This window comes from Oncorhynchus mykiss, chromosome 12 (genome assembly GCF_057628025.1).
Source record: "Oncorhynchus mykiss isolate SJ-2025 chromosome 12, ASM5762802v1, whole genome shotgun sequence".
NCBI lineage: Eukaryota > Metazoa > Chordata > Actinopteri > Salmoniformes > Salmonidae > Oncorhynchus > Oncorhynchus mykiss.
The window spans coordinates 56,117,578-56,261,756 of record NC_143033.1 but is presented as its reverse complement, the minus strand read 5'-3'; the positions used below and the strand labels follow the sequence as shown (position 1 = coordinate 56,261,756).

The following is a 144,179-nucleotide window of genomic DNA, read 5'->3' as shown; positions in this document are numbered from 1 at the left end:
GAATTTAGATTTAACCACACAGACCAGGGAGGTTTTCCAATGCCTCACAAAGAAGGGCACCTATACTAGTAGATGGGTACAAATAAAAAAAAAGCAGACATTGAGTATCCCTTTGAGCACGGTGAAGTTATTAATTACACTTTGGATGGTGTATCAATACACCCAGTCACTACAAAGATACAGGCATCCTTCCAAACTCAGTTGCCGGAGAGGAAGGAAACCAGTCAGGGATTTCACCGTGGTGACTTAAAAACAGTTACAGAGTTTAAAGGCTTTTCACTTTGTCATTATGGGGTATTGTGTGTAGATGTGTGAGGATAAAAAAAAAATATTTTGAATTCAGGCTGAAACACAAGAAAATGTAGAATAAGTCAAGGGGTATGAATTCTTTCTGAAGGTTCTGCACTTATCAATTTAGTGTTTTTTTGTATTTTGGTCTTAATGGACAATTATTTGTATTTAATATTAGTATTTTCAACAAGTAAAACCAAAAAAGTAAAAAAATGAATTACAAATGTAACCACTTTCAAATGGACATACAGTGCCTTCGGAAAGTATTCAGATCTCTTGACTTTTTCCACATTTTGTTATGTTACAGCCTTGTTCTAAAATTGATTAAATCGTTTTTTCCCCCTCATCAATCTACACACAATAACCAATAATGACAAAGCAAAAACAGGTTTTTAGAAATGTTTTGCTAATTTACTGAGGAGTGGCTTCTGTTTGGCCACTACAAAAAAAGGCCTGATTGGTGGAGTGCTGCAGAGATGGCTGCCCTTCTGGAAGGTTCTCCCATCTCCACAGAGGAACTCTAGAGCTCTTGTCAGAGTCATCATCGGGTTCTTGGTAAATAGATTTGTGTGATTTGCAAATATGAACATAGTGAATTAGATTTCACATAACTTGCCTATTTTCATACAATATTTCAGAGAAGTTGTAGTCAAAAAGTATTATACTTGTGTCCACATTCAACTGGTAAAAGTTGATTGTGATATGATTAAGGAGGGAAAATTACCCATGTAATGCATGGAAATAAAGAGCATGAATCAAATGTATTACCTACATTATCAAGGTAAACAAAGCAATTAATTCAACCAAACAATGGCGAAAATTAGGAAAGTAAGCTACAAAGGAAAATATTTTATACAGGTACTGTAGCTTATGTAGTATAAATAGGCTAATAAACAGTTATTCTAATCTTTATTCAACAGTAGCCTAACCCGCAAATTGCAAAGAGAAATGCATTTAGGCCTACATTTATGGGTAAATTAATTCCATTTGTCTATCCTTATATCACTGACTGCTTCAATCGAGTCATTCTGTACTCTGTGTGATGAAGGCCCCTATAAGGTCCTTCTTCAAAATCTCTTGGTTTTCGTTTATGCTACAGTAACTTAGCATTGTGCCTTGGTTTTCCTTTATGCTACAGTACCTTAACATTGTGCCTTGGTTTTCCTTTATGCTACAGTACCTTAACATTGTGCCTTGGTTTTCGTTTATGCTACAGTACCTTAGCATTGTGCCTTGGTTTTCCTTTATGCTACAGTACCTTAGCATTGTGCCTTGGTTTTCCTTTATGCTATAGTACCTTAGCATTGTGCCTTGGTTTTCCTTTATGCTACAGTACCTTAGCATTGTGCCTTGGTTTTCCTTTATGCTACAGTACCTTAGCATTGTGCCTTGGTTTTCCTTTATGCTACAGTACCTTAGCATTGTGCCTTGGTTTTCCTTTATGCTATAGTACCATAGCATTGTGCCTTGGTTTTCCTTTATGCTACAGTACCTTAGCATTGTGCCTTGGTTTTCCTTTATGCTACAGTACCTTAGCATTGTGCCTTGGTTTTCCTTTATGCTACAGTACCATAGCATTGTGCATGGTGAGTTGTTGCTCTTGAAGCACATTTAACGCCAGACCGCTACGTTTGTTCCCAAAAGTTTACAGGGTGATCTGGGTGTTGGATGTGCAATGACAATTTTTTTGTGTTTGTTGAGAGCATCAGGTTGTTGAGGTCGCAGCAAGCAGCCTTCTGTTGTTCCTGGTTGAGAAGAGCAGACGAGGAAACGGTACAGTGTGGCACACAGCCAGTCGTTTTGTTCATACCACTCCAGTTTAAATGATCTGATGATTTTCTGTCCCTTTCCTCTGAAAGTGCATGTGTTGGTCTCCCTTTCTGAATTAGCCTACACTAAATTTTCCTTGGAAGTCTAACTTGGAAAATTGTTTGAGGTGCTGTATAGTGTCGATTTTGTCAAAGTTGTTTTTGCTCGCTGGCTAGCTTCCTTACTCAGTTCAAGGGATGCGCACCAAATGTGTTATGAACACCAAAATAAGCAATATACTGTATATAATGCCTTCCCCGTCCATCAACAGTGACTGGAGTCAGGAACGGGCACGCACGCCAACGATTTGAAGGTAAGCACAGATCGCCAATAGCAGTTTTAGCAGATTTGGGGATTTTAAGCATAAAAAACACCAAAATCATTGAGAAGAAATATCAGATAACAAAAAAAATTGGTGGGGGGCTTTTGACAACAGCTTTTTTTCATTAGATTATACCTGCACATGACTGGGTGCTGCTGAAATCACCTTGTTCTATCTAACTTTGCTCTGCCTCGTTTCTATCGTACATTTCACTGTGTTCTTACTCAAGAGTCTCACTGTAGATCTGTAGTGTGCCATTTCTCTCCTCATTTTGAGCACCAGTGTTAGGGCAAAGACACAGGAGCCAGATTGAGACTGAAGGTCTCATGGCTCTGTTGAATTGACTAATTACCACAGTGAGTGCGGTCCAAATCCCTGTGAAGTGCATTTGAAGGGCCTGGATGAAAGACTGCAATTAGTGCGTATAAAGTAATTGCAGGTAGACAGAAAACTAAAACAGGCTGCTACTGTGTCTGTGAGTGTGCATGTGCATGTGTGTCAGAGTGTTTGTCTGTGAGTGTACATGTGTGCATGTGCATGTGCTCAGGAAATAGGCTGCTTGTCTCATGCGTTACACGGATACTCTTTAGCTAACCAGCATTCACATGTTGCTTTTTACAACAACTATATAAAGTCAAACTCACACTCACACACTGCGAGGTAGCAACTCGCTACTTTCGTTCTGTTCTCGATAGGCTCTCAGAGGACAGACTGTCATAAAACAAAGCACACTGACAGTTTCACAAAAATTGTGATGCACCAAAAGGTCTGAAATAGATTTGCTGGTTGCTATAATAAAGCGAGTGTTTCATGCAGCTAGCTGGTGAATCAGAGGATAATTATCCCTACATGATGATGCTTGTCATGTCAGTCCACCCCCACACATGGCAGCCCTGGATGGATAATATTAGCAATAATAATAGCAATATCATGCTGTGGTGGGAACCTGCTCCCCGACACAGTGTGTGGATTAGAAAAGTTGGCTGTTTCTGAACAATACGCTTGTAAAGTGCATGTGTTATCAATGATATTGTAATGGTCACACAGATACCGATTAGGACATGTAATCACACGGCATGCAACATTTTAAGAAGAGCATTCATTTAGGAGAGTCTTTTGAGACTGTCACGCTGTAATGGGGGGAGTAAACCTTGGGAAACACTCCCTGTAACTATTCCCCAGGTCGTTGCTGTAAATGAGAATGTGTTCTCAGTCAACTTACCTGGTAAAATAATGTAAAAAATTATTTAAAAAACATACTGTATGCTAATCTCACATTGATTACCATATAGAGTTCTGTTGGAGTTAATTACAGTGATCACATGACAGGCTGTGCCTTGCTTTATGATTTGACATAAATTCTGTGTTGTACTGATCAGTAGCAGTGGCGGATTTAGTTATAGGTGACATGGGTAGCCGCCCAGGGCAGCATCTTGCCGGGGGCGGCACGGTGCGCCCGCACAATTTTTTGGGGAATGGTGACATTTGCGTGATCGGTTTTCTATTGCTCATTTGGGAAGGTCTCCTTGGGAAGGTCATTCAGGGTTCACTCAGGGAGCCACACAAGCTAGAACCACCACTGATCATTTGGAACATGGGACTGGTTCCCACACATACATACAATACTTATCCATCTCGCTCCATGTCCTGGGATAGCCTGAGAGAAAACCAAGTCCTCCGAGTATCCTTTGTGTATAACTGTCAACTGTGCTAATACTACATCTGGCAGTCACAAATCACGTAAGATCTCATCTCATTCTTTACACACAATCCCCCCCCCTACCCACCCAATAGGCTACAACCTGAAAACCCTGTCACCCCACTTCTTACAACACAGCCAACTTCCATTCCCCTGTTTGTTTAGTCAGACAATAATTGCCAACAATTAAAGCTGTCATTCCCTTACACAGCAGCTATCATCAATCTACTGAGAGAACAATATTACAATATTGTTTTTCTCTACAGTCACAGACAGAGAAGGGGGAAAAAAGGAGGGAAAAAATGCCTGCACCCGTTTGCCAGGGCAGGCAGCCAAAGGAGCTCAGGAAGCACCAAACATAGCTATCAGGATGTCCGGCACTGGGACAGGAAGAGCCTTCTATGGGTAGAAAGGTTTCCTGGCTGGCTGGAACATCTGGTGACATTACCTATGCCTATTGGCTCTTGAGGCTGGGTCATATGAGGAGGACTGCTGGGAGGCAGGCTGCAGTGGCAGACAGGCAGGGACCAAGCTGATCCAGAGCCAATCCCTATTCCAAAGGCCTGGTGACCGGGAGGGCACAGCCACACCACAGACAGGGCTGAGAAGACAGAGAGCCAGGACCGGACTAACACATTTTGGGCCCCAGGACACCTACCTCCAGGGGGCCCCAAATGGAGTGCATTTGGAAAGTATTGACTCCTTGACTTTTTTCACAATTTTTCCCCCTCATCAATCTACACACAATACCCCATAATGACAAAGCAAAAACCAGATTTCAGATTTTTTTGCGAATGTATTAAAAATAAAAAACTGAAATATCACATTTACATAATTATTCAGACAACCTCGAGTCTTCTTGGGTATGACGCTACAAGCTTAGCACACCTGTATGTGGGGAGTTTCTCCAACTCTTCTATGCAGATCCTCTCAAGCTCTGTCAGGTTGGATGGGGAATGCTGCTGCTCAGCTATTTTCAAGTTTCTCCAAAGATGATGGATCGGGTTCAAGTCTGGGCTCTGAATCAGCTACTCAAGGACATTCAAAGACTTCTTCCAAAGCTACTCCTGCATTGTCTTGGCTGTGTGCTCAGGGTCGTTGTCCTGTTGGAAGGTGAACCTTCGCCCCAGTCTGAGGTCCTGAGCGCTCTGGAGCAGGTTTTCATCAAGGATTTCTCTGTACTTTGCTTCATTCATCTTTGCCTCAATCTTGACTAGTCTCTCAGTGCCTGCTGCTGAAAAACATCCCCACAGCAAGATGCTGTCACCACCATGCTTCACCGTAGGGATAGTGCCAGGTTTCCTCCAGACGTGATGCTTGGCATTCAGGCCAAAGAGTTCAATCTTGTTTCTCAAGGTCTGAGAGCCCTTTATAGGTGCCTTTTTGCTAACTCCAAGTGGGCTGTTATGTGCCTTTTACTGAGGAGTGGTTTCCATCTGTTTACTCTACCATAAATACCTGATTGGTAGAGTGCTGCAGAGATGGTTGTCCTTCTGGAAGGTTCTCCCATCTCCACAGAGGAACTGCAGCTCTGTCAGAGTGACCATCGGGTTCTTGGTCATCTCCCGGCAGGTAGCCTAGGTTAGAGCATTGGACCAGTAACTGAAAGATTGCTAGATTGAATCTGTTGTTCTGTCCCTGAATAATCCAGTTAAACCACTGTTCCTAGGCCACCATTGCAAATAAGAATTTGTTCTTAACTGACTTGCCTAGTTGAATAAAGGTTAAATATGAAAAATAGAAAGGCTCTTCTCCCCCGATTGCACAGTTTGGCCGGGTGGCCAGCTCTAGGAACAGTCTTGGTGGTTCCAAACTTCTTGGGGACCATCAACACAATCCTGTCTCGGAGCTCTACGGACAATTCTTTCAAACTCGTGGTTTGTAAATTTCTCTGACATGCACTGTCAACTATGGGACCTTATATAGACAGGTGTGTGCCTTTCCAAATCAGGTCCAATCAATTGAATTTACCACAGGTGGACTCCAAATCAAGTTGTAGAAACATCTCAAGAACGATAAATAGGAAGCAGGATGCACCTGAGCTCAACATCGAATCTCATAGCAAGTCAATTACACAATAGAAAAATATATGTACAGTGTGTGCAAATGTAGAAGAGTAGGGAGGTAAGACAATAAATAGGCCATAGTCGTGAAATAATTACGATTTAGCATTAACACTGGAGTGATAGATGCAGATGATGATGTGCAAGTAGAGATATTGGGGTGCAAAAGAACAAGAAGATAAATAACAATATGGGGATGAGGTAGTTGGTTGTGCTACTTACAGATTGGCTGTGTACAGGTGCAGTGATCGGTAAGCTGCTCTGATAGCTGATTCTTAAAGTTAGAGAGGGAGATATAAGACTCCATCTTCAGTGATTTTTACAATTCGTTCCAGTCATTGGCAGCAGAGAACTGGAAGGAAAGGCGGCCAAAGGAAGTGTTGGCTTTGGGGATGACCAGAGAAATATACCTGCTGGAGAGCGTCCTACGGGTGGGTGTAGCTATGGTGACCAGTGAGCTGAGATAAGGTGGGGCTTTACCTAGCAAAGATTTATAGACGACCTGGAGCTAGTGGTTTTGGCGACAAATATGTAGCGAGGGCCAGCCAACGAGAGCATGCAGGTAGCAGTGGTGGGTAGTATGTGGGGCTTTGGTGACAAAACGGATGGCACTGTGATAGACTATATCCAGTTTGCTGAGTAGAGTTTTGGAGGCTATTTTGTAAATGACCAAAGTCAAAGTCAAGTATCGGTAGGACAGTCAGTTTTACGATGGTACTGCATATACACTACCGTTCAAAAGTTTGGGGTCACTTAAAAATGTCCTTGTTTTTGAAAGAAAAGCAATTTTTTGTCCATTAAAATAACTTAAATTGATCAGAAATACTGTGTTAACATTGTTAATGTTGTAAATTACTATTGTAGCTGGAAACGGCTGATCTACATAGGTGTACAGAGGACCATAATCAGCAACCATAACTCCTGTGTTCCAATGGCAATGTTAGCTAATCCTTGTTTATAATTTTAAAAGGCAAATTGATCATTAGAAAACCCTTTTGCAATTATGATAGCGCAGCTGGAAACTGACCTTCTTGAGTATCTGGAGTATCAGCATTTGTGGGTTCGATTACAGGCTCAAAATGGCCAGAAACAAAGACTTTCTTCTGAAACTCGTCAGTCTATTCTTGTTCTGAGAAATGAAGGCTATTCCATGCGAGAAATTGCCAAGAAACTGAAGATCTCGTACATCGCTGTGTACTACTCCCTTCACAGAACAGCGCAAACTGGCTCTAACCAGAATAGAAAGAGGAGTGGGAGGCCCGGTGCACAACTGAGCAAGAGTACAAGTACATTAGAGTGTCTAGATTGAGAAACAGACGCCTCACAAGTCCTCAACTGGCAGCTTCATTAAATATTACCCGCAAAACACCCGTCTCAACGTCAACAGTGAAGAGGCGACTCCGGGATGCTGGCCTTCTAGGCAGAGTTGCGAAGAAAAAGCCATATCTCAGACTGGCCAATAAAAATAAAAGATTAAGATCGGCAAAAGAACACAGACAATGGACAGAGGAACTCTGCCTAGAAGGCCTGCATCCCAGAGCCTCTACATACATTATGCACATAAAATCTACATAAAATGAAATGAACATTATAATTAGAATAATGTTTGATATAACAAGGGAGTTGGAGGATGAAGAAGAGCACAACCTCCGCAGCTGACAGTGATATCATCTGTACGTCGATGCTAAATCTGGTTTCTACAAAAAGAACAGCAATGGAAATGATTGGGTGATAACGTATAATGGAGAATTATAAGGTTCTAAGGTGAGGCAGAATCGACTGGGTAAATTACACTTAACAACGTGGATGTGGTGAGCATAGAGCACACAGATTATGCGTATCACACTCTTCAGTTCTTCAGTGTAATTATCAGAGGCTTCAGCAATATTAGGAAGGAAAGTGGCAAAGGGTTAGGCTCTACACTCCCAAGTCTCATCAAAAGTTTCGATTAAATGGAGAGACTTGGAGAGTTGTTCATGGAAATCGTGAATATCAAAATGATACAAAGCTTTCCAGAGACCTGAGAGAACTTGCACACCCCCACACTTCCATTCCATGGGAGTTTAGGCTGGTTGACATGGAAACACAGTTTTCAGAGAGAAATATGGTAGGCAGGAGGAAGCGCTATAAAAGCTTTAAAGAGAGAACAATGCTTCATTCTCGTCACCCGCCCCTGAAGGTGTAAACATTCTACACTCCTATTATCCAACTCATTATCGAAGCATAAGGGATTTATATCTATTCGGCATCTGGGTTTTCATTAGGGATCAGGTTAGGGTGACCAAATAATTGCGACCGTGCAGAAAATACCATGGAACCGTGAAACGCTATGCGAATCATCTGAGATTTCATGGGTGCAAAATACTTGATGACAAGCCCATATTTTAATGTCTGTTGTAGGGACAACTGTGATGGGTAATCTTTTATATTCTTGAGAGAGACTGTCCTTTACACCATATTCCCATCAGTCCAGAGAAACCATTTATTTGTGACATCACTATAAGTGAAACCAGCCTTACACACTTTGTCATTTTTGGTTCTACACTTAGCCTGGCCAAATTTCACCAAGCCGCGGACAGCTGTATGTGTGATGCATGATGGGAGAAGGCCAGACGTTTGCACATGTACAGTACACTGCAGTCCACCCACTCCTCGTTCCCACCACATAGCTTGAATGCTGTCAATGCATTTCTATAATATTTGCCTACTGCCAATACTCGGTGTGAAAATCTGTGCTTTTTAGAGAAAATCTGTTGCTTTTCTCCTGTGTGACGTATTGAGAAAGATTGATTCATAAAGAGAGTCAATCTCACTCACATTCAAAGATGAATGTTAGCTTATAAATTGGTAATGCAAGATGTAATAATTGGCAGTGTCTTATACTAAAATATGAACAGGCCTCCACGATGTTCAGCAGGCTCAACACTGCTCATGACACTGTGCTAACATTGGCTCATGGCCTGATTTGAAATGATTCTCAAGTAATTATATTGCAAGTCACAGTAAGGCCCAGTTTTATGGCTAAAGCGTTACTGTGAGTCAGAACCTCCTATTTGTACTGAGGTTAATTTATGTGACCAGGATAATTAGGGCTAGAAAAAAATGTAAGATAGTAGGCAGGTGATTGTGGTGCCTGATAAAGTACGGTGCAAGTTCTATGAGGATTGTACTATTCATCAGATGTTACCTGTGTGTTGCTTACTAAACTACATTGAAATATCCTGAACTCATTGCCCCAAATAATGAATAGGCACAGTCAGAAAGAAGACAAGATCAGGACAAAGGACACATGTTAGAAGCAGGTATAAACGTGGCTTCTGATAGTTGTCTTATTTATGATATGTGCTCACGTGCCTCTGTCAGACTGTTTTCATCCTTTTAAGTGGGTTTCACAGCGGTGCCAGTCAAAAGCCTACTAACCCTAAAGAACAATAGGCCTCATATTATATCTCTACATCAAAAGGAACCACTGAGTCCAGTCAGAAAAAAACGATTGCCCAAAATAGCTTTTCTGTATCTGACCCTGACATTGGTATCACCGCTGAAGACATGCCTATGGGCCTGTTGCTGCCTGCACCAGAGACATTGACAGAGAGATGGGAGGGATTAAAGGAATGCTTTTCCTAGGGAGAGAGATGGTGTATGTGAGCGACTACCCCTATCTCTAAGACTTAGGCTTCGGTGTCGTCACACAGGTTCATGCAAACGGCATGCTCAGCAGCCCCTGGATATTTACAGACAAATGTATGAGCAGTGGGGTTTTAGGTTTCATATTCAGGAGCACAACAATAGGTGCTAAAATGCATATTGATGTGTCTCAAATATGAGTCCATATGCATATGCATATGCATATGCAATGTGCAATTATCTACACAGTACTTACCAAATAATACTTGTTTCTTGAATGACACAATATACAATCTTGTAAGAGGTGGTTTCTAATAGGTTGTATAATTCCCAGCATGATAAAAACTTTGCCAATGCTGTGAGTTAGGGCATTCACTGCATACTCCTCCTGTGCCTGATTGTGAGTTGAATGTGGCAGCAGGTCGGTGTCAGACCACAGGCCCTGTGATTGAGAGGCCCTTGACGGCCACTTGTTCCTCTGCCAGAAAGAGGGTGGAGGGACCTCCATGGCTCCTCACCCTCATAGACCTACACCGAGTGTACAAAACATTACGAACACTTTCCTAATATTGAATTGCATCCCCTTTTGCCCTCAGAACAGCCTCAATTCGTTGGGGCATGGACTCTACAAGGTGTTGAAAGCGTTTCACAGGGATGCTGGCCCATGTTGACTTCAACACTTCCCACTGGTGTGTCAAGTTGGATGGATGTCCTTTGGGTAGTGGACCATTCTTGATACACACGGGAAACAATAAACATGACAAACCCAGCAGCGTTGCAATTCTTGACACACTCAAACTGGTGCGCCTGGCGTCTACTACCATACCCCGTTCAAAGGCACTTAAATATTTTGTGTTGCCCGTTCACCCACTGAATGGCACACATATACAATCCATGTCTCAATTGTCTCAAGGCTTACAAATCCTTATTTAACCAATATCCTGCCCTTCCTCTCCGTTGATCGAGGTGGATTTAACAAGTGGTCAATAAGGGACCGTTATTTCCCCTGGATTCACCAGGTCAGTCTGTCGTGTTCCTAATGTTTTGTACACTCATTGTATAATGGCTATATGATCCACGCAAATACCGCAGAGGGTAAAGATGTCAACAGCCCTGTGAGGATTGAGGTGTGTGTGTGGAGCAGTTTGGGATTGGCCCCGAATATCACCTCTTCTCCTTACTAGAAAAACTTAAAAATATTGAAACCTTTTCTGACATGAACCAATTGTGATTCTTGAAACTGAAAACAAGCTAATAGAATAACATATAACATGATGAATCTGCAAGTTGGTGTGTGGTTGTGACAAAATGTACACATCCGCCAGATGGATCCCCATCTTTATAGTTGGCCTGTGCACAAATGATGTCATACTGAAGATCTATTACAAACCAACTTGTCATGGACGTCAGTCATTAGATCAAGTATGCATGGCTATGAGGAGAATTGACAAGCGTTGTGGTTTATCATTGTGGTTATTTCCCACCCTGCAATGCCATGTCATATTAGTACAGGGGGCAATGGACCATGTCCACAACGACTCACTGTGTTCTAGCTCTGGGGATCTAAATCTACTATGACGATTGACCATTGATTCAATAAGCAAGTAAAAAGTATGAAATCATCAATTATAAGCCCCTGTCTTTCCAAAAGATTTAATGGATTGGAGATTTAATCGAGACCACTGTGAAATCCATTGTCTTGTTTTGTCACATTGTGGTTTCTGAATAAGACATATTATAGTACATTGAATGTAATGTGAAATATCTAAGCCTCCGCACCTACAAGTTCACATCGCTAGTATGATGAAGAGAGGTTGGTGTGGAGCCCAGGGGAGAGAAAGAAAGTACCCTCGAAGTTTCTAGACTGTAATGTGACCATAGCGATGAAAGAAAAACAGGAGTGAAAGAAAATACCAGAAATATCATTTGATCTGTTTCAAAAGCACATGGTTGTTATAACGGTATGTTACTTTTCATTTGTGAATATGGACATTTTATGTAGAAGTAACATACCTTATTTGAATGTTTTTCCTTTTTTCTCTTTGAAGCCTATGGTTCTTAACTTTTTAATTAGAAATTTGGTTCTGTAGTTTAATTCACTAGATATTAAGAAATTATTAAATTGTGTATATTTATTCTACAATGTGATGAATTAAACTGTAACAAGTATATGATGAATATTGCAAAATCTTTCTGCTGTCATCCACGCTTAAAATTTGGGGTTCCTCTGAATAAGCACCTTTGAGACATTATTTCGCAGCATGCACGTGATTTGTTTGATTACACCATTGCTCTTTTAACACCATGGTGACCAAAGTTTTGTCTACAATCCTTAATGCAACGATGGTGAAGAAATTCGGCAGAAACAACAAAGCTTTATTACAGGCATCTTTAAAACGACACTAACAACACTTAAACATGGCTAACAACATCAAACATGGGAGCCATGAGCTGACAGAGCGAGTGTGAGAGTTGACCGAGGCTTGGCAGGAGAGAGAGGCCTGAGACAGTTTTGCTGTCATGACACCTGATGTATCCTGAATTGCACGCTTTTCCTTACAGAGCACTACTTACTTTTGACCAGGGCCCCTGGGAATATGGTGCAATTTGGGATACACCCAGTGTCAGGGAAGTCGGTTGCTGAGACAACAGTCCAAGGAGCCACAGATGAGGGAGACACACATCTCACTCCTTACGGCAGCACTCAGTCTGATTGCTTTCAGATAGAGAGGGAGGAGAAGAGGGCCGCCACTTTGCCATTTCTGCTACTGCTCTGTAAATAGTATGATGGTATTGGACATAAAATGTCTGCCATAATTCTGCCATAACCCTAATGCTCTATTCTTCAGTTTAAATTGATTGATGTTATTTTCAATAACTCAAATAAATGTGTGCTTTGATGTTTCCTGTAAATGTATTTATCCGGTAGAGTGGGGAAAATATTGATTGAGAAAACAGGAAAAAAAAAACACAAAATTGTATCGTAATATATTGATATTTTATTAATATCCCTGTTCTTGAAGGATATCATGCACACCAAATATCTTTGGCAGTTAAGCGCATTCAATGCCTTAAGTAGCCAAAAACAGTCATTTGCTTTCACAAACACAACAACAAATAAAAATAACCACACAATAATGAACTGCATGTAAATAACATACAAAAAAATCCAATGCCTACTCAGTAGGTAAGAACAACATGTTGACTCCTGAATGCGTACATACTGTATTTACAGTTCAGTTGTAAAAAAATATATTATTTTGCTTACATTCTTGTGTAATCTGTGACCTCGGTTTCCTCCAAATTGCCCCGTAAAATCGCTCTTGCATTCCATAAAAAAATACACTTCACACCTTAAGGCTACTAATCACAGAGTGATAAACAAAACATAGTTTTGTTTGCTAAGCTTCAAAAAAGCCACAAACGTTTATAATTTCATGGTGATATAAAAACAACATGGGAGATAGTACAAGTGGGTGATATATACAAAGCATAGAAACAAATGCCAGTGTTACCGTTAACATGCTCGAATACTTAATTGTTCTTCCCCAATAAAGTTGTCACACATTGTTACTACAAGAGAAAATATATTCAGAGAAACATGGTGCCATCAAGTTCAAATGATACCATGTAAAGAACGATAATAAGTCTAAAAGTAAGTCCAAGTAAGTCTAAATAAGTCTAAAAGTAAGTCTAATAAGTCTAAAAGTAAGTCTAAGTAAGTCTAAATAAGTCTAAAAGGATGAAAAACGAAACATGGCACATGTACACTATACACGGGGCTGTTTGCGTACCCATCAGTCTTTTTGAATTTCAGGTTGTCAGTATCAAAAGTACCACCAAAGCCCAATATTCTATGTTCTTTAGATCTCTGAAGACTCACTGAAGTACTGAGGTTGAGTTGAAGAGAGAAACAGTTCCCTTTCTATCCTCGGCCATCTCTCTCTGTCATGTAAAAGTGCATTTGAAAAGGTAACAATATTGTTTCCTTCTTCTTTTCAAAAATAAAAAATAAATGATCATTAAAGATATGAAAGTCTTAGCAGATATCAATGTTTTTTGGAGAGAGTGTGGACTGCAGTTTTGACTGAGGAGTGCCCACTTGGGAGATGTAAATGTTTGTGGGGGAGCCGTATGAGGTGGAAACCTGTGTCTGAAATGTACTGGAGGCTGAGGAGTACATGGTGTTGACTGATGGGGAGCCATAAGAGCTGTGCACTGGGGAGGAATAGCAGGAGGGCGCTGGGGAGGGGTATGAAGACAGCACTGGAGATGAGTAAGAGGAGTTAGGAGAGGGGTATGATGTGGAGGGGGAGGAGTACCCTGAGACTGGGGAGGGGATGGCCATGGGGGTGGGCCCTGCCTTCTCCACCTTTCTGTCCTTTGCCTGCCTCAGGTGGATCTTGGTGTGCCTTTTGCGCTCATCACTGCGGGCAAACTTGCGGCCGCAGATGTCGCAGGCGAAGGGCTTCTCGCCGGTGTGCGTGCGGATGTGTGTGGTCAGGTGATCGCTGCGGCTGAAGTTGCGCATGCAGATGCGGCACTGGAAGGGTCTCTGGCCCGTGTGGATGCGGATGTGGCGTGTCAGCTCATCTGAGCGGGAGAAACGGCGGTCGCACGTCTCCACGGGGCAGGCGTAGGGGCGCTCGTGGGGCGGGGTCTTGCACTGGCGGTTGGGGTACTTGCGCATGCGGTTGGGCTTAACCGGCGGAGACTGGTAGGAACCTTTACGATCCTGAGAGCCGGTCTGTGTGGCGAAAGCCTTGATGGTGGACAGGGGTGTGAGGGAGAGCTGCTGCTGGATGCTCTGAGACTGGAAAGGCTTCTGGTCGGGGGGAAGCAGGCTGATCTCACCCTGCTGATGGGGGAACAGGTAGTCTGGGATCATGGGCAGAGCCATGTTGGAGGAGCAGGTCTTGCTGCTGGCGTAGGTGGGTGGTGGGTACTGGACTGAGGTGTTTGACGGGCTGGGGAAGGACTGGTTAGAGTCAGGGAAGAGGTTAGGGCTAACACTAGAATAGGTGGGTGCAGCTGAGTAGATGGGGTTGGAATCACCAATTTGGACAGAGCAGCTCATGGTGTGTGAGGAGGAGCTGACCGGAGCAGCAGAGGAGCACGGGGCAACTGAGGTGGGCGGTTGGGACATGCCTATCAGCCCACTGACCAGGCTGTATAATGGCTCTGCCCACAGGCTGTTGCTGCAGCTGGTTGCAGGCTCCAGGGTGAACCTCCCTGTGTAGGAGATGGAGGGCAGGCGAGGGGTTGAGTAGGTCTGGTCGATGAAAGACTTGTCACAGCCGATAGAGATGTCAGGTAATGTATCTGAAAGAACAACAACAACAAACAGTTAGCATTTAACAGCTGCCGTGTAAAAGCACATTTACATTTGCTGCAGATGGTAGCCCCCAATACTTTTTAGGATCCAGGGGGTGAGCATTGAAGAATCCTGCTGGTTTATACAAAATACATCCCACATCAAGTTACAAGGAGTGAGAGCTGACAATCTCATATTTCTACCAAATGCATGTAAATTACACAATCAATTAAATCATAGAACTATACTACATATTCATTCATTTTTTGTCATTTTTTGTTGCAAAAAGTAAATCATCCAATCGTCAAAAAAAGACAAATACCGGTACAGCTCTATGCACAATAATAATAACACTTTTTAAAGCTATTTATATTAATATTTTTTGCATAGACTATGTCAGACCTCAAATAGATTATGCACATTTTCATGCATATTTCTGAATGAAACCATAAGAGTTCACAGTTAGAGCAGCCCTTACCTCCATTCAGATGTTCGTATGAGTCTCCTGTTTCCCCGGTCCCAAAGCCTACACCTTCTGGTGTGGAGGCAGCCAGGAATGTGGTCCCTGCTGAGTGGAGCAACATCAGCTCCTCCAGCTTGGGGTAGCTGTCCATGGGAGAGTAGGGGAAGCCTAGTGGGTCTGATGTCTGCAGAGCTGAGAGGAGCATCTCTGTCTTGGCTGCAGCCATGGTACTGGTGCTGCCGGTGTTCTGGCTGTCTGGAGACAGAGTAGCTGGAGGTGGAGACGCTGCTCCTGCTTGTCTCAGGTGAGAGGAGATTACCAGCTGTCTTTAGAGGATACTTCTAAAGATGCTGCTCTTGTTGAGGAAGATGGTCAGAGGAATCCAAAGGCTTTGCTGCTTTCAACTTGGCGTCTTTGCAAAAGGTCCCAGTCTTCAAAAATGATGTTGTGGTTCATTCATTCCAGAAGGGTAGGAATGAAAACATATTTGTTTCTAATAATCCTGATCCTGAGTGACTGTGATCAAGAATTAAGAAATATGTTGCTGTTGTGTTTTCCCTTTTGATTAACCTTTTATCTTTTAGTTCACGTGTTTGGTGTGTGCTAGAATAAGTTCTAAACTTGCCTACTATGGGGCTGTCTGCTCTGTAGCGTATTGACATGAGCTCTATTTGGCTCCGAGGACTGTTTCACTAGGCTGAGGATTCCACCGCTTTATAAAGCCTCCTGCCGTGACGTAAATGTCTAAATAAGGACTGGAGGAAAGCCATATTTAGGCAACGCAGTGGAGTACACGGAAGGCTTGTCAGAGTAAATGCGGAGAGCGGGAGACTGTTTATCCAAATATTCAAAAACGGTGCATATTATACGGTGCATATCATAACAAAAGTAGTTTCTATATAGAAATAAGAGACGGTCGCTGCTGTTTTGCCGTGGTTTTCGGAATAAATGCAGTTTTCCTATCTATACAGCGCACCGCCATTGCCGGAAACCTCGGCTATGACATGCCATATAAGGTCGTCCCTTCACACGAACCGGTTCCGGTGGGTTTCCACTTCCTTGCTCTTATTAGGAGTTTCCAGTGGTAATTCTGATCAGGGCTCGGCAATAAATGTGCGAGACCTGCTCAAATCCAGCACGATTTGAGACAATAACTATAATGTCTGCACCCAATTACATTTTCTCAAACAATGTCACAAAATGTTGAGTGGAAATGAATGTATATAGCCTACATATACATATATATTTACATACACATATACACACATATACATATATTATTGAATAAAGCTCAGATTGTCCCGAAAGTAACATAACGACGCCTGATGGTATAGCGTCGTTATGTTACTTTTGGGACAATCTGAGCTTTATTCAATAAGTGTCCATTTATTTCAGTGGCCGCAAACATTCTTACTTCCACTATATTTCAATATATCTTCAGAGCAAGACTAACTCCTCAATGCAAGATGGTTTGCGAGACGTTGTGCAAGATGGTTTGCAAACCGTGTGTTCTGGGCACTAATCAAACTCTACCCTATACTCTTGCATGACGCTCTTCATTATGGAAGATTTGTAGGTTGCACAAAAAAATGTCACTATATTGTGAGCTATTTCACTAGACCTTTGATCATAAACTTGCTCTCTGCGCTATTGGACATACAGGCCAAAGCCAACTCCGCTGCCCATGGGGTATTTCTTATTCAATTACAGGGGAGTCTCTTTCTCGGCGCTACCTTCTTATTGGACACTATCTAGGCTACGGGAGCTATTTTTAAGACAGCAATATTCTGGTTAGGTTAGAAAGTGACGCTGGGTTGCCCCACGTTTGGGGCTCGAACAGTGCAGGACTTCCAGAAAGCGCAAGGAGAAAACTTTATTGCAAGGTTTAGCTATATAATTTAGTAAAATGTTCTTATTTGAACACACAAGTAAGAGTGATCGATCCAATAGAGATGTGTTCAGTTCTGCCAGTTCTGTTCTCTGTGGCGGGTTCTCTGAAGTCAAGACAGGCGCAACAAAGCCCTCGACGCAGTGATAACTCTACTGAGCATGCTCCCTATTTCAATCTGCGTATCTGGGTCGGAGGTTCTGGCAGACTTTCTTGATTTCGTATTAGCGATGGTAAACTAGGACAAAACTGATCTGTCACATCATGCCATCACATGTTTGATGGTGCTTCATGAAATGAGAAAGAAGAAGTGAGAGATTGGCAGGTTTACCTGGGTCAGTGAGTCGGCTACGCAGTGTGAGAGGGGCTATAGGCTGCTACGTGACTGGGTTTGGAGATCACAGGTTGTTATGCAATTTGTCCTACTTTATGACTCTGTTTCAATCCAGGGATTAAAATGCATCCCGGATAGCACTAACCCTTGCCAATTGAAGGAAAATAGCTATGTTTTTTATTTTTTTATTGTTCACATCTTTTGGGGAAGCATGGCTTACTTTGGCAACCATGAATAATATACACCTTTGTGAAGTAGGCCTAATGATAATCACCGAATGTCATAACACTTCTGGTGTTTGTAACAGATGTCTCTTTGCTTTCATCAAATGTTTTGAAGTAATTTGTTCGACAATCAGATAAAAGCATCATGACTGTATTTACTATTAGACTCATAAAAATGTTGCACTAATAAAGGCTCCCCGGAATGTCACAGTAGAAGAAAAAAAACTTTTCCTTGGCAGAATAATTAATTATTCTCCTCATTGACTGTGCATGTTAGGCAAATCTTACTTTTACCACTCCCTAAATTGTTGAATGTTTTAGCAGCAGCCAATGACTAGCAGTTTCTTACTGGCATAAAACTGATTATTGACATAATATTTTTGAGTTAACATAACAAATCAACATTAAAGGTGCAATATGCAGAAATCACTCCGCCATTTCCTGGTTGTTAAAATTCAAATAATTCTCATAATATCAGTTTTTGTGACTAAACGAGCAATGTATAAGAGTAGAGAATCATTGTACAATCTAAACTACTGTGAAATATCTTTTCAATAACCAAAAATATTGTATTTTCAGCTGGTTGAAGCTGGTGTACAAAACCAAAAGTAAAAGATGCAAAAATAAAACTTAACAGCATGCCGCTTCTTAGACTTGCTTTCAATGACAATGAAAGATCTATAGCCCACATTTCAATGTGAATTTGGTTCAGGTCACCCAAAAAAAGTAGATATTGCAGCTCTACACCTAGTAAACAATTCATGGTAATTTCATAAACAATTAATTTCGACACAGAGTTTATTTGAAATATGCGTTTATTTGCTGAAAGTTTGCCATTGCCCGGCTATTATTATTTTATTATTTTATTTAACTAGGCAAGTCAGTTAAGAACAAATTCTTATTTACAATGACGGCCTACCCGGGCCAAAGTCTAATCCGGACGACGCTGGGCCAGTTGTGCACCGCCCTATGGGACTCCCAATCACGGCCAGTTGCGATACAGCCTGGAATCAAACCAGCGTCTGTAGTGACGCCTCTAGGACGGAGATGCGGTGCCCTAGACCGCTGCGCCACTCCGGAGCCCTATTAAAAGGGACAGGCGGCACTTTGAGACTTGATGTTTAATTGAAGTTTTACGGTAGTCATTTTGTTAAATTATATTGTGGTGGCTAGGGGAAAATATTATGTGATAGCCTACTGTTTCTTAAAACACCAACAGCTAATATTATTACAGCAGTCATTACAGTTGCGCAGTATGACCATCTCACGCTTCATACTTTTTCAGTGATTGAATTTTCTCTGTTGTGGAGACAGCAAATAAATATGTGAGTAAATGTTCTGTGTTTTTGGCAATGCAATGGATTTGTGATAGTCTTCTGAATAGTCAGCAGCTATTAAGTCAAATGATGCAGGCTAGTATCTCAGATAAGAGATGGGAAAAGGGGAAGGTCATCCACCATTTTAAGAGTTATAAAAATAAAATACATACAGGGTGTGATCCACCAGTAAATTGTTGTTGTATTTTCCTCTTGTGGTTTGGTGGAGGCGGGAAACCCCTCCCCTCCCTCCCTCCCTCTCCTCTCCTCAGCATCAGTGTGTGTCCCCCATGGCATGGCCCACGCAGTACAGCAGATAAGAGAGAGAGGAATGCTTCCCTCCCTGACAGGGCTTCTCCTTACTGCAGGCTTACCCTTGCCTCCTCTCCCCCTCTCCCCCCTCGCACCCTAACTCCCCCCTCTCTCCTTGCTCAGCAGCTGATATGTTATTAATCCCTGGTCCCTCGCTGAAAGTGAGAGAGAAAGAGAGAGAGAGAGGGAAAGAGAGAGAGAGAGAAATGGAGAGTGCTCCCCTCATCTCTGCTGCACAGGCCTGTCCTGTCTCCACGTCACTCTCTCAGCTGAGCACATCTTGCCATCATTATTTAGGTTTTTACAACATGACACAGGTGATAGTTGTGTCATGGCCAACACAGGTTTTGTCATTGTGCACGCACACTCACAGACGGACAGACACACACACACACACACACACACACACACACATACATACACACATACACACACACACATATACACACAACCACACACAGAGATACAGTGCCTTCGGAAAGTATTGAGACCCCTTGACTTTTTCCACATTTTGTTACGTTACAGCCATATTAAAAAATTGATTAAATCGTTTTTTCCCTCATCAATCTACACACAATACTCCATAATGATGAAGCAAACAAAGTTTTGAAATTTTTGCAAATTTATTACAAATAAAAATATTTAATTTACATAAGTATTCAGACCCTTTACTCAGTACTTTGTTGAAGAACCTTTGGCAGCGATTACAGCCTTGAGTCTTCTTGGGTATGAAGATACAAGCTTGGCCTACCTGTATTTGGGGAGTTTCTCCTATTCTTCTCTGTAGATCCTCTCAAGCTCTGTCAGGTGGATGGGGAGCGTTGCTGCACAGCTATTTTCAGGTCTCTCCAGAGATGTTCGATCGGGCTCTGGCTGGACCACTCAAGGACTTTTAGAGACTTGTCCCGAAGCCACACCTGCGATGTCTTGGCTGTGTGCTTGTGGTCATTGTCCTATTGGAAGGTGAACCTTTATCCCCAGTCTGAGGTCCTGAGCGCTCTGGAGCATGTTTTCATCAAGGATCTTTCTGTACTTTGCTCCGTTCATCTTCGCCTCGATTCTGACTAGTCTCTCTGTCCCTCACACTGAAAAACATCCCCACAGCATGATGCTGCCACCACTATGCTTCTCCATAGGGATGGTGCCAGGTTTTATCCAGACGTGACGCTTGGCATTCAGGCCAAAATGTTTAATCTTGGTTTCATCAGACCAGAGAATCTTGTTTCTCATGGTCTGAGAGTCTTTAGGATCCTTTTGGAAAACTCCAAGTGGGCTGTCATTTGCCTTCTACTGAGGAGTGGTTTCCATCTGGCCACTCTACCATAATGGCCTGATTGGTGGAGTACTGCAGAGATGGTTGTCCTTCTGGAAGGTTCTTCCATCACGACAGAGGAACTCTAGAGCTCTGTCAGAGTGACCAAGGCCCTTCTCCCCCGATTGCTCAATTTGGCTGGGCGGCCAGCTCTTGGAAGAGCCTTGGTGGTTCCAAACTTCTTCCATTTAAGAATGATGGAGGCCACTGTGTTCTTGGGGACCTTCAATGCTGCAGAAATATTTGGATACCCTTCCCCAGATCTGTGCCTCGACACGGTCCTGTCTCGGAGCTCTCCAGACAATTCCTTCGACCTCATGGCTTGGGTTTTGCTCTGTCATTGTGTGTAGATTGCTGAGGATTTTTTTGAATTCATTCCATTTTTGAATAAGGCTGTAACGTAACAAAATGTGGAAAAAGTCAAGGGGTCTGAATACTTTCCGAAGGCACTGTATATATTGTCCATATTCTGCAGTTCTACCTAAAACAGTCAGACTAGACCTGTGTGTAGTGTGTTTGCATTGGCTGAGCTACAGTATGTCACCATGTCGGCAGCTATGAAACTATCCCCATTAAAATTGCTTGCACTGAGGTAGATTCACTATGCAAGAAATACATGAACATAGGCCTATATAATCACTTCAAATGGTTGCCATAGTGAGGGAGTCTCCAAGGTCTCCATGTCGTATACTCAGGATATTTTCCTTAATGGAAATCTATTTCAAACCCATCGTAAATAAGCCCTCGTAAATAAGTTTGCCTCCCAATGATGATCATTAAGGATAATTGCAAACATAACACATTATTGATCACTGCTACAAAGAGAACAGAAGTGACAAGGAAAGCAGATACACAGTGTGAGATCATTTTGCATCCCATATAATCTTATCTCAAAATTGTACATATCTTCTTTAGATTACTGTACCAGAGTTCACAAAACAGGAAGTGGTGATGTTTCCTGCTCTCCATGATGTCACAGCGGGGTGCCAGGCCAGAGTCAAATTCTGAACACAGCCTTTTTCCTTTCACTCTCACAAACACAGCTTCCTTTCACTCTTTCAATCACAACTGAGCTTTCAGATTACACATCTCTTGATTGTTCTATTTCTCAACATGTAATCTCCCAACGCGGGCCAAGTGATTTCTCTGCCTTATTTTTTGTAGTCTTTGTGAAATTCTTGTGATGACAATTCAAGGAAACAAACAGCCACATATTGGAAAGAAGGAGAGGTTGCTAAACTGTAACGGGGTCAGGTTAATAGACTTCCAGTTAATTCATTTGAGATTTCTATTGATTGAATTATGGACATGCCTTTGGATGTAATTGTAGGTTTTGTGTTCTTTCATTATTCATACTTTGTTGTCAATGATTTATCTGTTGTTAGCAAAGAATACACAGTGGGAACTCAAAAGTCAAATATACATTTCACCGATTATTCACAAAGTTATGCAATCAGATTGCAATCAGATTATTACTGGTCCTATTCAGGGGATGTCTGGTTATTACTGGTCCTATTCAGGGAATGTCTGATTCTTACTGATCCTATTCAGGGAATGTCTGATTATTACTGGTCCTATTCAGGGGATGTATGATTCTTACTGGTTCTATTCAGGGGATGTCTGATTCTTACTGGTTCTATTCAGGGGATGTCTGATTATTACTGGTCCTATTCAGGGGATGTCTGATTCTTACTGATCCTATTCAGGGGATGTCTGGTTATTACTGGTTCTATTCAGGGGATGTCTGATTATTACTGGTCCTATTCAGGGGAGGTCTGATTATTACTGATCCCATTCAGGGGATGTCTGATTATTACTGGTCCTATTCAGTCTGACTGGATGAGTGCTATTCACACAAAGAAAGAAATACCTCCACATTGTTTATCATCACACAGGCCCAGTAAAGACCATGTGAATTACTAAAGAGGGGAGAGAGTCTTGCAGCTCTATCAAGGAGGCCATAATGTGGGTGAGCTGCCTCAGTGAATCACACAGACCAGGGTTTACTCTATATACAGTATGTTAGCCAGTGGCTTGTGGTCAGTCTCTACTTTACAGCAGTTCCCCCCAGGCCGGGACTGATTAATGGCCAGCATAACACAGCGCTGCATCTCGATGTAAACACTAGCCTTCTACGCAGTTCTAGAACTACACATGGTTGTTCATTTATAAGGTCCGCATGTATCCCTTGAATAATGATCTCCTTGATTTCCATCTACATTATGTCAGTGTTTGCATACTCAAATATGAATACTCACATTCATATTTACATGTTTCCTATTTCATTTTCAACAAGGTTTGCCATTATTATTCCTGGCTATGCCATTGTATCAAATGATGTCTGTGCACTGACTATAATAGCTGTAAGGTTTGTTAATAGATGAGTGATCACTCAGTTATCCGAGTTTTACAGTTCTCACGTGTGCCGTGCCCAGATGAGAGGCCAGGGTTTGTTCCCCATCAGAGGAAGGCAGCAATAGACACTCAGTTCCCAGCTACAATTGACCTCCTTTTCAGAGGTGAAATGATATCAATCTTAAAAATGTTAGCCTCCCCTTCCTTCACTTATAATGCCTTTTCTTTTCATGCATTCAGTGATAATGCGCTTTACTACCGATGGCCAGCTCTGTGTTGGTCACCGGGTCTATATATAGGGATCAGTCTTTCCTCTGAGAACTTTGACAGGGAGAGAGTGAAAGAGTGCAGTGTGTGTGTGTGTGTGTGTGTGTGTGCTCACTAGCTAGCATTTGGTCCTTTCTGGCATGCAGACAGTTGAACTCGCACCAGCTACTAGGCTGGTCTCTCTAGTATCGTTCTTACGTATATTCCTCCACTCCCCATACCTCCGGAAGCATCTCCTATTATAGAAACACAGGCGGATTCTCTCTTTCCCTCTGGCTCTGAGAGGCCTTTCACAAACTCCATTTAACAATCCCTTCGCATGGCATGAAGAATTCCCACCAAAGCTGAAAAAGAAAGCTTGAAAATAACAGAATATACACGACTGTCACATTATGCAAAACACATGCCAAAGGGTAGCCAAGTACACGACCGAAGCAGTTCTGTAAATATCTCTCAAAGATTGTTGAATAATAGAGCTTGTTTGTTAAATGCTCTATTTTAAGACCCTATCATCCTGTTATTTTTTGTGGTTGGCTGACACATTTAGCCCCCCACAAGGCAAGTGACACTGCTCAGGGTAAAACAGTTGTGGTTTAACTTGAATGATTTCTCATGTAATGACAAGAATAGACAAACTGTAAATATCTGTATAGTGTTTCCATATAGCGAGAACACAGCATGTGTGTGGGCTTTTTGTTTTTGGATGAATGGCGTTGTCGTGTGTATACTTCCTACTTCTTTTTTTCTGCATTCTGAACAACCTCATGTGGGTTTTGAAGCTCAATCGCAGTGTCACACTAAGATAAAAGCCTTTAATCCTTAGACAATGTGGCCTACATTTACAGGATGCCTTTATTCTGTATGATCAGGGAGAAATGGTGCACTCCTCTTGAACTCTCGTGAATAGTTGTCTTAGATGGCCCCCGAAAAGCACAAGGACATGAAGTTATACAATACTGACAGAGATAGAACTTTCCAAATCCTATCTATTCTATGAGATCCAATAAAGAAAAGCAAATGACAGTACAATACATCTGTATTTACTATGTCACATAGTGTATTGGATATGAAAGTATCTAAAATCACTTCTAAATAGGGTTATTCTAGTCAAGTTGTAAACTTGTGTGTAATGTGTATAGAATATCAGTGAGTTTGGACATCGCAACACAATAGATGTAGCCTTTGTTGGCCTAGAACAGCACCGCTGGTCTTTGAACTGTAAGGGAGAGTTCAGCAACAACAACAAAAATTACATTCAGCATCACTCTGTCAAGGGAAAAAAAGTATTCTATACAATACAGATATCTAGATGTTGTGTATCCCTGGAAATAATCAGAATTTATGTAAACATTACAGTTTTAGAAACATAGCATGTCCAAAAAAAAGGCGTCTCTTGGCACAACTTACCCTGGGTATGGGGTAAGTTGAGCTGTGGGACAAGGTAAGATAAGCCGCCTACAAATGTATGTACTGAATGAAATATTACCACAACATTTTTAAAAATGTGTATCATTATTTCCCAAACACATTCACAATCACTTTTTTTTATTTTATTTTTTTAAATTAAGCATATTTTAACATATGCTTAACACCTAACAAACACTTTGTACTTCAAAAAAAACACTTTTAACATAGCTGAGGCCCTGTTGTTACCTCATATCCTAATGATAATGCATTGCATTACGCCTTGCCATTGGCGGCGGCAGGTAGCCTAGTGGTTAGAGCATTGGGCCAGTAACCAAAAGTTTGCTGGATCAAATCCCCAAGCTGACACGTTAAAAATCTGTTGTTCTGCCCCTGAGGGGTAAGTTGAGCCAAAGGGGTAAGCCACCCATTTTTATTGGAAACCATATACAAAATGTATCAATTGACAAAATATTTAATAGTTTAACTTCGGCAAGTCAGTTAAGAACAAATTCTTATTTACAATAACAGCCTACCAGGGAGCAGTGGGTTAACTGACTTGCCTAAGTTAAACTATTAAATATTTTGTCAATTGATACATTTTGTATATGGTTTCCAATAAAAATGGGTGGCTCAACTTACCCCTTTGGCTCAACTTACCCCACTCTCCCTATACAGTCATGCCCAGTTTACTTGCAGGTGCCTACTCACTGTTTCCATGAGAATAAACAGTTCAGTCTGCAATGACGATAACTTCCCCCTGAAGCCCACCCTCACCATACAAACTATATTAATCCTATGCTACATTACAGATTTGATCCACCTGCACTGGAACATGAGTGGGGCTGAGGTGTGATGCTGACACATACGGCTAACCTCAACAGCCCACCCAAACCAGGTCTGAAGTGTAATGTTAGGCCTGACCTGACCACAAGCACTGAAACTCCTGAAACTCTGTCTTGCAGACACACATTTCCACAAGTCAGATCAGACCTTTAGCAGCATCATTATTGTAAACACGACTGGTCCCAATATAACCTCATTTCTGACGACTAAATTGCTGGGGGTGGATTAGATAGACAATGATCTCACATGATGCCTGCCGGTCTTGGCCTTTTCCAGTAGAGCGGGTCACTTCTGTTTAAAATCATCTCTGAGCTAAATGTCAGTGACACCATCTCTATTTGCTGGAGATTCAAACACTGTGTCTCGATGAAGGTATCATGTTTATGAATGCCATTGTAAATAAGACCGGTAAAATCATGTCACACAAGCAATTAACAAAGGTGTATGGAGATGTATGCTCAATACAAAAGTATAACCAACTCATCACAGCTCTGCCACAAAAATGGAACAGGCAATTACTTTGTCGACCTCCAATGAAAAACCATTTATAGCTTACTATGAGTATCAGTTTCACTCAAAGGAAAATTCCACCCATAAACGATATTTGGATATTTCTTTCATTAGTCCATTGTTGATATAGTCCCAAAATGATTTGCATGGCAACAATAAAGTTTTCAAGATATCTAACTTTCAAAATACAGACACATAGCCTCGTATGATTCATTTTGCCTCATAGGATGCAAAACGCGGCATCATATGATGCAAAATCCATTATACCGGCTGTATGTGTGTATTTTTAAAGTTATACATCTTGAAAACTTGATTGCTGTCATGCAAAATAGGACAATAAGATAAGAATATTTGATTAATATTCTCCAATTCTATCTGCTAATTTCATATATTTTTTTTTACGTTTAAAAAACACTGTCTCAGGATATGGCTCTACTGTGCTGTTTGTCACGTCTTGAAAATAGATAGATATAATGATTCTCTTTTATTAAAGGGAAGTGTGGTTTCATATATATTTCCACATTAGTTGGAATGATACTGTGAAATTGTGAAAATTATGATAATGCGCTTTTAATGTAAGGACTGTTTGAAAAGACTGCCTGAAATGTTAAAAAAGACCAGTAACAAAGAGAGTTTGCCCTCCTCTCTGCCAAAGGCAGCTAGTTTTAAGGTTACACATTCCTCCCATTAGGCCCCTCTCTCAGTCCACTCCCAAACAGTCATAGCAAAATTCTTGCTTGAGATATTGCATTTTGCTAAGAGCTATTTTCATTTATTTTTGACCATTTCAATTTAAAACAATCACAGTAAGGTACCTACTTTACCGAACTGTAACATACCGTTATAACAACCATGTGCTTTTGAAACAGATCAAATGATATTTCTGGTATTTTCTTTCACTCCTGTTTTTCTTTCATCGCTATGGTCACATTACAGTCTAGAAACTTTGAGGGTACTTTCTTTCTCTCCCCTGGGCTCCACACCAACCTCTCTTCATCATACTAGCGATGTGAACTTGTAGGTGCGGAGGCTTAGATATTTCACATTACATTCAATGTACTATAATATGTCTTATTCAGAAACCACAATGTGACAAAACAAGACAATGGATTTCACAGTGGTCTCGATTAAATCTCCAATCCATTAAATCTTTTGGAAAGACAGGGGCTTATAATTGATGATTTCATACTTTTTACTTGCTTATTGAATCAATGGTCAATCGTCATAGTAGATTTAGATCCCCAGAGCTAGAACACAGTGAGTCATTGTGGACATGGTCCATTGCCCCCTGTACTAATATGACATGGCATTGCAGGGTGGGAAATAACCACAATGATAAACCACAACGCTTGTCAATTCTCCTCATAGCCATGCAGACTTGATCTAATGACTGACGTCCATGACAAGTTGGTTTGTAATAGATCTTCAGTATGACATCATTTGTGCACAGGCCAACTATAAAGATGGAGATCCGTCTTGCTGATTTGTACATTTTGTCACAACCACAATCAATCAATCAATCAATCAAATGTATTTATAAAGCACTTTTTACATCAGCCGATGTCACAAAGTGCTATACAGAAACCCAGCAATGCAGATGTAGAAGCACGGTGGCTAGGGAAAACTCCCTAGAAAGGCAGGAACCTAGGAAGAAACCTAGAGAGGAACCGGGCTCTGAGGGGTGGCCAGTCCTCTTCTGGCTGTGCCGGGTGGAGATTATAACAGGACATGGCCAAGAAGTTCAAATGTTCATAGATGACCAGCAGGGTCAAATAATAATAATCACAGTGGTTGTAGAGGGTGCAACAGGACAGCACCTCAGGCAGGAGTAAATGTCAGTTGGCTTTTCATAGCCGAGACAGTAGGTGCGGTAGAGAGAGAAAGTCGAAAACAACAGGTCTGGGACAAGGTAGCACGTCCGGTGAACAGGTTAGGGTTCCATAGCCGCAGGGAGAACAGTTGAAACTGGAGCAGCAGCACAACCAGGTGGACTGGGGACAGCAAGGAGTCATCAGGCCAGGTAGTCCTGAGGCATGGTCCTAGGGCTCAGGTCCTCCGGGAGAAGAGAGAAAAGAGAGAAAGAGGGAGAGAGATAATTAGAGGGAGCATACTTAAATTCACACAGGACACGGGATAAGACAGGAGAAATACTCCAGATATAACAGACTGATCCTAGCCCCCCCCGACACATAAACTATTGCAGCATATATACTGGAGGCTACGACAGGAGGGGTCGGGAGACACTGTGGCCCCGTCTGACGGACCACACACTTTTATATTTTATTCTATTAGCTTGTCTTCAGTTTCAAGAATCACTATTGAACCAATATATGTCTGGTTCAAAAAAAGTATGTTAAAAAAAGTTACAATATTTTGAAGAGAGTTTTTCTAATAAAGAGAAGAAGTGATAGTCAGGGCTAATCCCAAACTGCTCCACAAAAACACCTCAAAACTCACAGGGCTGTTGTCATCCTTACCCTCTGCAGTATTTGTGTGTCTTCGAGAGCCATTATACACATGACATAGACTGACCAGGTGAAATAATGATCCCTTATTGATGTCACTTGTTAAATCCAGAGATCAGTGTAGATGAAGGGCTGTAGACAGGTCAAGTAAGGATTTTTAAGACTTGAGACAATTGAGACATGGATTGTGTATGCGTGCAATTCAGAGGGTGAATTGGCGAGACAAAGGATTTAAGTGCCTTTGAACGGGGTATGGTAGAATCTGACAGGCGCACCGGTTTGTGTCAAGAACCGCAATTCTGCTGGGTTTTTCATGTTCAACAGTTTCCCTTGTGTTTCAAGAATGGACTGGTCCACCACACAAAGTATATCCAGCTAACGTGACACAACTATGGACATGATTGTTTTGTACACTCAGTGTATTTTCTTAAATTGCATTTTGCATGTTCACTACCACATCTCTGAAAGCAGCTGATGCACAGATGTAGCCAGTCTCCTGGTTCTGCAACCATACTGAATCCCATGTGGGAACCATTGATTTACTGAGTGTAACATCATTAAAACTTGAAAAGAAACCTTATGTACCAGGGACACAGTCATTTGTAGAGTGGTTGAAAATACCAGGTCCAGCCATCCTACCGATTGCCTAAGAATACATTTCAGTAGAGCTTGATAATGACATCTGGAGGATGACATTCATTATTAAAACCTAAGAAAATGACTCAAATTTCCTGCAGCTCAACTTTCACCTCTTATTCAACTAGCAATGTACATTGATTCACCAGTGTCACCAGTTACCTTAGGATTTCCACTTTTTATTCATGGGAATTCAGTGGCTAAATATCACTCTGAAGGAGTTTGTCCTAAACTAAATGTAACATGTTCAGGGATGGTGCAAGATGCTGTAATATCAACCACATAATGCAGCCCAGGCTGTTTTAAATAGTGGCTGCTCAATAATCCCAAAATATCATGATTGTTAATGAGTTATTAAGACAACATTTAGGTCAATAAACTTCCTTTACATACAATTTCTACAGGCACACAGTGCACAGAGACAGTGCTAAAAATGCATGTGCACATGTATGTTTAAGGAGGAAACTCTTGGAGTTGCGTTATCCTGGAGGCTGAGGATTTTTGTAGCCCCTCGAGGTAGGGATGCATTCCTGGCCTTTTTCCAAGCTGGAATATTTTTTCAGAGGGAACTATTACAGTGACAGCTCCCCCTACAGGTTTATTGGTGTACTTTTATAGGGGTGATACAATGGGTTCGAATTGAGCGTATTAATCATCTCCACCTGAAGGAGTTCAGTTGTTTTCCGTATATCCAATATCCTCCCTTATCAATTTGGAAGCCAAACATTTTTGTTTGGATTGTCAATAGCGCTTGAAGTGCTTCTTGATTGAGCCTTTTTGTTGTAAACAACATATGGATTGTTGACCATTACGTTTACTTGAAATGCTGATATGAATTGCCTCTCTGCAGATGCTCATGTGTCCTTATGTCTGATATTCAGGGCCTGGGACTCCCAGTTTCCGTGGAAACAGTAAAGGTTACTAAACTCAAAACACTACAGCTGTGCAAGTGGGCAGAGGAGCTAAAGCTGGCGTCAGTTGATGACGGCTCTTCTAACGATGTTAGGTTTAAAATGAATTACACAACATTCATGCGCATTACATTTTATGGAACTGCACTCGTCTAGACACTCTTTTAAATTTGTTTTATATTTTTGAATCAGACAATTGGTCCAGTGTGATGACATTGTGCTCCGTTCAATCACACTCACATTACAGTATTTACAACATGCCAGATATTGTTGAAGATTATTGTTACAAGTCTATGATTGCAAGGAGCCAGGGACAGTAGTAGAAACTCATTAATGTTGCAAAATGCAGGAATGATTGAACGCAGCTAATATTTCTGCTCTTACCATTGTCATGTAAATCCTCTCCCCACTATGACAGACGATGCAGCTATTATTCTCAGACGATAAACTTGCAGTATGGAAAAGTGGGCAATGCTTTGTAACTTGCACACTAGGTGTACAAGCCTCTGTGACAACAAACTGCACAAAACATGCACACATTGGGAGATGCGGAGAGGGAAAATAAACAAGCTGATGTATATTCCAACGACACCATGAGCAGAGACAGCGAGAAGGGCCCAGGGGAGAGTACTCATGAAGTGCAGTGGGTCTGGACGACAGCTTGACTGCCAGAGGTGACAGAAGAGAGGTCACTGTTACTGATGACTGGAGTATACAGGCCAAGGGTGGAGTAATGCTTTTAGAATAAACCCTATCTGCTTATATATCCTACGATCCCCACCCCCCCCCACTGCCACCCTCACCCCTTCATATCTCCAAACATGGTTTCTATTCTGGTCTGGCGGAGGCTCCTCTTTGGAGGGGATAGCAGAGGGGCAATGTGCGATGTGGCGCGTCCTGGTCGTTAGGCGTTTCGGCTGCAGCACTTGACTGATGTGAGGAGACAGAGGAGCGGCGAGCGGGGCTCCAAGTATGACAGCGGCCACCAGAGGTCCTTTGTGCTAGCCGTTCCTCGTCTCTTCCTCTCTGGAACCATTCAGATACCCTAATTCGATTACGAGCCAGACCTAGGCTACAGAATAGAGGTCCTGTGATCTGAGCTCTGCTGTGTCTAACACAGGGTCAGAGGGTCACTGCTGGCAGAAAGCTGGGAGCAGCAAGGCCATGGAAGAATCCTGCAACCGTACTCATATTAAGGCCTCAGGAGTCTAAGGTCCCCATTGCACATTTGAATCCATCTAATTATGTCTGAAAGTGTTATCTGGTCCTGTGGCGTGTTCAGCAGCCTCTGAACCAACGCACGGTCACCTCATACAAAGCGTAAGTCACGCTCATGTGTACTGTCACTGGAGGGAATAATAATAGTACTAATATTATTATAATCCACTTGGTGTCCGTCAGTGATAGCTGACGGACACCAAGTGGATTATAATGATATTAGTACTATGAACGGGATGAACGGGAGGGTGTGCTTGTAAGTGTTTGTGTGACTCTGGGACGATGACAGCCGTTGTGAAAAGAAGGAAACAAGACAGACCAGTTGGAAGGGTTAAGGTGGAACCAATAGGATGGAAGGATCAGATGAATCATGACAGCCCCGCTGATGACTCATCCCCCATCTCCACAAACACACACTGTGTTTAAAGATTCCCTGCTTCTCTCGGGTGATCACATTTGAACAGTGAGAGCAGCTGTGTTATTGTCTAATTATTATTGTCTGACGTGTCGTTCACGCTAATGTTACCTCGAACAGATCTATATTTGTTTTCCAATAGGGATACCTTGAAACTGAGCATATTGCAATGCGTCTGTGAGGCTGTCCTGACCGATTTGCTTGGGCTCTTGACTGTTTGTTGTGTCATGTGGTGGTCTCATGTGACAGGAATCCAGCTCGACACAACAAAGGATACCTATTAATATCATCATCTCTTCTTAACATTATTATTGTTTCTAAGGAGTCTCCCATTGCCTTCTTTTTTGTGACTAGTGAACGTGCATTGAAGGGTAGGTCCAAAATGTGTCCATAATCCCCAGAGTCTCTTCTCAGAAACTACAACAGCCTTTGGGATTACGTGTAACTATTCCTCCACGTAACCAACAGCAGTAACAAGCTGACACAGAGGTGTTTCCAACTTTGTCTAACTTTATGGTCCAAAAAAAAACAGGGCAACATCGCAACATCACTGGATTGCTCTGACCCCTTATGAACAAACATTTCAATCTCTCCCCCCCCCCCCCCCAAAAAAAAACATGCTGCCATCTAAAATTAGCAGGAAGGCATGAAAATATATGATGGCACCAGATATACTCTCACAATGCACACAATGTCTTATGCTTAAAAGGAGACCATTAAAATAATGAAAATGAATCAAAGGGAATTGATCACGCAAGAGAAGATATTTAGAAAGTACCATTAATTAAATTGGTAATGCTGCTAAAGTGCCCAGAGCCTGTGGAGAAAGGCATTTTATCTCCATCACTCACTTTCTTGATAGTGGAACACAGGTAACTGAAAGTTGTATCATAACAGCATGATTGCAGCGCAATTTTGGGCCTGAATAAGCCTGAAGAAAAACCTAGTTTAACATTTCTACGATTATTCGCCACGTGCACAGGACACGACAGGTGTAAAACAGTACAGGGAAATTCTTACCTTGAGAGCTCTTTCCAACAACGCAGTGATAAGAATAATAATAATATAGATAATAATAGAACATAGAATACAAAATCAAAGTAAGAATAAAAAACACAATAACTATGATGAGAACCTAATATGTTACTGCTAATAATAGCAGATTTCAAAAGCATCAATTATCACAAATTCCCCATAGATAATCTGCAATTACAGGTTTTCATGTCTCAGTAGGGGGAGATCAGAATTGAGAGCAAGGTAAAAGGCAAAACAGAACAGAACAGTGTTATGTTATATGTTCAGTCAAATAATCATTTATATGCACCCAATCCTGAAATATTAAAGCCCCCATTCAGTCATTTTAATTGTATGTTTAAATAATCCCTGTATGTCTAATAAATCACTGTGTGGGTTTTTTTAATGAAAATGACTCCAAAATATATTTTTTATCATTTGTTTCCCAGAGCAGTCTTTTGCCATTGAAATGCTCAGTCTGATTGTGTGGGCTTGTTGACACAAATGTAAATATTTGCACACAGTGCCCTGATTGGCGGATAGGATTAACTCGACCAGGGTTTGAGTAATATATATATAATATATATAAATAATAACATACAGTGCATTCGGAAAGTATTCAGACCCCTTGACTTTTTCCACATTTTGTTACGTTACAACTTTATTCTAAAATGGATTAAATTGTTTTTTTCCTCTTCAATCTACACATAATACCCCATAATAACAAAGCAAAAACAGTTTTTTTTAAAGCTGCATACATGTTTGGTACTCTTCCCCAGATCTGTGCCTCGACACAATCCTGTCTCACAGCTCTACATAAAAATTCCTTCGACCTCATGGCTTGGTTTTTGCTCTGACACGCACTGTCAACTGTGGGACCTTATATAGTGTGTGCCTTTCCAAATAATGTCCAATCAATTGAATTTACCACAAGTGGACTCCAACCAAGTTGTAGAAACATCTCAAGGATGTTCAATCAATGGAAACAGGATGCACCTGAGCTCAATTTCGAGTCTCATAGCAAAGGGTCTGAATACTTCTATTTTAATTTTGTATAAATTAGCAATAATGTCTAAAAACCTGTTTTTGCTTTGTCATTATGGGGCATTGTGTGTTGATTAACAAGGGTAAAAAAATGACTTCATCCTTTTAAGAATAAGGCTGTAACGTAACAAAATGTGGGGAAAAAGAAGGGGTCTGAATACTTTCCGAATGCACTGTATATACATTACTGTTCAAAAGTTTGGGGTCACTTAGAAATGTCCTTGTTTTTGAAAGAAAAGCTATTTATTTGTCAATTAAAATAACATCAAACTGATCAGAAATACAGTGCAGACATCGTTGTAAATGACTATTGTAGCTGGAAACGGCATATTTTTTTTATGGAATATCTATATATGTGTACAGAGGCCCATTATCAGCAACCATTACTCCTGTGTTCCAATGGCACGCTGTGTTAGCTAATATATATATATCATTAGAAAAAACCTTTGCAATTATGTTAGCACAGCTGAAAACTGTTGTCTGATTAAAGAAGCAATACAACTGGCCTTTTTTAGATTAGTTGAGTATCTGGAGCATCAGCATTTGTGGGTTCGATTACAGGCTCAAAATGGCCAGAAACAAAGACCTTTCTTCTGAAACGCTTAAGTCTATTCTTGTTCTGAGAAAGGAAGGCTATTCCATGCGAGAAATTGCCAAGAAACTGAAAATCTCGTACAACACTACTCCCTTCACAGAACAGGACAAACTGGCACTAACCAGAATAGAAAGAGGAGTGGGAGGCCCCGGTGCACAGCTGAGCAATAGGATAAGTACATTAAAATGTCTAGTTTGAGAAACAGACGCCTCACAAGTCCTCAACTGGCAGCTTCATTAAATATTACCCGCAAAACACCCGTCTCAACGTCAACAGTGAAGAGGCGACTCCGAGATGCTGGATCTCGTTGAAGACTGAATGAGGCCCCCAGGCCAAAATTTGTTTGACACCGATTTTCAAAGTAGGAGGACACATTTAAGTGATAATACCAGAGAAGCTGGTGTTTAGAGGATATGTTGACATGAGTGTTGTTAATCGTCGAAGGCCTAACGACAGTAGCTGCATTTGCATATGTTTAAGCTGTTTCTAGTGACATTTATTTGGATACATCCTTAACAATGAGCTAATGAGGCACGATTTTTGCCTTGCATAGAAAATGTGCTCTCTCGTTAGGACACTATTGTTCAGAGGAGCTAGCCAGCAACACAACTAACACAATAACTTCAAACGGAAGCTGGGAAGACTGCAAACTAGTTGCATTTTGTTTCGTTTTACCTTTTTATTCAATTGACATTTCTTTGTATATATCCATTCAAATTATGCTGATTCATGATTTCGACTGGCTGAGAAAGGCTGCCTCATTGTCTGTCTCATCCTGACTCCCAACATGTTCATTACTATGCGACAGCTGGAGATCAAATTTGAATATTGAAACAATTTTGCAAATGTCGGAGAGACAGACAGCAAGGTTAATACAAATCTCTGCAGTTAAAAACTAAATCTTAATCTGAAAGAAATGTTAGATAATCTCTAGATGCTTTTTATAGTGGAGATCAAGTTTATAAATTGCCTGGTTGGGCTGATGAGACAGTGGATTTGCACAGTCAGATGGAACAGAGTAAATAGGCATTTTTACATCATAGATTTAACCTGTGGTAACTTGTGGAATAAACACCGTCTGGAATGCGGTTTTAACCAATCAGCATTCAGGATTAGACCCCACCCATTGTATTAATGCAAATAAAAGATGGCTGGTTATTGTTCAGAATCAGATCTGATTATGATGTCATGCCGTGGGCCAAAAACTCCAGGCATTTTTTTTTCTAAAAGCTCTATCATAATTTGTCACGATTTTCTTAATTTCAAGTGTTATTTCGACATAGTGTGGGAGAATTCTTTTTTGACAGGAAATGAAGTTTTTGACTGCACAGCCCCTTTAAAATAATACACCTACAGGACTCTGTATATTTTTTTGTTTGAATGTGCATCAAAGTAAAGAGCTCCAACTAAACTTGGAATCAATTGGTTTTAAAAGTATCACGAGATGAAGAGTGACTACAGGTGATTCAGACGTGATAATGGTCTGTGTCTCTACCATTAAAACATCCACTGAAGTAACGTTCCCGCTAAACATAAGGGCCAAATGTCCGAAACCCTTTATTTTACGCACAGCAGCATAGCCTTGTGTTGCAAATCGTATCTGTCTATTAGACAATGTAAAATGACTTGATAAAATGTACATGTTCTATCAGCATCACTTCTAAAGTTGTAATAGTCTGTGGCGAGTGCTTGTTACGTGACATTAGAAACGTAGGTAATCATTCCCAATGAATTGATGCTACCGGATGAGACATGGCAACCATGTGTCAGTCTATAAATTGACGCAATGAAGTATTAAATAAACGTCAGCCCGCTAACCTTTAAAGGCAGCCCTGGGCTTCAGCATGGCTATTAGCTGCTCAATACATTTGATGCAGAATCTGAATTAAACTGACCCCCAAAGTTGTAGCTTTAATATAGCTCAGTTTACTGTAGTCATGTTTGGTGACTGTCTAAAAATGACAGGGCATGACAAGGGCCTGCAGGGCCAATTATCATCACAACAATCTACAGTGAATGGGAACGCCATACCCTGTTGGGCTCTCACAACATGGATCTGAAAGGTCAGGGTGGGGGACTGATGGATAAAAGGTGGAGGAATCGGGTGGGGTAGGATAAACTGATCAGCAGCACTACCATCTATTTCTGAGCGTTACAGCGGCAAACAAAATGTAAAACTCCTTGGCCCTCTTTACCCATTTGTGTAGTAACCATTTGCAGCTATAATATGTAGCCTATCAACTGCAACGAATTATCCTATTCTGCTCTGTGGGCGACTGAGATGAACCCCAACTCAGTAACAGAGAGATTCATTCAGAGTGCAATACATCAATGGGAAAGGGAAAGTAACTGAACAGAATGACTACCGACCTGTAACACTCATTTCCATTTCTGTCATCATGAAGTGCTTCGAGTGGCTATAAAGTACTTAAGTAAAAATACTTCAAAGTACTACTTAATTAAGTCATTTTTGGGGGTATCTGTACTTTACTATTTATATGTTTGACTACTTTAACTTTTACTTCATTACATTCCTAAAGAAAATAATGAACTATTTACTCATACATTTTTCTTGACACCCAAAAGTTGCCTAATTCACACATTCTCAAGAGAACATCCCTGGTCATCCCTACTGCCTCTGATCTGGCAGACTCACTGTCACGTTCTGACCATAGTTATTTTGTATTTTCTTTGTTTTAGTGTGCTCAGGGCGTGAGTTGGGTGGGCAGTCTATGTTTTCTGTTTCTATGTGGGGTTTCTTGTTTGGCTTGATATGGTTCTCAATCAGAGGCCGGTGTATAGTCATTGTCTCTGATTGGGAACCATATTTAGATAGCCTGTTTTCTGTTGGGGTTTGTGGGTGGTTGTTTCCGTGTCTGTCACCACGCGGTACTGTTTTGGTTTTCGTTCATGGTCGCATTTATTGTTTTGTATTTCTTAGTGTTCAGTTTATGTTTTATAATAAATGATATGGACACTTACCACGCTGCGCATTGGTTCTCCGATCCTTCCAACTACTCCTCAGACGAAGAGGAGGAAAACCCTTACACTCACTAAACACATACTTAATTTATAAATTATGTCCGAGAGTTGGAGCATGCCCCTGACTATCCGTAAAACAATTTAAATACAAGAAAATGATGCCGTCTGGTTTGTTTTATGATACTTATGTATATTTAAAACCAAATACTTTTAGACTTTTCCTCAAGTAGTATTTTACTCAGTGACTTTCACTTTTCCTTGAGTCATTTTCTATTAAGGTATCTTTACTTTTACTCAAGTATGACAATTGGGTACTTTTTCCACCACCCACCTGGACAAAAATAATGCATATGTGAGGATGCTGTTCATTGACTACACCTTCAATAACACAGTACCCTCCAAGCTCACGGCCTTAGGACTGAACTCCTCCCTATGCAACTGTGTCCTGGACTTCCTGACGGGCCGTCTCCAGGTGGCGAAGGTAGGCAACATTACCTCCTCCACACCGATCATCAACACGGGGCCCCACAAGGTTGAGTCCTCGGTTCCCTTCTGTATTCCCTGTATACCCACAACTGTGTGGCCTCACACAGTTCCAACTCCATCATCAAGTTTGCTGACGACATGACAGTAGTAGGCCTGATTACCAACAACAACGAGACAGCCTACAGAGAGGAGCTGAAATGGTCCAACCACACAGACATCATGGTGAAGAAGGCACAACAGGAGGCTGAAGACATTTTTCCACCCAGCAAGCCTCTTTCTTTGAAATCAAATCCAATCAAATCCTTTACCAGTCATGATCATTATGAAATATGAAGACTTTGGGACCTAGCCTCAGTAATGTTAAGAAAACATCAATTTAAGAAGATATCCAGTTAATATTTATGTTTGTGGACTGTCCAGTTGTGATTAAGTACAATATACTTGACTATACCTAACACTGATAAACAAATGATAACTGTACAGAATGAATATGCACGTATTTCATTACAAATGTCCATACTTCATCCAGAAATAAAACATGCCTGCTGAAATACCTTAATAATTCACTCAAATGTTATGTTAATGGTATGGGGTTATTAGCAAGAAATGTTACTATTAAAACTCATGACAAAGTAGACAATCTAGGTGCTGAGTACAACATTTTAAGTCTAAAAGAAGAATATTGAAATGACTGTCTACAAACAAAAAGGCGTTCTGTGTTCTGTGTGTTAGTGTGTTCTGTCCTTGTATCACCCACGTAACTTTTATGATTCAATTGGGCCCTCTGCTGTTCAAGAAGAGAACTACAAATGCTCCCATCACCAAATCTTTTCTAAGAGTGTTTACAACTGTAATTTCAAGAAGCAAATAAAGGGTAAAAATTAACACTTAATTCATTTTTTGTTTAATTAACTTCAATCAATATATACTTAAGCAAACAAGATTAACAAAAAGTATACTTCCTTCACATTGGGCTATGCATATTTAAAACAGTTGGGATACATTTATTTTGTCAATTATTTCTACACATGTAGATTTTTTACTTAACTTATATAAAGTACCAGTTCAAAGTTTAGACACACCTACTCATTCCAGGGGTTTTTCTATTTTTTGTAAAATAAAAGTGAAGACAAACTATGAAATAACATGTAGTAACCAAAAAAAACAAATCAAAATATATTTCATATCTGAGATTCTTCAAAGTAACCACCCTTTGCCTTGATGACAGCTTTGGCTCTTGGCATTGTCTCAACAAGCTTCATGAGGTAGTCACCTGGAATGCATTTCAATTAACAGATGTGCCTTGTTAAAAGTTAATTTGGGAAATGTCTTTCCTTCTTAATGCATTTTAGCCAATCAGTTGTGTTGTGACAAGGTAGGTTTGGTAAACAGAAGATAGCCCTACTTGATAAAATACCAAATCCATATTGTGGCAAGAACAGCTCAAATAAGCAAAGAGAAACTACAGTCCATCATTACTTTAAGACATGAAGGCCAGTCCATTTGGAAAATGTTAAGGACTTTGAAAGTTTCTTCAAGTGCAATCGCAAAAACCATCAAGCGCTATGATGAAACTGTCTCTCATGAGGACCGCCACAGGAAAGGAAGACCCAGAGTTACCTCTGCTGCAGAGGATAAGTTCATTAGGAGTTACCATCCTCAGGAATTGCAGTCCAAATAAATGCTTCGCAGAGGTCAAGTAACAGACACATCTCAACATCAACTGTTCAGAGGAGACTGCGTGAATCAGGCCTTCATGGTTGAATTGCTGCAAAGAAACTCCTACTAAAGGACACCAATAATAAGAAGAGACTTGCTTGGTATCAAACACATGGAGAACATGTGTTTGATGAGTTCGACACCATTCCTTTCATTCCATTGCAGCCATTACTATGAGCCCGCTCTCCACAACTAAGCTGCCACCAACCTCCTGTGATCGCTAAATCGCAGAATGTAAAAGTATTGGGAATTTTAGACATAGCCACATTGTTTTTAAACAGTTTCTTATGTATTTTGGTGACCACCTTATTTACATTTAGTGAAAATGTATTTGTTTTTCCACTGTTTTATTGTAGAATCTCACATTCAACCAAGATGGCGTAGCAGTGCAGACGTGATTTGTCGTTCTCGTGTACTTTTTGTATTTTTTGTATTTTTTTGTATATATTTAAAATTATTTTCAATCTCTTTTGGATTTGGGTGAAGGAGAAATGGGGGAGGCCTGGGCAAGTTGCTGTGGGGGGTGCAGAGCTGTTGACTGGGGTAGGGGTAGCCAGGTGGAAAGCAAGGAAGCCGTAGAAAAATGATTATTGAAATTCTCGATAGTGGTGGATTCATCAGTGGTGACAGTGTTTCCTAGTCTCAGTGCAGTGGGCAGCTGGGAGGAGGTGCACTTATTCTCCATGGATTTTAGAGTATCACAGAACTTTTGGGAGTTTGTGCTACAGGATGCAAATTTCTGTTTGAAAAAGCTAGCCTTTGCTTTCCTAACTGCCTGTGTATATTGGTTCCTAACTTCCCTGAAATGTTGCATATAACGGGGGCTATTCGATGCTAATGCAGTACTCCACAGGATGTTTTTGTGCTGGTCAAGGGCAGTCAGGTCTGGAGTGAACCAAGGGCTATATCTGTATAACTAGGCATCCTTTACTGACAGAATAGGGTCAATATCTTTCCAGGATACCCGGGCCAGGTTGATTAGAAAGGCCTGCTCGCAGAAGTGTTTTAGGGAGCGTTTGATTGTGATGAGGGGTGGTCGTTCAACCACGGACCCATTACGGACGCAGGCAATGAGGCAGTGGTCACTGAGATCCTGGTTGAAGACAGCAGAGGTGTATTTAGAGGACAGGTTGGTCAGGATGATATCTATGAGGGTGCCCGAGTTTACGGATTTGGGGTTGTACCTGGTAGGTTCCATGATAATTTGGGTGAGATTGAGGGCATCTAGTTTAGATTGTTGGACGGCTCGGGTGTTAAGCATATCCTAGTTTAGTTCACCTAACAGTACAAACTATGAAGATAAATGGGGGGAAATTAATTCACATATGGTGTCCAGGGCACAGCTGAGGGCTGAGGAGGGTCTGTAACAAGCGGCAACAGTGAGGGATTTATTTCTGGAAAGGTGGATTCTTAAAAGTAGAAGCTCAAACTGTTTGGGCACAGACCTGGATATCATGACAGAACTCTGCAGGCAAACTCCACCCCCTTTGGCAGTTCTGTCTTGGTGGAAAATGTATACACATACATAGAGGCATTTTTCAGCTATGATTTTACCACTCAGAATCCAGAATTGATATGACAATGGGGCCAGCATAGGATGTAATACACCCTTACAACAATCTATTTTTTGATCTTCTTGACTTCTTATCTGGTAAACTGCTACTGTGTGTCAAGAAAATAGCCCCAATTAGGGGTTAGTGTACTCCTGTAAAAAAGTGCTGGTTTAGATTAAAAATGATTGCCCTGTGTCCCCGTTCATAGGGGCATGAGAGACTAGTCAGTGGTAGACTTGAGTTGGCACTTTATTGGCCCAAGTGCCTTTTGGATTACTCTCCCTTTACAGAGAACCCCTGTGGTTCAAAGTCAAGAGCTACCCTTCCCCTTTCAGTCTGCTCTGAGCATGTCTGAAAGTGACAGAGCCAGCAGCCAAGAGAGTTTTTCACAGTGTGTCCTAAAATGCTAATATGTATTAGTTCCAGTACAATAGAATAACTAAGGCCTGAATTTGAATGCAGCGTGTTCCCGATTCCTCCTTTTTCCAGCGGGGTCAACCAAAAACACTTGGCCAAAAACACTTAGTTCATGCAGATACTGGGGAAGCAATATAGAAATGTATTGATCCCTTAAATGATTTTGCTATTAAATGACCCATATCACAACCCTCATACCTCTTCACAAAAATGTACCTAAATACATTTTGGAAGAAGGATTTTACTCACAAAAGACAAAGGATAATTTTTTCCAGTTAGAAATAGTAGGCCATGCCTCAAATAACTTTTCGTCAGAAAAACGAACCCTCAAATGTACTATTGCATTTTGTAAGTTGTCTGCAGGTGGCTTGTTGCAAATGCACTCAAATATCAAGTCATTATCAGGTTATGTAAACCGTGTTCTAATACTCAACGTAGAAGGATTTGTCTTAATGTACAGTATATGAAAGTGATGCTGTGAAAAGGATTATTTCACAATATCAAGCTCACTCTGACTGACAAATCACTGCCTATTACTGTGATTAAAAAGAGCATATGAAACAGTGTTTTTCATGAGGCCTACCTGTGCTCCTTCCTTTAAGCACCTCTGTTCGAACACCTCTCATGTCCTTGATCCATACCACATACAGACATTTGCAGAGCTTTTCAGTGTTGACTTTGTTGTCCTTAAGCCATTTTGCCACAACTTTGGAAGCATGCTTGGGGTCATTGTCCATTTGGAAGACCCATTTGCGACCAAACTTTAACTTCCTGACTGATGTCTTGAGATATTGCTTCAATATATCCATATAATTTTCCTACCTCATGATGCCATCTATTTTGTGAAGTGCACCAGTCCTTCCTGCAGCAAAGCACCCTCACAACATGATGCTGCCTCCCCTGTGCTTCATGGTTGGGAAGGTGTTCTACGGCTTGCAAGCCTGCCCCTTTTTCCTCCAAACATAACGATGGTCATTATGGCCAAACATTTCTATTTTTGTTTCATCAGACGAGAGGACATTTCCCCAAAAATTAGGATCTTTGTCCCCATGTGCAGTTGCAAACCGTAGTCTTTCTTTTTTATGGCAGTTTTGGAGCAGTGGCGTCTTCCTTGCTGAGTGGCCTTTCAGGGTATGTCGATATAGGACTCGTTTGTGGAGGTCAACAATTTTTTTTCTGAGGTCTTGGCTGATTTCTTTTGATTTTCCCATGATGTCAAGCAAAACGGCACTGGGTTTGAAGGTAGGCTTTGAAATACATCCACAGGTACACCTCCAATTGACTCAAATTATGTCAATTAGCCTATCAGAAGCTTCTAAAGCCATGACATAATTTCCTGGAATTTTCTCTGAAATTCCTCTGAGACTATCACAGTGCAGGTGCATTTATACGGAGACTTGATTACACACAGGTGGATTGTATTTATCATCATTAGTCATTTAGGTCAACATTGGATCATTCAGAGATCCTCACTGAACTTCTGGAGAGAGTTTGCTGCACTGAAAGTAAAGGGGCTGAATAATTTTGCACGCCCAATTTTTCAGTTTTTGATTTGTTAAAAAAGTTTGAAATATCCAATAAATGTCATTCCACTTCATGATTGTGTCCCACTTGTTGTTGATTCTTCACCAAAAAATACAGTTTTATATCTTTATGTTTGAAGCCTGAAATGTGGCAAAAGGTCGCAAAGTTCAAGGGGGCCGAATACTTTCGCAAGGCAGTTAACGTTGTCTTCGTTCAGGGCACATAGCTTCACGGTTTGGTATTTGTTCTTCGTTTTGTCTGCGTAATTTTTGAATAAAGAGGAAATGTACGCTTACCATGCTGCACCTTGGTCCAGTCCTTCAGCCAGCCGTGACAGAACTTCCCACCACCAACGGAACAAGCAGCATGGTTAAGGTGGACTTCTGGACATGGGAGGACGTTCTGGACGGCAAGAGAGTCTACACATGGGAGAAGATCCTGGCGGGAAGGGATCATCTTCCATGGGAACAGGTGGAGGCAGCTAGGAGAGCAGAGGCAGCCGGAGAAAGGAACCAGCGGTATGTGGGAACACGGCTGGCAAAGAAGCCTGAGAGGCAGCCCCCTAAAAAATTGTGGGGGCACATGGGGAGTGTGGCAGATTCAGGAAGCAGACCTGAGCCAACTCCCCGTGCTTACCGTGGAGAGCATGGGTCTGGTCAGGCCCCGTGCTATGGGGTGATGCTCACGGGGTCGAGGCGGAGCATTCACAGGCTGGTGTGCTCAATGCCAGCGTCCCGCATTTGCCGGGTGGAAGCTTGCATCCAGCCAGAACGGGTGGGGCCAGCTCTGCGCTCGAGACCACCAGTGCGCCTCCACGGCCCAGTGTATCCGGTGCCTCGGCCAAGGAAGAGGCCTCCTGGATGTCTCCCCAGCCCGGTGAGGCCTGTGTCTCCCTCCTGTCCGGAGCTGCCAGAGTCTCCCTCCTGTCCGGAGCTGCCAGAGTCTCCCTCCTGTCCGAAGCTGCCAGAGTCTCCCTCCTGTCCGGAGCTGCCAGAGTCTCCCTCCTGTCCGGAGCTGCCAGAGTCTCCCTCCTGTCCGGAGCTGCCAGAGTCTCCCTCCTGCGCGGGGCCTGCTACGAGGGTCCCCGAGCCAGAGGTGGAGCGGGGTCTTACGTCCCTCACCAGAACCGCCACCGCAGCAAAATGCCCACCCAGACCCTCCCCTATAGGTTCAGGTTTTGCGGCCGGAGTCCGGGGTGGGTACTGTCACGCCCTAACCGTAGAGAGTGTTTCATGTCTCTATTTTGGTTTGGTCAGGGTGTGATTTGGATGGGCAGTCTATGTTCTATGATTTTCTATTTCTATGTGTTTGGCCGGGTGTGGTTCTCAATTCAGAGTCTATCGTTGTCTCTGAGAACCATACTTAGCTACCCTTTTCCCCAACCTGTTTTTTGTGGGAAGTTAACTTTGTCTTCATTCAGGGCACATAGCTCAAAGCTTCACGGTTTGGTATTTGTTCTTCGTTTTGTCTGCGTCATTTTTGAATAAAGAGGAAATGTACGCTTACCATGCTGCACCTTGGTCCAGTCCTTCAGCCAGCTGTGACACGGGTAAGAATTAAGTCATCTTCTCTCTAACATGTTAGAGTTGGACCTCATTTGGACCCTTCAAGAAATCCAGGAATGGCAACAGCTGGTGTCTGACGGTGACCTATTATTGTACCAAGTGGATGGAGGCAATACACATTAAGGTCTGTAAAGGAAGAGAACGTGCTCCCTTCTGAACTCCCTTCTGTATCCCATTTAAAAAGGGTGCTTGGAACCAAAAATAGATTTTCGTTTGTGTGATACCCATCAAGGACATCACTGGTGAGGCCACCTCCAAGGCGATGGACATCTTCAACACCCATGGTTCTCCTAAAGTCATCTTAAGTGACCGAGGTCGTGAACTCTGGAACAAGGTACGGAGGTTATATTCTATCACCAACGTTTTTTGTGTTTTTTTTTACAGTTTTAATTTTTAATTGTTACATAATCAGACATTTCAATATCTTCCATTGCCAATAGATATCCCTTTCCACCCCCTCCTCCAGGTTTGGCTGAACAAACCAACCACACCCCTAAGACTGCCATGGGCAAGTCCCTTGACGGGTTCCAGGTATGGTGGGAGGACCAGCTGAAGGTCATTCTCTTTGCACGCAGCAGAGTACTCACCCTATTGCCTGCTGTATGGACAGGAGCTGCAACTGTTGACTGAGGTTAACATTGCAATAGTTTATTGGATATACTATAGTATTTGAAATGTGTGATTGACATCTAGTTTGTCTATTGCTATTTTTGTATGGACAAGGCAGAAACAGAAGGAGAGCAACTGGAAGAGAATCAAGGAGGGGAATGACTTGGTTTGGAAGAAGGACGAAAGGAGGCGAGACCTGAGAATCCTTGCTGCTCTGTTGCTCCTAGCTTGGGTCACCACCCATAAGGGTGATTATAAAAATCTCAGATGACAACTATTTGCCTCCTCGCAATGGCCGGCATCGCCATGCTGTCAGCAGTACCAACACTGGCCCAGGGGTTTCTCCAAATAGTCAATGTCAAGGCTAAGTACTGGGTCACATTAAGTAACCTCTGCTGCCAGGTAGGTACTGATGAGGTGTATGACTCCAGTGGTTGTGACACCACACCAGAGTTTCTTTCACAACTCGCCTCATCTTTTCCAGGGACCATCCCTTACCTTCCTCATCAACATTACAGACAGGTATCCTTTCTTTTCTGTTTGCCGTTAACATTATTGCATGTCTAATCAAACAGTTAAATTAAATCATTCACTAACTGTATTTTCTTTTACATAACCTGTGTGTTTGCTCGTTTACTTCTCTGCCTTCTACCCTGTTCCCTTTACACTGCTCCTGTTCTGCATGACCTATGGGGTTCAACCCAAAACCCAGACGTGGATCCACCTGATGTCCTCCATTACCAACCACCCTCCAACTTTTCATTACATCATCTACAGCTACCGTTGTTGTCAATATCTGCTAAGACATGTTTTTGCTCTAACATACTGGGCACATACTGTGAGATACACAGATTAACTAAAAATACTAGCATTGCAAACACTCAGAACAAACAGAGCAGCAGTGCCTTGACTTCGATGTCTAACTCTTTGAGTCCCCCTTCCGAGACTGATTGCCTGTTGAGAACGAGTGACAGGCAGAACCTCCCACTCACACAGCACCCACCTCCTCTCTATTCCACTCACCATAATTCAGTATTTCAGGCTCTGATTGCCATGTGAGTGAAAATCTGTGAAAGTAAATTGACACTGAACAAGACCTTTGATAGGCTAGAAAACTATGCATTGTGGAGTTAATCATTGTTATAGCCTAGATCACTTTATATAGTCTGGACCGTTGTTTTTTCTAAGGCTAAGCAAACAACGGGTAGCATATGCCTTTTATCCGTCTCTATAACAAGGTTTAGGCCTATATCCTCACATACCGTCTCAATTCGAGCCCTGCTTTTAACCATAAGACATCTCCCCAGAAATGTTTTGCCTACGGATTGCATGGTGACAGCGATTGTGTCTGTTAAACCGGGAAGTCTGGTGAAAAAAACGTCAAATCATGATATCTGTGATTTTAAGGTCTGAGAAAGATGTGAGTTTCTGAATTGGAATTCCAATTTGAATGACCGTTCATAACTATTTTTCCCAGTCTGAGCTTGTTTTTCCCCGAGTTCCCAGTTGTCATGAATGCAGCACTAAATTTGAAAGTCAGAGCTTGCCGAGTTCCCAGTTGTTTTGAATGTGCCACTAAAGACCTAGACTGTCTCTTATTTCTGAATAGTGCTACCTCCAACAAAGAAGCCCTTGTGTCTGTATTGATGTGAGAAATAGGCATATCTACACATTAATGGGGGCTGGCTGCGATATCAACTAGCCTAATCATTTTTGTATAAAGTGATATGCCTATTTTAGCTAAATCGACAAATGAAATTGATTAGATTACTCTGACAATTAAATTTTATTTTTACAAAATAATGTACATGTAGACCTTTGTAAGGCGTTCATGGTGAGATTGTTCATAATAAATTTACAAGCAAACTGACACATTTCACGACATGACCACTACGTCTACATGACATATACGTGTCACGTGACATGAACGTGACGTCAGTTTGACGCCTTATATTGTTTTACAAAAGAGAGAGAGAGAGGCTTGTGGAAAGTGAAAGTGGTAAGCATTATTAGGACTATAATCTCCTTCAATATGTGTCTTTACACACCTAGGCCTAGGCTATTGATTGATTCAAGACATTGATCTCAGTTTGTCAGTGTCAAAGTAGCTTGCCATTTCGATACTTTTTGTGTTATTAACAAAGATTCAGCCAAAGTATCCAGTCATGTAAAATGATGTAGAATTGCATGAAATGCATTTATAAAAGGCCAACGTTTTCAAAGCACTTCATGGCTACAGAAGTGAGTGCTACGGCTCGGTAGTCATTTAGGCAGGTTACCTTAGTGTTCTTGGGCACAGGCACTATGGTGGTCTCCTTAAAACATGTTGGTATTACAGACTCGGACGAGGAAGAAGTTGAAAATGTCAGTGAAGACACTTGCCAGTTGGTCAGCGCATGCTCGCAGTACACGTCCTGGTAATCCGTCTGGCCCTGCGGCCTTGTGAATGTTGACCTGTCTAAAGGTCTTACTCACATCGGCTGGGGAGAGAGTGATCACACAGTCTTCCGGTACAGCTGGTGCCCTCATGCATGTGTTATTTGCCTCGAAGCGAGCATAGAAGTAGTTTAGCTCGTCTGGTAGGCTCGTGTCACTGGGCGCCTTTCTCGGCTCTGCTTCCCTTTGTAGTCTGTAATGGTTTGCAAGCCCTGCCACATCTGACGAGTGTCAGAGCCGGTGTAGTACGACTGGATCTTAGTCCTGTATTGACGCTTTGCCTGTTTGATGGTTTGTCTGAGGGCATAGAGGAATTTCTTATAAGCTTCCGGGTTAGAGTCCCGCTCCTTGAAAGCGGCAGCTCTTTAGCTCAGTGCGGATGCTGCCTGTAATCCATGGTTTCTGGTTGGGTTATGTACGGTACATGTTGCCTCTACTCTACTGCTCTATGCCACTATGCAAATGCTATGATGTGAATGCAATGCTTTATTATAAAATAGTTTTTTGTTGTTGTATGCATTCCAGTACCTCAGTACTCCCCAGGTCACCCCGCTCTCTTAGTCACTGTTTGTTCCGGCACCTCCCGATTTACAAATTAAGCACCGGTGGCTGTTAATGGTACTGATTTTTCTCTCTTTCTCCGTGTGTTTGCAAGTCTGTGTGTTTGCAATGTTGACTCACCCTACTTGTAGAGAAATGTCAATGCCATCCTCTTTCATGTTGCCTAAATGGTCTATGACTGTCATACAGTACATGCTTTTAGTTTTTGTTGTCCTAGGATTTGGCTAAAATGCTTGATCGATAGCCTAACTTTCTTTCATGGACAATGATGCGCTGACCTGTTCACCGGACGTGCTACCTGTCCCAGGCCTTCTGTTTTCAACCCTCTAGAGACAGCAGGAGCGGTAGAGATACTCTCAATGATCGGCTATGAAAAGCCAACTGACATTTACTCCTGAGGTGCTGACTTGCTGCACCCTCGACAACTACTGTGATTATTATTATTTGACCATGCCGGTCATTTATGAACATTTGAACACCATGGCCATGTTCTGTTATAACACCCAGCACTGCCAGAAGAGGACTGGCCACCCCTCATAGCCTGGTTCCTCTCTCAGTTTCTTCCTGGGTTTTGGCCTTTCTAGGGCGTCTTTCCTAGCCACCGTGCTTCTACACCTGCATTGCTTGCTGTTTGGAGTTTTAGGCTGGGTTTCTGTACAGCACTTTGATATATCAGCTGATGTAAGAAGGGCTATATAAATATATTTGATTTGATTTTGATTTGAATTCCAAATCCCTATATCCATTAAAGGCTAATTTAGGAAATTGATAGCTAGTCACCGGTGGACAACGAAAGAACGAGATGCATTCATGAATACACGCCTCTACGGGAATGTCTGCTAATGTCATGAAATTACACTGGTCACTCAACATTTATAAAATATTCATAAAGTTTACAGTAAATAGAACTCACTTTAGATTATGGACTTCAAAAGTACTTCACTAATGATTAGTAAATGGTTTATTAATGTGGGAGTCATGATTAATAAATGGTAAAAACACAATTTATAAATGTCTTAAGTGTTTTATTACAGAACCATAAAATAAAGTGAATTGTGGAAAGAATGTGCAAAAAACCTTCCCTAATTGCTGATTTCTGAAAATTGTATTATCAATAATTGCAATATTTCATCTTCAAATAATATTATCCTATTAACTACACTACATGGCCAAAAGTATGCGGACACCTGCTCGTCGAGCATCTCATTCCAAAATCATGGGCCTTGCTGCGATAGCAGCCTCCACTCTTCTGGGAAGGCTTTCAACTAGATGTTGGAACGTTGCTGTGGGGACACAGCCACAAGAGCATTAGTGAGGTCGGGCACAGATGTTGGGTGATTAGGCCTGACTCGCAGTCGGCGTTGAAGTCATGGCTCTGTGCAGACCAGACAAGTTCTTCCACACCGATCTTGACAAACCATTTCTGTGGCCACAAGGTTGGAAGCACAGAATCATCTAGAATGTCATTGTCTAGCCCAAACCATGGAAAAACAGACCCAGACCAGTATTCCTTCACCAAACTTTACAGTTAGCGCTGTATTTGTGCAGGTAGCATTCTCCTGCTATCCGCCAAACCCAGATTCCACCATTGGATTGATAGATGGTGAAGCATGATTCATCATTCCAGAGAGCACGCTTCCACTGCTCCAGAGTCCAACGGCGGTGAGCTTTACACCAAGCCAGCCGACATTTAGCATTGCGCATGGTGATCTTAGGCTTGTGTGCGGTTGCTCGGCCATGGAAACCCATCTCAATAAACAGTTATTTTGCTGACGTTGCTTCCAGAGGCAGTTTGGAACTCGATAGTAAGTGTTGCAATTGAGGACAGATGATATTTACGCGCTATGTGCTTCAGAACTTGGCGGTCCTGTTCTGTGAGCTTGTGTGGCCTACCGCTTTGTGGCTGAGCCGTTTGTTGCTCCTGGATGTTTCCACTTCACAATAAAAACACTTACAGTTGACCGGGGCAGCTCTAGCAGGGCAGACATTTTACAAACTGACTTGTTGGAAAGGTGGCATTCTATGACGGTGCCACGTTGAAAGCCACTGAGCTCTTCAGTAAGGCCATTCTACTGCCAATGTTTGTATATGGAGATTGTATGGCTTTATGCTCGATTTTATACAACTGTCAGCAACGGGTGCGGCTGAAATAGCCAAATCCACTAATTTGAAGGGGTGGGTGTCCGCATACTTGTGTGTGTGTGTGTGTGTGTGTGTATATATATATATATATATATATATATATATATATATACATAGCGACACCGCTAGATAGCAAGGATACCAGTACACAGTGTCCTTCCTCCCTCCCCACTTGCCGAGCACTACTTTCCAGCTGTTCTGTTAATGATGACAAGGGCAGGCGCAGTGGCAGGCGGGGGCGAAGGACATTGTGTGCTAGCTAGCGAGGACTCTGGTATGTGAAATTTACTTTCGTAGGATAGCCGGAGGCAAAGTCATTAATATTCATGAGTTACGTTGGGTGATTGGTTGAGCCTTCTTGTGTGTGTAACTGTGCTGCAGAGCCGTGTGTTTAAGCTCGCTCGCCGGCATGATCAGTAAGCACCAAACATCTTGGGAAACCCAGCTTCAGCTTAATTAATTGTGAAATATATTAAAGCCTGACCAGCTAGCTACCAATCTATGAAAACGAGTCCAATAATTGTTATTTTTAACAATTCCACAAACTGTCTGTTGCTTGATATGAGCAAGTTGACCCAAATATATCAAATAATAGGAAATCCACAATTAGTTGGTTAGTAGTGGCTACTGCCTGCCTGGCCAGTGAGCTAGCTAGCTACATTTTAGGAAAGTAGCTATCCTCCTAATGGGGTGGTCAGTGGAACTAACTATGAGCTTAACAGATTTTGGTGAAAAGGAACTAGTAGCCAGTTGTTGTTAACCATGGTGGAATAATATCCAACCAGCTGGCTCCTGAAGCCTACGTGACATGTCTATGTGCCCATGATGAGCTCCCGAGTCTAGACGCAGACTGCCTAATCTCATTAGATAGCTAGTTTTATTTTTTTTTAACTGCTGAGGTGACTCTAACCCTGTAGCTAGCTAACAAGTCCTCCTCAGCAACAATGTTATTGAGGTGCGGGAATATAAAATGTGCCTTTGAAGTTACTACTGGTTTTAATTCAGAGGGGAGCAAGATTGTCCACCAGGCATTGTTTTGTGTTTTGGTAAGGGCTTGGAGTGATGTCACACACCCAAGAAGGCTCAACCAACGATGAACTACAGGACAAAATACAAACCCTCCAACCCGAAAAAGACCTGTGGTGTAAAACAAAAAACACACAGAATTCTTTCTTTCCACGGGGCCATGGGTGAAACAAGGATGCAGCTTGAGCCCCACCCTATTCAACATGTAAACTCAGCAAAAAAAGAAACGTCCTCTCACTGTCAACTGCGTTTAAACTGAACAAGTTCCACAGACATGTGACTAACAGAAATTGAATAATGTGTCCCTGAACAAAGGGGGGGTCAAAAAAAAGTAACAGTCGATATCTGTTGTGGCCACCAGCTGCATTAAGTACTGCAGTGCATCTCCTCCTCATGGACTGCACCAGATTTGCCCGTTCTTGCTGTGAGATGTTACCCCACTCTTCCACCAAGGCACCTACAAGTTCCCAGACATTTCTGGGGTGAATGGCCCTAGCACCTCACCCGCCGATGCAACAGGTCCCAGACAAACTCAATAGGAGTGAGATCCGGGCTCTTTGCACACCGCCCCAGACCATGACAGACCCTCCACCTCCAAATTGATCCCGCTCCAGAGTACAGGCCTCAGTGTAACGCTCATTACTTCGACGACAAAGGAACCTGGTGAGACAAAACCGCGACTCATCAGTGAAGAGCACTTTTTGCCCGTCTGGTCCAGCGACGGTGGGTTTGTGCCCATAGGCGATGTTGTTGCCGGTGATGTCTGGTGAGGACCTGCCTTACAACAGACCTACAAGCCCTCAGTCCAGCCTCTCTCTGTCACGCCCTGGTCTTAGTATTTTGTGTTTTCTTTATTATTTTGGTCAGGCCAGGGTGTGACATGGGTTTATTTATGTGGTGTGTTTTGTCTTGGGGTTTTCGTAGGTATTGGGATTGTGGCTTAGTGGGGTTCTCTAGCAAAGTCTATGGCTGTCTGGAGTGGTTCTCAATCAGAGGCAGGTGTTTATCGTTGTCTCTGATTGGGAACCATATTTAGGCAGCCATATTCTTTGAGTGTTTGGTGGGTGATTGTTCCTGTCTCTGTTTGCACCAGATAGGCTGTATAGGGTTTCACGTTGCGTTTGTTTTTGTATTGTTTGTTTTGTCTTCATTAAATATGTATCAAGAATACCACGCTGCATTTTGGTCCGACTCTCCTTCACCTCAAGAAAACCGTAACACTCTCAGCCTATTGCAGACAGTCTGAGCACTGATGGAGGGATTGTGTGTTCCTGGTGTAACTTGGGCAGTTGCTGTTGCCATCCTGTACCTGTCCCGCAGGTGTGATGTACCGATCCTGTGCAGGTGTTGTTACACATGGTCTGCCACTGCGAGGATGATCAGCTGTCCGTCCTGTCTCACTGTAACGCTGTCTTAGGCGTCTCACAGTACGGACATTGCAATTTATTGCCCTGACCACATCTGCAGTCCTCATGCCTCCTTGCAGCATGCCTAAGGCACGTTCACACAGCAGGGACCCTTGGTATCTTTCTTTTGGTATTTTTCAGAGTCAGTAAAAAGGACTCTTTAGTATCCTAAGTTTTCATAACTGTGACCTTAATTGCCTACCGTCTGTAAGCTGTTAGTGTCTTAACGACCGTTCCACATGTGCATGTTCATTAATTGTTTATGGTTCATTGAACAAGCATGGGAAACAGTGTTTAAACCATTTACAATGAAGATGTGTGAAGTTATTTGGATTTTTACAAATGATCTTTTAAAGACAGGGTCCTGAAAAAGTTTATATACAGTTCCAAAGTTTGGACACCTACTCATTCCAGGGTTTTTCTTTATTTTTACTATTTTCTACATTGTAGAATAAAAGTGAAGACATCAAAACTATTAAATAACACATGGAATCATGTAGTAACCAAAAAATAAAAATATAATTTATATCTGAGATTCTTCAAAGTAGCCACCCTTTGCCTTAACAGCTTTGCACACTTTTGGCAATCTCTCAACCAGCTTCATGATGTAGTCACCTGGAATGCATTTCAATTAACAGGTGTGCCTTAAAAGTACATTTGTGGAATTTCTTTCCTTCTTAATGTGTTTGAGCCAATCAGCTGTGTTGTGACAAGGTAGGGATGGGATATACTGAAGATAACTGTATTTGGTAAAAGACCAAGTCCATATTATGGCAAGCTAGCTAGTTAGCACACGGTCTCCCCAGCCTCCCGCCTGCAGGCGGGGGCGACAGGAAGTGTCCTTCGCCACCGCCTGTCGGGCAGTTCTGTTTTCCTGCTGACGGAGGGATGCCCACATGCAGTTTAGCCCCAAATTGCGGGTCGCAATCACACACTATTTGAGCGCGCAAGTTTGGCTTTTTGAATTCCGCAGGTACACTGTGCAGGATGGCTCTGTCTGACAGGTTTACTGGAAATTATAAATGTGACACGAGCTTTTCAAATGCTAAAATGCACACACACCACTTTTAATTATTGCATGGGAAGCAAAAATAATACAATCTGACAAAAATGCCTTACCACGCCTGAAACATTTCAAAGGAGCATGACTTTGTATTAAAATACTTTATTGTAGAAGCTTACATCACAATGATTGTTCCTATTTAAAAAGTTCAGAATAAATCCTAATTACAAATGTACTGGGTTGTTCTCATTTTGCAGTCTGATTAAGAAATCTAAACATGAAATAGAATAGCCTAATGCATATTACATTTCTGTATGTTGTAATGTAAATTATCCAGGCATCAATCACATCAGATTTGAACCACATGGATTCCATTTCTAAAGATTTGATCTCTCTCCCATACATCACACCCTCAGCTAATTTCAATTTGCTCTGTTTTCCAGATAATTAAAATGATCAGTTTACGTAAAACAGGATCAGATGCTTGAACGAACCCAGAGAGACACGAACGCTCTAATCATGCTGTTACTAGGGCTGTCAAGATGAAGTCTTCAGAATACAGATCGAAGCTATATTTAACTTAACGCTAAAATAAGAGGAGCAGAGTGGAGCACCCAGTTCGGGAGGGTGGGAAAACACTTGGGAGGGAAGTTAACGTTAGGTCCAGGATAAGGCATTCATCACAGCTGTGTAGCTCAATGTACTACCTCTGCATATAAAAAAATAAAAATAATAATATGGTTGTCAGCAAGAAGTCCACTTTAGCAACAATGCTTGATTCCCCTTGTCTGTTCATATTCTCTGTTGCAATGTCAATAAAACAAGTAATCTCAATATTGATAAAACTTGATTGATGAAATAGGCAAGGACAACTATTCATTCTGTTGTAGTTCCATTGTTACTTGCTTTAATCGAATTTCTTTTTTTTTGGGGGGGGGTGGATTCTAATGACCAATTCATTAATACCCATAAAGAGAAACATACAAGACAACTTCAAAACTACAAGCATGGAGGTCAAGACTCCTCCGGGAGGATTTCTTTTCTTTTAGTTAATCAGAGAAATCTGCTGAAACAGAGTAAATCATGCATCTTACTAACAGATGGGCCAACAGTGATTCCACATATTTTAAATTGGTGATAGATCTCAGCAGTATCTGTTAAGAGGAATAACAGAGCGTAAACTACATTCAATATCTGTTAATGAGGTATAACAGGCATTTCCCTATACTTGGCCAGTGTGTAATTACGAGTAGGGGTTGAAATGAAATTCTATAGATCATGATGGCCAAAGATGACAGAATTCCGTTCCACTGCTTTCCCATTTGTAAATTACCCCTGATTACAAGTAGGCATTATGGGAGGCTGTCCACCTTTGACTGAAGGTCCCCTTCTCCAGTAACATACTTACACAACTCTGAAGCTGTGCCAGTGTGATATCATGTATAAACTCCCTTGATTTTCTATGACTGTTGGCCTGCGAGGGTAGCCTAGGTATGACAAAAAGTAGTCTGGGTACCAGTCTCTTTAGCTATCATTCCACTTCGTGATATATGCCAAAGATTATTCGGTTTAGCATATCAAGGAGTGGAATGATAGCTAAACAGACTGGTAGCCAGACCAATTTTGTGTGTGTGTGTGTGGGGGGGGGGGGGTATGGCTTTGCCACTAGCATATCGGAATTGCTGACCTTATACAATAAGGGACTTCATTACCCACATCTGACTGCAATGCTAAGTACACACCCAAACTTAAACTCTCGATTTTCCACTTAATCTGTTCTTATACTGGCCTTGATAGTCAGTAAACAGATTAGATATCCCTGCCACAGATTCCCTGGTCTATGTCCACAAGTACACTGCTTGACACAATACCCGCTCAAACCAGAAGCCAGCCAAAGTACCAAGCATTAATTCAGATTAAGACGATTATGAAATTAAGCCATCTAATCACTTCTCGAATTCATGTAGTAGTAATGAACCGCTGTCCCCCGGTGGTCAAAAGTTCTGAATATGGTTGTGAACAACCCTGTGACCAAGCCACAGATGCGTGCCTGGCGCACACACAAACACAGCAGTGAGCCCTAGGTACACCCAGAGCAGAAAACAAACAGAAGTGTTCCTGATGTGGTCAGGACATTGAACTGAACCAACATCAACTGGGCTCCTGCCCCCTTACAAACACTACTATGGGTGTGGACACATTTTGCTAAGATGCCATCATCCTTGCAAATGTGACAGACTAATGTCTTGAAGCCTCATTACGCCATTCCATTTGAGATTGACAGCCACTATGGAATCCATACAGGTAAAATAAGTTTCAATGCCTGCAGTACACAAGATGAACACCCAAAATGATAGCATCAATGACAGCAGACACTGAGGGGCAATGTTGATACTGGAGTGCTGTGAAGGAGGATAGATCATTTGAGTACTTGGCAAAGATATAGTTTTCATGTTGTATTCATATCCAAAGGTAACATATAAAAGGAAATAGAAAGGTAAGAAGACCGCCGTCCCTCTAGTCTTGGCAACCACAAGGATGTGCAGAAGATCTATACATTTAATCATGAAAATATTCCAAGACCAACAGAGAAAATAAGTGTAGGTGGTGGTCTTGACAAACATCATATGCTGTATGTATTTTCCTTATCAGCAGAGGCATATCTTTCGATATTATTCAATTCACATCAAAAAGCTCATAAAAAGTCAGAGCCACACTTTTATTGTGATAACTAGAAATGTATTGAGCCCAATAATATAAAATCCTTTGTAAGGTTTGTGAACAAATAGTAGTGGAAAAAATGCTATTCATCTTCTATACCATTCCAGACTCATGCTTCACTTTATGGCATGTCAGACAGCAATTGATATAAAAAACAAAAAAAAAATACAGGAAAAACATTAAACAGGTTTCTCTCCGCAAAGGAGTAATTTACAAAAACACTGAGCCACAGGAAAGTCAGACAAAGAGGGGTTTAAAAGCAAACTGGGAAAAAAAATCCTTGAGTAATCCACTTATTGCTTTCTGGATGAGAAAAGAGGACGAGTGTAGGGAGTCTATGCAGACTGGTCTCTCGTGAAGGATTCTGTTCTGTTGGATGGGACCAAAGCTGGGTCAGAATGGACCTCAATACTAGTGTATCTGCTTGCATGAACATGAAGAGTGATGACGGAATGTTGTGGACCAGAGGGGAAATGGTAGCTGGCTACTGGTCCGTTGGCATGTCTCTGTCTGTTTCTGCTTTAGAGGGTTGCCCCGGCGACGGTGTGTGGGGAGGTCGGGACACGGGGGCAATCCCATGTGCCATAGCCAGGTTCCCTGCAACAATTCCCTCCACTGCAGCGCCTGCCCCCGTCAGGCCTCCTGCTGCCACTCCCACTAGACCAGTAGAGAACCTGTTGACAAATGAAGAGTTGAGACAGAAGAATTAAAATAGTATTATATGGAATTATCTTTCTAGGATCATATAACACAAGCCAGATGTCATCAATACCTGGAGCTGTCTTTACTGTCACTCATTTATTACCTACGGGTGCTTCCTGTCCCTCTTAACAGTCTCCGCAAAGCATGGTCGTACCTGTAATCAGTAACTCCGTTGTGTTCGGAGTGCACAGCCCCAGGGTCCATGCCAGGCCACTGGGGCGTTGCCATCAGATACTCCTTATTCACACAGTTCTTCAGACTGTCAGGGATGCGGCCTGTTGGGAGAGAAAAAACACCACAACAGTCAAACGGATCAAAGTCTACTTAATGACAACTCTTGATAAATTGTTTTGGGGATGGATTACAAAACAACTTGTGGGCTGTAATACATAAACTATATCACTTAGTGGTTAGGGCTACTGTGCCAAGTCTCATGTGGACCGACTGTTGTTCACTCTGCACAGAAATGCAATTGTATCATTGTACCCTAGTGTATGTGCCTAATGCCTATAAATATGCTGTTATACACTGAGGCTTGCATAACTGAATACCTGTGATGGCCCGGCGCACTTCCCTAGCTGCCTCCTCCCGCGCCTCGAGTGACGCCTGCTCACTGTACCAGGATGCGTGGGGAGTGCAAACCAGATTGGGGGCATCCTTCAATGGGCCCTGAGAGAAGCTGGAGGAGTATAGATAAACAGACCGGTGAGACATATTAAAGAGTGTGTGCAAGGGGGTGTTCATAAAAAAAAAAAAGTTTAAATGGTGAATCACAACGGTCAAACCAGTTATTGTTTGCACGTTTTAAATGACTGGGCTATAAGCAGGATGAGGAGGCTATAAAGTGCCTGTGGGCTGGGAGGAAGCTGACCTGAAGGGCTCCGTCTCGTGTACGTCCAAGGCAGCACCCCGTATCCTGCCCTCTTTCAGTGCCTGGGCCAGGGCCCTCTCATCCACCAGGCCCCCGCGAGCCGTGTTAACCAAAAATGCTCCCTGACGCATCTGCACACACGACAGATCAGTCAGCAAGCCATGCAGACAAAAATAACGCATTGGTAATGAGGGTGTTGTGGGTGGCAGAAATGGTGTACACACATGTGTTGGGGTTGTCACAATACCAGAATTTTTACTTTGATTTCAATACCAGGTTTAGTATCACAATATTTGATACCACGTTAGACAGCCAAGTATGCATAAATCAATTAGACTTTGTTTCTACAAATAGATAATGGTAATCATTTATTTGAATGGGTAATCTCTTTTGATAAACTGGGTAAATCAAGATGTAGCCTAGGCCTAGCCACAATACAGGTAAATGCATTCTCAATAGGTGCGCGCATGCATTGATTTGAGTTTGTTTTGCCTGATTTCATGGGGCTACAGATGACAATCCGTTTCCCTTCCATTTGGGACTTATTTTATTGTACTGATCAACATTTGCATAGAAGTAGCTTATTTTCAAAAAATGTGTGCCGTCTCTTTAACCAGTTCTGACATCAGTCACGAGGCAGCCTGTTCACTGATCATCTTTGGGAGAAGAGAGACCGCATGAGGGGGAGCTAACATGATGCAGCTCAGACTCCCAGTGCAGGCTAGCAATGACTAACGCCTCAATCACACCGACAGCGTCATTGCATTTTGGTACACCAGAAGTACATTCCTTTCCGACGGAAATCTGCGTTTGCTTCGCAGCATTGCAGAGGCAGTTGCAGTGCGTTCTGTGTGGTGCATATGTTGGATTTATCGAACGTATGCGTCAAACTGTATGCGTAGGCGGCTTGACAGAAATGGTAGTAGAAGGTTGAACTTTTATTGCACACATTTCCAGATGATCACACCGATAGCGTCGTTGTCACAAGGCGAAAGTGGAGCAGGCACGGTGCACGCTATAATAAGGGGTCGACTAGACTGATAGATCAGCAATTGACAGAAACTACTGAAAGTAACAAAACCTAGTACCGAACCGTTTTTCCATGTTAAGAGTATTGAAAAAGTACAGAAGCGTCGGCATACCTTACAACAGTAGTGGGTGTGTGTCTTATACCTGTTTAATGGTGAAGTCGTTGATGAGGTGATGGTTGTGCTCATTGAGGCTGCAGTGCAGTGACACACAGTCAGAGTGGATGAGCAGGTCCTGCAGGGTGGCCATTCTCTGCAGGCCCAGAGAGCGCTCCACTCCGTCTGGCAGGTAGGGGTCGTAGAACATCACACTGAAGCCAAAGGCCTTGGCCCGCAGCGCTACAGCTTGGCCCACTCGCCCTGCGCCACAAGATACACTCAGACTGGAGGATGGCGTAGCGGTCAGAGGAACCTCTCACTACTTCTCAGAAAACTAAAAATTATTTACTCTAAATATACATTAAAATGATCTGAGAGGACACCAGAAAACTTGAATCAACATGTGTGTCCTATGATGACTGCACTTGCAGAGAGCCCTCGCTAAGACGAGATCAATTTCCTTCCTCACCCAGGCCGATGATGCCCAGCGTCTCTCCCCGGATGCGGGCAGCTCCGCTGGCCACCTCCCTGATCTGCTCCACGCTGGAAGCCCTGGTGCCCTCTCTCATAGCCTGGTGCATCCAGGTGACACGGCGGTACAGGTTCAGGATCAGACACATGGACGTGTCCGCCGTCTCTTCCACTGATGTCGCAGGCACATTACACACAGCTATACCTGAGGGGGACAGAGCACAAAGGAGACAGTGATTAGTTATGATAGATATTGAGGTGAATGGATGGATGGGTGTAGTAGGTAGGAGAAAAACAGATTGGAGGTGAAGCAAAGTATTGATCCAGTAGCCAACCTAGTTCAGCCGCAGCCTTGATGTCCACGTTGTCAAAGCCACTGCCAATTCGCACAATGATCCGCAGGCCCTTGAACTTGTCCAGGTCATCCCGCGAAAGGCTGATGGTGTGGTACATCAGGGCGCCCACTGCCTCATTCAGCACCTAAAGCACCAGGGAGAGAATGTACGAGTTCAGACATATCCTTATTCTACTATTGCACTAAAAGAGCAAATACATTACCTAGCTCCATTGAGTTGGACATAGCCCCCCACCACAAAAACAACAGACAGGTTCATGAAGCATCCATTTCCCAACTTTAAAAAAAATGCAGATAGATACTTAGAGGTGTATAGGAGAGTAGTGGTGCTGGGAGAGATAGTTGGTTACCTTCTCGTGGATCTCCTGGGTGGACTGGGCATCACAGAAGGCCACTGTGGCCACGTCCTTCAGGACAGGCATCTCCACGGTGCAGTCACGCCCATCCAACAGAGCCACCAGGGGCCGCGGGTGCATCGGCCCATTCAGAATCGGGGGGCGAATGCCTAGATAAATACAACAAATCAATTTCAGCAATGTCAAATGGGATCCCCCCCCATGTCTCCTTTCTATAGCTTCAATCAGATAGACCATCTACATGATCACATAGGCCAAACTGTCAACTTCCACAGTTTCCTCAACATCTGCATGTTTAAGATTGAGATTGGGGAACACAATCAATAAAACCACCAAAAATATACGTCATTTGTTTTGTTCTTTATGATCGTAACAATGAAAACCCATCAGAAATTGCAGAAAAATAATTAGATTTTCACTTTCAAAGTAACATTTTACACTCTAAAAACATGACTTAAGTGTCCACTCAAGTCTAGGGATTACAATGATATACAATATGATGATATACAGTGTCACTTAAGAAACGCAACAGGAAACCTGCCCTGTACACGTCACTAAGTAAAATCCCATATGAATGCATTATGTCCAGCATGGACAGAGGTAACCCATTGTTGCAAAATCCCTTTATGATGACCACAACACATCTACAAAAAGCCAGGATGTGTCTCAAAGTTAGTGTCATTGCAAATTTAAGCTATTACACTCTCGGGCAGCAGTATTCCAAAATTCCCACCAACTAGATCCATGGTGCCAAAAAGGACAGGTTTCAAAATGTCAGTATTTCAATAAATAATTGCTACATAAAGCGATCATTGGGCATTAACATTTTTGGGGTTTATTGAGAAGACAATAAAATGGCCCAAACATACCACAGTGCCTTCAGAAAGTATTCACACCTCTAAACCTTTGCCTGCACCCACACGCACACTACCCCATCATGTCAAAGTGGAATTATGTTTCTCAACATTTCTATCAATTAATACAAAATAAAAAGCTGAAATGTCTTGAGTTAAAAGGTATTTGTTATGGCAAGCCTAATTAAGTTCAGGAGCAAAATGTTGCTTAACACAAAAGTTGCATGGAATCACTGTGTGGAATAATAGTGTTTAACATTATTTTTTGAATGACTACCTAAATCTCTGTACCCCACACATACAGATAAACGTAAGGTCCCTCAGTCAAGCAGTGAATTTCAACCACAAAGACCAGGGACATTTTCCAAATGCCTTGCAAATAATGGCAGCTATTGGTAGTAATACAAAAAAAAAACAGATATTGAGTATTCCTTTGAGCATGGTGAAGTTAACAATTAAACTTTGTGGTGCACCCAGTCACTACAAAGACACAGGCGTCCTTGCTAACTCAGTTGCCGGAGGGAAATGAAACCGCTCTTTCACAGGATAAAAAAATAAAAATTAATGGAGCTAAGCACAAGCAAAAACCTAGAGGAAAACCTGTTTCGGTCTGCTTTCCACCAGACACTGGGAGATTAATTCACCTTTTAGCAGGACAATAACCTAAAACACAAGGTCAAATCTACACTGGAGTTGCTTGCCAAAAAGACATTGACTGTTCCTGAGTGGCCGAGATAGATATTACTGCCCAACATCTACCCAGGTTACCATATATACACTACTCAAAAAAATAAAGGGAACATTTAAACAACACAATGTAACTCCAAGTCAATCACACTTCTGTGAAATCACACTTTCCACTTAGGAAGCAACACAATTGACAATAAATTGAGCCTCATTTTGACTTGTTTTAAGGACATTACATCAAAGTTGGATCAGCCTGTAGTGTGGTTTTTCACTTTGATTTTGAGTGTGACTCCAAATCCAGATCTCCATGGGTTGATAAATTTGATTTCCATTGATAATTTGTGTGTGATTTTGTTGTCAGCGCATTCAACTACGTAAAGAAAAAAGTATTTAATAAGAATATTTCATTCATTCAGATCTAGGATGTGTTATTTTAGTGTTCCCTTTACTTTTTTGAGCAGTATGTATGTATGTATGTATGTATGCATGCATGCATGCATGCATGTATGTATGTATGTATGTATATATATATATATATATATATATATTTTTTAATGTTTCAATTTGTTTTACATTTAAAATCACTTAGCGTTAAGGGGAGAGTCGCTGCTCAGCTATTTTCAGGTCTCACTCTGACAAAGAGTTCCAGAGTTCCTTTGTGGAGATGGGAGAAACTTCCAGAAAGACAACCATCTCTGCAGCGCTCCACCAATCAGACCTTTATGGTAGAGTGGCCCGACAGAAGCCACTCTTCAGTAAAAGGCACATGACAGCCCGCTTGGAGTTTGCCAAAAGGACTCCCAGACCATGAGAAACAAGATTATCTTTTCAGGCCAAGACAGAACTCTTTGGCCTGAATGCCAATCGTCACATCTCTACGGTGAAGCATGGTGGTGGCAACACCATGTTGTGGGGAAATTCTTCAGCGGCAGGGACTGGGAGACTAGTCAGGGTCGAGGGAAAGATTAAGAGAGCAAAGTACAGAGAGAGATCCCTGATGAAAACCTGCTCCAGAGTGCTCAGGACCACAGACTGGGGCGTTGGTTCACCTTCCAACAGGACAACGACCCTAAGCACACAGCCAAGTTAACGCAGGAGTGGCTTAGGGACAAGTCTCTGCATGTCCTGGAGCGGCCCAGCCAGAGCTCGGATTTGAACCCGAACATATCTTGAGACCTGAAAATAGCTGTGCAGCGACACTCCCCCTCCAACCTGACAGAGCTTGAGGGGATCTGTAGAGGAGAATGGAAGAAACTCCCCAAATACAGATGTGCCAAGCTTGTTGCATCATACCCAAGAAGACTCAAGGCTGTAATCACAGACAAAGGTGCTTCAAACAAAGTACTGAGTAAAGGGTCTGAATACTTATGTAAATGTGATATTCCAGTTTATTTTATTTCTAAAAACCTGTTTGTGCTTTTTCATTATGGGGTATTGTGTGTGTGTGTGTGTGGGGGGGGACAAATATAATCAATTTTAGAACAAGGCCGCAACGTAAAATGTGGAAAAAGTCAAGGGGTCTGAATTCTTTCTGGATGCACTATATATAAAAATTGCCATTTCAGAGTACACAAAGCTGTCTGCTTCATTCTCAAATACAGACAAGGCAGTCCTCCAACCCCCACCAGACCCCTCCTGATCAGGGGAGACTCCTCCAGCAGATTAGCAGAAGGGTGCGGTTGGGGGCACAGGCTTGTTGAGTTATCATGACCTAAATGTCTATGTCTGGAGGCAGAAACCCCTGCCCTTCTGCAACAATACACAGCCTGCCTGCTAGCCCTATCGCCACAAACATCTCATAAATAAATGTACAAACGATGTACACCTAAATTAGCAAAGATAAATAGCGATGGGCATTTGAAATGATTTCACCATTTCGAATAATAATCAGATTTATTAAAACCCTTTTTACATTAGCAGATGTCATGATATTTAAGATATCTGGATAGTCAAAACATGTAATAAAGCATGTATTTTTTTGTACTTCAATGGAGACTTGCTAGCACGACTAGAGTAGGAGGGGACGGTGAGTGTGTATGGCAGAGAGTGTGCAAGCGAGTAGCCAAACTGACCTGCGCTAGTCAAACTTGTTGTTGCCATAGGTTATTTATACCATCATCTGGTAGTGCCCGTCTTAACTTCATCAAATATTTGTAAAGACGCTAGCTAGCTACATTAGAGGGTGTTGCTGTGCTGCCTGTACTTGACTCCAACAACTCCAACAGGCTGTTTGTTAATCAGCTACTCCTAATTTAGCCAAAAATTAATTCTGTAATTGTATTTCCATTTAGAAATACCCAATTTCACGTTCTTATAATGGCACCTTTCACTGCAGCGCTGCTTTGATTGACCGACAATAACAACAAGCTACAAGTGTGAAATATGTGCAGGCTACCTGTGCGTCTTTTTTATGGGGTGCACTCAAACTGTTGTACATTTTTTTTATGTCATGGTCTATCCTTGTAGGCTATATAGCAACATCACAGATAATTGTATTTAATTTTAAACTAAGCATTTACTGTTAAAGTAGGCCTTATTTATTTTAATTGTCTTCAAAAATGACTAGTCTCCGAGTAAGCAAATACTAATTTCAGTTTAGATATTCGAATAACCATGCCCGTCCCTAAGAGATAGCAGGAAGATAATTCATTAACAGTTGAGAAATCCCCTAAAGTGATGCAGCAATTTAACTCTGCTAATCCTTGAAGGGCAGTAGAATGCCAACCCACTCCAATAACGTTTTAGAATTGCGCTAAGGCCAGAGTGCCAAGTAGAGACAGCAGAAAACTCTGAATGACAAGCAACAAAAAAAAAATGCAATTACCAGTGTCTTTCTAAATCATGACACTAAACAAGTGATAATGGAATTCACAGGCACACAAGGGGCCTTTCGTGGAGCTACAATGTTTTGCAGAGCTAAGGAAAATCAAAGAGTAGCCTAGACATTGACGCTTTAAAGAGACGAGAATGCAATATTCAAAGCAACATCACTGCCTGCACACAGACCACAACAGCACTTGTGACTGTCAATTGCTTCCTTTGCTTAATATGAAGGCTCCAAGTACAGATTACTGTTCTGTTTGCCAACAAATTCCATCATTCCTCCTCAAGGACAACACATGGAAAAAGAAATTGCTTTTTTGGCTCATTCTAATCTGATCCAGAAAATGAAACATAGCAGTAATAAGGCGCTAGTCTCACAAATCTTCACAGGCGATTGGAGCAGAATATAAACACACAACAAAAGCAGAGCGCTCACCAAACATACAAAAATAACCCATTTCTATCTAGACAAAAAAAAAGGCATTGATTACAAATGAACGTAAAGACGACAACAACAAAAAGGTGCACAACAGAAAGAGAGCGGAGCTGGCAACACACATGCACCATATGGTCATGGAGACAGACGCCTGGCAGTGTGTGTGCATGACCATGTGTGCGTGGAAAGCCTGGTCTGACCGGCAGCAGGGCCATGCACACAATGCCATTCATTCAGCGTTCATTCATTCTCCCCCTCTGCCTGCCACTGTGGGTGTAAGTGAGCTCGTAGGGAGGGGTGGCTGATAATGCTGCAGGACCCCACCCAGCCCCCTGCCACACAAGCTCCAGAGCTCGCTCTCTCTCTCACACACACACAATACCAGGAGAGACCCCAAGGACAAAAATGCTAAACCAAATAGCAGATTTGTACTCTGTCCTATCCATCTACCCCTCTCTCGTCCCAGAAAAACAAGACATTCATCCTCCTAACCTTGCATGCTGCAGTTGACCAGCCTTTCTTCCTCTCCTTCTCCACTTACAGCTACTGTCAGAATGCTTTCGCTTGGCACAATCCCAGGCAAACACCCTCCTCCTTCTGCCTGCCCCCTGCTCCAATCAGAGGGAGGAACAATTCAGCCTTAACCAACCAAAACAAAGCTTATTAACATTGAGACGCTAGGTTAGGTAGTCCTACATGTGCGCCATTTGTGGACAAAAAAGGAATAACTTGTGGACTTATTTTGACACTGAGGTAAGCAGAGGGGAAGTGGGTCTACAACAGATCCACGTTTGGAAAGTCTGTTTAATAATACGATCCTTTAGATATTTTGTCTCAAATTCCCATAATGACCAGCCTTCCTGCCCACTGGCACAGTAAGTTGAAATGGAATTGGCTTCCCGCAGACTGTTTTTGTGCAACCCAATACAATGGAAAGCAACGCTAGTGTATGTAAATAAACCCATGTTGCTAAGAGCAGCTAGGTTGCTACTTGATATGCAGTAAACTAGATTCATAATGAAGTGCATAATATGCCAAAAGCTATTGAAGAAAAAATTACAATGAAACATAGCCTAACCACATGTAAACCCTTGAGTAAGGCACAGTGCTTTCAAAACAGAATTTTCTGTAGTAGATAGTGTGGATATAGGTAAATAGATCTGAGGTTGGAATAATACTGTAGAATTGTGAAAATTATGATAATGCCCTTTAAGTGTAAGAGCAGTTTGAAAAGACCACCTGAAATTTCAGCCTGGGGATGGAGTTTTAGTTAATAGACCAATAAGAAAGAGTTCCAAACCTCTGTAAATAATAGCAAACCCAGCAGCTGATTGATGGAGCCCACTGTGCACCTTCAATGCTGCAGAAATGTTTTGGTACTCTTCCCCAAATCTGTGCCTCGACACAATCCTGTCTCGGAGCTCTACGGACAATTACTTCAACCTCATGGCTTGTTTTTTTTGATCTGACATGCATCCTCAACTGTGGGACCATATAAAAGACAAGTGTGCCTTTCCAAATCATGTCAATTGAATATACCACTGGTGGACTTCAAGGATGATCAATGGAAACAGGACACCCCTGAGTTAATTTCCAGTCTCATAGCAAAAGGTCTGAATAATTATGTAAGTAAGGTGTGTTTTTTTTTTATACATTTGCTAAAATTTAAAAAAATGTTTTTTATTTTGTCATTATGGGGTATTGTGTGTGTAGATTGTTTTTTCTCAAACTATTTATTTAAAACTTTTTAGAATAACAGCCTTATTCTATAATGTAACAAAATGTGGAAGAGAAGGGGTCTGAATACTTTCCAAATGCACTCCTGTTTTATCAATGTATGTAACCTAAACAGCCAGTGATAACTTGACAAAGGCAACATGAAGGACCACAGGCAGCCACCCTCGCTCTTTTGCTGATTATGGAATTTGAGCTGTTTTTCAATCAGTCATTGGAGAACCCTTCCCTTCACACATTGAACAGCTTATAAGACTGGTCCATTCCCCTGCTCAGATGCTGCATGCATTAACCAATGGTTGCGTGCCACTTCATCAACTGACAGATTGCTATAACATATGTGGTTTGCTGATACGTAAAATAGCTATCCAGGCGTTGTAAGATCTGGCATGTCAGTAACGCCTGGGCAGAGGAACGCTCCCATTGTCTGCCATAATGAAGTCAAGCGCAACTTCATGCTGTCCATCACTTATTTATGTCTATGGTTCATCATCAGGCCATTCTACATTGGATTTTAAAATATATATTTTTTTCTCAAGAATCCTTAGCTGTGTTAGTTAGCTACAGAAGCTTGTACGCGTGGATTGTCAGTCCCTAACATGATATGGGGCAAAAGTATGTACTGACCTTCACAAATGCGGTCCAGCCTCTGGCGCTTGACTTTGTGCTTATCCATGAGAGCCATCAGCGTTTTTCACCCCAGCCAAAGCACAAACAGACCAAAGGCTTAGCTGTGAAGCACACAAGACAAATAGTCAAAACACTTCCCGGGGAACAATGTGTACCGATGAAAACCTGTAAGCTAAATAAAATGAACAGCGTTTCAATATTTAGATAAATTAGTTACGTGACAGGCTTCGCTACTAATTCCTAAAGTTGCTAGCCACACTAGTCGTAGCTATGGCTAATAAAGTTGTTTACTTATCTCTGCTTAGATTTTTTTGCTAACTAATTGTTTTAGTTAACCTCTCTAGCCAACATGACTGCTGGCGAGAGCCAACACAGACAATTAGGTGCTAACTCCCCAACCATTTCCATTTTGAAACTTTCACACTATTCTGACTTCTTAGCTAACGTTAGCTAGCTAGCTAATACGTAAAACACTTCGAAGCTTCAGTTTATATGTAGCTAACGTTAGCTAAATAGCTAAGCAGTAAGCAATATACACACTTTAACATTAACTATGTACTGTAGTTGGCTAAATGTTGTTAGTTAATGTTAGCAGCCTAACTAGCCATCGTCAACAAACTAAAAAGTAGTTAGCTAGACTAACAATTCAAAGTCAGTAGCCAAGAAAGTCGTGTGGCTCACATGGCTAGTTAGCGTACCGAACACCAGGCAAACGTGAGTGTTCGAAAACAGGCCTGTTTTACAAAGCTATCAGCTAGCTAGTAAGCTAATGATAACTAGCTAGCGCTGATAAATTACAGGCATACATCAACACACAAGTTCAAGCGGCGAAAAACATTTAGTTTCAAGAGAATAATACTACGGAGCAGTAACATTATTGTAGCTGTTGGATCAGACCACTAATTGGTAGCTAGCGAAGGTTCATGCGTTACCAAATAGTGCAGGTTCTATTCTTAGTGCTGTGGGGTCAAAATTAGTTGTCTTCCCACTGATCTCTCGTCATGAATCCAAACAGTTTGTTTAGAGGAGTCAGGTGACGGACGAGTCACAGAATGAAGAAAATCCTATATAAACCACTATTAGTTGAGTGTGGCGCCTTCACGTAACACAGGAGGTATTGCATCTGGGCACACTGACCATCCGCCCGATTGCTCAGGGACCACATTTGAGGTCGATTCATTTTTTTCAAGATGGCAAAGATCATAATGTATTCTCAACCACAGGCAGGCTGCAACTTCCCTTTTCAATGTATTGCCCAATGCAATTGCTACAGTTCCAGTGAATGTAGTGGAGGGCAGTCACAGACAGGATAAGAGTGGACTCTTACTGTGCTACTTGAGGATATTGATGTCATGTCATGGCATGATGGGCCATCACTCACTGCCACTAATTGTGGTCAGTGATGGTTGGGGGCTACCCATTCTTGGTGGATGTGGACAGATACCTGACATGCATGCTTGAGATCAAGCATGTCAGGTATCTGTCCACATCCACCAAGAATGGGTAGCCCCCAACCATCACTGAGCTTTCAAAAAAGCTCACTGGACACTTGCCTTTCCTTGTAAAATAATTTCCAATAAACTTTATTTATTCACAAACTGAGTTTGAAATTGCCATCTTTTTTTTAAACACATACAATAAAAAAAAAAACATGTCTAAAAGACAGCCATGGCCTGCCCCAGGTCTCCCAGGTACCATCTTTACACAACTTGTTTTCAACAAATGATCGCTGTATAATACAATATTACAATGTGCCCTCAGAATACAGTGGTTGCTTCCATTTTTAGGTTAACTTGTCAAACAGTGCATTCATTATCAATACATCTCTATTTTCAGAAGATGAGTCATAGATATAAAAGAAACAATGAAAGGACTAATAGCAACAGCTACACAATTCATTATCTTTTCATAGTTGTATTTTTTTGTTTACAGAAAAAAGGTATCTTAAGGCTTATGCTGAATCATATGGATTGTTTAACAGAAAATAACAGGACTGCAGAAAGAAAACTGCAATGACATACTGCTCTTTTGCATCAAACTGAACAAAACAGATATTCAATTCACCAACATCATTCAAGTCTATTCTTACTACTGCACCAACAAAAATACAATTAAAAGAAAAGTAATGTAAAAGAAAGCAAGTGACCAGAAGCTTGTTATTCTTCCAAAATTCCATCAGTCTGAGGGTGCATTATGAAGACATCCAACAGACACTATGGGAATAGCTGGCATCTCCAGCATTCAGATTATTCACAATGTTTCAGCAACTGGTTCTGGAATGTACTCTGATGGAAGGACAGCATCCATGGCTACCTGAATTAATTGTTATTATTGGTAGTAGTCAAATCATGACCATTGTCAATGAGATTATATATACCCCAGCTCTTCCCATGAGAGAGAAGTCATGTTCCTGAGAGCCCTGCCGATGAAGTACAGCAGGGCTGGGAGTGGAGTGTTGAATGCTGGCGGTAAAGGGGAAAACAGTCTCCAATTAACAACATTTTAATTTTCTTCAATTAGGCTCAAATCTAATTCTGTACAATCCCTCTCAAAGATACTTGGCTGACACTCTTCTCGATCAGGGTCTTCCTCCCCCTCTTCCCCCTCCTCGTCACTCTCGCTTAGAGGACCAATGCTTGTCCTTCCCAGCCCCTCTGGTGAACACGACCCTCTGAAGTCCCCCAAAAAAGGCTCAAAGCCCATGCAAACGTCCCCTCCACAAGCCAGCCTCCCACGCGCCATACCACTCAAGGGGTCTGTACTGCGAGTCTGAAAAGACACAAATAGGAGAAACATTTGAGAGCGAAAAAGGCCTTGTTTACACATGTATCATCCCTCTCTAGAAAAGACAAGAGCGGTCTACATTCAAACCACATGTTCTCTATTCATGATACAGAAATAGGTAAAGTGTTGTTCCATATGATTTCAAATCATTCTGACTGCACCCCTTTCTGATTAGAATGAAACCTTCCAAACATGTTTGCCCATGGTAGAAGTGGTCAGAAAGTGACTTTTTGGACCTGAACACCAAAACATTCAGGAGATAGAGGTGCTCAAAGTTGACCCATTTTGCATACCTCACCCTACCATGACACATCCATGTCTTCATGACTGAAAGATAAATGTTTGAGTTTGTTATCATTTGAAAGCATACAAACAGTGTTGTCAAACTATTTGATCATTTCTTTACATAAATTACCTAAAAACCCATCTCACTCAATGAGAAAAAACTTGAAATATACAAGATGGCGGCGTACACATTGTTGGATTTCTTCATGGAGCAAAAAATATATTTTAATAGTTTGCTAAATTCAATTTTCTATGGACACCCTGCAACTAGACAAGCATTACTGTGCCTTCAGGGTAGTGATAAATGCTTGAACCAGGTTATGTAGAAAAACAGTGCAACCAATGACAATTGTGTCATAATTACTAAGTTCATTAGAATGAACTGAGGGAAACTTATTTTAATTTTATTTAAAAACAATAGTTTATAGCATATTGAATATATTAGCCTATTGTTATCATATGAAAACAGTTAAATATTGTACATAATATTAGCATCAACAATTCAGTATATTTTATTGTTTCCTATTTCATTACATTTTTTGTTACATGTCATCTTTTGGTTAAACTATAATTCATAATAAGCATCATCAACAGGGGGAACATATTGGGTGTACACTGATAAGCTGTAGAAAGAATATATACATTTATAAGACTGGTTCATAAGAGAGAATTGTTCCCAAGGGCCTGAGAACAAAGTCAATATTCAGACCACTAGGGGTCAATGTTCTTACATCTGATTGAGCTGTGGTGTTCAGCGAAGTGTTGTTTAAATTGTCCTTTCATTTGTCCTACGTAGGCTTTCCCACATGAACAGGTGATGAGATAGATACTCCCTTGGTCTTGCATGAGATGATACCCCTAACAGGGATTTTTCAACCTGGATGTTTTTATAGTGCTATTGCACTCTGCGCATTAGCCACATTTGGTGGGCTCAGGATACAGGTCAGATCTCAGCAAGCTATCTCCAATATTGCGATCACACTTATAGACCACAGAGTGGGGATTCCTTGAACAGGGGTGCGATATTTTTGTCTGATTGCAGAATATGCCAGTGCTTTTTCAGGATTGCTTTCATTTTCTCCGAACACTTGGTGTAAAACACTGTTGCGCTGTTATTCTTCTTTGGTTGAGTTAAGCAATTCCTCTCTTGGTTTGAGATATTTTCATCATTGCAGTGTTAAGAGTTTTGTCGTTGTAGCCCCTCATTGAATTTGTCTTTTTTTTTTTATAGCATTGCTGTCAAAATCTGTCTGGTGGCTACAAATTAATTTAACCCTACATATCTGGCTATATGGTAGACCATTCATGAGGGGACCCTGCATACTATCTGCACATAGCAGGGTATTATTGCGGCCCGTGGGCTTTGTGTACAAGTCTGTGTGTAATGCATCACTCTCTTTGATGATCCATAAGTATCGGTAGTATACTTTTCTCTCATCAGTCTGCATGGAGAATTTGAGGTATTCAGAGCTCTCGTTTAGTAGTTTGTAAATCATTTAGTTCCTGCTTACTTCCTCCCCATAGCACAAAGACATCTATGCATTTCTTCCATAGGATGCCTTTAGAAAGTAGGGTGTGTATGTTTTGTAAAGGAGTGCTTCCTCAAATTGTCCCACATACATGTTTGCATAGTAATTGAAACATAAAAATTAAATTAAATGTCAATAGTGTACCAGCTAAACTGGTTAGAGCGTTGGACTAGTAACCGGAAGGTTGCAAGTTCAAACCCCCGAGCTGACAAGAGATCTGTCGTTCTGCCCCTGAACAGGCAGTTAACCCACTGTTCCTAGGCCATCATTGAAGATAAGAATTTGTTCTTAACTGACTTGCCTAGTTAAATAAAAGGTAAAAAAAATAATAATAATTTTTAAAAAAATACCCTTGTAAAACTGACCATGCTACTACCGATCCTCGACTTCAGCGATGTCATTTACAAAATAGCCTCCAATACCCTACTCAATAAATTGGATGCAGTATATCACAGTGCCATCTGTTTTGTCACCAAAGTCCCATATACTACTCACCACTGCAACCTGTACGCTCTTGTTGGGTAGGTGTCGCTTCATACTCGTCGCCAAACCAACTGGCTCCAGGTCATCTACAAGACCCTGCTAGGTAAAGTCCCCCCTTATCTCAGCTCGCTGGTCACCATAGCAGCACCCACCTGTAGCACGCGCTCCAGCAGGTATATCTCTCTGGTCACCCCCAAAACCAATTCTTCCTTTGGCCACCTCTCCTTCCAGTTCTCTGCTGCCAATGACTGGAACGAACTACAAAAATCTCTGAACCTGGAAACACTTACCTCCCTCACTAGCTTTAAGCACCAGCTGTCAGAGCAGCTCACAGATCACTGCACCTGTACATAGCCCATCTATAATTTACCCCGAACAACTACCTCTTCCCCTACTGTATTAATTTATTTAGCTCCTTTGCACCCCATTATTTTTATTTCTACTTTGCACATTCTTCCACTGCAAATCTACCATTCCAGTGTTTTACTTGCTATATTGTATTTACTTCGCCACCATGTCCTTTTTTTGCCTTTACCTCCCTTATCTCACCGCATTTGCTCACATCGTATATAGACTTATTTTTCTACTGTATTATTGACTGTATGTTTGTTTTACTCCATGTGTAACTCTGTGTTGTTGTATTTGTCAAACTGCTTTGCTTTATCTTGGCCAGATCACAATTGTAAATGAGAACTTGTTCTCAACTTGCCTACTTGGTTAAATAAAGGTGAAATAAATAAAAATTAAAACATGTCAATATTTTTCAGTAATGAAAACATGGATGACATCTCATGGTAGGGAGTGGTATGCAAAACAGGTCAACTTTGAGCACTTCTATCTCTTAAATGTTTTGGCATTCAGGTCCAAAAAGTAACTTTGACCACTTCTACCATGAGCAAACTTGAATGGAAGGTTTCATTCAAATCTAAAGGGGTGCTATCAGAAAGTAATTGAACTCTTATGGAATGACCCTAAATCAAATTAAATCAAGTTGATATAACTGTTTAGGAAGTGGAAAAATGTAGCATCATATAAAATCTCTGTGATTCTTACAACATGGGTGCAGTAGTTTAGCTAGTTCAGGATTTTCTTTTAAAAAAATGTGACAAACAATAGAAACAAGGGTAATATAATGCCACATCTCCCTGAAAATTAACTGGGATAGTATTGTCAACTTGAATATAGCGGGCTGGACTACCGAATACTGTAGGTGTAAGCCTAGTCTCGTATGCTCTTCCAATGACTGTGGCTGTTGAAAGAGTATTCTAAACCTAAACAGAACACAACGGTTGTACATATAGCACATGTAAATGAGTCTGGCAAAATTATCCTGCAACTTTTAAAATGTAGTGTACCATGTTTTTTTTAATGTGAAGGAGTGACTGGGTGAGTGCACTGAAAGGGGACGCCAGACTTTCTTGCAGCTGCATGCAAATTATATGCAAATCCAGTCAAGAGTGAGTCTTGGTGTACAGTATAACATTTGCCTGGCATTGCCTTCAGGGAGAGCCATTGGCACCCTGCCAATTAACCACACTCAGGGTTTGTGCCTGGGGCATAGGAACAGAAGAAGAGACATCTGTGGCCTGGGACGATTGGTAACAAGGACAATAATACACAGGTATGGTCTGTATTCTAAGAATGGAGTTATGGGTGAAAGTTGCCTCTGTATGTCTATTGGATGTTATAAAAGGCAGACTCAGCGATATGACGTCGATGCTTGGGGTGTGGCGAGCAGTGGGACAAAAACGAGTATCAAATCAAATTTTATTGGTCACATACACAAATGATTAGCAGATGTTATTGCGAGTGTAGCGAAATGCCTGTACCGTAACGGATATGGGACATTTTCTGGATACGATTTTGAGCAGAGTATTTTTTGTAATTATCCATGATCAGAAAAAATGACATTGTCGGGTGCCAGCACGCATCTTTATCATGTCAGTCAGTCAAGGTTTAACGTGATCTAAATAACTCAACTGGCTAGTTTGCAAAGAGAAGGGTGGGCCGTATGCTCGGATTGGATAGTGAAGTTGTAGCTGTCCACTCGCTTCATAATTTCACCTGATCATTCCTTTGGTCTGATAATTTAGATTGCTGCTGCCTGCTACTATGATAAATTGCATGGTGAAGACGTTTGCTATCAAGCTATCAATGTGCATAATATCTAACAAGCGAGGCAAGGGTATGGGAAGAAAAATTTGGGATGCACGATATATATATATATATCGATATTAGCTCAAAATGACAACATCGGTATCGGACCAATGTCTAGTTTAATGCTGATGTTAAAAACCGATGTCAAAGCTACATTGCATACCTATATAACGTAGGTACATGAAGTATTTTTTATTTTTTATTTCACCTTTATTTAACCAGGTAGGCTAGTTGAGAACAAGTTCTCATTTGCAACTGCGACCTGGCCAAGATAAAGCATAGCAGTGTGAACAGACAACACAGAGTTACACATGGAGTAAACAATTCAAAATCAAATCAAATCAAATTTATTTATATAGCCCTTCGTACATCAGCTGATATCTCAAAGTGCTGTACAGAAACCCAGCCTAAAACCCCAAACAGCAAGCAATGCAGGTGTAGAAGCACAATTAACAAGTCAATAACACAGTAGAGAGAAAAAAAAGAGTCTATATATATATACATTGTGTGCAAAAGGCATGAGGAGGTAGGCGAATAATTACAATTTTGCAGATTAACACTGGAGTGATAAATGATCAGATGGTCATGTACAGGTAGAGATATTGGTGTGCAAAAGAGCAGAAAAGTAAATAAATAAAAACAGTATGGGGATGAGGTAGGTAAAAATGGGTGGGCTATTTACCGATAGACTATGTACAGCTGCAGCGATCGGTTAGCTGCTCAGATAGCAGATGTTTGAAGTTGGTGAGGGAGATAAAAGTCTCCAACTTCAGCGATTTTTGCAATTCGTTCCAGTCACAGGCAGCAGAGAACCGGAACGAAAGGCGGCCAAATGAGGAGTTGGCTTTAGGGATGATAATACCACGTAAAATTTTGAGCTACATGTGCAACACAGCATTCCTAACCTAGCCCACATAATGTCTGCTGTGTGGATCGAGCAGCCATTTGAAAGAGTAGGAACATTTCAGTGAGACAACTCGAAGGCGAAATCCATTAAAGCCAAGATAATGGAATTCATTGCCCTTGACAATCCACCGGTGGTCTCTGTCGTTGGGTGATGTTGGCTTTCACCAACTGGTCGAGCACCGGTACACACTACCAAATGCTCTATTTTTAGATGTTGCCCTACCGGAGTTACAGAGTAATAGCGTCACCACATTCATGCTATTAGCGTCACCACATACATACTATGGAACGCCGTTTGGGTCTTTGTTTGTCAAAAATATACAGTAGCACTGTCAAAAGCACTGTCAAAAGCTGTAAAAAAAAGTCTGCAAACAAGCAAACACGGGCCACAAATAATGCGTTTACAATACCGCGTTGGTAATAAAGCATCATTTGTTCGACTGCAACTTCTGGGGTCGCTAGCTTTAGCTTGGTAGCTAGCTAGCACCAATACAACCAGCCTGAAAACAATGACCAGTAGAAACTGTAGGCATTTTCATTATTCTTAGCAATGATTTAGGAATCGTTGTGAGTAAGTATTCGCTAGGTTGCCACTAGTTCACCTATTGAAATTGAACTTCATTTCAAAAAAATAAATAGTTAGCCAGCTACTTAACCCTGTTGCCCAAAGCTAACGTTATAAGCAGCCAGCTAGCTTCATCTGGCTAGTGAGGCTCGACCGGACCGGGTTATGTGTTGTAAAGCTAGCCACAATAAGGATTAGGCACAAGAGTGGAATTTGCGGTTTGCCTTCAAAAATCAAAGTTTGTCATTGATAGTGATGCAAATGAACAAAAATAGTAGAATTATGCCATACTTTTATTTAAGGCTAACCGCAAAGTCCACTTATTGTGGCTAGCTTCACATAGATGGGTCTGACAACCATTAATCAAATAAGAACTGTCTTATAAATTAGGGTTATTTTAGATGACCCCTAGCTATATAGTTAGCTAGCTAACTATAGCAACTGAAACCGATTATGTCGTGTTATTTGACCTGTCATAGTGTTATTTGATGTGTATGTTTTTTGACACGCAAAGACCCAAACAGCGTTCCATAGAAATCCTGGTTGAAAATGAAACGACTGAACAAATGAACAACGAAAAAGCACTGCAAGTAAGTGAAAGAAATAGGTTTTGATTAGATTTGACTGTTAATGGGGACATACGTAAATGCCAACAAAATAACCTTTTGGTCAGTGTGGTGTGTGTGTAACCTTTAACTTCTTTGGGATAGGGGGCAGTATTTATGTCCGGATGAAAAGCGTGCCCAATGTAAACTGCCTGTTTCTCAGGCCCAGAAGCTAGGATATTCATATAATTGGTAGATCTGGATAGAAAAAACACGGAAGTTTCTAAAACGGTTTGAATGATGTCTGAGTATAACAGAACTTATTTGGCAGGCGAAACACAGAGGACAAACCAACCAGAATTTTTTTTTTTTTTTAGGTCACTCTTTTCAATGGGTTTTCATTGGGAATCTAGAATTCTAAGGCAGTTCCTTGCCGTTCCTTTTGCCTCCACTGGATGTCAACAGTCTATAGAAATCGGTTGATGTTTTTCCTTTGTGTAAGGAAGAAGTAGGGCTGTCCAGAACAAGGGTCGAGTGAAGTGTACTGTTTGATAGAGGCGCGTGACCTGAAAAGCACGCACCACTTTGTTTTCCTCCGGTATTGAACGCAGTTTATCCCGTCTTAAATTGTATTGATTATTTACGTAAAAAAATACCTAAAGTTGTATTAGGAAAGTTGTTTGAAATGTTTGGACAAAGATTACAGGTAACTTATGAGATATTTTGTAGTCATGTTGAGCGAGTTGGAACCGGTGTATTTTCCGAATCATACACGCCAAATAAATGGACATTTTGGATATATAACGACATAATTAATTGAACAAAAGGACCATTTGTGATGTTAAAAATGAACATATTGGAGTGCCAACAGAAGATCTTCAAAGGTAAGGCATGCATTATATGTTATTTCTGACTTTTGTATTGAGCCTGGCGGGTTGAATTATGATTTTCATGTGTATGTTTGCTGGGGTGCTGTCCTCAGATAATAGCATGGTTTGCTTTCGCCGTAAAGCCTTTTTGAAATCGGACACTGTGGTTGGATTTAACAAGAAATGAAACACTGATGCGCATTCTGACTGAGTGACAGCAAACTTGGCTGCCTGCTGCAAATTGAGGACATACACATTTTTGCAGTGAGAACGTGCAGGAAGGTATTTTGCCAACATATACTTAGCATATTAAAACACTTTTGTTTTTTTCGATCACAAGTATCATCCAATCCGACTATCAACTGTCAATTTACGGATACAACTAGGAGAACGTTAATGTTGGCACACCTCTAGTAGATGCAGAAAGTAAACAGCAGTGGATCAATTTCCGCAACAATAGGGAAGTGGATATTCGACCAGCAGAACAAACATTTAAGATTAGGCATAAGGGTCTAATTTAATGAAGGTTAAAGGTCAACTCAGCAATATGATGTAGGTGCACAAAGTAAACAGCATAGTGGGTCAATTTCCACAACAACTGAGGGGGTTTTAGTGCAAGGCTCAACTTCTCTGCTGTTTTGGTGCCCTGGCTACCCATGTCCATGCGCAGATACTGTGTGACTGTATGAGCGCAAAGTCATGCATCTTGCTTATCTCAATATCTGCGCTGGTGCTCGTGGCAAAGTCATCTTTCTGAGTCTACCTTTAAAGGGATAGTTCAACCAAATTCTATATTGGTTTCCTTAACCGGTATGCAGTCTACGGACAATGTATGACAGGAATCCATGCTTTGGTTTTGTTTCCGAATGCTAAAGTTCTAGGCTGTGTGACACAAATCCCATGCATTGCTGTCATACCTTGTCCATAGACTGCTTACAGGGTAAGGAAACCAGTATTCAATTTTGTAATTTGGGTGAAATATCACTTTAACAACTTTCCTCTGGCTAGCAGATGGCATGTTCCACCACCAACCTACATACGGCAAACATTTCTATTCATTTCTGACTCTTAAAGATTTTTTGTTTACCTGAGTCATCTTGGTGAAATCCAGTACTGGCCGGGCAAATGGTCTGTCTGGGTCACGGCGTCGCTTCAGTCCTGGTTTGAGAAGGAGCAGGTCACAGGGCTGTGAGTGGCAGCGAGGGAGCTGAGGGGGGATGGCCCGGCGAAGAGAGGACGGGGTGCTGCAGGCGGAGGAGGGCAAAGCAGGCACAGCCGGAGGGGGTGCTGCACAGTGGGGTGGAACTGGAGGCGGGGGCAGGAACTGGGCGGCAGCCTCTCTGATAAGGACAGGTGACAGAGAGAAGCGTCGCTGTGGAGGAAGGGGAGGGTGGAGCGGGGACGGAGAGGAGCATGATGATGGGGAGTGGAAGAAACAGCAGCAGGCGCCTCCTCCAGCAGTGTCACTGGGGTCCCATGGGAAATTCCAAGGCAGTGGGGAGTCAGGAGAGAGAGCAATGCTAAAGAATGTGGGGCTTGAAGAAGAGTGTAGTGAAGAATTTAGAGATGAGCTAGGAGCACGAAGCGGACAAGGCCCCCCGGCTACCCCTCCACTGTGGCATTGACGATTCACAGGTGTCCAGACCCTCGAAGCGCTGGGCCGCCAGGTGTAACGGCAGCGTGAAAGGTCCTCTGGCACAGACAGTGAACGACAGTGGCGTTTGGGGGGTGGCGGGGGGGGAGGGGGTGCACCTGGAAAAGACAGGTCTGTCACTGAGGTGCTTGGGACCAGGGGCCGGTGCAGGGCTTCCCCCTCTGCCAGGTGAGTTTCGGGGGGAACCAGAGGGACAGGGCAGGGGGGGAAGCTGGAGCTCAGCACACCCTGCAGGCCAGGCTTGGAGGGAGGGCAGAGCTGCCAATAACCACTCTCTATTAGGGAGAAGGAAAGATGATACCATAAATTAGAGCTGGAATGATTAACCAAAAATGTCGACCTCAACAACTTCAAACATCTGCTATCTGAGCAGCTAACCGATCGCTGCAGCTGTACATAATCTATCGGTAAATAGCCCACCCAATTTACATACCTCATCCCCATACTGTTTATATTTATTTACTTTTCTGCTCTTTTGCACACCAGTATCTCTACCTGTACATGACCATCTGATCATTTATCACTCCAGTGTTAATCTGCAAAATTTTTAATTATTTGCCTATTATCATGCCTTTTGCACACAATGTATATATAGACTCTCTTTTTTTTTCTACTGTGTTATTGACTTGTTAATTGTTTACTCCATGTGTAACTCTGTGTTGTCTGTTCACACTGCTATGCTTTATCTTGGCCAGGTCGCAGTTGTAAATGAGAACTTGTTCTCAACTAGCCTACCTGGTTAAATAAAGGTGAAGTAAAAAAAAATAATAAAAAATATACTGGATTCTTGACATAGCTTACTTAGGACTGGGCGATATGGCCAAAATGTTATATCACAGTATTTTATTTATTACAGTACGACAGCATTTTATGTTTATTAATAATAGAAGTTCTAAATTTGCTTTATGAGTAGTGCGTGACCCTAGGGTGGCAACACACACATTCTAAGTGATTTCAATGGGTCTTTCTCCATTCTGATTGAACAGTATAAAACAATTCAACACCAAAAGTCGTAATTTTCCATTTCTGCATTTGAGATCATTTCCACACTGCCACGTAGGGCTGCACGATATGGGCAAGTAATCTGGGCCTTATTTTAACCAAATATTGCAATTTGACTTGCGATTTAGAACAAAACACTTGGGTTAACTGTTGGAATCATGGGAATAGAATGTCCATTCTAATTATATAGTTAGAATTTAATAGTGGGCACTTTTAATACAGTGTTGTTTGACATGACAACGAATGAAAATGCCAGAGAGGAGTTATTGTGACAGTGTAAAAACTAATGTGTTGATAGGTGTTTCCTAGGGGACCCAATAATCTTTGGCTACATTGAATGTTTTCTCTTAGCTACTTCATGTAGATAACATTCTTGCTTTGCGTTTACCTCTTTAATTTAGAAGGCACTGTTGCACAAACATGCCGATTACGTCTACGCAATCACTGGTATTATCAGGCTGCATAGCTAATTACGTTTGCTCTTACTCAGTACATTTATTAGCTAGCTAGCGATTAGCATTAGCGGCTAACAAGATTTAGGAACAAAATGCTAAGAAAAGACAAACTAGCTGTTTGCAGATGTAAGAAAAAAGCTAATAGTGTAATTATAGAATGCTAGTAGATTTATATTAAGAAGCAAAGTGACAACTGCATCGATGTTATCAACTGTGTTGCATATGCTGCATTGACCATGCAGACTGAAGGCAAGTGTCTCCTGATTGAGGAACATCAAATACGCTCCTTGAGTGACAGGGAGTGTGCCTAGGTCTGTGTGGAAAGCGGCATAGAAAGAGATGACTCAAGTAGCAGAGTAAACTATAAAAATGGACGCTACACATTGCGTATCACATTTAAGAAACCAAACATTCAAATACCGGTACAGAAGGTAAAGTAAAAACCCAAACCAGTCCGTGCATCAATACCTGTGTATAGCTAAAACAAAAAAGGGTATACCGCCCAGCCCTTAAGCTTACTCTAATAAACTCAGCAAAAAAATAAACATCCCTTTTTCAGGACCCTGTATTTCAAAGACAATTTGTAAAAATCCAAATAACTTCACAGATCTTCATTTAAAGGGTTTAAAACACTGTTTGCCATAATTAATGAACATGCACCTGTGGAACGGTCGTTAAAACACTAACAGCTTACAGATGGTAGGCAATTAAGGTCACAGTTATGAAAACTTAGGTCACTAAAGAGGCCTTTTTACTGACTCTGAATTATACCAGAAGAAAGATGCCCAGGGTCCCTGCTCATCTGCGTGAATGTGCCTTAGGCATGCTGCAAGGAGGCATGAGGACTGCAGATGTGGCCAGGGCAATATATTGCAATGTCCGTACTGTGAGACGCCGCTACAGGGAGACAGGGCGGACAGCTGATCGTCCTCGCAGTGGCAGACCACGTATAACAACACCTGCACAAGATCGGTACATCTGAACATCACACCTGCGGGACAGGTACAGGATGGCAACAACTGCCAGAGTTACACCAGGAACGCACAATCCCTCCATCAGTGCTTAGACTGTCCACAATAGGCTGAGAGAGGCTGGACTGAGGGCTTGTAGGCCTGTTGTAAGGTAGGTCCTAACTAGACATCACTAGCAACGTCGCCTATGGGCACAAACCCACCGTCGCTGGACCAGACAGGACTGGCAAAAAGTGCTCTTCAAGTGACGAGTCGCGGTTTTGTCTCACCAGGGGGGTGACGGTCGGATTCACGTTTATAGTCAAAGGAATGAGCATTACACCAAGGCCTGTACCCTGGAGCGGGATCAATTTGGAGGTGGAGGGTCCGTCATGGTCTGGGACGGTGTGTCACAGCATCATCGGACTGAGCTTGTTGTCATTGCAGGCAATCTCAATGCTGTGCGTTACAGGGAAGACATCCTTCTCCCTCATGTGGTACCCTTCCTGCAGGTTCATCCTAACATGACCCTCCAGCATGACAACGTCACCAGCTATACTGCTCGTTCTGTGCGTGATTTCCTGCAAGACAGGAATGTCAGTGTTCTGCCATGGCCAGCGAAGAGCCAGGATCTCAAACCCATTGAGCACGTCTGGGACCTGTTGGATCGGAAGGTGAGGGCTAGGGCCATTCCCCCCAGAAATGTCCGGGAACTTGCAGGTGCCTTGGTGGAAGAGTGGGGTAACATCTCACAGCAAGAACTGGCAAATCTGGTGCAGTCCATGAGGAGGAGATGCACTGCAGTACTTAATGCAGCTGGTGGCCACACCAGATACTGACTGTTAATTTTGATTTTGACCCCCACTTTGTTCAGGGACACATTATTCCATTTCTGTTAGTCACACATCTGTGGAACTTGTTCAGTTTATATCTCAGTTGTTGAATCTTATGTTCATATAAATATTTACACATGTTAAGTTTGCTGAAAATAAAACACAGTTGACAGTGAGTGGATGTATCTTTTTTTTGCTGAGTTTATATTTCCTGCTGTACACGGTGCATTCGGAAAGTATTCAGACCCCTTGCTCTTTTCCACATTGTTACGTTATAGCCTTACTCTAAAATGAAATACAATTTTTTTCCTCAAACAACACACATAACAAAGTGAAAACAGGTTTTTAAAAATTCTTGCAAATGTATAAATGTTTTATTTTATTTTCAAATAACAGAAATACCTTTTTTACACAAGTATTAAGACCCTTTGCTGTGAGACTCAAAATTGAGCTCAGGTGCATCCTGTTTCTATTGATCATCATTGAGATCTTTCTACAATTTCATTGGAGTCAACCTGTGGTAAATGACATTGATTGGACAGGATTAGGAAAGGCACACACCAGTCTATATAAGGTCTAAGCACGTCAGAGCAAAAACCAAGCCATGAGGTCGAAGGAATTGTCTGTACAGCTCCAGGACAGGATTGTGTCAAGGCACAGATCTGAGGAAGGGTACAAAAACATTTCTGCAGCATTGAAGGTTCCCAAGAACACAGTGGCCTCCAGCATGATTAAATGGAAGAAGTCTGTAACCACCAAGACTCTTCCTAGAGCTGGTCGACCGGCCAAACTGAGCAATCGAAGAAGGGCCTTGGTCAGGAAGGTGACCAAGAACCCAATGGTCACTGACAGAGCTCCAGAGTTCCTCTGTGGAGATGGGAGAACCTTCTAGAAGGACAACTATCTCTACAGTACTCCACCAATCTGGCCTTTATGTTAGGGAGGCCAGACAGAAGCCACTCCTCAGTAAAAAAAGCACGACAGCCCGCATGCAGTTTACCAAAAGGCATCAAAAGGACTCTCAGCCCATGATAAACAAGATTCTCTGATCTGATGAAACCAAGATGGAACACTTTGGCCTGAATGCCAAGCGTCACATCTGGAGGAAACCTGGCACCATCCCTACAGTGAAGCATGGGTGGCACCATCATGCTGTGGGGATGTTTTTCAGCGTTAGGGACTTGGAGACTACTCAGGATCTACGCAAAGATGAACGGAGCAAAGTACAGAGAGATCCTTGATGAAAATATGCTCCAGAGCGCTCAGGACCTCAGATTGCGGCGAAGGTTCACCTTCCAACAGGACGACGACGCTAAGCACACAGCCAAGACAATGCAGGAGTGTCTTCGGGACAAGTTTCTGAATGTCCTTGAGTGGCCCAGCCAGAGCCCAGACTTGAACACAATCCACCATCTCTGGAGAGATCTGAAAATAGCTGTGCAGCGACACTCCCGATCCAACCTGACAAAGCTTGAGGAGCTGCAGAGAAGAATGGGTGAAACTCCCCAAATATAGGTGTGCCAAGCTTGTAGCGTCATACCCAAGAAGACTCGAGGATGTAATCGCTGCCAAAGGTTCTTTAACAAACTACAGAGTAAAGTGTCTGAATACTTAAGAAAATGTGATTTCAGTTTAAATACATTTGGGGAAAAAAAATGTAAAACAGTTTTTGCTTTGTCATTATGGGGTATTGTATGTATCTGATTGAGGGTAAAATAACAATTTAAGAATAAGGCTGTAACATAACAAAATGTGGACAAAGTCAAGGGGTCTGAATAGTTTCCGAACGCACTGTATTGCTGAGTCTATCTTTAAGAAGACTCCCTTTGCATGATCAGCCTGAGAATATACATGCGTGGAATAAATCACGTAATGTGGTTTCCTGTTTAACAACCTATACAAACATTTCCTTTCTGTCATTTGGAATTCACCTCCATTTATCTGTGCTCTTATCAACAGTGCAAAGCCAAAGTTACAATGCCTAATGCAAGACATTGCTGAATAACAGGTTACGTGGTTTCACTTGTACATACTCACCAGGCATCAATCCATCTGTAGGCCAGCAAATTCCTAGGTTGTTGGGGTCCAGCAGAAACTGGAAGACATACATGTTTATTGAGGAGCAAAAGCACAGGGAAAAAAATTCAGAACGGCTCAATTAACAGCAAGAGAAATAAATGGTCATGAAGCTGAGCACTGTTACAATCAAGACAAGGACATGCAAGCAGAGTCATAGGCTGACACATAAGTGGGCTCATTCTACATAGGTGTTCCTTTTGTCCAAGTGGGAAAGGGCAGTGTGGAGTGCAATAAAGATTGCATCTGTGGATCTGTTAGGGCGGAATGCAAATTGGAGTGGGTCTAGGGTTTCTGGGATAATGGTGTTGATATTAGAGGTCGACCGATTAATCGGAATGGCCGATTAACTAGGGACGATTTCAAGTTTTCATAACAATCGGAAATCGGTATTTTTGGACACCGATTTGGCCGATTTAAATTTTTATTTTATTTATTTCATCTTCATTTAACCAGACAAGTCAGTTAAGAACGCATTCTGGGCCTCACGGGTGGCGCAGTGGTTAAGGTTACTGCAGCGCCAGCTGTGCCACCAGACTCTGGGTTCGCGCCCAGTTTCTGTCGTAACCGGCCGCGACAGGGAGGTCCATGGGGCGACGCACAATTGGCATAGCGTCGTCCGGGTTAGGGAGGGCTTGGCCGGTAGGGATATCCTTGTCTCGTCGCGCACCAGCGACTCCTGTGGCGGGCCGGGCGCAGTGCACGCTAACCAAGGTTGCCAGGTGCACAGTGTTTCCTTTGACACATTGGTGCGGCTGGCTTCCGGGTTGGATGCGTGTTGTGTCCAGTGCGGCTTGGTTGGGTTGTGTATCGGAGGACGCATGACTTTCAACCTTTGTCTCCCCCGAGCCCGTACGGGAGTTGTAGCGATGAGACAAGATAGTAGCTACTAACAATTGGATACCACGAAATTGGGGAGAAAAAAGGGGGGTAAAAATTCCAAAAAAAAGAAGAAAAAAGAACGCATTCTTATTTTCAATAACTGCCTTGTTCAGGGGCAGAACGACATATTTTTACCTTGTCAGCTCAGGGATTCAATCTTGCAAACTTACAAACTAACTAGTCCAACGCTCTAACCACCTGCCTCTCATTGCACTCCACGAGGAGACTGCCTGTTACGCGAATGCAGTAAGCCATGGTAAGTTGCCAGCTAGCATTAAACTTATCTTATAAAAAAACTCAATCAATCATAATCACTAGTTAAACTAGTAATATCATCAACCATGTGTAGTTATCTAGCGTGTCCTGCGTTGCATATCATCGATGCGGTGCGTATCATTGTTCCAATGTGTACCTAACCATAAACATCAATGCCTTTCTTAAAATCAATACACAGAAGTATATATTTTTAAACCTGCATATTTAGCTAAAAGAAATCCAGGTTAGCAGGCAATATTAACCAGGTGAAATTGTGTCACTTCTCTTGCGTCCATTGCACGCAGTCAGTGTATATGCAACAGTTTGGGCCGCCTAATTTGCCAGAATTTGACACAATTATGACATAACATTGAAGGTTGTGCAATGTAACAAGAATATTTAGACTTATGGATGCCACCCGTTAGATAAAATACAGAACGGTTCCGTATTTCACTGAAAGAATAAACGTCTTGTTTTCGAGATGATAGTTTCCGGATTTGGCCATATTAATGACCTAAGGCTCGTATTTCTGTGTGTTATCATGTTATAACTAAGTCTATGATTTGAAAGAGCAGTCTGACTGAGTGATGGTAGGCAGCAGCAGGCTCGTAAGCATTCATTCAAACAGCACTTTTGTGCATTTGCCAGCAGCTGTTTATGACTTCAAGCCTATCAACTCCCGAGATTAGGCTGGTGTAACCGGTGTGAAATGGCTAGCTAGTTAGCGGGGTGCGCGCTAATAGCGTTTCAAACGTCACTCGCTCTGAGACTTGGAGTGGTTGTTCCCCTTGCTCTGCATGGGTAATGCTGCTTCGAGGGTGGCTGTTGTCATTGCGTTCCTGGTTCGAGCCCAAGTAGGAGCGAGGAGAGGGATGGAAGCTATACTGTTACACTGGCAATACTAAAGTGCCTATAAGAACAACCAATAGTCAAAGGTTAATGAAATAGAAATGGTATAGAGAGAAATAGTCCTATAATTCCTATAATAACTACAACCTAAAACTTCTTACCTGGGAATATTTAAGACTCATGTTAAAAGGAACCACCAGCTTTCATATGTTCTCATGTTCTGGGCAAGGAACTGAAACGTTAGCTTTCTTACATAGCACATATTGCACTTTTACTTTCTTCTCCAACACTTTGTTTTTGCATTATTTAAACCAAATTGAACATGTTTCATTATTTATTTGAGGCTAAATTGATTTTATTGATGTATTAAGTTAAAATAAGTGTTCATTCAGTATTGTTGTAATTGTCATTATTACAAATAAATAAAAATAGTTTGATTAATCAGTATCGGATTTTTTTTGGTCCTCCAATAATCGGTATCGGTGTTGAAAAATCATAATCGGTCGACCTCTAGTTGATATGACCAGCCTTTCAAAGCACTTCATGGCTACAGACGTGAGTGCTACGGGTCGGTAGTCATTTAGGCAGGTTACCTTAGTGTTCTTGGGCACAGGGACTACAGTGGTCTGCTTAAATCATGTTGGTATTACAGACTCGGACAGGGATAGGTTGAAAATGTCAGTGAAGACACTTGCCAGGTGGACAGCGCATGCTCTCAGTACACGTCCTGGTAATCCGTCTGGCCCTGCAACCTTGTGAATGTTAACCTGTTTAAAAAGGTCTTACTCACATTGGCTGCGGAGAGAGTGATCACACGGTCCTCCGGAAAAGCTGGCGCTCTTATTTATGTTTCAGACTTGCTTAGTTAAATAAAGGTTAAATTAAAAAAACTTACCACGTTTAGGGCCCTTTGGTGAGCGTTGCTGTCCAGACTATGTTTCTGCAGATGCTCGATGAGTGAAACCATGCATGGTTGCGAGGTGGTGGGCAGTGTTGAGGGGAAGGGGCGTGTCCCTTTATCTGTTCTTCAATCTAATTGTGACTGGCAGAGCTTCTCTGGCACCTCCACTCCTCCTCTGGGCCAGGTTGCCCTGCCCAGTCTCACTGGGACATGGTCATCACTGTAGTCAGCTCACCTGAAGGGTAAAGTCCGATAGCAGGACGGACCAGTGTTACCAAAAGGAAATGACAGTGCAGGGGTTTTCAAATACAAGTGATACCGCTCAAATGGGGAAGCTGTTAATGTTTTAGGACATTTGTAATCACATTTTCATGTTCTGTACAGTTTGCCATATTGACTTTTGGTAACCCATCACTTTCTCTGTATTTTATGGAGTAAACAAATTAAGCCTAGATGTCGAAATGGGGTCTTTTCAAGACCTGACATAACTTTAACACGTCTTTAGATGCTCAACCACTGACCAAACGTGCTCACAGGTGTTCAGACACACCATCTCTGAGTGCAGAAGTAATGGTGACAGGTGCCTGGGATGAGATGGCCTTCCTGATGCCATAGATGGCCTTCCTGATGCCACTCGGGGGTTTATTGAATACCTACTCAAGATCACGAGGCACATGTCCGACAACCAGAAAATGTAACCAAAAACGAACACCTCAACCAGTAACCTTAATGATGGATACGTGAATTTGAAAAGGGTGCATACTGAGGTCCAATCTGGCAAAGAACCAAGCATGTCATGATCTATCAAGAACTGGCATGCTCTTCTTCACTCAATAACAAGATTGAGAAAAAGCTTCTTAGCTAGCTAACGTTTGGTAGCTACCATTTTGATAAGAACATTTGGAAAGCCAGAATGATGGCTACATAACTAGTTTATATCAAATGATGGTATCCTTGCTGTCCATTACAAACCTTTCAAATGGGCAATGTGTGGTAGCGAGCTATTCATTCACAATTAGTATATCATATTTTTGAAGATCGTTCTAAACCCCTTCACAGAATATGAAGCCTTCACTTAGCTAGCTCAGTCAAGATGACTAACGTTAGCAATAGCAAGCCGCACTGACAATATGATGCTAACTAGCTCGGTTAGCTAACGCAAATCGTAATTTGTATGGTTAGCAAGCTAGCCAGTTGTGTACGTCATTTAACCGATTATGCAGACACATCCACACAAAACACCGCTTGTTAATCTGTAATAAACAAATTAATTATTACCGCCTACCCGATTAGATCACTAGCTGTCGAGTCTCGCTAGCTATTATTGCATGCATTTATCGCTAGAGCCTTGGACCGCTGTGCCATGTCTAGGACGCGTGCTTGCAAAAACACGGCCATGCATTTTATAACGCAGTGAGACGTTTCAGATAAATAAAACTGCTAATCAATAACTTTTCTTTGTAACGGCTACTTGATTCAAATGTCGTTCTTACCCCGACCAACACCACCGTACATCAGGCCTTACAAGGGTTAAATGCTGCTGGTGAAGGATAAACCAATTTGGAGCCTGTGCAGAACGCGACTGGCAGTCACGTTAGTATCCGTGTCTCCGATATTATTGACCTATTAAAAAGCATAACATGTACCAGAACGGTTGTTGATTACAATATCTGGAACATAAAATGAACGTCATAATCAACGTGCCATTGAAATATACAAGACATATCCGTCTTAAACAAAAAATAGCGCAGCATACAATTCAGTCAACCATTTAAAATAAATTAAAAACGTTCAAACCTGTGAGCGATTTTAATGTATAAATAGGGGGCGCCCAAGCAGTGGGCGCATTCGATGATTATTCGAACAACAGAAGTAGCTGACGTGCAATAGCGTAGCATTTTAAAAGAGCGGACAAAAACATTTTTTTTTAAAGATGTCAAATCGCAAGATTTCATTCATTGTTGAAAATGGCACAACTTTGACTGGACCGACGTAAGGTTATTAGATGGCAATAAAGTGTGGTACTTGTAGTTCGCTACTCATATTCGGATCAGTTGTTTACTTGACAAATTGATAGGCCCTGTGACCATTTGAAAGTCACGCCTTTAACACTGGAATATGTCACTTTTCATATTACTTATATATCATCCCACCGTACGACTTATTGGTGAGGCAAGTACAAGAAATAGCTTATACCGTTATCTTGTGGATGCTTTGAATACTGCAGTTAGCGTTGCATGTTGGACCGGCCAAATGAAAGCGCAAAACGTTATGACCTCAGCGCTATCCCCCCAATCCCGGAGACTCATTAAACCAGGAAAGCCAATTTTGCGGACATCTCATGAGAATTGTGTGTGGAAAAATCTAATCTTTATTAATTTCGCTTTGCATCAGTACTCCGGTTGTAACAAATGACAATTGAGAAAAACAAAATAAGAAACCAACAAAACAAAGTGATCAACATTCTGTTTTTAGAAAAACAGTGAGGTATGTAGGATAGATGAGACAGCATTAGACAGTAGAGCCTGAGAGAGTCAGCTGAGTCGCAGACTGGTGAACATGGTGAAGTGGCTAGTGGGTCAAAAGCAACAAAGCCAAATATGACGTCATTACTCTTTAGAAAGAAAACAGAATTGGGAGGGTGAGAAGAGTGTTAGAGGGCTTGGCCATGAAGAAAACCCAACACAAATAAATGTAATTGGGACAAGAAAATAAAGTTTAAACAAGTTAACAATAATACTGGGTCTAAATAAACATCTAGGTAAAACATGAGTGAAGCAGATACTGCTTAAACATGTGTTTGATACAAAACAATGTGCAAAAAGTGTCCCAAAACTGACAAGTGTGTGGTAAATATTTGACAGAAATCATATCTTTCAGTCAGCACCCAGTGAACCCCTGCAAGTCGATACCGCTGTGACTGACAGCCATGATCAGAATGGTTTCCACGGTAGCCAGTCTCCCTGCATGGGCCCTTGTTGATCATGATCAGTTTCCAGGAGAAATCTGAGCAAAATATAACTTGAAATATTACATTTATATAAGTATTCAGACCCTTTACTCAGTATTTTGTTGAAGCACCTTCACAGCGACTACATCCTAGAGTATTCTTGGGTATGATGCTACAAGCTTGGCACATCTGTATTTGGTGAGTTTCTCCCATTCTTCTCTGCAGATCCTCTCAATCTCTGTCAGGTTGGATGAGGAGCTTCACTGCACAGCTATTTTCAGGTCTCTCAAGAAATGATCGATCGGGTTCAAGTCCGGGCTCTGGCTGGGCCACTCAAGGACATTCAGAGACTTGTCCTGAAGCCATTCCTGCGTTGTCTTGACTGTATGCATAGAGTTGTTGTCCTGTTGGAATGTGAACTTCGCCCCAGTCTGAGGTCCTGAGCAGGATATAGTCAAAGATCTCTGTACTTTGCGCCATTCGTCTTTGACTCGATCCTGACTAGTCTCCCAGTCCCTGCTGCTAAAAAACATCCCCACAGCATGATGCTGCAACCACCATAGGGATGGTGCCAGGTTTCCTCCAGACGTGACATTTGGCATTCAGGCCAAATACTTTAATCTTGGTTTCATCAGACCAGAGAACCTTGTTTCTCATGGTCTGAGAGTCTTTAGGTGCCTTTTGGAAAACTCCAAGCGGGCCATCATGTGCCTTATGCTGTGGAGTGGCTTCCATCTGGCCACTAAAATAAAGGCCTGATTGGGAGAACCTTCCTGCAGCACTCCACCATCGCCACAGAGGCACTCTGGATCTCTGTCAGAGTGACCATCGGATTCTTGGTCACCTCCCTGACCAAGACCCTTCTCCCCCGATTGCTTAGTTTGGCATGGCAGCCAGCACTAGGAAAAGTTCAAAGCTTCTATTTAAGAATGATGAAGGCCACTGTTCTTGGGGGCCGTCAATGCAGCAGCATTTTGTTAGTACCCTTCCTGTGCCTCGACCTGCACAATCCTATCTCAGAGCTTACAGACAATTCCTTCTACCTCATGGCTTGGTTTTTGTTCTGACATGCACAGTCAATAGACAGGTGTGTGCTTTTCCAAATCATGTCCAATCAATTTAATTTACCACAGGTCGACTCCAATCAAGTTGTAGAAATATGTAGAAATATCTCAATGATGATCAATGGAAATAGGATGCACCTGAGCTCAAATTTGAGTCTCATAGCAAAAGGTCTGAATACTTATGTTTAACACATTTGTAAAAATGTCTAAAAACCTGTTTTTGCTTTGTCATTATTGGGTATTGTGTGTAGATGAGGAGGAAAAAAATAATTGAATAGACTTTATAATAAGGCTGTAAGGTAACAAAATGTAAATTTTTTTTTAAAAAAACAACAACAAAAAACAAGGAGTCTGAATACACTGTAGGTCTCATCCAATAAACAGTTCAATAAATGTGTTTTTGTGGGCTCTTCACAGGCCATCAGTTACCTTTCAGAACCTAGTTACAATAAAAATGTATTGTAGTATAATCAGTTCTCATACATGGGAACTTGCTCCAGGTAATTCTGGTAGCCAGACGTGTTCTTGTCGTACTGAATCTGTTACTGCCGTCGTTTCAAGACCGATTCATTGTCTTCTGTGTGAGCTGGATCCGCATCCCTGCCTGGGACCTAGGAAAAACAAGCCTTCATGATTTCCCCCTATAATATTGCTTGAAATAATATTGTGCATGGAAATAAAGAACATGCACTACATTTCAAAAGAGGAAGGGTAATGTAGAATGGTAAATGGTTCAATTCCACCAATTGAGGTACTGAGGCCCTTCAGATGAGTGTGCTTAATTGTGTTCTTTAGGTTAACAATTTTTTATTATCTACATTTTAGTCATTAAGCAGATGTGCTTTTCCAGAGCGACTTGCAGGAGTGTGTGCATATATTTTAACATACTGACCTCCTGATACCATCCATGTCCTCTGTTCCAACAGCAACACTGGCAGTAGACATGCTTAGGATACGTCGCTGAAGGATGGATGACCTGATGGGAAAAGCAACCAGAGACGCCGCAAACTTATCCAATAAGAACCGGATATTTTCATTTGCAAAACATTTTGCTACGTGTGCACTAAGTCCAAGGCAGGTGCTAGAATACCATAGTCATGAACAGTACCTGCAATGCTTTTGCATAGCAGGGGCAGGTCCCCTTTCACCATTCATGGGTGAGGTAGGCATGGCTGGGGCTGAATTACTAAAAAAGGGACAGTAAATGGTGATTAAAAACGTAATAAAGATAAGTAGGGAAATGGATATTTGACCGGCTGAACAAATATTTAAGATTCGGCATAGGGGTCGAAATTAATTAAGGTTAGGGTTAAAGGTAAACTCCGCAATATGACATAGGTGCAAAAAGTAAACGGCATAGTGGGTCAATTTCCAAAACAACTAAGAGCGTTGAAGCGTGAGTCTAAACTCCTCCAGTGTTTTGTAACTACCACACTCAGAGTGAAGCAAACCCATGCACAGATACTGTGTGTCTTGCATCTCAATATCTCCGGTGCTGCTCATGGCAACTTAATTTAGCTGAGTCAACATTTAACATTAGGTTAAAACCTCTTATGGCTGCATCCCTTTGTTCTCAACTTCCGCCTGAAGACATACCCTAATCTAACTGCCTGTAGCTCAGCCCCAGAGGCAAGGATATGCATATTCTTGGTATCATTTGATTGGAAACATTTGGAAGTTTGTGGAAATGTTAATTGAATGTAGGAGAATATAACACAGTAGATCTGGTGGAAGAAAAGAGAAAGAAAGAGCATACATTTTCTGTTTTTTATTGTTGTAGCATCATCTTTCACATGTACTAGAATAGCCACACAGTCAGATAGGATGCTGGAGATAATTTTGATGGGTAACGCAAGAGGGCAACTGTATGTGTGCAAAGTTTCAGACTGATAACTTCAGGAATGGGTGAGCTACATGACATTTAGCATGAAGTCACCCAGATGTCCCACACAAGTTGCCCAAATGAACCCAAGTGGCCGAATTGGTGAAATGACCTATAACTATATACAACAGTGCAAATAACTATATACAACCTATCAAAAATATTCTAACACAAACACACACACACAAATGTTTTTTAAATAAAAATATTATTAAATAAATATTTTTTAAAAACTGTACACCCTTTGGAAGTCCTCTACACAATATTTTGCTGCCTGTGCCATGTCTCATAGCAGTCTCTTTCTGATGTAAAGCAGAGGTAAACTGAACAAGTGGTGCAGTTCATGCGACACAGAACACAACGACGCCTCCATGCTGTGCCCTTTTGGCCCTGAGGCACAGTCATGCCTGCAGTAATGAACTGTGGCATATGAACACCACTGGGGGCAGAGGTAGAGCGGGCAGCTTGGCACCGGGGGCTCCCAGTTGGAGGCGCTATCACTGTGAAAGAAAACATGCAAAATATATTTGTATTGTATGAGCCTTTTATCATCACATAAAATAAACAGATATGTATTGTATAGAGCAGAGGGAACAGTCACTAAGGTGAACTCCGGCCAACTCCAGCCATTGTTGTGTGCCTGCCCTCCCCTGAACAGCACCCAATGGCTATTTTATATGGAAATGGAGAGGAGTAGCAGGCGAAGTGGCCATATGTGTGTTTGCTGTTCTACTCCATTCCATTTGAATAAAAAAAAAAGGAAAATATAATCAGACATGGAAAATACATACACTGCTCAAAAAAATAAAGGGAACACTAAAATAACACATCCTAGAGCTGAATTAATGAAATATTCTTATTAAATACTCTTTTCTTTACATAGTTGAATGTGCTGACAACAAAATCACACAACAATTATCAATGGAAATCAAATTTATCAACCCACGGAGGTCTGCATTTGGCGTCACACTCAAAATTAAAGTGGAAAACCACACTACAGGCTGATCCAACTTTGATGTAATGTCCTTAAAACAAGTCAAAATGAGGCTCAGTAGTGTGTGTGGCCACGTGCCTGTGTGACCTCCTTACAATGCCTGGGCATGCTCCTGATGAGTTGGCAGATGGTCTCCTGAGGGATCTCCTCCCAGACCTGGACTAAAGCATCCGCCAACTCCTGGACAGTCTGTGGTGCAACGTGGCAAAAAAAATGCCACCCCACAACATGACTGACCCACCGCCAAACCGGTCATGCTGGAGGATGTTGCAGGCAGCAGAACGTTCTCCACGGCATCTCCAGACGTCTGTCACATGTGCTCAGTGTAAACCTGCTTTCATCTGTGAAGAGCACAGGGCGCCAGTGGCGAATTTGCCAATCTTGGTTTTCTCTGGCAAATGCCAAATGTCCTGCACGGTGTTGGGCTGTAAGCACAACCCCCACCTGTGGACGTCGGGCCCTTATACCACCCTCATGGAGTCTTTTTCTGACTGTTTGAGCAGACACATGCACATTTGTGGCCTGCTGGAGGTCATTTTGCAGGGCTCTGGCAGTGCTCCTCCTGCTCCTCCTTGCACAAAGGCGGCGGTAGCGGTCCTGCTGCTGGGTTGTTGGCCTCCTCCACGTCTCCTGATGTACTGGCCTGTCTCCTGGTAGCGACTCCATGCTCTGGACACTACGCTGACAGACAGAGCAAACCTTCTTGCCACAGCTCGCATTGATGTGCCATCCTGGATGAGCTGCACTACCTGAGCCACTTGTGTGGGTTGTAGACATCGTCTCATGCTACCACTAGAGTGAAAGCACCGCCAGCATTCATAATTTGCAAATAAATTCATTAAAAATCCTACAATATGATTTTCTGGATTTTTTTTCTCATTTTGTCTGTCATAGTTGAAGTGTACCTATGATGAAAATTACAGGCCTCTCTCATCTTTTTAAGTTTGAGAACTTGCACAATTGGTGGCTGACTAAATACTTTTTTGCCAAACTGTATATATATTTATATTTCATAAAACGGCATTAGCACTTACCCGTCCAGAAGTACGTCCTGTCCTTGCAGAAACACCTCCTCAGTTCCTGTTTGAATCATAACACTCAAAGATTCCTCAAACAAAAAAATCGTCTCACTTTCACTTTTTCACTTTCACTTTAGACTTTGTCTTCGCTTTTCCTGATTTATTCTCCATGATATCTTCAATGAAATCGTTGAAAATACAACTTTATATACTGCTGCGCGTAACAAGCCTCACAGCAACTCCTCTGACAGTCAAGGCGAGAATGGAGTTCCTTACGCGTAAATTTACAAACAAGGAATGGTGGTCCAACCCAAAACCATTACATACTGGCGTTTACCTCAGCTCATTGGCTATCTACCCAGAACTCAAATGTTCATAAATGACCAGCATGGTCAAATAATAGGTCTGGGACAGGTAGCACGTCCGGTGAACAGGTCAGGATTCCATAGCCGCAGGCAGAACAGTTGAAACTGGAGCAGCAGCACGGCCAGGTGGACTGGGGACAGCAAGGAGTCATCATGCCAGGTAGTCCTGAGGCATGGTCCTAGGGCTCGGGTCCTCCGAGAGAGAGAAAGAAAGAGAGAATTAGAGAGAGCATACTTCAATTCATACAGGACACCGGATAAGACAGGAGAAGTACTCCAGACATAACAAACTGACCCTAGCCCCCCGACACATAAACTACTGCAGCATAAATACTGGAGGCTGAGACAGGGCCAAACAGGAAGGATATAACCTCACCCACTTTGCCAAAGCACAGCCTCCACACCACTAGAGGGATATCTTACACCAACTTACCATCCTGAGACAAGGCCGAGTATAGCCCACAAAGATCTCCACCACAGCACAACCCAAGGGCGGGCGCCAACCCAGACAGGAAGATCACATCAGTGACTCAACCCACTCAAGTGACTCACCCCTCCTCTAGGGATGGCATGAAAGAGCACCAGTTAGCCAGTGACTCAGCCCCTGTAATAGGGTTAGAGGCAGAGAATCCCAGTGGAAAGAGGGGAACCAGCCAGGCAGAGACAGCAAGGGTGGTTCGTTGCTCCAGAGCCTTTCCGTTCACCCTCACACTCCTGGGCCAGACTACACTCAATCATATGACCCACTGAAGAGATGAGTCTTCAGTGAAGACTTAAAGGTTGAGACCGAGTTTGTCACGTCCTGACCTTAGTTCATTTTTTATATCTCTGTTTTAGTTTATTCAGGGCGTGAGTTGGTGTGGGCATTCTATGTTTTTGTTCTAGAATTTCTGTGTTTGTCCTGGTATGGTTCCCAATCAGAGGCAGCTGTCGATCGTTGTCTCTGATTGAGAACCATACTTAGGTAGCTTGTTTTCCCACTATGAGGTGTGGGTAGTTATTTTCTGGTTAGTGTTTGTTGCACCTGTCAGAACTGTTCGTTTATCGTTTTGTTGTTTTTGTTAGTCTATTCATTCTTAATTAAAAGTATTATGGAAACGTACCACGCTGCACTTTGGTCCTTCTCTCCTTCCACCAACGGAAATCGTTACAGAACTACCCACCACAAAAGGACCAAGCAGCGTGGAAGGGACTCCTGGACAGGTGAGCAGCACTATCTGGAGAAATGGACATGGGAGGAGATACTGGAAGGCAAGGGACCCTGGGCACAGGCTGGGGAGTATCGCCGTCCACAGGAGGAACTGGAGGCAGCTAAGGCTGAGTGGAAACACTACGAGGAGTTTGCCCGGCTGGCAAGGAAGCCCGAGAGTCAGACCCAAAAATGTACTGCGGGGGGGGCACACGGGGAGTGTGGCAGAGTCAGGTTGGAGACCTGAGCCAACTCCTCGTGCTTACCGTGGCGGGTATCGTACTTGTCAGGCACCGTGTTATGCGGTGGAGCGCACGGTGTCCCCCAGTACGCATTCTTTGCCCGCTGCACTACATCCCAGATCCCTGCATCTGCCGGGCTAGGGCGAGGATCCAGCCAGGGCGGATGGTGCCAGCCTTGCTCTCCAGGCAGCCAGTGCGTCTCCTCGGGCCAGGATATCCTGCGTCGGCTCTGCACACTGTGTCTCCCTTGTGTCTGCACAGCCCAGTGCGTCCTGTGCCTGCGCCCCGCACGTGCCGGGGTAAAATCACCATCCAGCCAGGACGGGTTGTGCAGGCCCTTAGTTTGAGACCTCCAGTGCACCTCCACGGCCCGGTCTTTCCTGTGCCTCCTCCGTCTCCTCCTTCCATGTTCTTCCGCCTGTCCGGCACTTCCAGAGTCTCCCTCCTGTCCGGAGCTGCCAGAGCCGCCGACAGGCGGCTCTGGAGCTGCCAGAGCCGCCTGTCGGTCAGGAGCTGCAGAGCCGCCCGTCAGTCAGGAGCTGCCAGAGCCGCCCGTCGGTCAGGAGCTGCCAGAGCCGCCCGTCGGTCAGGAGCTGCCAGAGCCGGCCGTCGGTCAAGAGCTGCCAGAGCCGCCCGTCGGTCAGGAGCTGCCAGAGCCGCCTGTCGGTCAGGAGCTGACAAAGCCGCCCTTCACTCCGGCGTGGCCAGAGTCGCCCTTCACTCCGGTGCTACCAGAGTCTCACAGTCCGAGGTCGGCGGCGAGGGTCGCACTCCAAAGGCGCCACTTAAGTGGGCAAAGACTATGGTGGAGTGGGGTCCACGTCCCTCGCCAGAGCCGCCACCGCGGACAGACGCCCACCCAGACCCTCCCCTATGGGTTTAGGTTTTGCGGACGTAGTCCCCACCTTTGGGGGTGGTACTGTTTTTGTTTGTGTATTCATTCTTAATTAAAAGTATTATGGATACGTACCACGCTGCACTTTGGTCCTACTCTCCTTCCACCAACGAAAATCGTTACAGAGTTTGCGTCTCTCACATGGGCAGGCAGACCATTCCATAAAAATGGAGCTCTATAGGAGAAAGCCCTGCCTCCAGCTGTTTGCTTAGAAATTCTAGGGACAATTAGGAGGCCTGCGTCTTGTGATCGTAGTGTATGTATAGGTACGTACGGCAGGACCAAATCAGAGAGATAGGTAGGAGCAAGCCCATGTAATGCTTTGTAGGTTAGCAGTAAAACCTTGAAATCAGCCCTTGCCTTGACAGGAAGCTAGTGTAGGGAGGCTAGCACTGGAGTAATATGATATTTTTTTTTGTTTCTAGTCAGGATTCTAGCAGCCGTATTTAGCACTAACTGAAGTTTATTTAGTGCTTTATCCGGGTAGCCGGAAAGTAGAGCATTGCAGTAGTCTAAACTAGATGTAACAAAAGCATGGATTAATTTTTCTGCATCATTTTAGGACAGAAAGTTTCTGATTTTTGCAATGTTACGTAGATGGAAAAAAGCTGTCCTTGAAACAGTCTTGATATGTTCGGCAAAAGAGAGATCAGGGTCCAAAGTAACGCCGAGGTCCTTCACAGTTTTATTTGAGACGACTGTACAACCATTAAGATTAATTGTCAGATTCAACAGAAGATCTCTTTGTTTCTCGGGATCTAGAACAAGCATCTCTGTTTTGTCCGAGTTTAAAAGTAGAACGTTTGCAGCTATCCACTTCCTTATGTCTGAAACACAGGCTTCTAGCGAGGGCAATTTTGGGGCTTCACCATGTTTCATTGACATGTACAGCTGTGTGTCATCCGCATAGCAGTGAAAGTTAACATTATGTTTTCGAATGACATCCCCAAGAGGTAAAATATATAGTGAAAACGATAGTAGTCCTAAAACGGAACCTTGAGGAACACCGAAATTTACAGTTGATTTGTCAGAAACAAACTGATATCTTTCCGACAGATAAGATCTAAACCAGGCTAGAACTTGTCCGTGTAGACGAATTTGGTTTTCCAATCTCTCCAAAAGAATGTGGTGATCAATGGTATCAAAAGCAGCACTAAGGTCTAGGAGCACGAGAACAGATGCAGAGCCTCGGTCTGATGCCATTAAAAGGTCATTTACCACCTTCACAAATGCAGTCTCAGTGCAGTCTGCAGGAAGGCAGTGAGTTGCTGCGCAACAGCCTTTTCTAAAATCTTTGAGAGGAATGGAAGATTCGATATCGGCCAATAATTTTTTATATTTTCTGGGTCAAGGTTTGGCTTTTTCAAGAGAGGCTTTATTACTGCCACTTAGTGAGTTTGGTACACATCCGGTGGATAGAGAGTTGTTTATTATGTTCAACATAGGAGGGCCAAGCACAGGAAGCAGCTCTTTCAGTAGTTTAGTTGGAATAGGGTCCAGTATGCAGCTTGAAGGTTTAGAGGCCATGATCATTTTCATCATTGTGTCAAGAGATATAGTACTAAAACACTTGAGTGTTTCTCTTGATCCTAGGTCCTGGCAGAGTTGTGCAGACTCAGGACAACTGAGCTTTGACGGAATACGCAGATTTAGAGTCCGTAGTTTGCTTTCTAATAATCATGATCTTTTCCTCAAAGTTCATGAATTTATTACTGCTGAAGTGAAAGCCATCCTCACTTGGGGAATGCTGCTTTTGAGCTAGCTTTGCGACAGTATCAAAAATACATTTCAGATTGTTCTTATTTTCCTCAATTAAGTTGGAAAAATAGGATGATCGAGCAGCAGTAAGGGCTCTTCGATACTGCACGGTACTGTCATTCCAAGCTAGTCGGAAGACTTCCAGTTTGGTGTGACGCCATTTCCGTTCCAATTTTCTGGAAGCTTGCTTCAGAGCTCGGGTATTTTCTGTATACCAGGGAGCTAGTTTCTTATGAGAAATGTTTTTAGTTTTTGGGGGTAAAACTGCATCTAGGGTATTGCGCAAGGTTAAGTTGAGTTCCTAAGTTAGGTGGTTAACTGATTTTTGTCCTCTGACCTCCTTGGGTAGGCAGAGGGAGTCTGGAAGGGCATCAAGGAATCTTTGTGTTGTCTGTGAATTTATTGCACGACTTTTGATGCTCCTTGGTTGGGGTCTGAGCAGATTATTTGTTGCAATTCCAAACGTAATAAAATGGTGGTCCAATAGTCCAGGATTATGAGGAAAAACATTAAGATCCACAACATTTATTCCATGGGACAAAACTAGGTCCAGAGTGTGACTGTGTAGATCCAGAGACATGTTGGACAAAACCCACTGAGTCGATGATGACTCTGAAAGCCTTTTGGAGTGGGTCTGTAGACTTTTCCATGTGAATATTAAAGTCACCAAAAATTAGAATATTATCTGCTATGACTACAAGGTCTGATAGGAATTCAGGAAACTCAATGAGGAACGCTGTATATGGCCCAGGAGGCCTGTAAACAGTAGCTATAAAAAGTGATTGAGTAGGTTGCATAGATTTCATGACTAGAAGCTCAAAAGACAAAAACATCATTTTTTTTGTAAATTGAAATTTGCTATTGTAAATGTTAGGAACACCTCCGCCTTTGCGGGATGCACGGGGGATATGGTCACTAGTGTAGCCAGGAGGTGAGGCCTCATTTAACACAGTAAATTCATCAGGCTTAAGCCATGTTTCAGTCAGGCCAATCACATCAAGATTATGATCAGTGATTAGTTCATGGACTATAATTGCCTTTGAAGTAAGGGATCTAACATTAAGTAGCCCTATTTTGAGATGGGCGGTATCACGATCTCTTTCAATAATGACAGGAATGGAGGAGGTTAGGTATAGTTTCAGTAAGTTGAAGGTAAGCTTTAGGGAAAGGCATAAAAGCTAACATTGTTAACAGCACCGCTGTTCATTTTCTGCCTGTGTAAAAGTAGCCAGCAGAAAAAGTAGCCAGCTGCACTAGGGTCAGACAGCATTCCTATATGTAGATTAAGACACTGCAGAGCCAATGTGAGATATGCCTCGGAAAATGTTCCTCAATCCAGGGATGAGAAATGCTTTGTCAAAGATTTGAATAACTTACCTAAGATTGACCAGAGCCTATTGTTTCCAATGGGAGCTCATTAATCAGTGGGCAGAACAAGCAAAGAGGTGGGCAGAGCCAAACTAGGTAGATCCTATTGGCGTGTTCTGGCATTTATTTGCATATTGCCATTAGGGAACTCCTATGCCGAAGTGCACGTGTGCAATAACTCAATTCGCCCTTGCACTCCTAAACACCCATTTTTAATCAACTTTGGCAAACGTCTAAAAAAAATAATTAACAAGGCTTTGTTACATCTTTGTTTCATTGATAAGAACATTTGCAGAATGTTTGGCCAAAATCCATCTCACTCCATCTTCTCCCACCGGGCTTCCTCTTATCAGTGAGTTGAAATGCCAACCAGATGCTTCACATATATACATCCAGTGAAATATCTGCCTCTTTGTTTATCTGTGGCGTTGTCCCATTATCAAATTCAATCTTCTCTGTGTAACAGTTAGGCCAATAGGACAATTCGGAGTACAACACATTTTTACATTCCTCAACTACACAGGAATGCTGTCAGACCATAGTGCAGCTGTAAGCAAGCGAGTCAGATCTGCTGGCTAGTCTAAAAGTAATCCAGACATATGGACGTCTTTTTTTGGCCTAAACCTGCTTCTCTGGATATGTTTTGATGTTTGGCTGTTGTGCTGAATCAAAAAAGAAACTCTGGTATCTTAATTAGATGGTTCTTCTTTCTCCTTTTATGACCAGACAGTCATACATAGCTCTACAGCCTGGAAGAAGCCAAGGTTCAGGGCTGTATGAATGAGATGTTGCTCTGGACCTGAAGCCAGGGGGCAGCTCTGGGATGCCAGAACAAAGAGGCATTGACCAACCCCTAAAACAGCAGCACACAGGGAGCAAAATGTTACTCTATCAATATACAGCAGGGATGGGCAACTCCAGTCCTCAAGGGCCTGATCGGTGTCACTTTTCCCTCAGCCCTATAGCTAAAACACTTGATTCAACTAATAGCATTCCAAACTAAAGACCACGGCTAGTTGATTATTGGAGTCAGGTGTGTTAGTAGGGGCAAACGTCACCAATCAGGCCCTCCAGGGCTGGAGTTGCCTGTCCTTGATATACAGTCATGGCCAAAAGATGAGAATGAAAATGAATATTTGTGTCAAAGTCTGCTGCCTCAGTTTGTATGATGGCAATTTGCATATACTCCAGAATGTTATGAAGAGTGATTAGATGAATTGCAATTAATTGCAAAGTCCCTCTTTGCCATGCAAATGAACTGAACCCCCCCAAAACATTTCCACTGCATTTCAGCCCTGCCACAAAAGGACCAGCTGACATCATGTCAGTGATTATCTCGTTAACACAGGTGTGAGTGTTGACGAGGACAAGGCTGGAGATCACTCTGTCATGCTGATTGAGTTTGAATAACAGACTGGAAGTTTCAAAAGGAGGGTGGTGCTTGGAATCATTGTTCTTCCTCTGTCAACCATGGTTACCTGCAAGGAAACACGTGCCGTCATCATTGATTTGCACAAAAAGGGCTTCACAGGCAAGGATATGCTGCCAGTAAGATTGCACCTAAATCAACCATTTATCGGATTGTCAAGAACTTCAAGGAGAGCGGTTCAATTGTTGTGAAGAAGGCGTCAGGGCGCCCAAGAAAGTCCAGCAAGCGCCAGGACCGTCTCCTAAAGTTGATTCAGCTGTGGGATCGGGGCACCACCAGTACAGAGCTTGCTCAGGAATGGCAGCAGGCAGGTGTGAGTGCATCTGTACGCACAGTGAGGCGAAGACCTTTGGAGCATGGCCTGGTGTCAAGAAGGGCAGCAAAGAAGCCACTTCTCTCCAGGAAAACATCAGGGACAGACTGATATTCTGTAAAAGGTACAGGGATTGGACTGCTGAGGACTGGGGTAAAGTAATTTTCTCTGATGAATCCCCTTTCCGATTGTTTGGGGCATCCGGAAAAAAAGCTTGTCCGGAGAAGACAAGGTGAGCGCTACCATCAGTCCTGTGTCATGCTAACAGTAAAGCATCCTGAGACCATTCATGTGTGGAGTTGCTTCTCAGCCAAGGGAAAAGGCTCACTCAATTTTGCCTAAGAACACAGCCATGAATACAGAATGGTACCAACACATCCTCCGAAAGCAACTTCTCCCAACCATCCAGGAACAGTTTGGTGATGAACAATGCCTTTTCCAGCATGATGGAGCACCTTGCCATAAGGCAAAATTGGCTTAACAAGGGGCTCAGGGAACAAAACATATTTTGGGTTCATGGCCAGGAAACTCCTCAGACCTTAATCCCATTTTAAACTTGTGGTCAATCCTCAAGAGGCGGGTGGACAAACAAAAACCCACAAACTCCAAGCATTGATTATGCAAGAATGGGCTGCCATCAGTCAGGATGTGGCCCAGAAGTTAATTGACAGCATGCCAGGGCGGATTGCAGAGGTCGGCTCCATAAATGGAACTTGAAATGCAGTTTTGACGCGTGTTGACATGATGAATTTGTCTGCAGCCACGCAGTAAATTCGTCATTGCTGAAAGGACAGGTTTTAAATTAACGCCAAGCGCCATCAGGGCGGGGCCGCAGGGGTGTGCATCTTGGGTGCGTTCAGTTGGAATGTTTGCTAAATTCCCTATGGTTTGGACTGGATTACACGTTTCCCCAAAGCGCTTCGAAACAGCACACAATTCAAAGTGCAATTATGGAGCCGAGCTCTGCATGTTTTTTTGGTCATTCTATCATGTGTAGTTTAAAACGACTGTATATTGACTGAGTAACATGCTTGTCCCTGTTCGGTGCTATTTTAAGGGTTGGTCAATGGCTCTTTGGTTCGACATCTCAGTATGATTAAAGTAATTTCTTTAATAATCTTACCTGATGTACAGCAGATAACAATGTGATTGTTTATCTTAATGAAATACAGCCAGTTGTTCCATCAAATTAAATGACTCGAAAATTCTAATTAAGCAGTCAGATTTTGTTTCGAAAATGCATTATACACTGCTCAAAAAAATAAAGGGAACACTTAAACAACACAATGTAACTCCAAGTCAATCACACTTCTGTGAATCAAACTGTCCACTTAGGAAGCAACACTGAATGACAATCAATTTCACATGCTGTTGTGCAAATGGAATAGACAACAGGTGGAAATTATAGGCAATTAGCAAGCAAGACACCCCCAATAAAGGAGTGGTTCTTATGTTCCTATGCTTCCTGGCTGATGTTTTGGTCACTTTTGAATGCTGGCGGTGCTTTCACTCTAGTGGTAGCATGAGACGGAGTCTACAACCCACACAAGTGGCTCAGGTTGTGCAGCTCATCCAGGAGACAGGCCAGTACATCAGGATACGTGGAGGAGGCCGTAGGAGGGCAACAACCCAGCAGCAGGACCGCTACCTCCGCCTTTGTGCAAGGAGGAGCACTGCCAGAGCCCTGCAAAATGACCTCCAGCAGGCCACAAATGTGCATGTGTCTGTTCAAACGGTCAGAAACAGACTTCATGAGGGTGGTATGAGGGCCCGACGTCCACAGGTGGGGGTTGTGCTTACAGCCCAACACCGTGCAGGGCGTTTGGCATTTGCCAGAGAACACCAAGAATGGCAAATTCGCCACTGGCGCCCTGTGCTCTTCACAGATGAAAGCAGGTTCACACTGAGCACATGTGACAGAGTCTGGAAACGCCGTGGAGAACGTTCTGCTGCCTGCAACATCCTCCAGCATGACCGGTTTGGCGGGGTCAGTCATGGTGTGGGGTGGCATTTCTTTGGGGGGCCGCACAGCCCTCCATGTGCTCCCCAGAGGTAGCCTGACTGCCATTAGGTACTGAGATGAGATCCTCAGACCCCTTGTGAGACCATATGCTGGTGTGGTTGGCCATGGGTTCTTCCTAATGCAAGACAATGCTAGACCTCATGTGGCTGGAGTGTGTCAGCAGTTCCTGCAAGAGGAAGGAATTGATGCTATGGACTGGCCCGCCCGTTCCCCAGACCTGAATCCAATTGAGCACATCTGGGACATCATGTCTCGCTCCATCCACCAACGCCACGTTGCACCACAGACTGTCCAGGAGTTGGCGGATGCTTTAGTCCAGGTCTGGGAGGAGATCCCTCAGGAGACCATCCGCCACCTCATCAGGAGCATGCCCAGGCGTTGTAGGGAAGTCATACAGGCACGTGGAGGCCACACACACTACTGAGCCTCATTTGGACTTGTTTTAAGGACATTACATCAAAGTTGGATCAGCCTGTAGTGTGGTTTTCCACTTTAATTTTGAGTGTGACTCCAAATCCAGACCTCCATGGGTTGATACATTTTATTTCCATTGATAATGTTTGTGTGATTTTGTTGTCAGCACATTCAACTATGTAAAGAAAAAAGTATTTATTTCATTCATTCAGATCTAGGATGTGTCATTTTAGTGTTCCCTTTATTTTTTGAGCAGTGTATATGGATGAGCAATGACAGAGCCACATAGGCAAGATGCAATAGATTGTATAAAATACAGTATATACATATGAGATGAGTAATGCAAGATATGTAAACATTATTAAAGTGGCATTATTAAAGTGACTAGTGATCAATTTGTTAAAGTGGCCAATGATTTCAAGTCTTTATGTAGGCAGCAGCCTCTCTGTGTTCGTGATGGCTGTTTAACAGTCTGATGGCCTTGAGATAGAAGCTGTTTTTCAGTCTCTCGGTCCCAGCTTTGATGCACCTGTACTGATCTCACCTTCTGGATGGTAGCAGGTTGAACAGGCAGTGGCTCGGGTGGTTGTTGTCCTTGATTATATTTTTGGCCTTCCTGTGACATCGGGTGCTGTAGGTGTCCTGGAATTCAGGTAGTTTTCCCCCAGTGATGTCCTATGCAGACCACACTACCCTCTGGAGAGCCTTGCGTTTGTAGGCGATGCAGTTGCCATACCAGGCAGTGAAACAGCCGGACAAGATGCTCTCAATTGTGCATTTGTAAATGTTTGTGAGGATTTTAGGTGACAAGCCAAATTTCTTCAGCCTCCTGAAGTTGAAGATGGCCAAAGTGGCTGGTTTTCTTTTTGTAGTCCGTGATTATCTGTAGACCCTGCCACATACGTCTTGTGTCTGAGCCACCATCTATCCATGGTTTCTTGTTAGGGTAGGTTTTAATAGTCACAGTGGGTACAACATCTCCTATCCACTTCCTTATAAACTCACTCACCGAATCAGCGAATACGTCAATATTATTCTCTGAGGCTACACAGAACATGTCCCAGTCCGTGTGATCAAAACATTATTGAAGCATGGATTCCGATTGGTCAGACCAGCATTGAATAGTTATTAACACGGGTACATCCTGTTTGAGTTTCTGCCTATAGGAATGGAGGAGCAAAATTGAGTCATGGTCAGATTTGCCAAAAGGAGGGTGGGGGAGGGCCTTGTATGCATTGCGGAAGTTAGAGTAGCAGTGATCCAGAATTTTGCCAGCACGAGTACTACAGTCAAAATCCTGATAGAATTCAGGTAACTTTGTTCTCAAATTTGCTTGGTAAAATATCCAGCTACAATAAATGCAGCCTCAGGATATATGGTTTCCAGTTTTCATAAAGTCCAGTGAAGTTCCATGAGGGCCGTCGTGGTATCGGCTTGAGTTGGCATATACACGGCTGTGACAATAACTGAAGATAATTATCTTAGGAGAATATACAGTCGGCATTTTATTGTGAGAAATTCTAGGTCAGGGGAACAAAGGACTTCAGTTCCTGTATGTTGTTACAATTACACCATGAGTCATTAATCATGAAACAAACCCCTTCTTCTTCCCAAAGATATGTTTTTCCTTACAGGGCGACGTACAAAGAATCCAGGTGGCTGTATCGACTCCGACAGCATATCCCGAGAGAGCCAAGTTTTCAGTGGAACAGAGTGTGTTACAATACCTTATATCTCTCTGGAAAGCAACACTTGCCCTAATTTCGCCTACCTTGTTATCTAGAGACTGGACATTAGCGCGTAATATACTCGGAGGCGGTGGGTGGTGTGCGCGCCTCAGAAGTCTGACCAGAAGATCGCTCCGTCTACCTCTTCTCTGGCAGCGTTGTTTAGGCTCAGCCTCTGGAATCAGCTGAAATGCCCTAGGAAGTTAGGACAAAGGATCAGCTTCGGGAAAGTCGTATTGCTCGTAAGTTGATGTCGCTCTGATATCTAATAGTTATTCCAGGCTGTATGTAATAACACTTAAGATTTTCTGGGCTAACAATGTAAGAAATAATATATAATACATAATAATACATAATGCAAAGTTTCCTAAGGACTAGAAGCGTGGCAGCCCTCTCTGTCGATGCCATCCTGAGTATGGGAGACATTGGGGTTGTGGGGTTCTTCAAGTTCCTTGGGGTGTACATTGATACTAAACTGGCCTCGGCAGAAAACATGGAGAGAGTGAGGGTAAAATGTTAAAAAGTTATAAATGTGATGCGCTATTTGACAGAGATGGAGTGCGGGGCTGGGTGTTCCTCACTGAGGACAATGTACAGTTGAAGTCGGAAGTTTACATATACCTTAGCCAAATACATTTAAACTCAGTTTTTCACAATTCCTTCACAAAACATTTAAAAATCCCTGTTTTAGGTGAGTTTGGATCACCACTTTAATTTAAGAATGTGAAATGTCAGAATAATAGTAGAGAGAATGATTTATTTAAGCTTTTATTTCTTTCATCACATTCCCAGTGGGTCAGAAGTTTACATACGCTCAATTTGTATTTGGTAGCATTGCCTTTAAATTGTTTAAGTTTGGTCAAACGTTTCGGGTAGCCTTCCACAAGCTTCCCACAATAAATTTAGTGAATTTTGGCCCATTCCTCCTGACAGAGCTGGTGTAACTGAGTCAGGTTTGTAGGCCTCCTTGCTCGCACACACTTTTTCAGTTCTGCCCACAAATGTTCTATAGGATTGAGGTCAGGGGTTATTGATGGCCACTCCAATACCTTGACTATGTTGTCCTTAAGCCATTTTTCCACAACTTTGGAAATATGCTTGAGGCCATTGTTCATTTGGAAGACCCATTTGCGACCAAGCTTTAACTTCCTGACTGATGTCTTGAGATGTTGCTTCAACATATCCACATAATTGTCCCTCCTCATGAAGCCATCTATTTTGTGAAGTGCACCAGTCCCTCCTGCAGCAAAGCACCCCCACAACATGATGCTGCCACTGTGATTCACGGTTGGGATGGTGTTCTTCAGCCTGCAAGCCTCCCCGATTTCCTCCAAACATAACGATGGTCATTATGGCCAAACAGTTCCATTTTTGTTTCATTTGACCAGAGGACATTTCTCCAAATAGCACGATCTTTGTCCCCACGTGCAGTTGCAAACCGTAGTCTGTTTTTTATGGCGGTTTTGGAGCTGTGGCTTCTTCCTTGCTGAGCAGCCTTTCAGGTTATGTCGATATAGGATTCATTTTATGGATATAGATGTGGATATAGATACTTTTGTACCTGTTTCCTCCAGCATCTTCACAAGGTCCTTTGCTGTTGTTCTGGGATTGATTTGCACTTTTCTTACCAAAGTATGTTCATCTCTAGGAGACGGTTTGACGGCTGCATGGTCACATGGTGTTTATACTTGCGTACTATTGTTTGTACAGATGAACATGGTACCTTCAGGTATTTGGAAATAGCTCCCAAGGAAGAACCAGACTTGTGGAGGTCTACAATTTATTTTCTGAGGTCTTGGCTGATTTATTTTGATTTGCCAATGATGTCAAGCAAAGAGGCTCTGACTTTGAAGGTAGGCCTTGAAATACATCCACGGGTACACCCCCAATTGACTCAAATTATGTAAATTTGCCTATCAGAAGCTTCTAAAGCTATGACACCATTCTCTGGAATTTTCCAAGCTGTTTGAAGGCACAGCAAACTTAGTGTATGTAAACATCTGACCCACTGGAATTGTGATACAGTGAATTATAAGTGAAATAATCTGTATGTAAACAATTGTTGGAAATATGACTTGTGTCATGCACAAAGTAGATGTCCTAACCGACTTGCCAAAACTATAGTTTGTTAACAAGAAATTTGTGGAGTGGTTGAAAAAGCTGTTTTAATGACTCCAACCTAAGTGTATCTAAACTTCCGACTTCAACTGTATGTTGCTTTGATCCTATCTGTAATAGACTATGGAACTATAGTGTATGGTTTGGCAGCCAGGACATCACTGGAAAGGGTTGATGTCATGATGTCATACAGGTGCAAGAACTGTAGTGGGACCTTTCTGACCTCTCCCGTGTTAGCTCCACAGCTGGAGATGGGGGAAGATGCCATTACATATTAGAAGACAACAGCTGACAACAGCTGGCAATCAAATATTGGGTGAACTTACAGGGACATGGCATGTCTCACCCCATGAAAGGGGTGACTGTTACAGGCATGTTGGGAACATGAACGTGGTGTGAATACAAGCTTTGGATGGGTGCGTAATACCGAGGTGAGGCAGATGGGACTGTATGACAGGGAGTGTAACCCAACCTTACCTATCCCTGTGAGTCCACCATGGCTATTCCCTACTCCAGTAGTTGGTCTACACATGTTGGAGAGATTAAGGAAAGACAGGGTGAGGGTTGATTTATTCAAGTTATTTAAAGATGGCTGTATACTGTATATCAGGATTTTATGCCGATATATACAGATGAATCAAAATACCCAAGGGCAGGTTGGACTGGTTTAGCCTTTGTTGTACAGGAAAGTGGGGTGGCAGTCAGGAAACGCATTACGGATCACTTCGCTGTTTACACAGCAGAGCCGATAGCTGTACTGTTGGCATTGCAGTGGGTGGAGGAAGTCAAGCCAAACAGTGTAGTTATAGGGGATGCAGGTAGCCTAGTGGTTTGAGCGTTGGGTCAGTAACTGAAAGGTTGCTAGATTTAATCCCTGTGCTGACAAGGTAAAAATATGTTGTTCTGCCCCTGAACAAGGCAATTAACCCACTGTTCCCCGGTAGGCTGTCATTGTAAATAAGAATTTGTGGGGAGGTGGACATAGAGGTGCCCATGAGTAAGGCAGAGGCTAAGAGCCTCATATGGACAGTGGTGATGCAGGCATAATAAGGGTAGGCATCTCTAGCAAATACAAAGGAAAGTTGGAGAGGGGAGGATGGCAGGAAGGGACAGGAAAGAGGAGCCCATTTTCTCTAGGACACAGCCGGCTGAACACCTAAAAGTGTGGTTATTGCCAGGAATTGCAAACTTTTGTGTTAATACAGTGTGGACAATATGAGAGGGAGGGAGAGAGAGGTTGAGAAGTGGTATGACAGAGAAGGGGATAGAGGAATTGAGTATAAAACAGTTTATTAAGTAGAACATCATTAGTTATATAGTAGTTTCCAACCTTTTTTTTTTTAAAGACAAATGGGGCTGGCAGGTACGATTTAGGTGGCGGTAATGCACCTTAACATTGGATGTCAACCGCTGATAAACCCCACAGAATAAGGCTTTTTCGCTTATTTATAAAGTTGTAGGGTGAAATAAATGCAATGTAAACACATTTGTGCACAAAATTTGAGAGAAATACGATTTTCGTGCATTTGGAACATTTCTGGGGTATTTTATTTCAGCTCATGAAACATGGGAACCAACACTTTACATGTTGGGTTTATATTTTTGTTTCCTGCTCATTAGAAGGGCTGAGTAGATGGCAAATTTGGTAATAATTTGTATTCTCTCCTCTCATCTTCTTTCTTCTCACAGACCAGAGGAATCTGGAAATGTCCAATGCGAATAGAGCGCTCCTCATTCGTCCGGGTGAAGAAACGATTTGAAGCTAACAATAAGAAGATTGAGGAGAAGCAGAAGGAGTATGATTTTGAAGAGCGCATGAAATAGCTTTGAGAAGAGGTCAGTGATGGGGCTAGAATAAGCTTACTCTGTGTTAGTACAAATGGATGTAATGTCTATTAGTTCAGGTCAGGAAATAAATGTCATTGCTGGTATGTCTAACATGCTGACTTAACCTGCTGGGTTGCTTGCACCAGCATTGCAAATTAAATGTACATACAGTGGGGCAAAAAAGTATTTAGTCAGCCACCAATTGTGCAAGTTCTCCCACTTAAAAAGATGAGAGAGGCCTGTAATTGTCATCATAGGTACTATGACAGACAAAATGAGAAAAAAAAATCCAGAAAATCACATTGTAGAATTTTTAATGAATTTATTTGCAAATTATGGTGGTAAATAAGTATTTGGTCACCTACAAACAAGCAATATTTCTGGCTCTCACAGACCTGTACCTTCTTCTTTAAGGGGCTCCTCTGTCCTCCACTCGTTACCTGTATTAATGGCACATGTTTGAACTTGTTATCAGTATAAAAGACACCTGTCCACAACCTCAAACAGTCACACTCCAAACGCCACTATGGCCAAGACCAAAGAGCTGTCAAAGGACACAAGAAACAAAATTGTAGACCTGCACCAGGCTGGGAAGACTGAATCTGCAATAGGTAAGCAGCTTGGTTTGAAGAAATCAACTGTGGGAGCAATTATTAGCAAATGGAAGACATGCAAGACCACTGATAATCTCCCTCGATCTGGGGCTCCACTCAAGATCTCACCCCGTGGGGTCAAAATGATCACAAGAACGGTGAGCAAAAATCCCAGAACCACACGGTGGGACCTAGTGAATGACCTGCAGAGAGCTGGGACCAAAGTAACAAAGCCTACCATCAGTAACACACTACGCCGCCAGGGGACTGAAATCCTGCAGTGCCAGACGTGTCCCCCTGCTTAAGCCAGTATATGTCCAGGCCCGTCTGAAGTTTGCTAGAGAGCATTTGGATGATCTAGAAGAAGATTGGGAGAATGTCATATGGTCAGATGAAACCAAAATATAACTTTTTGGTAAAAACTCAACTCGTCGTGTTTGGAGGACAAAGAATGCTGAGTTGCATCCAAAGAACACCATACCTACTGTGAAGCATGGGGGTGGAAACATCATGCTTTGGGGCTGTTTTTCTGCAAAGGGACCAGGACGACCGATCCGTGTAAAGGAAAGAATGAATGGGGCCATGTATCGTGAGATTTTGAGTGAAAACCTCCTTCCATCAGCAAGGGCATTGAAGATGAAACATGGCTGGGTCTTTCAGCATGACAATGATCCCAAACACACCGCCTGGGCAACGAATGAGTGGCTTCGTAAGAAGCATTTCAAGGTTCTCAAGTGGCCTAGCCAGTCTCCAGATCTCAACCCCATAGAAAATCTTTGGAGGGAGTTGAAAGTCCGTGTTGCCCAGCAACAGCCCCAAAACATCACTGCTCTAGAGGAGATCTGCATGGAGGAATGGGCCAAAATACCAGCAACAGTGTGTGAAAACCTTGTGAAGACTTACAGAAAACGTTTGACCTCTGTCATTGCCAACAAAGGGTATATAACAAAGTATTGAGATAAACTTTTGTTATTGACCAAATACTTATTTTCCACCATAATTTGCAAATAAATTAATTAAAAATCCTACAATGTGATTTTCTCATTTTGTCTGTCATAGTTGAAGTGTACCTATGATGAAAATTACAGGCCTCTCTCATCTTTTTAAGTGGGAGAACTTGCACAATTGGTGGCTGACTAAATACTTTTTTGCCCCACTGTACATGTTATTCAATCATTGAATCCAAACTGCTCACGTGCAACATGTAAAACACTTGAGTTTAATGGCTTTAAAGCTATGCTACAACAAATAGTGAAAGCATGTATTTGAAAGGCTGGTCAGGGCTCACATCAACACCATCATCCCAGAAACCATAGACCCACTCCAATTTGCATACCACCCCAACACATCCACAGATTACGCAATCTCTATTGCACTTCACACTGCCCTTTCCCACCTGGTCAAAAGGAACACTTACTTGAGAATGCTGTTCATTGACTACAGCTCAGCTTTCAACACCATAGTACCCTCAAAGCTCATCACTAAGCTAAGGACCCTGGGACTGAACACCTCCCTCCGCAACTGGATCCTGGACTTCCTGGCGGGTTGCCCCCATGTGGTAAGGGTAGGTAAGAACACATCTGACATGCTGATCTTCAACAAGGAGGGCCCTCAGGGGTGTGTGCACAGTCCCCTCCTGTACTCCCTGTTCACCCATGAATGCATGGCCTGGCACAACTCCAACAACATCATTAAGTTTGCCACCGACACAACAATGTTACCACAAGGTCTGATCACCGACAACGATGAGACAGCCTATACTGAGGAGGTCAGAGACCTGGCAGAGTGGTGCCAGGACAACAACCTCTCCCTCAACGTGATCAAGACAAAGGAGATGATCATGGACCACAGGAAAAGGAGCTCGCCCCCATTCTCATCAACGGGGCTGTAGTGGAGCAGGTTCAGAGCTTCAAGTTCATGGTCCAAACACACCAAGACAGTCGTGAAGAGGGAATGGCAATGTCTATTCCCCCTCAGGAGACTAAAAAGATTTGGCATGGGTCCTCAGATCCTCAAAAAGTTATACAGCTGCACCATCGAGAGCATCCTGACTGGTTGCATCACTGCCTGTTATGGCAACTGCTCGGCCTCCGACTGCAAGGCACTACAGAGTGTAGTGCGTATGGCCAGTACATCACTGAAGCTTGGCCTCAGTGATATACTGGCCATACGCACTGCACTCTGGACCATGATACATTGTTGGTGATGTGGACACTAAGGAATTTGAAGCTCTCAGCCTGCTCCACTACAGCCCTGTCGATGAGAGTGGGGGCTTGCTCAGTCCTCCTTTTCCTGTAGCCCACGATCATCTCCTTTGTCTTGATCATATTGAGGGAGAGGTTGTTATCCTGGCACCACACGACCAGGTCTCTGACCTCCTCCCTATAGGCTGCCTCATCTTTGTCGGTGATCACTGTTGTGTCATTGGCAAACTTAATGATGGTGTTGAAGTCGTGCCTGGCCATGCAGTCATGGGTGAACAGGGAGTACAGGATGGGACTAAGCATCACACCCCTGAGGGGCCCCCGTATTGAGGATCAGCGTGTCGAATGTGTTGTTACCTACCCTTACCACCTGGGGGCAGCCAAATAGTTTAGAGCTTAAGCTCTTTTCTATAACCTGCATGGAACACAATATATGGTCTATACTTAGCATGTAGGTTTCTCACTTATGGGCTGCACAAATTGGAATTTGGGGGAGGGGATTGGGCACAGTTTATGCAAACTAAAAACTGTCGTATTTACTATGGTTAAAGTGTAGAGTTTTTGGGGACATTACTGTTACATTACTGTAGTATTTACTAAATTTTTTTAGGATAACACTAGTAATTACTATAGAATTCTACAGTATACTACAACATTCTATAGTAAGTACTACACATGATCGAGGGATACTGCAGTGTGTTGTATGGGAGTTTTTCCTAGCCACCGTGCTTCTACACCTGCATTGCTTGCTGTTTGGGGTTTTAGGCTGGGTTTCTGTACAGCACTTTGAGATATCAGCTGATGTACGAAGGGCTATATAAATAAATTTGATTTGATTTGATTTGGATTTGATTTGATTTATGCTATTCTACAGTATACAGTGCAGACCACTTCACTTTTTTCACATTCTGTTACGTTACAGCCTTATTCTACAATGTATTACATTATTATTTTTACTCATCAATCTACACACAATACGCCATGTTGACAAAGGGAAAACAGTTATTTTGAAATATTTAAAAAACAAATAACAGAAATACCTTATTTACATAAGTATTCAAACCCTTTGTTATGAGGCAAACATTTTAGCTCAGGTGTGTCCTGCTTCCATTGATCATCCTAGAGATATTTCTGCAACTTGATTGGAGACCACCTGTGGTAAATTAGATTGATTGGACCTGAGTTTGAAAGGCACACACTTGTCTATAAGGTCCCACAGTTGACAGTGCATTTCAAAGCAAAAACCAAGCCATGAGGTTGGAGGAATTGTCCATAGAGTTCGAGACAGGATTGTGTCGAGGCACAGATCAGGGGAAGGGTACCAACACATTTCCGCAGCATTGAAGGTCCCCAAGAACACAGTGGCCTCCATCATTCTTAAATGGAAGAGGTTTGGAACCATCAAGACTCTTCCATGAGCTGGCCGCCCGGCCAAACTGGGCAATCGGGGGAGAAGGGCCTTGGTCACTTAGGTGACCAAGAACCCGATGGTCACTCTGACAGAGCTTCAGAGTTCCTCTGTGGAGATGTGAGAACCTACCAGAAGGACAACCATCTCTGCAGCACTCCACCAATCAGGCTTTTATGGTAGAGTGGCCAGACGTAAGCCACTCCTCAGTAAAAGGCACATTACCAGCTTGGAGTTTGCCAAAAGGCACCTAAAGGACTCTCAACCCATGAGAAACAAGATTCTCTGGTCTGATGAAACCAAGATTGAATCTTTGGCCTGAATGCCAAGCGTCACGTCTGGAGGAAACCCGGCACCATCAATACAGTGAGGCATGGTGGTGGCAGCATCATACTGTGGGGAAGTTTTTCAGCAGAAGGGACTGGGAGACTAGTCAGGTTTGAGGGAAAGATGAACGAAGCAAAGTACAGAGAGATCCTTGATGAAAACCTTCTCCAGAGCGCTCAGGACCTCAGACTGAGGTGAAGGTTCTTCTTCCAACAGGACAATGACCCTGAGCACAAAGCCAAGACAACGCAGGAGTGGCTTCAGGACAAGTCTCAATGTCCTTGAGTAGCCCAACCAGAGCCCGGACTTGAACCTGATCGAACATCTCTGGAGAGATCTGAAAATAGCTGTGCAGCGATGCTCCCCATCCAACTTGACAGAGCTTGTAAGTATCTGCAGAGCAAAATGGGAGAAACTCCCCAAATACAGGTGTGCGAAGCCTGTAGCGTCATACCCAAAAAGACTTGAGGCTGTAATTGCTGCCAAAGGTGCTTCAACAAAGTACTGCATAAAGGGTCTAAATACTTATGTAAATGGCATTTTCAGTATTTTATTTTTAATAAATGTGAGAAAAAAATCTAAACCTGTTTTTGCTTTGTCATTATGGGGTATTGTGTGTAGATTGATGAGAGGAAAACTATTTAAAACACTTTAGGATAAGGCTGTCAAGGGGGTCTGAATACCTTCCGATGGCCTTTGAAATTGGGACACCAGCATCATGAGCATATGGTAGCAGCTGCATAACCCAGCAAGATCACACTGATATAGTCTGCATGGACAGAAGTCTGGGTCAATACGAGATACTCTCTCTGCTTATAATACATACCTGAATCTTGAATTTGAGTATGGTATGTGACTGGTTCACACCTGTGATGGGTAGGAGGCAGAGGTTTGACTGACGATGCCTTGCTGGTCCCGGACCCAGTGACAAGCCAGAGGGTAGATTAGTTCTGAGAAAACAAGAACACTCTCAACACAGGCCATATAACAGACCTCACCTCAAAAGTATTGAGTGGAGAGAAAGTGGCCCAAGAACCATGGTTTTAGAATCAGTGAGTGAGAATACCTCAGAAAACATATGCAGGTTTGAGTATTATACTTTCTAAATGTAATTGGTTACAGTTACTAGTTACCTTGTAATCAGTAATGTAATTTCTGGATTACTTTCAGTTATTTTTTGATTACTTTCCCCTTGTGCACTAAGAGAAGACAAACATGATCCATCAAACGCATTTAGGGTGTCATCATAGTGGTCTCTCACTTGTGGTCAGATTCGCTCAGCTGGAACAAACTTAAACTTGCGCCTTTTTTCAGTGCTGAATTGAATGTCATTGTGAAAACAGTAAGGTACCATAATGTATTTTTTTTGCAAACATCTGAATTTAAAAGCATTCAGCAAGTAATCATATATATATTTTAAGTATCTGTAGTCTGATTACAATATTTTTGCCTTTAACATAACACCCCAACCCTGCCCCCCCAACCCTATCAGTTACACCCCAACCCTGCAGATATGAGGTGGGTTCTGTTCTCTCGTTGGCAGCCCCTAGTGCCAGAGTAGTGGCCACAGCACAGCGAACATAGTTGAAGAAGTACACCATGTTTGTGTTGTCCAGTGTGGGGAAGAATTGGGTTCTGATACAAGTGTTGTGCTCCCCAAAGGCAAATGCAGGGCCAGCAAGGTGACAACTGTGAACACAAACAAAATGGATGGAAAAAGAAATGGTGAACTTTGCTTTACCCGTTAGGCCTATTGTTTTGTCAGTTGTAATTGCAATAAAGCATGACTACTTTTTTCCAGCAGATTTAAAGATCTTCATGATCTAATCAGTCACCTACTCATTTTCTTCTTTGACCTGTAAACAGAGTTCACCAACTCCTACTTTGCCACATCAGTCAGCAGGAAGTGGAAACTGTGCTATTGAAACAACTGCTGTCAAGACAGCAAGCGGCATGCATTCTATTGCTACTGCACTAACATGCAAGCATATTGCTTACAACCTGTTTATGTGTTGGTGTCAGTGGAGGCATGTGAGAATTTGACAGCTACAGTAGCCTAAAATATCAGTCTAATTTTTTGAATGTGATTCTTGATTCTTCATAGATTAAACACTCACACAATGATCTTCTTCAAAGGTAACATTTACATATTGCGAAAGGTGTTATTGAAGATGCCCCCCCCAAAAATTCAAAGGTGGGTGTGCAGCTCAAGATAAGTGCCCACCCACCACCCACCATTGGAAACAAATTGTGAAAATGTTCAATTTTTTTTCAACTGTCTGCTACATTTTTTGTATATGACATTGGAGACGTTCTTTGAATCTGTCTTGCCGGCCTCCACAAACGCAAGCCCAAACTTGAGTCATGTGCAATCCTAGTTGTAGCTATAGTTATAAGATTTTTAAAATCCACAAATAAGAGCTTTTACTGTATATGGCAAGGTAAACGATCCAAGATAAAATTATCAAATTTACAAAGAGGGAAAGATGTAGGAAGACTATCCGTACCAAACTTTAAGTTGTATCTCCAGGCACTAGCATTTCGCCCCATCCTAAATTGGTTTTGACATGATTATTCTGCCTCTGGCTAAGTACAGAGAGAAATATGGTGTCTCCTATTGCCCTGGAGGAGGTGGTCTTCACTGACATATCCCTTAGACAATGTAAACTATGCCTTGGTCCTATTATTTCTCACACAATCTCTATTTGGAGAAACATTGAAAAACAATGTAACTGGGAAGCAAAATTGCACGCCCATACTCCAACATTTCACAATAATGCCTGGCGATCTGGAGGCCAGCCTTTTGCATCACCCCATCGTCCAAATGTGGACTCCATACCCTTACCGATATCATGGACAGTAACAATTTTATAACATTCCAAGATTTGAAAGATACATACGCATTACCAGGCAAATCTTTTTTTCTATATTTACAATTTTGGACAGCTATGGAGTCCCGTGAGAAACCCAACTACCCAATCATCCAATGATGGGATTTCAAAAATAAATTCTCCGGACTCCCGAAAGGACTGATCTCTATAATATGTATATACACATTTTGGAAAGTTTATATTCAAAATGTATTGTCCATAGTCCTAATTGAATCCGAACAACCCTTTAACTGGAACAGAATATGGAAAAGTATGAACTTGACATCCCGTAATCCAAACCATCAACATTTCAAGTTTGTTCCCAGACTGTATTTAACACCAAGGAAAAGTTATACGGTGTCCCCTAAATCAGATAGGCACATTCCTTCATAGGATGTGGGATTGCCCTGCAGTTAAATGCTTCTGCTGCAAAGTTACAAAATGACTTTTGATTTGCATGAATGTAAATATTCAATGCTTTGCATCTATTATGTTACTTAACATTGATAGCCCCTTCAATCTCTCAATCAATCAGAGAAGATTACGGCTGGTAGGCAGCACTTCTGGGGGAAATGTTTTTGTCTCTTAAGATGGCAACCAACCCACTCTCTCCCATTTAACCAGTGGATACAGTTACAATTAGAAGTTATAACATTAGAATTATCGACAGCGAGAATGAATGGTGCTAGTCGAATGGTGGAAGACGGGTTGGGAAACGTGGTTTCCAGGTGGGGAGGGAGGATGTGGTCGGGTGGATGGTGACTGAGGTGGGGAATGGGTTGGGGTTATCTTTGTATGCATTTCTTTGATTGTTTTTGTACCTGTAAACCCCCCCACCCCACCTCTCTGAAAAAAAAGAATGATAGCACAAATATCTACTAGTTTGCTAGCAGGTTCGATAGCGCAACCATTAGCTAACTATGCAATGACAAACAAGCAAGTAGCTAACAAATAGCTACAAGTATAGCACATTAGCTATGTGTTGTTCACGTTATTAGGCTCGTGAGTGACTGCTTGTGATGGCGGCAGACACGATAGATAGATTCTGGTGCTTCTATTACATCAAAGAACCTTACCTGTGTGATTAGCTAGCTAAGTAATAATTGACCTCCGCAGAGGAGCGTGTGAAAGGCCTCTGTGACTGGCCTTGGTCTTGGACCTTGTTTACACCTTTTTTTCTTCTTTCTTTAGGAGGTAGATCAACTTTAATATTGTGGATAGATTGTAGCCTCCATCAATGTAATTTTTTTGCATAATTTCCAATCCCCCATATATTATTGGGTAAATATATACAAGTGGCTTGCAAAAGTATTCATCCCCCTTGACATTTTTCCTATTTTGTTGCCTTACAACCTGGAATTAAAATATATTTTGGGGGGGATTGTATAATTTGATTTACACAATATGCCTACCACTTTGAAGATGCACATTTTTTTTATTGTGAAACAAACAAGAAATAAGACAACAAAAAAAAACGGAAAACTTGAGCGTGCATAACTATTCACCCCTCCCACCCAAAGTCAATGCTTTGTAGAGCCACCTTTTGCAGCAATTACAGCTGCAAGTCTCTTGTGGGTATGTCTCTATAAGCTTGGCACATCTAGCCACTGGGATTCTTGCCCATTCTTCAAGGCAAAACTGCTCCAGCTCCTTCAAGTGGGATGGGTTCTGCTGGCATACAGCAATCTTTAAGTCATACCACAGATTCTCAATTGGATTGAGTTTTGGGCTTTGACTAGGCCATTCCAAGACATTTAAATGTTTTCCCTTAAACCACTCGAGTGTTGCTTTAGCAGTATGCTTATGGTCATTGCCCTGCTGGTAGGTGAACCTCTGTCCCAGTCTCAAATCTCTGGAAGACTGAAACAGGTTTCCCTCAAGAATTTCCCTGTATTTAGCGATATCTATCATTCCGTCAATTCGGACCAGATTCCCAGTCCCTGCCGATGAAAAACATCCCCACAGCATGATGCTGCCAACACCATGCTTTACTGTAGGGAAGGTATTCTCGGGGTGATGAGAGGTGTTGGATTTGCAACAGACATAGCGTTTTTATTGATGGACAAAAAGCTACATTTTAGTCTCATCTGACCAGAGTACCTTCTTCCATATGTTTGCGGAGTCTCCCACATGCCTTTTGGGGAACACCAAACAAGTTTGCTTATTTCTTTCTTTGAGCAATGGCTTTTTTTCTGGCTACTCTTCTGTAAAGCCCAGCTCTGTGGAGTGTATGGCTGAAAGTGGTCCTATGGACAGATACTCCAATCACTGTCTATCTTTGCAGCTCCTTCGGGGTTATCTTTGGTCTCTTTGTTTCCTCTCTGATTATTGCCCTCCTTGCCTGGTATGTGAGTTTTGGTGAATGGCCCTTTAATGGCAGGTTTGTTGTGGTGCTATATTATTTCAATTTTTTTAATAATGGATTTAATAGTGCTCTTTGGGATGTTCAAAAGTTTCTGATATTTTTTTATAACCCAACCCTGATCTGTACTTCTCCACAACTTTTTCCCTGACCTGCTTGGAGAGCTTCTTGGTCTTCATGGTGTCGCTTGCTTGGTGGTGCCCCTTGCTTAGTGGTGTTGCAGACTCGGGGACCTTTCAGAACATGAAATCATGTGACAGATCATGTGACACTTAGATTGCTCACATGTGGACTTTATTTAACTAATTATGTGACTTCTGAAGGTAATTGGTTGCACCAGATCTTATTTAGGAGCTTCATATTTAATTTTTTTCATTTTTTTCACATTTATTTCAGCAGGTAGGCCAGTTGTGAACAAGTTCTCATTTACAACTGCTACCTGGCCAAGATAAAGCAAAGCAGTGCAACAAAAACCAACAACACAGTGTTACACATGGGATAAACAAACGTACAGTCAATAACACAATAGAAAAATCTATATACAGTGTGTGCAAATGTAGAAGAGTAGTGTGTTAAGGCAATAAATAGGCCATAGTGGCAAAATAATTACAATTTAGCATTAACACAGGAGTGATAGATGTGCAGATGATGATGTGCAAGTAGAGATACTGGGGTGCAAAGGAGAAAAAAAATAACAATATGGGGATGAGGTAGTTGGGTGGGCTATTTACAGATGGGCTGTGTACAGGTGCAGTGATCGGTAAGCTGCTCTGACATCTGATGCTTAAAGTTAGAGAGGGAGATATAAGACTCCAGCTTCAGTGATTTTTGCAATTCATCCAGTCATTGGCAGCAGACAACTGGAAGGAAAGGCGGCCAAAGGAGGCGTTGGCTTTGTAGATGGCCAGTGAAATATACCTGTGAAATAGGAAGCCGATTCTAGATTTAATTTTGGAATGGAGATGCTTAAGGAGAAGTTTATCTAAAGTTCCATGTATAATAGTTATATATTTTATCAATGTTTATTATGAGTATTTCTGTGAATTGATGTGGCTCTCTGCAAAATCACTGCATGTTTTGGAACTGCTGAACATAACACGCCAATGTAAAATGTGATTTTTGGATATAAATATGCACTTTAACGAACAAATCATACATGTATTTTGTAACATGAAGTCCTATGAGTGTCATCTGATGAAGATCATCAAAGGTTAGTGATTCATTTTATCTATATTCCTGCTTTTTGTGACTCCACTCTTTGGCTGGAAAAATGACTGTGTTTTTCTGTGACTTGGTGGTGACCTAACATATTCGTTTGTGGTGCTTTCGCTGTAAAGCCTTTTTGAAATTAGACACTGTGGCTGGATTAACAAGAATTGTATCTTTAAAATGGTGTAAAATACTTGTATGCTTGAGCAATTTTAATTATGAGATTTTTGTTGTTTTGAATTTGGCGCCCTGCACTTTCACTGGCTGTTGGCGGGGTGGGACGCTACCGTCCCTAATATCCCAGAGAAGTTAACACAGTGTCCAAAGATAGGCCAAATGTATACAGAATGCATGTATACGTCTGCGTAGAGGTGGATCAGAGAATCACCAGCAGCAAGAACGACATCATTTAAGTATACAGAGAAAAGAGTTGGCCCGAGAATTGAACCCTGTGGCACCCCCATAGAGACTGCCAGAGGTCCGGACAACAGGACCTACGATTTGACACACTGAACTCTATCTGAGAAGTAGTTGGTGAACCAGGCGAGGCAGTCATTTGAGAAACCAAGGCTATTGAGGCTGCCGATAAGAATGCGGTGATTGACAGAGTCAAAAGCTTTGGCCAGGTGATGAAGATGGCTGCACAGTACTGTCTTTTATCGATGATGGTTATGATATTGTTTTTAACTTTGAGCGTGGCTGAGGTGCACCCATGACCAACTCGGAAACCAGATTGCATAGCGGAGAAGGTACGATGGGATTCGAAATGGTCGGTGATCTGTTTGTTAACTTGGCTTTCGAAGACTTTAGACAGGCAGGGCAGGATGGATATATGTCTGTACCAGTTTGGGTCTAGAGTGTCTCCGCCTTTGAAGAGGGGGATGACCGCAGCAGCTTTCCAATCTTTAGGAATTTCAGACGATACGAAAGAGAGGTTGAACAGGCTAGTAATAGGGGTTGCAACAATTGCGGTGGATCATTTTAGAAAGAGAGGGTCCAGATTGTCTAGCCCAGCTGATTTGTAGGCGTCCAGATTTTACAGCTCTTCGTGAGTGTCATTAGGCCTGTTGTGTATGTTATGCTCCTAGCTATGTTAACTGGTATTTTTCTTACAAGGGGCTGTACTTCCCCTTGCTGTTGCCACCACTACTGTCATCATCAACAGGAAACTCAAGAGGAAGTTTGCTTTCTTTCTTTTCTCAGAGCTCTCAGGGAACGGACTAGCTTTTAAGATATTGACATTTAAATGTATATGTTGCTGTTGTCTGGACTTCAGATCATACAAAACTCTTGGTGGATGGATTTCATCACCTACCAGCCACTTGACATCACACCTGACACGATTTCACAGAATAGTTTTTTTTCTACTTTTGCCCTCAGATAGCACTTGTGGTGGGTGTTGTTCTGCCTCTTTTCTGTGTTGTGAAAGAGTGATATCTTCCCATTTTATTTCTCTGAACACTCTTTAGGCTGCACACTTCCTCTGCACAGCGCCAGACAGAGCATTGCCAAGGGTGTCGCAGCAAGATACAAGGAGCCATTTTCTGACAGGCCTCAAAGTCAAACATGGCTATGGATATGACTGCCCCGTAACATAGGAGGTTTCCCAGCCAGCTGTCTTTCCAAGGAGTTTGTAAATATTTAATTTATATTCAGAAGACAGAGGGGAAACAATGAGTTTTGACAGAGTGCCATCCAAGTCAGAGGTCATGGGCTGGAATCCACACCAATTGTCAGACTACATGAGGAGGGTAAGTCATTTTCAGGTTAATTGTGCACCTTTTGTTGACAGCTCACAACCTGTAAAAGCTTTCCTTAATTCTCTGTCATACAACATCATATTCAAAGCTGTTTCACAGTGTCCTTATTAATTTTTTATTTTTTTTACAGTTGGAGTTAAGTGGATGTGACAAAGTCATCGTGAAATGTAATATTAATGGGCAAAGGTTCTTGGTAAGAGATATGAAGCAAATGTGTGTCCCTTTTCCCACGTGTTCCTAGTTGGACTGGAAGACAAAATAATTCATATTTGTACTGTCATGTGATATATCGCTTAATGGAAATACTTAATCTATCATTTTGTAGAACATGAGTGAAAATGACATTCAGAAATTCCCCAAAGTCCATTCACCGTGAGTATTTCATTCATTTCTCTTGAATTTTGTTAAACAGAACATTTCAACAATTACATCAAACCATTTTTACATGCTCACACGGAAAACCAGCATAGGCACCCAGGTAGACTAAGCACCCTGAAAAAGTACTCCACTTTTGGGTGGACCATTGGCAAAATGAAGACCACTCAGTCTCTTATGCCCCTGAACAATGAAAATGTTGGGAAGTATGATAATTACACAGGGAGAGGAAACTATTCAACAGAGATAAACTTATTTTTTTAACATTAGTGTTTTAGGGCAGGAAACAGTAAAGCGGGGGACCAAGAAGGACCAGAGGGATAGACAGATAGGGAGGAGAGTGGTAGGGTGCCTTATTTTAGAAGAACATTCGGAGAGCCAAAGAGTGACAATGAAATTTCAACCTACTTTTTAGATCCCACATCCTGTCACAGGCAGACTCAAATAGCACTCACCAATCACTGCTCACAATATTAAACATGTGACACATGCTCAGAATAGAATTATAAGGGAATTATTGACTGTGTCGATACGCGACTGTGTGACAAAAGATGGTGACACTGTTTGCCCCAATAGATGGTAGCAGTATTGACTGCCACAATGTTGTCTGCTCTTTTTACAGACTTATCTCCAAAATATGCTGTGAAATCAACAGGAAAGAAGAAAAAAGGCCATTCTTCGCTAAAAGGTGTGCACTTCTTGCAATTCTTAACTATTAAACTTTAGTAGTTTAATTCAAAGCAATATCCAAGCACAATCTTTCTCTCCTCTGTACTTTCTCCAGATCTACTGCACCAAAATATCATGAACCAGGTATGTATTATTTAGAATTTGAAAGCATAGACTTTACCCTAGATCAAGTTATTATGATTGACATAGAAGCAATTGGACCATAATAAATGGGACATTTTACCATTCTACTGCTTCCTACTGCAGATACATCACAAGAGGTTCAGCCCTGGGGACCTGATGAATTTGTAAGTCTGTATTTGGCCATGTTAGTTTACTGCATTCCATTCCTCCCTCTTAATTTCAAGTCTTGTTCTTCTCGGGAATATTTCTCTTTTCATCAGTATTTAACTTGGTTGTCTGTCACTCCCAGGATGATGACGATGACGATGACTATGTAAGCCCAGATGCTGATGATGATGACGGCAGTGTGGGCGATTATGAGTACCCAACAGAGGGGCCGGAGGTTGGAGGTGAGGACAGTGACAATGACTATGAGCCACCTCCGTCTGAGCCGCCTGATGAGATTCCCCATAAACTCTTTGCTGCCAAGCGCATGGCTGACGATGACTACATTGGTACGGAGACATCAGTACAACACTGCCATGCAAAACTACTCTCACAAAGGACATATGTTGTCACTTTGTATTGTCCCACATTGATTACAATCTGTCTGTCTGTCTGTCTGTCTGTCTGTCTGTCTGTCTGTCTGTCTGTCTGTCTGTCTGTCTGTCTGTCTCTGTGTTTAGATAGTACCCCGCACCGCGGTACAGCTGTAAGGCAACCACCTCCACCACCTCAACGCCCTGGGCCTGGTCCTCCACTCCCCTCCGCCAGTCGCCCTAGTGTGAGTATGTCCCCTCTGACTGCACTCCTCTTTCAGTCCACCACTCTCTCCTTTCACTCAGTCCTTTATCATTACGTTAAACTCTTTGTTTCTGCAGCTAGTGGAACCTCCCCCACCCAGAAGGGAGCAATCTCCCCAGCGCCCTGGCAGACTCCCTGGTAAGAGTAAATGTACACTCTGGAATGTTAGTATCTCACTATAAATATAGCATTTTAACACTTTTCAGTCACTTGTATTGATTTTTACCTTGTCTTTTCATATTGTCTTTTAAAGTGCCCGCTCCTTTCTCAAGTGCTCCCCCTGCTCCACTAGTTGACCGCAGAATAAAGCCCACCAAACTGGATCGAACAAACCTTACTGAATCTCCAGTACCAGGTACTCTCACACCAATCTTAACCTAGCAAGCAAAAGTTTACTACAGCAGTTGTCTGTTCTTACACCTGCTCTGTTTGTCCACACAGCAAGGAAGTTGAACACAACCGATAGGGTGAGAATTACATTTGATTATGTTCTTATTAGTCCTATATTGTGTCCAAACAACTTTCTTCTCATCCCTACATCATCGCTCAATGTCAAGTGAAGACAATTATACACATACATCTTTTATGTGCTTGCTGAAGTTACACTTAGCTTTTAATAACTGTATACATTTTAGCTGGAAGCATGTCCACATGTGAGTGTTTAAAGGCCTTTACTAATAATTTGAGTCTTTATTAATAGTTTGAAATAGGTAGAATTCACAATGAAGTATATGACATGTTTGTTTTTCCTCACACACACAGCCTGCTCCACATTTATGGAGGTAAAGAAGTCTTCTTTTTTGTGTGTGTATTGCTTTCCTTCGTACGACTTCTCCCAATTCTATTTCATGTCATTGACAATGCACCGCCTTCCGTGTTTGAATCGTGACTGCACATGTGCATATGTGCCACATTTGTTGTACATACACTCAGTTATATAACTGTTCCTTTTTCTCAAGAAATGAAACAAGCCATAACTGAAATGCTCATTACTCTGACCAGTATGGGAACCTCTGACTTCACGTACCTTCTATTTCCAGGCCTCAGGCAGAAGAGAGGAGTCCAGACCCTCCCAGGATGCCCAAACCGCCCCTCCCTCTGTCAGCTAGAGTCATCAGGAGCAGCTCGTCGGTGGGCAACAACAGGTCTGCCGTGCATCCAGCTTCCCTTCATGCTCCATACAGCTCAGCTCCAGGCACATTATGTCATATACACTACATATCAGCTGATCCTTAAATAAACACACTGTGGTTCAATGGTTAGGGAAGTACAGTACACTCCATCAGGAAGACATGGGGTGGAGGAGTGGAATGGTGGTTGTTTAGTTAGCGGGAGCTATTTGAGCTGGGGTGAATCACTGCCACAAATCACTCCTTTGTAGGACCTTTGCTTGTGGTACAAAGGAGAAGCTCTCTGCGTCACAATATGTGTAGCGTTTTAGTATTACCCTTCCAGTTTTCCGTCTGTGTTTCGTTTGATTTGTTGGCTGTTGCACATATTTGGCTAAATCTTTGTGCTCGCTTACTCAGTTTAACGCTAATTAGAAATATCCAAGTGAATATAACAACTCATTCATCTGTAATGTCCATTTCTGTTGCAGATATGTGCCTGGTGCAAGAAATGAGGTAAGGCTATTTCACTGGATCACCACAACAGTGGAAGTTTTTTATTTTTCTTTTACCTTTATTTTACCGGGTAAGTTGACTGAGAACACATTCTCATTTACAGCAATGACCCGGGGAATAGTTACAGGGGAAAGGAGAGGGGATGAATGAGCCAATTGTAAGCTGGGGATGATTTGGTGACCATGATGGTTTGAGGGCCAGATTGGGAATTTGTCCAGGACACCAGGGTTAACACCCCTACTCTCACATTTTTTTATTTTTTTATTTATTTCACCTTTATTTAACCAGGTAGGTTAGTTGAGAACAAGTTCTCATTTGCAACTGCGACCTGGCCAAGATAAAGCATAGCAGTGTGAACAGACAACAACACAGAGTTACACAATAAGTGCCATGGGATCTTTAGGGACCACAGAGAGTCAGGACACCCGTTAAAAGTCCCATCTGAAAGACGGCACCCTACACAGGGCAATGTCCCCTTACACTTCCCTGGGGCATTTTTTTTTTTAGACCAGAGGAAAGGATGCAGCATCTGGTTCATCCAGGGACCAACCAGGACCAACCCTGCTTAGCTTCAGAAGCAAGCCAGCAGTGGGCTGCAAGGTGCTAATAAGGATTTTGAAACTGTGTATTTAGCTTCACTAAACCCCTATTTATTCCTGGTTCTAACATGCGTCCTTTGTCATGATCTTGTCGACATTATGAATGTGCCCACATTTTTTGACAGGTGTAGTAAGAAAATAAAAGACGCATTGTGATCTGATTGTGATCAGATCTTCCTGACCAATCATTGTATCTGGATATCTTGCAAGTGTAGATCTAATCTGAAAACATTTAAATCATCATTATCCCGCCCTCTAAAATCATTGACAGGTGGCATGTGTCTTAAAATAAATAAAGAATATTTTGAAAGGATATCCCTTCAAGTAATAACCAGGAAATCTGGTCACAATGCGGACATGGTGGACGCATAAAATACATACCATGTGTAGACACGTATCTGCAAAAGTGGGCACAATCAGAACGTGGACAGGGTCAAAACAAAGGACTCATGTTAGCACCAGGTATAAACGGGGCTTGAGAAAAGGCTGTAGTTCCACCTCATACCATGTTCCTCTCTTATGTCACCAACAGGTACGAAATGAAGGTAAGCCATTTTCTAAAAAGCTTTTTCTTCTTGTACAAGGGAACTTTCCATTACACTTCATCTTCCTCCTGTTTTTAACCTGAGGGACTATGCAGTACGACTTTCATTCTCATAATGATTATATGTATCTCTTCTAGTGTCCATGGCCAAGTCCTTCAACTCCAACACCTTTCCTAGACCAGGGCTCCCTAGACCACCCTTACCTTCAGACTGGTAAGATCAGTTGTTTTGTAACGTCAAAGTTAGGGAAGGAAAATGGCTTATACGGAGGATATAACTTTGCAGCGGTGATGGAATATAAAGGTTACCATTTGAATGGTAACCTCTAAACTCTTGTTCCACCTCTCTCCAGCTTGCCACCTAATATCGCTACAACTGCTTCAAGACTGCAGGCATGTGAGTGCTGTGTTTTGACTTCGGTCCCCATTAGCAAACACTCTACTCTGGTAAATGATACTGTGTGACTCACAGCTGACAGCTATGACTCACAACTTCTCGATTGATCACTGATTGGATTCTCCTTTTTCCTTTCTAAGCCTTCTCCCACAGGAGCAAGATTATGCCCGTGCCGTCACCTGTGCAAGCTTCCATGCCCCCACCGGCAGACCTAGAGGATGAACAGGTGACCGCCTACCATACAGACCGAAAGACAGACAGATTCTCGAATATGAACGTACTTACGTTGGACCGGCTCTAGCGATGCAATGACTTGCATAGCTCAGTAGGTGGCGACATTGTATTGTTCTTCTTTATTCTTTTTTTAAATTTCACCTTTATTTAACCAGGTAAGCTAGTTGAGAACAAGTTCTCATTTACAACTGCGCCCTGGCCAAGATAAAGCAAAGCAGTGTGACACAGACAACAACACAGAGTTACACATGGAATAACTTCCAAGGGAGTATTGTAGATTCTGGCTGCAGCCCCTAGTCTCAATTGCTGTGGTGTCTACGAGCAGAGCCCTTTGACTATGTGAGACAGTCAGCTCCTATTGAATCAATTAAATATGTCAGTAGGCCCTCATGCAGTACTGTATGTGCAAATAATGGTAATTATGAGCATTTAATCAATCATTCAATCAAATGTATTTATAAAGCCCTTCTTACATCAGCAGATGTCACAAAGTGCTATACAGAAACCCAGCCTAAAACCCCAAACAGCAAGCAATGCAGAAGCACGGGGGCTAGGAAAAACTCCCTAGAAAGGCAGGAACCTAGGAAGAAACCTAGAGAGGAACCAGGCTCTGAAGGGTGGCCAGTCCTCTTCTGGCTGTGCCGGGTGGAGATTATAAGAGTACATGGCCATTAAGGACAGATTGTTCTTCAAAATGTTCAAATGTTCATAGATGACCAGCAGGGTTGTAGAGGGTGCAACAGGTCTGTACCTCAGGACTAAATGTCAGTTAGCTTTTCATAGCTGAGCATTCAGAAGTCGAGACAGCAGGTGCGGTAGAGAGAGAGAGATTTTGAAACAGCAGGTCTGGGACAAGGTAGTACGTCCGGTGAACATAGCCAGAACTGTTGAAACTGGAGCAGCAGCACGACCAGGTGGTCGATGACAAGGAGTCATCAGGCCAAGTAGTGCAGGGTAGCCTAGTGGTTAGAGTGTTCGGCTAGTAACCAGAAGGTTGCAAGTTCAAATCCCTGAGCTGTCGTTCTGCTCCTGAACAGGCAGTTAACCCACTGTTCCTAGGCTGTCACTGAAAATAAGAATTTGTTCTAAACTGACTTGCCTAGTTAAATAAAGATTTTAAAACATTTCTGAGGCATGGTCCTAGAGCGCAGCTCCTCCGGGAGGAGAGGGACAGAGAGAGAATTAGAGGAAGCATACTTCCCTCATCAATCTACACAGAATACCCCATAATGACAATGCAAAAATATATTTTTAGAAATGTTTGCAAATTTAGAAGAAATTAAAAGAAAGAAATATCACATAAATATTTATACCCTTTACTCAGTACTTTGTTGAAGCACCTTTGGCAGTGATTACAGCCTTGTGTCTTCTTGGGTATGATTCTACAAGCTTGGCACACCTGTATTTGGGGAGTTTCTCCCATTCTTCACTGCAGATCTTCTCAAGCTCTGTCAAGTTGGATGGGGAGCATCGCTGCAAAGCTATTTTCAGGTCTCTCCAGAGATGTTAAGTTAGGTTCAAGTCCGGACTCTGGCTGGGACACTCAAGGACATTCAGAGACTTGTCCCAAAGCCACTCCTGCGTTCTCTTGGCTGTGTGCTTATGGTCGTTGTCCTGTTGGAAGGTGAACCTTCGGCCCAGTCTGAGGTCCTGAGCGCTCTGGAGCAGGAGGATCTCTCTGTACTCTGCTCCCTTCATCTTTCCCTCGATCCTGACGAGTCTCCCATTCCCTGCCGCTGAAAAACATCCCCACAGTATGAGGCTGCCACCATTATGCTTCACCGTAGGGATGGTGCCAGGTTTCCTCCAGACGTGACTCTTGGCATTCAGGCCAAAGAGTTCAATTCTGTTTTCATTAGACCAGAGAATCTTGTTTCTCATGGTCTGAGAGTCATTTAGATGCCTTTTGGCACACTCAAAGTGGGCTGTCTTGTGCCTTTTACTGAGGAATGGCTTCCGTCTGGCCACTCTACCATAAAGGCCTGATTTGGTGGAGTGCTGCAGAGATGGTTGTCCTTCTACTCTGGAGCTCTGTCAGAGGGACCATTGGATTATTGGTCACTTCCTTGACCAAAGCCCTTCTCCCCTGATTGCTCAGTTTGTCCTGGCAGCCAGCACTAGGAAGAGTCTTTGTGGTTCTTCTTGAATTTAAGAATGATGGAGGCCACTGTGTTCTTTGGGACCTTCAATGCTGCAGAAATGTTTTGGTACCCTTCCCCAGATCTGTGCCTCGACACAATCCTATCTCGGAGCTCTACGGACAATTCCTTCTACCTCAGGGCTTGGTTTTTGCTCTGACATGCATTGTCAACTGTGGGACCTTATATAGACAGGTTGTGTGCCTTTCCAAATCATGTCCAATCAATTGAATTTACCACAGGTGGACTCCAGTCAAGTTGTAGAATCATCTGAAGGATGATCAATGGAAACAGGATGCACCTGAGCTCAATTTCTAGTGTCATAGTAAAGGGTCTGAATACTAATGTTTTTTGTCATTATGGGATTTGTGTGTAGATTGATGAGGATTTTTATTTATTTAATCCATTTTAGAATAAGGCTGTAACATAACATGTGGGAAATGTCAAGTGGAACACTGTGGCCCCACCCGACGATTCCCCCGGACAGGGCCAACAAGGCAGGATATAACCCCACCCACTTTACAACAGCACAACCCCCCTACACCACTAGAGGGATATCAACAGACTATCAACTTACTACCCTGAGACAAGGCTGAGTATAGCCCACGAAGATCTCCTCCGGCGCACAAGGCCGACGGGGCGCAAAACCAGACAGAAAGATAATGTCTGACACAACACACTCAAGTAACGCACCCCTCCTAGGGACAGCATGGAAGAGCACTAGTAAGCCAGTGACTCAGCCCCCATAATAGGGTCAGAGGCAGAGAATCCCAGTGGAGAGAAGGGGACCCGGGCAGTTTGTTTCTCCAGTACCTTGCCGTTCAACTTCGCCAGACTACACTCAATCATAGGACCAACTGACCTATTGAAGAAATGAGTCTTCAGTAAAGACTTTAAGGTCGAGACCGAGTCTGCGTCTCTCACATGGATATGCAGACCATTCCATAAAAATTGAGCTCTATAGGAGAAAACCCTGCCTCCAGCTGTTTGCTTAGAAATGCTAGGGACAATAAGGAGGCATGGATCTTGTGACTGTAGCATACGTGTAGGTATGTACGGCAGGACTAAATCGGAGAGATAGGTAATGTTTTGTAGGTTAGCAGTAAAACCTTGAAATCAGCCCTAGTCTTAACAGGAAGCCGGTGTAGAGACGCTAGCACTGGAGTAATATGTGGTCACATTTTTTGGGTTCTAGTCAGGATTCTAGTTGCCGAGTCTAGTACTAACTGAAGTTAATTTAGTGCTTTATCCGAGCAGCTGGAGAGTGGAGAATTGCAGTAGTCTAATCTAGAAGTGACAAAAGCATGGATTAGCTTTTCTGCACATTTTTGGACAAAAGTTTTCTGATTTAGGCAATGTTACGAAGAAGGAAAAAATATTCTTGATAGGTTTGTAAAAGACGACAACTCACTTCTATTGAAACATTTGGAAACATTACGAACGTAGCAATTGTTGTTGTGACATGGTTTTTGTCTGAATCCTATTACAGAAATTAGTAACAGGTCACAAATCCCATATTATTGATGTGTGATTGTGTTCCTATGTGAATGTGTAGGACATGAACCCTCAGTGGTACGTTGGCCAGGTGTCACGGGGCCAAGCGGAGGGCTGTCTCAGACAGGTCAATAAGGTGAGGCGTCTTCTGCTACCAATATCACTCACACACCTGGTTGACGGGAATAACTCTCATTCATGCACTGTACTTACAGATTCATTGTGACAAAGGTTTTCTATGAAATATCATATATAGTCCAATGTCCAAAATGACAATATTATTTAAAGAAATATGTATAGTTCACTAGTGCTCTGTGGTGATAGAATACAAACACCACAATGACAAGCAGTGTTTTTCTGTTTCACTTGCTGATTAGGATGGTGCATTTCTGGTACGAGACAGTTCTAAGCGCTCGTCCATCCAGCCCTATACGCTCATGGTGCTTTACCAGGACAAAGTCTACAATATCCAGATTCGCTGCGAACAGAACGAGTTTCTGCTGGGAACTGGTCTGAAGGGCTCAGAGGTACACAATATCTACCTCATTCATCCTGACTAAGGCTTGGAGTTGATCCTGTTCAGGTCAAATGGTCCAAAATAAATTCATAGCCCTAATTATGACCAGTCGGAGTAAAATGTGTAATTCTATATCATATTAGCAAGCACTCTGAGGATGACGTAGTGAGCTTCGTGAACTGTATCTGGAATCTGAAAGTTTGTTATATAGTACTTTTGGCCCCACAATCAACGAGAAGATTTGATTAGATGTACCATCTGACATGTATGTTTCAGCTTCTGTTATGATACGACTCAATGAACCCCTGCTAATGGATGGGTTCCTGTTTTCTGTTTCAGACCTTTCCGATGGTGGCACACATCATCAACCATTACAGACAGCAACCACTTCTGCTGATTGATGCTAAGAACCGTGAAGCAGGTCAGCAGAACCAGTGTCCCCTGATCTACCCAGCAGGTCTCCGTCCATCCTTTTAATAGAAACCTGGGGGGAGGGAGAACAATAACATGGACCAATAGTCAAGATTGACATTGGTTTTAATAAAAGAATACCACTAACATTATGGGGGAACGAATTATGCAACCTTTGAATTCCAGTACATTGTCTTTACATGTACAGTCATTTAATGTAAAGCCAAGTGACTCTTGGATGAAGAGTGCGCCACTGTCAACTGTTTACTCGATGGACTTCAAAAAGAAAAGTCATTACTGGTTCAACAATATTTGTCATTTTTTTTCCCTCTCTACTTATGTATTTATTTGAGTACGGAAACCACAGAGGCTGAAAATGTCCGTGTGCGTATTTCTGTAAATGTTTATGTTGCTCTGTGTTATTTTCCTGTTACGAGCCTAGATAGCAGCAAGATCTGCTGTGAATCAGAACCAAGCATACATTGTCCAAGTAAGGACATAGTGGGGCAAACAGTCAATCACTACTGCTGAGCTTTCATAATACGGAATTGATTGGCTTCCAAATAAAACCTTTCCTGCACGGTTAAACGAAAGCAATGTAAATGTAATTTCTGACACTGCATGTTCCTTTATGTAGCTGTATTTACTGTTTAAACCATCTTTGCATTTTTTGGGATTGGAAACGTGGCAGAAATTCTACAAATCATTGGTCATTGATGGCGGCACACTAGAAAAAACTTCACTGACCTCTGTGCCAAATTCTGCCCGTCTTTTCCATTGACTTTTTTGTCAACGACTTCCGTTGTTTCTCTATCTTGCCTGAAACATAGACGATGACAAAAAGGGTTGTCTCACTGCTGATCTGGTAGTGTAGTATTAAAACCAGTTCCAAAAAAGTGTAAGTGTGTTGCATCTGCACCACGAACCTGTTGTAAACCATAATCATAATCTGTGTATAAAAGATGTATGTCCCTAATCTCAAATGTGTTTGTTATAATTTACACAAGCCTTACATTAGTGTAATACATGTTAAACCTGACTCCTCTGCCTGGAGAGAAAATATAAATCGTACAGTATGTATAATACAATAGCAGACAATATAACCCTCCTGGAGAGACAGACATGCTGTTATGTCTGTGTCAGCACAGCAGGAGAGGATTACATCAATCACAATAACTGCCATCCTTGGCAGCCTCCAATATTTTTTTTTCCTGGAAATGAATCATGGAACACTTAACCTGTCCTTGCAGGCAACTTGAGAGAGACAACTCTGAGCTGATAAGGTGGGATATATCTTTGGGAGGAACAAATGATGAGGAGCAAAAACTACCCAACTGCCATATACCTCTGTCTGCCCAAATTCAGGCTTGAATCATCTATGACTGTGCAGAAATGTTCGCAGTAAAGCCTGCATGGATCACTGAAATCAAAGCCCTCGCTCACCCCGAAAAAGGCCATGGCGGTACATAAGTCCCTGTCTAAGTAAAAATGAATTATTCTGCATGAAGAAGCCATAGACATCAAGCTCTCTGGAGCCACGCAGCCTGGCCTCATAGAATAGACGTAACATAGTAAATGAAAACGCAGGATACAAATGAGTATGATATGTTACGTTTGGTATGGTTACATAAGACACTACCTGCAAATGTTACATTGATGCTGCCTGCAAACCGTGGCTAACTGGGCTAGCACATGAAAATCATTTTGCTATGGTATTTCTGATCAAATGTTACCATATAGCTAGACCCTTCCTGCTAAATGTACTGTGAACAAAAGGTTAGCTGTCCCAAGTGTGGCTTATCGATAGCAAGAAGATCCATGTGATCTCTCCTGTTGAAGTTCCTTTAAAAATCATTTTCACAATCACAAATACACTCACCATGTTAGCACTGTCCCTAAATAAAGATACCTGTAAACATTAGTGTTGTTTCAAGTTATTTATTATAGTTAGCTAGATGGAGAACAGCATCTGTCTTCACATTCTGCTGCAGAAATCTGACTGACCAACTAACTGGCACACAGTTGACAAAAACACTTCAGTGAGAATTGCCGGTGGTATTTATTGGGGTGACTCATGTAGCCAACTGGACACAGCTTTGCAGAGTGGTAGCTGGCACAGCCACGAAGTCATAAAATCTGATTTTTAACCTAACCTTTACCACACAGCTAACCTTAAATGAAGACCAAAAAGCTAATTTTGGTTTTCATGTAGCTGGCCCATTTAGCGGAAATAGCTCGGTTCTGCCATTTAAAAAAATCCGTTAACATTTATTTCAATTGCTTATTATTATTATGTATTTATTTTATCGCACAAAACACCAGTATCCATACAGGAAGCATACAAACAAACAAACGAGAACAGCATATACGCCATCCTAGAGAGTTTGCCATAGTCTTTGACAATATTCCATCTGGAACTCTCATGCTGTTTAGAGGTGTAACCAGACCTCACCTTTTTGAAATAGCCTCCTGTTGACTATCCAGGAAAAATGTGTTTCTCCTTGCTCCCTCAGTTCAATGATATACTGTACATATATGTGCTTTATTTCAAAGGGATGTTGTATTTATTCCTTATGTTACAACTTACGGGAATTAATTTGTTAATATAACCTGGGTGGTTTCAGTTCTGAATGCTGATTGGCTGAAAGCTGTGGTATATCATACAATGGGTATTCCAAAAAAATTCTTTACTGTTCTAATTACTTTGGTAACCAGTTTGTAATAGCAATAAGGCACCTTGGGGGTTTGTGGTAAATGGCCAATATACCATGGCTAACATAAGAACATACATTAGCATTAACTGTACTTTTTGTGATGAGCATCCAGAAAAATTTTTTTATGTATTTTGGCATTGTCTACATGTAAAGAGATTATGGCAAGATATTTGCAGATTTATAATTGATAACATTCTTGATGGCTTTTGTTTATTATGGGAAAATATGCTGCTCGGTTTCCTTAACTATAATAAGGATAAATAAAAATTATTTCACATTTAATTGTGCTAATGGGGAAATGTCATATTCGTTCATATAAATTCACAAATAAAAAAACATTCTTCCTTGTTTTCTAAAAGGAGTTTGAGCAGTACATTAAAATCATTATTACTACATTATTTGAATAAAAAAGCTGTAAAAACAGTCAATACGTGTCTGTAATTTGTTGTACCCCCCCTAGGACCTGCCTCCAGATCAAGATTCATGACAACAGAGCTCGCCAGCTTGTATCATATAACCCGGAAATGAGTTACCTCTGGTTCGATCAGCCGCCCATATGGGGAAAATTAATGGGGAAAGAATAGGGTTTTGGGATAAACGCCGAAAATAAGGTCTGAGGTTAACACAGGTTTAGGAGATTTTGTTCTAGGAGATCATTTCAGTCATGACCTTTCTGAATTATGAAGCTTTTATGTACTTTTAAAAAATACATAAATACTTAAAAATTCACAAAAATAGACATTAGCTGATGAAGATTATCTCGTAGAACAAAACATATAAGATCTCCTAAGCTTGTGTTTACCAATGACCAAATTGTTGGTGTTTATTTAGAAACCCTACAAAAACACCAGTTATTTCACCATAGACAGGTTGGTTGTTTAGCAACAAAACCAGATGCATGTGCAACTATGTGGTAAAACAGACAGGGTTGGCTTAGATAGTTGACAACATGTAAACTATATTTTGTCTCCAATGTTTCTTGAAAACATGAATACATTTGCACAATGATCACTTGTTTGTCTCTCAAATACATTGTTACATTTGTTGGTTAGCTAGCCAGTGAATTTTAGCCATATTAGCAATGACATGAAATTAGTCAAAACAGCTCAAAATAAGACATGGTATCACAGCCTGGTCTCATTTGGTAGACATAACATAGTAACTTAAATCCGGGCCACCTAAATTAGTAAGATACGTTACTGTTTGGTATGGTTACATAAGACAGAAGGTTACTTTAAGCAAAAATGAAAGGCGGGTGGTTGGTCGGGGTGAATGGGTGGGCATATAACCCAAAGGTTGTGTGTTTGAATCTCATCACAGACAACTTTAGCATTTTAACTAAGTAGCAACTTTTCGACTACTTACTACTTTATAGCTACTTTGCAACTACTGAGCATGTTAGCTAACCCTTCCCCTAACCCTAACCTTAACCTTTTAGTCACAACAAATTGTAATTTGTAACATATGATACATTTTGCAAATTCGTAACATATTGTACGTTTTGGACATTCGTAACCAGGGCCTAAAATGAACACCGGCCACCCGCCAAATGCGGGTAGATTTTGGTATGGTGGGTAAGAATGTCTAATTCACCAGCCACGTTGGAGGATGGTCACACACAGGGCTCTACCATGCAAGAATTTAATAACATTTTCTTTCATATCTGGTAATACACAAATAAATAGGAATCCATGCTGGGGGGCTGAAAGTGCTGAAAGATTTGTTTTTATAACCAATGCACACAGGTATAACAGTTGGTCTAACTACTAAAGTGAGACTTTATCCTCGTGTTTCAAAAAACATTTTGAATGGTAAAAAATCTCAGTGGCTGGTAGATTTTTAAATCTACTTGCCACAGTGGCTGGTAGAAGGAAAACATAGTTTTAGGCCCTATTTGTAATATATTGTACATTTTGCAAATTTGTAACATATTGTACAAATTGCAATTTGTAAAACATTTTATATGAATTGTAATTGAAATGGATGATGGACATCCACAAATTAATACACACCATAACATATCATACAAAAACTAGTGTCTTAGATTTACGTAGAGAATAATACGAAATGCTCTGAGACCTTGTTGGGTATCAAGAACAAGACAAAACTAGCTGAAACGAGTCACTTACTATTCCCCACATGGCAGTTTCTTTTCATTGTTGGTAGATATCTGGCCACCCAGACTCACAACAACTCCCGGACTTCTGCCCCATTGATGTGTGCACATCGTTTTTGTGACGTTGTTAGCTAACCCATTTACAGGATGTCCATAAGAAGAAGTGATATTAGAGTCTAAATTGTTATGCATGCTTTTAAATTACTGTAATATTTGTAAATGTAGCACCAATTTCCCATTACTCAGTAAAACAATCATTTTTCCCATGTTCTTAACCATATTGACTGGGTGGGTGTCAAATTAAAATTGCAAAACATTTCACAGAGCTTAGACTAACTGCTGTTGGAGTACTGGTGGAATTCCACCTCCAATTCAAAGGGAATCCTCCACGCCTAAACCGGCCTAAACTCACTCAAATGCAAAGTGTGACACGGTCACAGAAACAACCAATCAGAGCAGACGTGGGTGTCGCTGTAGTACTATAAATTGACCAGGTGAGACAGGTGGCAAGTTGTGATGCACCTGTACTGGACACAAAATAGAACAGAGTGAAAGGCAAATTCAGCTCGAAGCAGAGGAACAGATAATACTGAAGAAAAGTGAGATCCAGATTTTTTTTTTTACCAGGGCCATTTATCAGACTGAAGAGACCAGCTGCCAATCCAAGGACCAGTCTGTGGGTGAGCATGACGATGTTTGTGCCACAGAGCCTCTCTCCACCTTCATGTGGAACCCAGTACCCCAGTCTGGGACAGGAGTCTCCAGAGTTCAGCCTGTACAGCGACAGCTTCTACAGCCCTCCAGCCGTGCCTAGCCTGCAGCAGGCCACCCCTCCTGCCTATGACCTGGGAGACTACACCAGCCCTTCTACCAACCCTTACCTGTGGTTCAATGGCCCAGAGCTCAACAGTGTTCCCTACATAGAGGGACCCACGGGGCCAGCTTGTGGGCCCTATGTGCCCCAACACTGCAACATGCAAAGGCCCTATCTGGGTGCTGATGGGCCGGGGGTTGTGGTAGGGGACCTGAGCTGGTTTTCCATGCCCTCTCAAGAAGAGCTGATGAAGCTAGTCAGGCCACCCTACTCCTACTCTGCCCTTATTGCCATGGCGATCCATGGGGCCCAAGAGAGACGGCTCACCCTGAGCCAGATCTACCAATATGTAGCAGACAACTTCCCCTTCTACAACAAAAGCAAGGCCGGGTGGCAGAACTCTATTCGCCACAACCTCTCCCTCAATGACTGCTTCAAGAAGGTGCCCCGAGATGAGGATGATCCAGGTAAGAACGTTTCCTTGGTTTTAAAAAATTGGTATTTTAATTTCAAGGTGTTCCAAGAGAAATGTATACATTTGTAACCTTTGAAAAAATGGTGTAATGTGTCTCAGACAGATATTAACTCTTGCCCAACTATGTGAGAGCAAATCCTTAACAAACATGTCTTATGTGTCTCCTTATAGGCAAGGGTAACTATTGGACCTTGGACCCCAACTGTGAGAAGAGGTTCGACAATGGCAACTTCCGTCGCAAGAGGAAGAGGAAGTCGGAATCCCTGCCTGGCGACGGGGGCTCCTCAGGTTCTGAGTCATTAGAGTCCAGCCCCAAACACTCCAACAACATGAGTGACGTGTCCAGCTCCTCTGACCGCGGCCCCTCCCCCATCTCCTCAGCTCCCTCCCTCTGCCTGAACAGCTTCCTGTCTCAGATGGCTGAAGTGGGGACGGTATCAAACACAGTAGAGGCAGACACCCTCCACAGACCCAGTCTGCCAATAGAGGTACCCCAACGGGCCTCTCCGTCCCAGGGATACGGCTCCTACTCTCCCAACGCTACAGTGCCTCACTGGGAAGTCCATATGTCTCATCCGCAGCACCCAACCATCCCTTCCTCCCCTCCCCTCTACCCTGGGGGCTACAGGGACTCTGTCCGCTCCCTGCTCAGCAACCAGCTATACCCAGCCTTGGACTCAATACTTTACCAACAGGAAGGCACAGAGGTGTAAAGCACAACTAACAGAGCCACTCTACTCCATAGGGCAGCCTGCCTTTGGGCAAACTCTCACTATAACGTCTTCCTCAGCAGAGAATGAAACTTCACTGAACTCATACTAAAGAGGATGATTTACAATGTTTTTTTTCCCTCTCTCTTAATTGATTGTACGTATGTATATTGTTTGCTGTTCCATATACTGTCTTTATGATATGAACTATCATATCAACTATCTGTAAAACGTTTGAGGGATTCTTGGATTCAAACATTTTTAAAGTGGGTTTTGTATGATGTACGTAAATGTCCTGTCATCGGGCTTTTTACTATTTTTTAAATAAAGAACAACAAAAATAAGAAATTCTCACTGCTATTTTTCTGGGAGTATTTATTGCATGAAAACAGATTTAAAGAGGCAAATACAGATTATGGTCACACTTCAAAACATGATTCATTCTGAAATAACTATTTAGGATGGTACATTATATCATGCAGTTTGATCTAGATCTGATTGCCAGTGCTTTTGATTGAGATAAGACAAGTCAAGCTCCCATTACAGTCAATGATCTGAGAGGCAGGGTGTGAAATGAGGGAGGCAAAGAAACCGTTAAACACTGAACGGGAGGGGGACAGGTGAGAGCCAGGGGAAAAAAAGATATATGCAACAGAACTTGTTCCTCAAGGTTGTCCTCTGCTCCCACTTACAGCTACAGCCCCCTCTCCTCAATCTCCCTTTATTTGCTCCTCTTCGGTTCAGGGTATAAGCTAATGCCTCTCACCATTAGTCAGCCATGCTTTTGGACACAACCTATTTAACAGATCAATTTCATTTTAAACTATATGAACAGCACACCTAAAAGCGTTAAAAGGCTATTTGAAATTGTGTGCTATTTCCCATGTTGGTAAAAATGAAATAAAAAAATTTTTAAAAACAGCAAGCAATGCAGGTGTAGAAGCACGGTGGCTAGGGAAAACTCCCTAGAAAGGCCAAAACCTAGGAAGAAACCTAGAGCGGAACCAGGCTATGAGGGGTGGCCAGTCCTCTTCTGGCTGTGCCGGGTGGAGATTATAGCAGAACATGGCCAAGATGTTCAAATGTTCATAAATGACCAGCAGGGTCAAATAATAATATTCACAGTAGGCTCATTACATACAGTATATGGCATGTAGTTATTTGCTTGAACTATTTGCTTTCACCCCGTCACAATGTAGAAACTGCTGACTGCAACATTAAAATGTCACATCTCTAATATTCACAAGAGCTAAAAAAAACACACAAAACACATCACCTCAACAGATTCCACTGAGGAGGTCAGTAAGATGCTGAGGTCAATATCTGTAGCCCAACGTTTAGAGCTGTGGGAACTCAGCACCCCATTTCTCCCTCTGAGTAGCAGGCAGCAAAGGGGAACTAGAGAACATGCTTGAGGAACCATTCCCATGCGTATCTCTGGCATGGAAGAATCTGTGGAGAGGCACGAGAGAAACATTGAGTGAGAAATTGAAGGGAGGACTGGGGAGCGTGAGGAGAAGGGGGAAGTGGATAATGATCCTCTCTACAGACCTCAGTGCCCTCCAATCCATCTCTCCTCTCCTCACCCCACACCTCCCCTGTTACTACTCAGTCTGGAAGGTGAGTGAAGGGGAAAGAGGGTTCCCTTAACATGGAAGCATGATCACTTGTCTTAGTGGTCTTGGCTGTGTGATAGTCACAGGCATAATAATTCGCCTCTGTTCTCTACTTTGATGCTTCCTTTCCTCCTGGGCTCCTGAGTGGCGCAGCAGTCTAAGGCACTGCATCCCAGTGTAGAAGGTGTCACTATAGTCCCTGGTTCAAATCCAGGCTGTATCATAAATAGCTGTGATTGGGAGTCCCATAGGGCAGTACACAAATGGACAAGTATTGTTTGGCTAGGGTAGGCTGTCATTGTAAATAAAAAAATAGTTCTTAACTGACTTGCCTAGTTAAATAAAACAATAAAAATATATATTTTCCTCTGTTAGAGAAGTGTGAATGTTTTTTTTTGGGACAAATATCAGTACAGTATGTGTCTTTGTCTTATTATCCAAATGAACCCTCAGGCGTCCAATCACTCTGTCAGCGCATGACAACAGCAGCCTCATCATTACCCAGTCAAAGCTGATACGAGTGGCATGTGCCACACATCTCTAACTATAGCACCATCGCCGCCACCACCCCACCCACATTCTCCAGTGACCCCATCCTCATGTGTTTTTATTGACACAATACTATCTTGACTGGATGAAACAGCCCTCCCCTTTCAGACGTGTCATAAAGAGGGGATAAATACGTTACCAGCGATCACAGTAAGGGTGCCCTGTGTTTACAGTCTTGTGCCTCTTCAACTGTTTCTGTCAGTGTTGCTTATGGGGAAAGATAGATTTCTTTTGTCTTTAGCTTCCTGCATGACAGTAGTGGAAAAACCAGCTCAGGCTCCCTGTAACCAGCTCAGGCTCCCTGTAACCAGCTTAGGCTCCCTGTAACCAGCTCAGGCTCCCTAAGTATTAAAACAAAAATAATAATAATCTTAGCCAGGTCGATTTAATTAAGGTAAATACAATTTCTCTACATAAACGATTAGAAATAATATAATAATCAGATAAAAACCCAATATGTAAATTAATGTCTCTTAACAAGTCAAATAGATCAACAGCTGCCAGGCTTAATGCGTCCTGTGTTTGACATGTGCCGGTGGTCTGTCTTCTAGCTCACAGCAGGGGCACGTCTGAGGCCAAAGGGGGCAGACGGCATCCTGAAACCCCCTCTACCTGTTCACTGTACACGTCTCTTTGCTCATCCACACGCTCAGTCTAAAACCAAATGGTATTCTTAAAAAAAGGGGGCGAATGGCACAGTGGGTCACTTCTATGACACAAGCTTTACGTCTTTAGTGATACAACAGGGCAGGCATAATGCTATCGCTATCTGCCCTTGGTAAAATGGGGCACCCATTCAAATGAGTAAATCTGACGAGGTGCCTCACGTCCAACGACACAGTAAGTGTGCCTTGTGTTTACTGACACATTCCACATCAATAGGACAGTATTGTTGGTAAACACTAATGCTGATGGGGGTAGAGATGAACACCTCACTATGCCCTCGAGCTCAATCCTACAGGTCTGGAACAAACTGTTGGATCCACCCAAAGAAAGAAGAAGAGGGATTCAGAGTATGTAGAAGACATTGTGTTTTTATTTGTTTGGTACAGTTAAAAAATATGATCAGAGTTGAGTAAGAGCATCAAAGATATTAATGACATTTTAAGACATTT

At 42.4% G+C, this 144,179-nt stretch overlaps 5 protein-coding genes across 11 annotated transcripts; 2 read left to right on the top strand and 3 right to left on the bottom strand.

The window, feature by feature from the left end:
• Positions 1-12,790: 12,790 nt before the first annotated feature.
• Positions 12,791-16,279, bottom strand: LOC110537802 (early growth response protein 1). Its single transcript, XM_021624196.3, has 2 exons — positions 15,604-16,279; positions 12,791-15,133 (listed from the first exon to the last, which is right to left on the bottom strand). The coding sequence occupies exons 1-2, from the start codon at positions 15,812-15,814 to the stop codon at positions 13,851-13,853; spliced, it is 1,494 nt and encodes a 497-aa protein (XP_021479871.1). The 5' UTR covers positions 15,815-16,279; the 3' UTR covers positions 12,791-13,850.
• Positions 16,280-54,229: 37,950 nt separating this feature from the next.
• Positions 54,230-69,028, bottom strand: LOC110537801 (C-terminal-binding protein 1). 4 transcript variants are annotated; one of them, XM_090192812.1, is made up of 11 exons: positions 68,783-68,992; positions 67,848-67,951; positions 65,979-66,094; positions 60,681-60,835; positions 60,311-60,455; positions 59,974-60,180; positions 59,551-59,765; positions 58,378-58,508; positions 58,058-58,185; positions 57,661-57,781; positions 54,230-57,478 (listed from the first exon to the last, which is right to left on the bottom strand). In XM_090192812.1, exons 3-11 carry the CDS (start codon positions 65,983-65,985, stop codon positions 57,289-57,291), a joined length of 1,299 nt encoding a protein of 432 aa, XP_090048938.1. In that variant the 5' UTR covers positions 65,986-66,094; positions 67,848-67,951; positions 68,783-68,992; the 3' UTR covers positions 54,230-57,288. The 4 variants fall into 4 exon arrangements, with proteins under 4 accessions (XP_090048938.1, XP_090048939.1, XP_036793729.1 ...); XM_090192813.1 differs by having other exon boundaries at positions 68,532-68,792; XM_036937834.2 differs by lacking the exon at positions 65,979-66,094 and having other exon boundaries at positions 68,783-69,028.
• Positions 69,029-69,404: 376 nt separating this feature from the next.
• On the bottom strand, positions 69,405-89,941 carry LOC110537800 (protein FAM53C). Of its 3 annotated transcripts, XM_021624193.3 has the most exons (6): positions 89,628-89,941; positions 89,324-89,453; positions 87,825-88,065; positions 84,905-84,962; positions 79,061-79,902; positions 69,405-70,619 (listed from the first exon to the last, which is right to left on the bottom strand). In XM_021624193.3, the coding sequence occupies exons 3-6, from the start codon at positions 87,894-87,896 to the stop codon at positions 70,353-70,355; spliced, it is 1,239 nt and encodes a 412-aa protein (XP_021479868.1). In that variant the 5' UTR covers positions 87,897-88,065; positions 89,324-89,453; positions 89,628-89,941; the 3' UTR covers positions 69,405-70,352. The 3 variants fall into 3 exon arrangements, with proteins under 3 accessions (XP_021479868.1, XP_021479869.1, XP_090048937.1); XM_021624194.3 differs by lacking the exon at positions 89,628-89,941 and having other exon boundaries at positions 89,109-89,362; XM_090192811.1 differs by lacking the exons at positions 89,324-89,453; positions 89,628-89,941 and adding an exon at positions 89,116-89,241.
• Positions 89,942-121,390: 31,449 nt separating this feature from the next.
• On the top strand, positions 121,391-135,046 carry LOC110537799 (lymphocyte cytosolic protein 2). 2 transcript variants are annotated; one of them, XM_021624191.3, is made up of 21 exons: positions 121,391-124,131; positions 124,271-124,333; positions 124,466-124,512; positions 125,138-125,203; positions 125,300-125,328; positions 125,452-125,492; positions 125,618-125,822; positions 125,994-126,091; positions 126,189-126,249; positions 126,365-126,466; positions 126,553-126,578; positions 126,874-126,893; positions 127,152-127,256; positions 127,712-127,736; positions 128,868-128,880; positions 129,018-129,093; positions 129,233-129,276; positions 129,417-129,502; positions 133,204-133,278; positions 133,520-133,669; positions 133,999-135,046. In XM_021624191.3, the coding sequence occupies exons 1-21, from the start codon at positions 124,054-124,056 to the stop codon at positions 134,134-134,136; spliced, it is 1,548 nt and encodes a 515-aa protein (XP_021479866.2). In that variant the 5' UTR covers positions 121,391-124,053; the 3' UTR covers positions 134,137-135,046. The 2 variants fall into 2 exon arrangements, with proteins under 2 accessions (XP_021479866.2, XP_021479867.3); XM_021624192.3 differs by lacking the exons at positions 128,868-128,880; positions 129,018-129,093; positions 129,233-129,276; ... (2 more) ...; positions 133,520-133,669; positions 133,999-135,046 and having other exon boundaries at positions 122,410-124,131; positions 125,618-125,717; positions 127,712-128,585.
• A 4,362-nt stretch (positions 135,047-139,408) lies between these two features.
• Positions 139,409-141,247, top strand: LOC110537798 (forkhead box protein I3-B-like). The gene is made up of 2 exons (XM_021624190.3): positions 139,409-140,181; positions 140,361-141,247. The coding sequence occupies exons 1-2, from the start codon at positions 139,587-139,589 to the stop codon at positions 140,900-140,902; spliced, it is 1,137 nt and encodes a 378-aa protein (XP_021479865.3). The 5' UTR covers positions 139,409-139,586; the 3' UTR covers positions 140,903-141,247.
• Positions 141,248-144,179: the final 2,932 nt, after the last annotated feature.

Bases quoted from the DNA above. Each gene is read 5' to 3' on its own strand.
- LOC110537801 (XM_036937834.2), bottom strand. From the start codon at position 67,905: ATGGCTCTCATGGATAAGCACAAAGTCAAGCGCCAGAGGCTGGACCGC. The intron at 57,782-58,057 runs GTATTCAGTTAT...CTCTCCCAACAG, and splicing joins AGTGCGCCGGGCCATCACAG to GCCGCATCCCTGACAGTCTG. The intron at 57,479-57,660 runs GTACGACCATGC...ATTTGTCAACAG, and splicing joins AACGGAGTTACTGATTACAG to GTTCTCTACTGGTCTAGTGG.
- LOC110537799 (XM_021624191.3), top strand. From the start codon at position 124,054: ATGAGTTTTGACAGAGTGCCATCCAAGTCAGAGGTCATGGGCTGGAAT. The intron at 127,257-127,711 runs GTCTGCCGTGCA...TTTCTGTTGCAG, and splicing joins TCGTCGGTGGGCAACAACAG to ATATGTGCCTGGTGCAAGAA. The intron at 129,094-129,232 runs GTAAGATCAGTT...ACCTCTCTCCAG, and splicing joins CCACCCTTACCTTCAGACTG to CTTGCCACCTAATATCGCTA.
- LOC110537800 (XM_021624193.3), bottom strand. From the start codon at position 87,896: ATGGTTTCACTCATCGAGCATCTGCAGAAACATAGTCTGGACAGCAAC. The intron at 84,963-87,824 runs GTAAGTTTTTTT...TATGTCTTCCAG, and splicing joins ACCAAAGGGCCCTAAACGTG to TTTCTGCTGGACCCCAACAA. The intron at 70,620-79,060 runs GTAAACAAAAAA...GTGTCTTTTCAG, and splicing joins ATTTCACCAAGATGACTCAG to ACTCGCAGTACAGACCCCTT.
- LOC110537798 (XM_021624190.3), top strand. From the start codon at position 139,587: ATGACGATGTTTGTGCCACAGAGCCTCTCTCCACCTTCATGTGGAACC. The intron at 140,182-140,360 runs GTAAGAACGTTT...GTCTCCTTATAG, and splicing joins CCGAGATGAGGATGATCCAG to GCAAGGGTAACTATTGGACC.
- LOC110537802 (XM_021624196.3), bottom strand. From the start codon at position 15,814: ATGGCTGCAGCCAAGACAGAGATGCTCCTCTCAGCTCTGCAGACATCA. The intron at 15,134-15,603 runs GTAAGGGCTGCT...TTGTTCTTTCAG, and splicing joins ATACGAACATCTGAATGGAG to ATACATTACCTGACATCTCT.